Genomic DNA, 144179 nt, shown 5'->3' with positions numbered 1-144179 from the left:
ATGTAGTAATTCTAATGCAGTAATTCTAATGCAGTAATTCTAATGTAGTAATTCTAATGTAGTAATTCTAATGTAGTAATTCTAATGTAGTAATTCTAACTTTGTGGGATAAGAGATCTAAAGCTTTATTTATTCATCATATTTTTTTTATTTTATTACATCACAAGAGTGCTTTACGACAAATTTAGTGCAATTTGATACAGTAGTTTTGGAGCATATATTTAATATTAGCAGTAGCCCCCTCCCCCAAATCCAACCCTTTTTTACCGTGGTTGTAACTTAATAGTGTCAGAGCAACCCGGCTAAGTGGTGTCTGGCAAAAATTCAGACAGAGTCAGCATCAGGCTCTGTTGTCCTCTGGTGATCTCTACTTTTGCATGCAATCAGGAATGACGTGTCAGGCACTGAACTACAAATCAATAGAGTGAAAATGGCAACGTTGCTTCTGTGCCATTTCTTTCTGCGTTCTGCACTAAACATTCCTCAACTTCACATGCAACTGCTGATCCTTGCTGTTCTTGGTGTTGAGAATAAACAATTGCAATCCTGCAATGACCAACGAGGCAAACTTCATGCAAACCAAACAATCCTGAAACACAATGCAAAAACAGCAACAGCAGAAACAATAACGGTAGTAGTAGTAGTAAAACATTTTGACCTGTTATGACACAACACCCAGTGTTTATATTATTAGATCTTTTTCTGCATCACAAAACCTGTGCATAAACAAAATCAGAAATGATAATAAAAAAGATAACAGTTTTTGGCATATGGCTCTGAGGACACCCGTTTACTTCAAAACCAAATAAATAAAACTCTTCAAAATTATTGATTAATAAATCAATCATGAACGTTATTGATAAAAGAAATATTGAGTCATGATCTCCTTTGGACAAATAATCACTAACAGTTGCTTCCTTACTATGACCTGAACAATCATCATTAACAGCAAATGATGCTGACATGCACCTCCACCGCTACAAGTGAACACTAAGTTCTGTTGTTTGCAGGTTGTCTGTTTTTACTCACAAGAGACATTTTGTAATGTAAATATTAGTAATATAAGTTGTTTTTCTGAAACAAATCTTGTCTCTTTTTCCTATCGATAACCTTATATCTATTTTGCCTTTCATTCAAGCAATTATATAGTAATGTCAAATGTAGTGGGACGAATTTCACCTTAATTCCAATTAAGTCTATATTATGAGACTAATATTACTGTTAGCAGTAGTAAAAGTAGTTTACTTTAACCTAATATAAGGTAACATAATATAACATAATATAACATAATATAACTAATATAACATACCATAATATAATGGAATATAATGTCATATAACATAATATCACGTAACGTAACATACTTTAACATAATATAATGTAATATAACGTAATATAATGTAATATCATATAACGTAACATACTTTAACATAATATAATGTAATATAATGCACCCAGTTTCTGAAAGAGGTTTCATGCCAAATTTTATATAATTCTATTGAGTAGTTTGAGAGTCTATAAGTGACAGACAGATGGACAAAAAAAAAGCATACAAAAATGTTCCAATAGAGATTATTCGTTGTTTTTTTATCTTATCATTCTGAAGATTGTCTTTATAAACAGTTTTTAAAGAAAATATTGAGGTCAATCATTTGGTTAAATAATCAAATTAACTGGATGTCGATGAGAAGACATATTTGAAAAGACATTCCATTTCAAACATAAAAGTTGGCATTTTTTATTTGTTGATACTTACTAATTACTTGCAATTGTTTGGTTATTTATTTTTTTCTGTCTATTTTTTATCTTCTTTTGGAGATTTAGTATCTGTCTGAAGCTGAAAATATACAAAGACTTATATTAACTATTGTACTTCTATTAGTAATGCAGATTTGGTATCCGTTTGTCTTCTAATAATATACTGCTGAAATTATTTTTGTTTCCTTTGTGTATCTTGTATTTTAATTAATAATCCTATTTAACTTTGTAGGGGAAAAAATTTGGAAAAACAGTCTCTATACTATGTGCGATCTGCCGAAAAAGCAAGAAGAAATTCTACATACTACATGCATACATATAACTATAATATCTGTACAACTTTAATTGTTGTAATTTTGTATCATCAATCAATTGAAAAACGTGTCTTCATAATAAAAGACGTTGCTTTTTTAATGACTTTTTTCAAAACGACGAGTGGTTGGTTTGGAATCGAGGGTCAATTTTCTTTTCTTAGAATTAGAAAGTTTATTTTGTTACCTTTTTTTTCTTTGATTTATATATATTCTTTATGCTTTGTAAAGTTTTGACTTTGGACTTAAAAAAAATTGTGGCTTTGGTTTGCAATACGGACTTTTTGAATGAACCTACTGCAGGCAGGTCTATTGTTAACAGACAAGTGTAGGCAGGTCTATTGTTAACAGACAAGTGTCAAATATCTTTTTAAATACATAATTTTTTTTCTCGCTGATGAGCTGTGAAACAGCGAAACAGTACAGCATGTGGATGACTATAATGCTTCCTATCTTGGATTGAGCATATTGGGAAGTGATATACAAATTTCTACTGTAAACTCTTTAACCCTTACCCTCGAGTGGCCTCTTGGCCTTGATAAGTGGTGATGCCTATGTAAAAAAAAAAAAAAAAATGGCCATTAGTGTATGAAGCGATGCTCTTTGTGTAAACAAATTGAGCTTAGGTATTTGGAGAATGTCAAAACATTGCAAATTCACTGTCCGCATAACAGCAGCCGAATAGCGCAATGGTTAGAAGCTCCGACTGTCTTTGGGCAGTCGGGTTTTGATCTTGGCTTGAGGTAGTTGCTTGTCTAGTCGCACTGATGAGCTGTGAAACAGCGAAACAGTACTGTATTTAGATGACTATATATATATATATATATATATATATATATATATATATATATATTTCTGTAGAAATATATTTTCTTATTATATATCAATCCTTATATGAGAAGCTCAATGTGATTACAGACCAACATATAGAATAAATGACAAAAATTTATATTCCAAAATTCATGATGTTGAGCATCTTATAATTTATTCCTTTAAATCAGTCGATGTATACATGCTCAACATCATGAATTTTGGAATATAAATTTTTGTCATTTATTCTATATATATATTTCAGCTGTTTTGAAAACTTCCCAATCGGATTATGTGCATTTTTACGCTGGACTTATTTTGGAATACATTCTTTCTAAAGAACTATTTTGCATTTTGGATCGACTGGAGAGGAGTTTCATGCAAGCTGAAATATTATGCGTGGTTTGTTTTTATATATATTTTTTTACATATCCAACATTTTTTCACTTTTTTATTTGGCAATTTATAACTACAATAAATTGTGGTTTCACTTAATGCCTTTACTAGAAAATTCTAGCATTGCTACAAATATAATTTGCTGATTTCTTTATATCCTCTGATGAGAAGAATAACAAGAATAGCATTCTTTGAAACTCTGCAAAATAAGGACTTTGTAAATTGTTTTTTGGCGTATTCAGTCAAACAATAAATTTTGATTGTAAAGTTCAACTTACAGTTTTAATTTTCTTTCTCTTATATATATGAATTATGAAACAGTAATCAAGCTACACAGAATTTTCTGAATTTCATCCCCATGAGGACTCTTCGAACCTTCAATGAACCTGAAATTTCATGTTACCGCATGTTTTTGGTTCGGTTGTTTTATAATTCAACTCTCTCTTTGTTTATTTATGGAGCAAAGTGATCCATCCTTCTTTGTGTATTAAGAGGTGACTTTAGTTTAACATGGGTGTGTTTAGTTATATTTGTTTATATTCTTGTTTATATTTTAGGAGTTATATTAGTTTAGTTTTTATTTATTTATTATTATTATTGTTATATAATGTTTTTAATTTATTTAACTTATTTTATTTTATTTATTTTATGTATTGTTATGCTAAAGTAACGTTTAATCTGTGCATACAGTAGTTTACTATTTCATTTTTGCAGTTTAATAGATTTGGTGATTCTTTAAAGTTTAGGATTTTGAATTTCATATTCAGGCATAATTTTCATGGGCTGCCTAAATTCCTACATGAACTGTGAAGATTGCAGAGAAAGAAAGACTTCAACAACGAAAACTGTGCAGTAAAAATAAAAATGTTACCCAGTTCATTGAACACCACTGACCTGCAAAGAGTGCTAGAAATTACCAAATATATGGGACCTTTCATCCCACAGATGTCAGATCTCACAGCACTATTTAGAAATCTCCTAAAATAGGATATGTAGCACCAATGGACAAAAAATCACCAGAGATCCCTCCAGCGCATCAAGGATTTGATTTGTAAGGAAATGTCGTTGTCATACTTTGATCCTGCAAAACACACCATCATCCAAATTGATGCATCAAGTAAAAGACTTGGCACCACTTTCTTCCAAGGAAGAAAACTCATTATGTTTGCATCAAAATTTTTAACAGAAACTGAACAGCATTATACCAACATAAAGCAAGAGCGCCTTGCAGTTGTTTTTGGGTGTAAATACTTCTGAACTTACATATATGGAAGTGCATTCTAGGTGGAAAGTGATCATAAGTCTCTGGAAATTATCAAGTTAAAAAATTTACCTCACCTCCAACGCATGCTTTTACATTTGCAAGGATCTGATATGATGATTGTTTATCGTACTGGAAAAGATATGGCATTAATGGATGGATTCTCAAGGCTAAACAATAAGAAAGCTAAAGAAGTCATTGACTTGGATCTGAGAGTAGATTTTGTTCAATTTTAACCCCCAAAAACTAGCTCAGTTATACCAAGTAACAAATGAAGACCCCAAACTATGCAAACTGAGAGACGTTATTCTAAGAGGTTGGTCCAACATGTTCAGGGTGATGAACAAAAATATGTGACCATATTGGCATTATCGGAACAAACTATCCATTGAAAATGGAATCTTATTGAAATAAAACTGCATGATAACACCCGAATCAATGCAACACAAGGTATTAAAAAAATACATTATGCACATCAAGAAATGGAGAAATGTAAGCGCCAAACAAAAAGTTGTGTCTTTTGGCACAACATTAAGATATAGAGAACAGTATAACAATGCACCCTATTGCAGAACCCCTAATGTTTCATGAGATTCCAGTGAGACCTATTTCACATTGAAGGTCTCAACTTTATGCTCATTTGGATTATTATTCAAAGTTTCCATTTGTGAGTTCTCTAGTCAGAAAGTGGTCAAGTTGATAAAGCATATATTTGTAGAACAAGGAATACTAGAGAAAGTGATATGTGACACTGGTCGACACTTCAGCTCAGTCTATTTCAAGCAATTTGCAAAAGAATGGAGCTTTGCCCATCACACATCATCACCCAAGTTTCTGCAGTCAAATGGCTTAGCAGAATGTTATGTCCAGGAAGTGAAATCAACATTCAAGAAAGCTGCTTCAAGTGGTTATGACTTGGACATGGTATAGTTATGACTGCAGACAACTCCCCTAGATCATACCATTTCATCACTAGGTGAACTTCTATACCAAAGGAAGTTAGCTAAGAACATCCCAGTCAAATGCACCAACAAGAATATAACAGCACAATTGTATCAGAAGCAGACAAATCAGAAGATGTTCCATGATTGACATTCAAAAGATCTGTCCAAACTGCACATAGGATAGCATACACATTTTAAATAAAGGGGCAGGTGAGTGGTCTCCTGCACTTGTCCCACAATTGAACAGAGAACCAAGTACAAACCCATTCCGAAAAAACTCTCCATCAAAATCGACAGCACCTAAAGATAGACCTATCCAGGAAAATAGCAAGTTCTGAAGTACATGCAACTGAAATTCCTCAGGAGCCCACCAAAAACTGTACATCTGGTGTAGAAACAAACAGCACAGAAAAGCAACAGTCACCTCTTAAAGAAGCACCCCGCAAAGTACCAGACATAATCACCTACAACAAGCATACAACATATCAAACAACCATATTATCAGACCACCCAAAAGGTTTAGAGATGGAACAATCCTTAATTGATTTTATTGCGTTATTTTATTGCAAAATTCTCTTTTTCTTCTGTTTTCATTTGAAAGAAGGGGAATGTGATAATATGTCACCATTACCTTTCCTGAGATAACTTTCCAAAAAAAGGTGTGCCAAAAAGAGTACCTGACTTGGGTCGCGTGAGATTAAATAATACAAAAAGAAAGATCATGATTATAACCTATATCCCTGTATCATGTGTTCGGTGTACTTCCTTCCTAAACGACAAAATAATATTTCACAAACCAGCATGTAAAAAACGACGACAAAGACAACTGTAACAACCACATTTAAAAAAATTTAAAGTAAAACAAAAAAATCTAATTTTTATTCGATTTTTTTCATAAATATGCTGGATTTTCATAATTTAATCATAAAAATAAAAACAAACTGAACATGTAATGTGATCCCTGATCTTGGTTGAGGTCATTTTGGATGACAATAGCATCTTTGGGTAGTGCCATGAGACAACATTTAATTATATATTGTTTATAAATGTTATGTTTTAGCAAAGAAGATAAATGAAAGAAATTTGCAGGTGTGCATATATACTAAGAATTGAAATGAAGAAAACATTGGGAGAATAGAAGTGTCACCAGTTAGCAAGTGATAATTAAGACATAAACAGTTTTGTGCATGCAAAAATTGCGAAAAATCAAATTTTATAACAAAGCATTTTTATACAAGTAATAAGAATATAAAATGTTTGTTTATACAAACTTGTGTTTGAAGAAAGTTGAGTTAGTAAGCACAAGTCAAAATGTTCATAGTATAAATTCTTGGAGTTAACATGATCATGTGAAATACTTTGAGGAATGAGAAGAGGGAAGCTATTTTCAATGAAGTGGATAGAAAGAGTGTAACAATTCGAGTCATTTGCTTTTTAGCGTTCATAGGGATCATGTCATGATTCAATCGCTACAAATATATTAAAAAAAAATACAAGAGAAATATCATGTCCCACAAAATCTTGTTAGTTTTGTTAAATAATTTAATGTATATTTGATAAATTGTCACTGCGAATTCAGGAAAATCATTCTTAATGAAAGTAAAGAACTCTTTAGAGAACGTATGAGCGCAGTGGAAAATATCAGCAGCAGCAAAGGATAGCTGGCATGTGAAGAGATCATCAGCAGCAATAGTCAAAAAACTGCATATACAAATTAGGAAGTGTGCACAAGAAGAGGAAGAAAAAAAAAGAAAAAATGCATTTACAAATTAGGAAGTGTGCACAAGAAGAGGAAGAAAAAAAAGAAAAAATGCATATACAAATTAGGAAGTGTGCACAAGAAGAGGAAGAAAAAAAAAGAAAAAATGCATATACAAATTAGGAAGTGTGCACAAGAAGAGGAAGAAAAAAAAAGAAAAAATGCATATACAAATTAGAAAGTGTGCACAAGAAGAGGAAGAAAAAAAAAGAAAACACTGCATATACAAATTAGAAAGTGTGCACAAGAAGAGGAAGAAAAAAAAAGAAAAAATGCATATACAAATTAGAAAGTGTGCACAAGAAGAGGAAGAAAAAAAAGAAAAAATGCATATACAAATTAGGAAGTGTGCACAAGAAGAGGAAGAAAAAAAAAGAAAAAATGCATATACAAATTAGGAAGTGTGCACAAGAAGAGGAAGAAAAAAAAGAAAAAATGCATATGCAAATTAGGAAGTGTGCACAAGAAGAGGAAGAAAAAAAAAGAAAAAATGCATATACAAATTAGGAAGAGTGCACAAGAAGAGGAAGAAAAAAAGAAAAAATGCATATGCAAATTAGGAAGAGTGCACAAGAAGAGGAAGAAAAAAAAAGAAAAAATGCATATACAAATTAGGAAGAGTGCACAAGAAGAGGAAGAAAAAAATCAAAAAATGCATATACAAATTAGGAAGAGTGCACAAGAACGGGAAGAAAAAAAAAGAAAAAATGCATATGCAAATTAGGAAGTGTGCACAAGAAGAGGAAGAAAAAAAAAAAAAAATGCATATACAAATTAGGAAGAGTGCACAAGAAGAGGAAGAAAAAAAAGAAAAAATGCATATGCAAATTAGAAAGTGTGCACAAGAAGAGGAAGAAAAAAAGAAAAAATGCATATGCAAATTAGAAAGTGTGCACAAGAAGAGGAAGAAAAAAAAAGAAAAAATGCATATGCAAATTAGAAAGTGTGCACAAGAAGAGGAAGAAAAAAAAGAAAAAATGCATATACAAATTAGGAAGTGTGCACAAGAAGAGGAAGAAAAAAAAAGAAAAAATGCATATACAAATTAGGAAGTGTGCACAAGAAGAGGAAGAAAAAAAAAGAAAAAATGCATATACAAATTAGGAAGTGTGCACAAGAAGAGAAAGAAAAAAAAAGAAAAAATGCATATACAAATTAGGAAGTGTGCACAAGAAGAGGAAGAAAAAAAAAGAAAAAATGCATATACAAATTAGGAAGTGTGCAAAAGAAGAGGAAGAAAAAAGAGAAAAAATGCATATACAAATTAGGAAGAGTGCACAAGAAGAGGAAGAAAAAAAAGAAAAAATGCATATGCAAATTAGAAAGTGTGCACAAGAAGAGGAAGAAAAAAAAGAAAAAATGCATATGCAAATTAGAAAGTGTGCACAAGAAGAGGAAGAAAAAAAAGAAAAAATGCATATGCAAATTAGAAAGTGTGCACAAGAAGAGGAAGAAAAAAAAAGAAAAAATGCATATACAAATTAGGAAGTGTGCACAAGAAGAGGAAGAAAAAAAAAGAAAAAATGCATATGCAAATTAGGAAGTGTGCACAAGAAGAGGAAGAAAAAAAAAGAAAAAATGCATATACAAATTAGGAAGAGTGCACAAGAAGAGGAAGAAAAAAAAAGAAAAAATGCATATACAAATTAGGAAGTGTGCGCAAGAAGAGGAAGAAAAAAAAAGAAAAAATGCATATACAAATTAGGAAGTGTGCACAAGAAGAGGAAGAAAAAAAAAGAAAAAATGCATATACAAATTAGGAAGTGTGCGCAAGAAGAGGAAGAAAAAAAAAGAAAAAATGCATATACAAATTAGGAAGAGTGCACAAGAAGAGGAAGAAAAAAAAAGAAAAAATGCATATGCAAATTAGGAAGTGTGCAAAGAAGAGGAAGAAAAAAAAGAAAAAATGCATATACAAATTAGGAAGAGTGCACAAGAAGAGGAAGAAAAAAAAGAAAAAATGCATATACAAATTAGGAAGTGTGCACAAGAAGAGGAAGAAAAAAAAAGAAAAAATGCATATACAAATTAGGAAGAGTGCGCAAGAAGAGGAAGAAGAAAAAAGAAAAAAATGCATATACAAATTAGGAAGTGTGCACAAGAAGAGGAAGAAAAAAAAAGAAAAAATGCATATACAAATTAGGAAGTGTGCGCAAGAAGAGGAAGAAAAAAGAAGAAAAAATGCATATACAAATTAGGAAGTGTGCACAAGAAGAGGGAGAAAAAAAAAGAAAAAATGCATATACAAATTAGGAAGTGTGCACAAGAAGAGGAAGAAAAAAAAAGAAAAAATGCATATACAAATTAGGAAGTGTGCGCAAGAAGAGGAAGAAAAAAAAAGAAAAAATGCATATACAAATTAGGAAGTGTGCGCAAGAAGAGGAAGAAAAAAAAAGAAAAAATGCATATACAAATTAGGAAGAGTGCGCAAGAAGAGGAAGAAAAAAAAAGAAAAAATGCATATACAAATTAGGAAGTGTGCACAAGAAGAGGAAGAAAAAAAAAGAAAAAATGCATATACAAATTAGGAAGTGTGCACAAGAAGAGAAAGAAAAAAAAAGAAAAAATGCATATGCAAATTAGGAAGTGTGCACAAGAAGAGGAAGAAAAAAAAAGAAAAAATGCATATGCAAATTAGGAAGTGTGCACAAGAAGAGGAAGAAAAAAAAAGAAAAAATGCATATACAAATTAGGAAGAGTGCACAAGAAGAGGAAGAAAAAATAAGAAAAAATGCATATACAAATTAGGAAGTGTGCGCAAGAAGAGGAAGAAAAAAAAAGAAAAAATGCATATACAAATTAGGAAGTGTGCACAAGAAGAGGAAGAAAAAAAAAGAAAAAATGCATATACAAATTAGGAAGTGTGCGCAAGAAGAGGAAGAAAAAAAAAGAAAAAATGCATATACAAATTAGGAAGTGTGCACAAGAAGAGGAAGAAAAAAAAAGAAAAAATGCATATACAAATTAGGAAGTGTGCACAAGAAGAGAAAGAAAAAAAAAGAAAAAATGCATATACAAATTAGGAAGTGTGCACAAGAAGAGGAAGAAAAAAAAAGAAAAAATGCATATACAAATTAGGAAGTGTGCAAAAGAAGAGGAAGAAAAAAAAAGAAAAAATGCATATGCAAATTAGGAAGTGTGCACAAGAAGAGGAAGAAAAAAAAAGAAAAAATGCATATACAAATTAGGAAGAGTGCACAAGAAGAGGAAGAAAAAAAAGAAAAAATGCATATGCAAATTAGGAAGAGTGCACAAGAAGAGGAAGAAAAAAAAAGAAAAAATGCATATACAAATTAGGAAGAGTGCACAAGAAGAGGAAGAAAAAAAAGAAAAAATGCATATACAAATTAGGAAGAGTGCACAAGAAGAGGAAGAAAAAAAAGAAAAAATGCATATGCAAATTAGGAAGTGTGCACAAGAAGAGGAAGAAAAAAAAAAGAAAAAATGCATATACAAATTAGGAAGAGTGCACAAGAAGAGGAAGAAAAAAAAGAAAAAATGCATATGCAAATTAGAAAGTGTGCACAAGAAGAGGAAGAAAAAAAAGAAAAAATGCATATGCAAATTAGAAAGTGTGCACAAGAAGAGGAAGAAAAAAAAGAAAAAATGCATATGCAAATTAGAAAGTGTGCACAAGAAGAGGAAGAAAAAAAAAGAAAAAATGCATATACAAATTAGGAAGAGTGCACAAGAAGAGGAAGAAAAAAAAAGAAAAAATGCATATGCAAATTAGGAAGTGTGCACAAGAAGAGGAAGAAAAAAAAAAGAAAAAATGCATATACAAATTAGGAAGAGTACACAAGAAGAGGAAGAAAAAAAAGAAAAAATGCATATGCAAATTAGAAAGTGTGCACAAGAAGAGGAAGAAAAAAAAGAAAAAATGCATATGCAAATTAGAAAGTGTGCACAAGAAGAGGAAGAAAAAAAAGAAAAAATGCATATGCAAATTAGGAAGTGTGCACAAGAAGAGGAAGAAAAAAAAAGAAAAAATGCATATACAAATTAGGAAGTGTGCACAAGAAGAGGAAGAAAAAAAAAGAAAAAATGCATATGCAAATTAGGAAGTGTGCACAAGAAGAGGAAGAAAAAAAAAGAAAAAATGCATATACAAATTAGGAAGAGTGCACAAGAAGAGGAAGAAAAAAAAAGAAAAAATGCATATACAAATTAGGAAGTGTGCGCAAGAAGAGGAAGAAAAAAAAAGAAAAAATGCATATACAAATTAGGAAGTGTGCACAAGAAGAGGAAGAAAAAAAAAGAAAAAATGCATATACAAATTAGGAAGTGTGCGCAAGAAGAGGAAGAAAAAAAAAGAAAAAATGCATATACAAATTAGGAAGTGTGCACAAGAAGAGGAAGAAAAAAAAAGAAAAAATGCATATACAAATTAGGAAGTGTGCACAAGAAGAGAAAGAAAAAAAAAGAAAAAATGCATATACAAATTAGGAAGTGTGCACAAGAAGAGGAAGAAAAAAAAAGAAAAAATGCATATACAAATTAGGAAGTGTGCAAAAGAAGAGGAAGAAAAAAAAAGAAAAAATGCATATGCAAATTAGGAAGTGTGCACAAGAAGAGGAAGAAAAAAAAAGAAAAAATGCATATACAAATTAGGAAGAGTGCACAAGAAGAGGAAGAAAAAAAAGAAAAAATGCATATGCAAATTAGGAAGAGTGCACAAGAAGAGGAAGAAAAAAAAGAAAAAATGCATATAGAAATTAGGAAGAGTGCACAAGAAGAGGAAGAAAAAAAAGAAAAAATGCATATACAAATTAGGAAGAGTGCACAAGAAGAGGAAGAAAAAAAAAGAAAAAATGCATATGCAAATTAGGAAGTGTGCACAAGAAGAGGAAGAAAAAAAAAAGAAAAAATGCATATACAAATTAGGAAGAGTGCACAAGAAGAGGAAGAAAAAAAAGAAAAAATGCATATGCAAATTAGAAAGTGTGCACAAGAAGAGGAAGAAAAAAAAGAAAAAATGCATATGCAAATTAGAAAGTGTGCACAAGAAGAGGAAGAAAAAAAAGAAAAAATGCATATGCAAATTAGAAAGTGTGCACAAGAAGAGGAAGAAAAAAAAAGAAAAAATGCATATACAAATTAGGAAGTGTGCACAAGAAGAGGAAGAAAAAAAAAGAAAAAATGCATATGCAAATTAGGAAGTGTGCACAAGAAGAGGAAGAAAAAAAAAGAAAAAATGCATATACAAATTAGGAAGAGTGCACAAGAAGAGGAAGAAAAAAAAAGAAAAAATGCATATACAAATTAGGAAGTGTGCGCAAGAAGAGGAAGAAAAAAAAAGAAAAAATGCATATACAAATTAGGAAGTGTGCACAAGAAGAGGAAGAAAAAAAAAGAAAAAATGCATATACAAATTAGGAAGTGTGCGCAAGAAGAGGAAGAAAAAAAAAGAAAAAATGCATATACAAATTAGGAAGAGTGCACAAGAAGAGGAAGAAAAAAAAAGAAAAAATGCATATGCAAATTAGGAAGTGTGCAAAGAAGAGGAAGAAAAAAAAGAAAAAATGCATATACAAATTAGGAAGAGTGCACAAGAAGAGGAAGAAAAAAAAGAAAAAATGCATATACAAATTAGGAAGTGTGCACAAGAAGAGGAAGAAAAAAAAAGAAAAAATGCATATACAAATTAGGAAGAGTGCGCAAGAAGAGGAAGAAGAAAAAAGAAAAAAATGCATATACAAATTAGGAAGTGTGCACAAGAAGAGGAAGAAAAAAAAAGAAAAAATGCATATACAAATTAGGAAGTGTGCGCAAGAAGAGGAAGAAAAAAGAAGAAAAAATGCATATACAAATTAAAAAGTGTGCACAAGAAGAGGGAGAAAAAAAAAGAAAAAATGCATATACAAATTAGGAAGTGTGCACAAGAAGAGGAAGAAAAAAAAAGAAAAAATGCATATACAAATTAGGAAGTGTGCGCAAGAAGAGGAAGAAAAAAAAAGAAAAAATGCATATACAAATTAGGAAGTGTGCGCAAGAAGAGGAAGAAAAAAAAAGAAAAAATGCATATACAAATTAGGAAGAGTGCGCAAGAAGAGGAAGAAAAAAAAAGAAAAAATGCATATACAAATTAGGAAGTGTGCACAAGAAGAGGAAGAAAAAAAAAGAAAAAATGCATATACAAATTAGGAAGTGTGCACAAGAAGAGAAAGAAAAAAAAAGAAAAAATGCATATGCAAATTAGGAAGTGTGCACAAGAAGAGGAAGAAAAAAAAAGAAAAAATGCATATGCAAATTAGGAAGTGTGCACAAGAAGAGGAAGAAAAAAAAAGAAAAAATGCATATACAAATTAGGAAGAGTGCACAAGAAGAGGAAGAAAAAATAAGAAAAAATGCATATACAAATTAGGAAGTGTGCGCAAGAAGAGGAAGAAAAAAAAAGAAAAAATGCATATACAAATTAGGAAGTGTGCACAAGAAGAGGAAGAAAAAAAAAGAAAAAATGCATATACAAATTAGGAAGTGTGCGCAAGAAGAGGAAGAAAAAAAAAGAAAAAATGCATATACAAATTAGGAAGTGTGCACAAGAAGAGGAAGAAAAAAAAAGAAAAAATGCATATACAAATTAGGAAGTGTGCACAAGAAGAGGAAGAAAAAAAAAGAAAAAATGCATATACAAATTAGGAAGTGTGCAAAAGAAGAGGAAGAAAAAAAAAGAAAAAATGCATATGCAAATTAGGAAGTGTGCACAAGAAGAGGAAGAAAAAAAAAGAAAAAATGCATATACAAATTAGGAAGAGTGCACAAGAAGAGGAAGAAAAAAAAGAAAAAATGCATATGCAAATTAGGAAGAGTGCACAAGAAGAGGAAGAAAAAAAAAGAAAAAATGCATATACAAATTAGGAAGAGTGCACAAGAAGAGGAAGAAAAAAAAGAAAAAATGCATATACAAATTAGGAAGAGTGCACAAGAAGAGGAAGAAAAAAAAAGAAAAAATGCATATGCAAATTAGGAAGTGTGCACAAGAAGAGGAAGAAAAAAAAAAGAAAAAATGCATATACAAATTAGGAAGAGTGCACAAGAAGAGGAAGAAAAAAAAAGAAAAAATGCATATGCAAATTAGGAAGTGTGCAAAGAAGAGGAAGAAAAAAAAGAAAAAATGCATATACAAATTAGGAAGAGTGCACAAGAAGAGGAAGAAAAAAAAGAAAAAATGCATATACAAATTAGGAAGTGTGCACAAGAAGAGGAAGAAAAAAAAAGAAAAAATGCATATACAAATTAGGAAGAGTGCGCAAGAAGAGGAAGAAGAAAAAAGAAAAAAATGCATATACAAATTAGGAAGTGTGCACAAGAAGAGGAAGAAAAAAAAAGAAAAAATGCATATACAAATTAGGAAGTGTGCGCAAGAAGAGGAAGAAAAAAGAAGAAAAAATGCATATACAAATTAGGAAGTGTGCACAAGAAGAGGGAGAAAAAAAAAGAAAAAATGCATATACAAATTAGGAAGTGTGCACAAGAAGAGGAAGAAAAAAAAAGAAAAAATGCATATACAAATTAGGAAGTGTGCGCAAGAAGAGGAAGAAAAAAAAAGAAAAAATGCATATACAAATTAGGAAGTGTGCGCAAGAAGAGGAAGAAAAAAAAAAGAAAAAATGCATATACAAATTAGGAAGAGTGCGCAAGAAGAGGAAGAAAAAAAAAGAAAAAAGGCATATACAAATTAGGAAGTGTGCACAAGAAGAGGAAGAAAAAAAAAGAAAAAATGCATATACAAATTAGGAAGTGTGCACAAGAAGAGAAAGAAAAAAAAAGAAAAAATGCATATGCAAATTAGGAAGTGTGCACAAGAAGAGGAAGAAAAAAAAAGAAAAAATGCATATGCAAATTAGGAAGTGTGCACAAGAAGAGGAAGAAAAAAAAAGAAAAAATGCATATACAAATTAGGAAGAGTGCACAAGAAGAGGAAGAAAAAATAAGAAAAAATGCATATACAAATTAGGAAGTGTGCGCAAGAAGAGGAAGAAAAAAAAAGAAAAAATGCATATACAAATTAGGAAGTGTGCACAAGAAGAGGAAGAAAAAAAAAGAAAAAATGCATATACAAATTAGGAAGTGTGCGCAAGAAGAGGAAGAAAAAAAAAGAAAAAATGCATATACAAATTAGGAAGTGTGCATAAGAAGAGGAAGAAAAAAAAAGAAAAAATGCATATACAAATTAGGAAGTGTGCACAAGAAGAGAAAGAAAAAAAAAGAAAAAATGCATATACAAATTAGGAAGTGTGCACAAGAAGAGGAAGAAAAAAAAAGAAAAAATGCATATACAAATTAGGAAGTGTGCAAAAGAAGAGGAAGAAAAAAAAAGAAAAAATGCATATGCAAATTAGGAAGTGTGCACAAGAAGAGGAAGAAAAAAAAAGAAAAAATGCATATACAAATTAGGAAGAGTGCACAAGAAGAGGAAGAAAAAAAAGAAAAAATGCATATGCAAATTAGGAAGAGTGCACAAGAAGAGGAAGAAAAAAAAAGAAAAAATGCATATACAAATTAGGAAGAGTGCACAAGAAGAGGAAGAAAAAAAAGAAAAAATGCATATACAAATTAGGAAGAGTGCACAAGAAGAGGAAGAAAAAAAAGAAAAAATGCATATGCAAATTAGGAAGTGTGCACAAGAAGAGGAAGAAAAAAAAAAGAAAAAATGCATATACAAATTAGGAAGAGTGCACAAGAAGAGGAAGAAAAAAAAGAAAAAATGCATATGCAAATTAGAAAGTGTGCACAAGAAGAGGAAGAAAAAAAAGAAAAAATGCATATGCAAATTAGAAAGTGTGCACAAGAAGAGGAAGAAAAAAAAGAAAAAATGCATATGCAAATTAGAAAGTGTGCACAAGAAGAGGAAGAAAAAAAAAGAAAAAATGCATATACAAATTAGGAAGTGTGCACAAGAAGAGGAAGAAAAAAAAAGAAAAAATGCATATGCAAATTAGGAAGTGTGCACAAGAAGAGGAAGAAAAAAAAAGAAAAAATGCATATACAAATTAGGAAGAGTGCACAAGAAGAGGAAGAAAAAAAAAGAAAAAATGCATATACAAATTAGGAAGAGTGCGCAAGAAGAGGAAGAAAAAAAAAGAAAAAATGCATATACAAATTAGGAAGTGTGCACAAGAAGAGGAAGAAAAAAAAAGAAAAAATGCATATACAAATTAGGAAGTGTGCGCAAGAAGAGGAAGAAAAAAAAAGAAAAAATGCATATACAAATTAGGAAGAGTGCACAAGAAGAGGAAGAAAAAAAAAGAAAAAATGCATATGCAAATTAGGAAGTGTGCAAAGAAGAGGAAGAAAAAAAAGAAAAAATGCATATACAAATTAAGAAGAGTGCACAAGAAGAGGAAGAAAAAAAAGAAAAAATGCATATACAAATTAGGAAGTGTGCACAAGAAGAGGAAGAAAAAAAAAGAAAAAATGCATATACAAATTAGGAAGAGTGCGCAAGAAGAGGAAGAAGAAAAAAGAAAAAAATGCATATACAAATTAGGAAGTGTGCACAAGAAGAGGAAGAAAAAAAAGAAAAAATGCATATACAAATTAGGAAGTGTGCGCAAGAAGAGGAAGAAAAAAGAAGAAAAAATGCATATACAAATTAGGAAGTGTGCACAAGAAGAGGGAGAAAAAAAAAGAAAAAATGCATATACAAATTAGGAAGTGTGCACAAGAAGAGGAAGAAAAAAAAAGAAAAAATGCATATACAAATTAGGAAGGGTGCGCAAGAAGAGGAAGAAAAAAAAAGAAAAAATGCATATACAAATTAGGAAGTGTGCGCAAGAAGAGGAAGAAAAAAAAAGAAAAAATGCATATACAAATTAGGAAGAGTGCGCAAGAAGAGGAAGAAAAAAAAGAAAAAATGCATATACAAATTAGGAAGTGTGCACAAGAAGAGGAAGAAAAAAAAAGAAAAAATGCATATACAAATTAGGAAGTGTGCACAAGAAGAGAAAGAAAAAAAAAGAAAAAATGCATATACAAATTAGGAAGTGTGCACAAGAAGAGGAAGAAAAAAAAGAAAAAATGCATATACAAATTAGGAAGTGTGCGCAAGAAGAGGAAGAAAAAAAAAGAAAAAATGCATATACAAATTAGGAAGTGTGCACAAGAAGAGGAAGAAAAAAAAAGAAAAAATGCATATACAAATTAGGAAGTGTGCACAAGAAGAGAAAGAAAAAAAAGAAAAAATGCATATACAAATTAGGAAGTGTGCACAAGAAGAGGAAGAAAAAAAAAGAAAAAATGCATATACAAATTAGGAAGTGTGCGCAAGAAGAGGAAGAAAAAAAAAGAAAAAATGCATATACAAATTAGGAAGTGTGCACAAGAAGAGGAAGAAAAAAAAAGAAAAAATGCATATACAAATTAGGAAGTGTGCACAAGAAGAGGAAGAAAAAAAAAGAAAAAATGCATATACAAATTAGGAAGTGTGCGCAAGAAGAGGAAGAAAAAAAAAGAAAAAATGCATATACAAATTAGGAAGTGTGCACAAGAAGAGGAAGAAAAAAAAAGAAAAAATGCATATACAAATTAGGAAGTGTGCACAAGAAGAGGAAGAAAAAAAAAGAAAAAATGCATATACAAATTAGGAAGTGTGCGCAAGAAGAGGAAGAAAAAAAAGAAAAAATGCATATATAAATTAGGAAGTGTGCGCAAGAAGAGGAAGAAAAAAAAAGAAAAAATGCATATACAAATTAGGAAGTGTGCACAAGAAGAGGAAGAAAAAAAAAGAAAAAATGCATATACAAATTAGGAAGAGTGCACAAGAAGAGGAAGAAAAAAAAAGAAAAAATGCATATACAAATTAGGAAGTGTGCGCAAGAAGAGGAAGAAAAAAAAAGAAAAAATGCATATACAAATTAGGAAGTGTGCACAAGAAGAGGAAGAAAAAAAAAGAAAAAATGCATATACAAATTAGGAAGTGTGCGCAAGAAGAGGAAGAAAAAAAAAGAAAAAATGCATATACAAATTAGGAAGTGTGCACAAGAAGAGAAAGAAAAAAAAAGAAAAAATGCATATACAAATTAGGAAGTGTGCACAAGAAGAGAAAGAAAAAAAAAGAAAAAATGCATATACAAATTAGGAAGTGTGCACAAGAAGAGGAAGAAAAAAAAAGAAAAAATGCATATACAAATTAGGAAGTGTGCAAAAGAAGAGGAAGAAAAAAAAAGAAAAAATGCATATGCAAATTAGGAAGTGTGCACAAGAAGAGGAAGAAAAAAAAAGAAAAAATGCATATACAAATTAGGAAGAGTGCACAAGAAGAGGAAGAAAAAAAAGAAAAAATGCATATGCAAATTAGGAAGAGTGCACAAGAAGAGGAAGAAAAAAAAAGAAAAAATGCATATACAAATTAGGAAGAGTGCACAAGAAGAGGAAGAAAAAAAAGAAAAAATGCATATACAAATTAGGAAGAGTGCACAAGAAGAGGAAGAAAAAAAAAGAAAAAATGCATATGCAAATTAGGAAGTGTGCACAAGAAGAGGAAGAAAAAAAAAAGAAAAAATGCATATACAAATTAGGAAGAGTGCACAAGAAGAGGAAGAAAAAAAAGAAAAAATGCATATGCAAATTAGAAAGTGTGCACAAGAAGAGGAAGAAAAAAAAGAAAAAATGCATATGCAAATTAGAAAGTGTGCACAAGAAGAGGAAGAAAAAAAAGAAAAAATGCATATGCAAATTAGAAAGTGTGCACAAGAAGAGGAAGAAAAAAAAAGAAAAAATGCATATACAAATTAGGAAGTGTGCACAAGAAGAGGAAGAAAAAAAAAGAAAAAATGCATATGCAAATTAGGAAGTGTGCACAAGAAGAGGAAGAAAAAAAAAGAAAAAATGCATATACAAATTAGGAAGAGTGCACAAGAAGAGGAAGAAAAAAAAAGAAAAAATGCATATACAAATTAGGAAGTGTGCGCAAGAAGAGGAAGAAAAAAAAAGAAAAAATGCATATACAAATTAGGAAGTGTGCACAAGAAGAGGAAGAAAAAAAAAGAAAAAATGCATATACAAATTAGGAAGTGTGCGCAAGAAGAGGAAGAAAAAAAAAGAAAAAATGCATATACAAATTAGGAAGAGTGCACAAGAAGAGGAAGAAAAAAAAAGAAAAAATGCATATGCAAATTAGGAAGTGTGCAAAGAAGAGGAAGAAAAAAAAGAAAAAATGCATATACAAATTAGGAAGAGTGCACAAGAAGAGGAAGAAAAAAAAGAAAAAATGCATATACAAATTAGGAAGTGTGCACAAGAAGAGGAAGAAAAAAAAAAGAAAAAATGCATATACAAATTAGGAAGAGTGCGCAAGAAGAGGAAGAAGAAAAAAGAAAAAAATGCATATACAAATTAGGAAGTGTGCACAAGAAGAGGAAGAAAAAAAAGAAAAAATGCATATACAAATTAGGAAGTGTGCGCAAGAAGAGGAAGAAAAAAGAAGAAAAAATGCATATACAAATTAGGAAGTGTGCACAAGAAGAGGGAGAAAAAAAAAGAAAAAATGCATATACAAATTAGGAAGTGTGCACAAGAAGAGGAAGAAAAAAAAAGAAAAAATGCATATACAAATTAGGAAGTGTGCGCAAGAAGAGGAAGAAAAAAAAAGAAAAAATGCATATACAAATTAGGAAGTGTGCGCAAGAAGAGGAAGAAAAAAAAAGAAAAAATGCATATACAAATTAGGAAGAGTGCGCAAGAAGAGGAAGAAAAAAAAAGAAAAAATGCATATACAAATTAGGAAGTGTGCACAAGAAGAGGAAGAAAAAAAAAGAAAAAATGCATATACAAATTAGGAAGTGTGCACAAGAAGAGAAAGAAAAAAAAAGAAAAAATGCATATACAAATTAGGAAGTGTGCACAAGAAGAGGAAGAAAAAAAAGAAAAAATGCATATACAAATTAGGAAGTGTGCGCAAGAAGAGGAAGAAAAAAAAAGAAAAAATGCATATACAAATTAGGAAGTGTGCACAAGAAGAGGAAGAAAAAAAAAGAAAAAATGCATATACAAATTAGGAAGTGTGCACAAGAAGAGAAAGAAAAAAAAGAAAAAATGCATATACAAATTAGGAAGTGTGCACAAGAAGAGGAAGAAAAAAAAAGAAAAAATGCATATACAAATTAGGAAGTGTGCGCAAGAAGAGGAAGAAAAAAAAAGAAAAAATGCATATACAAATTAGGAAGTGTGCACAAGAAGAGGAAGAAAAAAAAAGAAAAAATGCATATACAAATTAGGAAGTGTGCACAAGAAGAGGAAGAAAAAAAAAGAAAAAATGCATATACAAATTAGGAAGTGTGCGCAAGAAGAGGAAGAAAAAAAAAGAAAAAATGCATATACAAATTAGGAAGTGTGCACAAGAAGAGGAAGAAAAAAAAAGAAAAAATGCATATACAAATTAGGAAGTGTGCACAAGAAGAGGAAGAAAAAAAAAGAAAAAATGCATATACAAATTAGGAAGTGTGCGCAAGAAGAGGAAGAAAAAAAAGAAAAAATGCATATATAAATAAGGAAGTGTGCGCAAGAAGAGGAAGAAAAAAAAAGAAAAAATGCATATACAAATTAGGAAGTTTGCACAAGAAGAGAAAGAAAAAAAAGAAAAAATGCATATATAAATTAGGAAGTGTGCGCAAGAAGAGGAAGAAAAAAAAAGAAAAAATGCATATACAAATTAGGAAGTGTGCACAAGAAGAGAAAGAAAAAAAAGAAAAAATGCATATATAAATTAGGAAGTGTGCGCAAGAAGAGGAAGAAAAAAAAGAAAAAATGCATATACAAATTAGGAAGTGTGCGCAAGAAGAGAAAGAAAAAAAAGAAAAAATGCATATATAAATTAGGAAGTGTGCGCAAGAAGAGGAAGAAAAAAAAAGAAAAAATGCATATACAAATTAGGAAGTGTGCACAAGAAGAGAAAGAAAAAAAAGAAAAAATGCATATACAAATTAGGAAGTGTGCACAAGAAGAGGAAGAAAAAAAAAGAAAAAATGCATATACAAATTAGGAAGTGTGCACAAGAAGAGAAAGAAAAAAAGAAAAAATGCATATACAAATTAGGAAGTGTGCACAAGAAGAGGAAGAAAAAAAAAGAAAAAATGCATATACAAATTAGGAAGTGTGCACAAGAAGAGAAAGAAAAAAAAAGAAAAAATGCATATACAAATTAGGAAGTGTGCACAAGAAGAGAAAGAAAAAAAGAAAAAATGCATATACAAATTAGGAAGTGTGCACAAGAAGAGGAAGAAAAAAAAAGAAAAAATGCATATACAAATTAGGAAGTGTGCACAAGAAGAGAAAGAAAAAAAAGAAAAAATGCATATATAAATTAGGAAGTGTGCGCAAGAAGAGGAAGAAAAAAAAAGAAAAAATGCATATACAAATTAGGAAGTGTGCGCAAGAAGAGAAAGAAAAAAAAGAAAAAATGCATATATAAATTAGGAAGTGTGCGCAAGAAGAGGAAGAAAAAAAAAGAAAAAATGCATATACAAATTAGGAAGTGTGCGCAAGAAGAGAAAGAAAAAAAAGAAAAAATGCATATACAAATTAGGAAGTGTGCGCAAGAAGAGGAAGAAAAAAAAAGAAAAAATGCATATACAAATTAGGAAGTGTGCACAAGAAGAGAAAGAAAAAAAAGAAAAAATGCATATACAAATTAGGAAGTGTGCACAAGAAGAGGAAGAAAAAAAAAGAAAAAATGCATATACAAATTAGGAAGTGTGCACAAGAAGAGAAAGAAAAAAAGAAAAAATGCATATATAAATTAGGAAGTGTGCGCAAGAAGAGGAAGAAAAAAAAAGAAAAAATGCATATACAAATTAGGAAGTGTGCGCAAGAAGAGAAAGAAAAAAAAGAAAAAATGCATATATAAATTAGGAAGTGTGCGCAAGAAGAGGAAGAAAAAAAAGAAAAAATGCATATACAAATTAGGAAGTGTGCACAAGAAGAGAAAGAAAAAAAGAAAAAATGCATATACAAATTAGGAAGTGTGCACAAGAAGAGAAAGAAAAAAAAAGAAAAAATGCATATACAAATTAGGAAGTGTGCACAAGAAGAGAAAGAAAAAAAGAAAAAATGCATATACAAATTAGGAAGTGTGCACAAGAAGAGGAAGAAAAAAAAAGAAAAAATGCATATACAAATTAGGAAGTGTGCACAAGAAGAGAAAGAAAAAAAAGAAAAAATGCATATATAAATTAGGAAGTGTGCGCAAGAAGAGGAAGAAAAAAAAAGAAAAAATGCATATACAAATTAGGAAGTGTGCGCAAGAAGAGAAAGAAAAAAAAGAAAAAATGCATATATAAATTAGGAAGTGTGCGCAAGAAGAGGAAGAAAAAAAAAGAAAAAATGCATATACAAATTAGGAAGTGTGCACAAGAAGAGAAAGAAAAAAAGAAAAAATGCATATACAAATTAGGAAGTGTGCACAAGAAGAGGAAGAAAAAAAAAGAAAAAATGCATATACAAATTAGGAAGTGTGCACAAGAAGAGAAAGAAAAAAAAGAAAAAATGCATATATAAATTAGGAAGTGTGCGCAAGAAGAGGAAGAAAAAAAAAGAAAAAATGCATATACAAATTAGGAAGTGTGCGCAAGAAGAGAAAGAAAAAAAAGAAAAAATGCATATATAAATTAGGAAGTGTGCGCAAGAAGAGGAAGAAAAAAAAAGAAAAAATGCATATACAAATTAGGAAGTGTGCGCAAGAAGAGGAAGAAAAAAAAGAAAAAATGCATATACAAATTAGGAAGTGTGCACAAGAAGAGGAAGAAAAAAAAAAGAAAAAATGCATATACAAATTAGGAAGTGTGCACAAGAAGAGGAAGAAAAAAAAGAAAAAATGCATATACAAATTAGGAAGTGTGCGCAAGAAGAGGAAGAAAAAAAAGAAAAAATGCAAAACGTGCTTGCGAGAGAAAGAAAGTCGACATCAAAGAAAATGGACGTGTGAATAGCGAGGATGAGAATGGACCAGTTGTGACTAGCATGCGGTCAAAGGAAGGAGAAACGAGCCTGGTAAAATGAACATGTGACAGCAATAAACGTTTTTTAAGTTATGTCGAAACAATTATAATGATAATAAAAAAATCATAATGATAATAAAAGAATTATAATAATAATAAAAAAATTATAATAATAATAAAAAAATATAGTGATAATAAAAATTTTGTAGAAAAAGAAACAAAATAATAATTAAAATAAAAATAAAAAATAAAGGTAAATGTTTCGTTTAGGTCCACCTCCACAATTTTCTTAAAAATGACGACATTTAAAGGTTTTCGACTATGCTGAATACGAAAATCGCATTGAAATGTTGCAGAGATAAGTAGTTATCAAGATAGAAAAAAATGCATTATGCACGGTAATTTTGGCGGCCATTTTTTACGCGCATGCGCGCGCGCCCTAAGCAATCAGAATTTTACACGAAGGAAAAAAACCAAGATGGCCGCCAAAATTACCGTGCATAATGCATTTTTTTCTATCTTGATAACTACTTATCTCTGCAATATTTCAATGCGATTTTCGTATTCAGCATAGTCGAAAACCTATAAATGTCGTCATTTTAAAGAAAATCGTGGAGGTGGACCTAAACGAAACATTTACCGTTTTATATTATTTTTATACATTTTTATTGTTCATTTTTTTTTTATTGCATATTTTATTTATTCAGAAATTTCTGATAAATTTATCGTTTAATGTATAAATTTTGAATTCTTTGCGAGCTTCAAATCATTAACACGGACTAGTTGTTTTTCGTAATATATGAGAAATTACTTTTTTGTGAACTTATGCACTTATTTTACCGTTATAAAAATAAAAAAAAGATAGTAAAATAACGTTATTTGCCAATAAATAGAAATTACCATAAACACACGAACTGATGACGTCGTGTTTTTGTTTAGTTTGATGACGTAGTACACAACATTTTGGAGGTACCTAGCGTACACAATTTAAAATAGTATTTTTTTAAAAATCTTTTTGCGTATTATTCCTGTTTCGACGGCTTATAACGGCAAAGTTAAAAATATTTGTATTAAAAAAAAAAAATTTAATGGCAAGCTTATTTTGTTATACGCCTATTTTTAATTAACAAAAAGCTTTTTATAAATAAAACCGTTTTGAAATAGTAAAACTTTTTTCGTTGATAAAAATCTGTGATCTAAAAGTTATAAAAGTACGACTCAACTCAGAACTCCCGGTTCAGTGGAATCGCAAAAAGAGGATCACGTAAACATTGTATTCCTTCTACCCTAATTGATATTCTACTAATAAACTACCTAATACTTACCTTTTCCAACACAATTGATATAAAAAGAATTTAACCATGTCCTCCTTACATCCCTAAGAAATAACTTCTGTGACGGTAAGTAAACTTCAACAGATTGATTTTTCACAGCTATCTCTCCATGATAAAGTTGAAATTAAGAAAAGAGGCCGTTCAACGCCTGATATTCAAATATCTCAGGCAGGCATTAGCAACAACAAAGTGTATATTCGTAGCTTTAATTTTGAATTGTACCGACGGAAAAGTTGGGTTTGCGGCTGTGAACTAAAAAAGGCATTGTTCTGCTTTCCTTGTTTGTTGTTTGGGGGTGATGTGACGTGGACAAAAGATGGTTTCAGAACTATTAGCGAAATGAAAGATAGAACTGAAAAGCATGAAAAGTCAAAGAAGCACGTTGACAATGTAGTTTCCCTATCAATTTTGCGGACCATAAATATTAAAGAAAAACTTAGTGAGGCCTACAGCCTTTCAATCAATCATCATAAAATGAATGTTAAGAAGAACCGTGAAATTTTATCTAAAATAATAGATTGTATTTTCTTTTGTGAGAACTTTGAAATTCTCTTAGGAGGACATGATGAAAAAGATGATTCAGTAATCCAGGTGTATTTAGAGGATTATCAAATTTTGCATCTAAATTAGATCCACATTTAAAAAATCACTCAGAAACCAGTAGTGTCTTCAAAGGTGTTTCCAAGACCATTCAGAATGACATACTTGACTGTCTAGCTTCCTTTGTAACTGTCATGGCTGACGATACAACAGATGTGTCTGAACATACACAAATGATCATTGTTTTACGGTACGTCTTGGATGAAAAAATACTTGAACGCTTTTGGGAATTCTTTATCCCAGAAAACCAAACCGGTGATGATGGGATATCAAAATGTATTCTACAGCAAGTAGATATAATCTTTCAAGGGAATCGCCAAAAACTGATAGCTCAGATATTTGATGGTGCAAATGTCATGAAAGGCAAAAAAGCTGGTGTTCAGACGAAAATAAAAGCAGTTTATAGTAATGCACATTTCACTCACTGTTATGCGCATCAACTTAATTTAATAATGAGGAATGCAGCAAGCATTACACAAAATGCTAGAATATCTATCTCTAACATTTTGGCTATTCCGACTTTCTTTTCTAGATCACCATTCTCAAGAAGCATCCGGGTGTAAGCATTCCATGTCCATCTGCCACAAGGTGGAACTTTAACATACGGACCATATGTTCATGAAAATGTTCAAACATTAAAAAACTGTCTCACTTAAATTCAGTCAACATCATATGTAGATGAGACCGTTGCAGAAGCGACAGGAATTCTGAAATATTTGAACGATGACAATTTCATATTTTGGTTAGAGCTATTTCATCAAATTATGTCTCATGTTGAAATTATTTATAATCAAATGCAATCTCGGGAAATTAGCATATATATATATATATATATATATATATATATATATATATATATATATATATATATATATAACAAATTTCAAAACTGCTATTTTAGAGATAAAAAACTCCCAAATACTGTAAAAATCCTTCACAAACACTCAAGGCTGAAGCTAAAGAACTGTGTGACTATATATCTGTTGATATAACGGACAGATATTCTTCAACTAAACATTTAATACTTGCTAAATTGTTTAACAAGAAAAGCTTTGCTAGTTTTAAGAGAGAACTACCTACAGAAGAGATATCCTTGACAACTGAAGCATATCCCATGATTGACAAAAAAAAGCTTGAAACTGAGTTAGAAATATTTTATAGTAGCTCCGGTATCCATGAGTATTGCAAAGTAATTGATCTTCTGAAATTTATTTTGGAAAACAATTTAAACAATGTTCTTATAATGAAATCACAAAACTCATAAAAATTATCTTGACAATTTCCATGACTACATCAGAGGCAGAACGTTGTTCAACTCTGAAAAGAATAAAAACTTTTCTAAGGAGCACCATGGGTTGCAAAAGACTAAATGCACTTGCAATGCTTTCAACTGAAAAAAGTTCTTCAGCAGTCATTCAGAAGTTAAGAAGAAAATTATCAATCTTTTCTCACAAACAAGAAAATGAAGTTTACTTTCAAATGAATGTAATAAGTAAAATATTTAAAATATTTACATCTATTTAGGATTCATTTAAGTTATTGTATTTTTATACGTGTGCATACGTATAAATTATGTATATCTTTTTATGTTTGTTTTATTTTTACATAATATTAAGCCAATAGGTATTATTTTTTTAAACAGCACCCCCACTAATCTTAGGCACAAGCCGCCACTGGGCACCACTTAAAAAAATCTCTTGTTTTTCCTTCCTCCAACCACATGCCGGTCACACTGACCCATTCTCGTCCTCGCTATTCATACATCCATTTTCTTTGGCATCGACTTTCTTTCTCTCGCAACATTTTTTTCTTCCTCTTCTCGAGCACACTTCCTAATCTGCAAATGCAGTTTTTCGACGACTGCTGTTGCTGCTAATCTCTTCACATGCTGGCCATTGTTGATATTTTCCACCGTGCTCATACATGCTGTTACATTTACTCCTCCCATTGATACTTAAGCAGTCGCAAACAATTGATATCAACTCGGTACTCCTTTAATTTAGTGTAAATATTGAATGGCCTCGTGCTACATTAAGTGATGTTTCCAAGAGAATCAGAAATATAACATTAAATGAATAATCAAATGATTTGCAGGAAACAACTTTCCAAATTTTTTATTCATAAAAATGAAGTGAAGCAATGCAGAAGACATATAAAAGTTAATTTCCCTTTATGTGACCTTAACGTGAAGATATCTGATAATGAGGTCATTGATAATAATAAAAAAAAAGCAGGAGGGGGACTTTAGTTTGTATAAATACGACTACAGGCAAAAAAAATCTTTATAAAGTTGTGTTGAAGGATAAATTGCTTTAAAATATTTTTAAAGATGTTTTATTTTGCTTTTGTGATTTTTTTTTTTTACTTGTTGACTTTAATTCTTTTTTGTAGGTTTTTATGACGTTAGAGTTGATTGTGTAACATTTTATGACGTTAGGGTTGATTGTGTAACAATTTGATAATTTTAATGATTGTTTTAGCATTTTTAGATTCTTTTTTTATTTTTTTTTATGGTTCTGTTTAATCCTAGGAGGTTCGCCCTATCATGCTTTATTTTTTATTTGAGAAGAGGTTGTTTTATTGCTAATGGCCTGAGGCATTGCTATCGGGAAATGTTGATGGCACTGCTCAGGTATGTTTTGTAGGCCACAGTGTACTTTTATCTGACCTTGTGTCTAAGCCCCTGGAGAGGAGTTGAAAAAACGCGTGTAAGGTGTCCATATTTTTTTTAATGTTTTTTCCTCAGTGTTTCTTGCTGAAAAGAAACAGCATTTACAGTACCCTTTTTTTTCTTTTTTTACCTTTTACTCACAGGCTCCATGAAATTTCACAATTAATTAAAAAAACAGGTTTAAATTTTTAGGAGACTAAATGATGTGATTTAATCAGGAAATGAAGGAAATACTTTTCAAACATGAAAATATTTTATGTTATCCCCCTTCCCTCTCTCAACTTTTCTCACCGTCTTTCATCAGCGCAAGTGAATTACTTTCCCTTTCATCCCTATCATCTGTTTCAACTCTTCTCTCTCTCTCTCTCTCTCTCTCTCTCTCTCTCTCTCTCTCTCTCTCTCTCTGTATTTTTGCTGCCAGCTGCTACAATTACACTGTTATAACAAGGTTGTTACCATGGAAACTTGCAAACTGATGAATGAAGAAAACACAAATTAATCTATTTCTGTTTCTATTATGTGAATATCTGGATTTGCCATTTTAACTATTTAATCATCTCACTATAATGGTAATAGTTATAATAATGAAATCATAGTGTACAATGCTGCTCTGCTACACTATAATCAATTAAAAATGCATAGTAATACATAGGATAATATTGAATTCTTATGGGAATGAACAGCATTTGGGGGCATGCTGCTTAGAGCAGTCTTTCTTGCTTTGACAAAGTTTAAAATCAATTTTGAAATCTAATTTTGAATGATCTTTTCAACTCTTTTGTTCTTACAGCCTATTTGTCATTAGTCTTTCTGTACTCATTTGCTATTTCCATGGAATACTTTTGACTGAGCTTCAATCACTGATTTCTCTTTGCAAGATATTCACAGCTGGAACTTGTCTTTTGACCACTTTGTGTGTCTAGTGTGTGAATGACCATGAACAGAGTTTTATTCAAGATCTTTCCGTCTGTAGAATGCATTACAGCAGGATTGCGCCCCTTCTGACTACAATATGGTTGTCTTCAAATCCAATATCAACAAATACTTGTCATAAACTGTCCTCATAAATAATTAAATTTTGTTCATTTCATGCATCGGTTTTCTCATAATATTCTTCATCATTCAACAGGTGTAGTTTTGCTAACTTTCAAGAATTATAATGACTTTAAAGGATGCAGTTGCTCAGCAGGAAACAACTGGTGCAGGCAATTTGTTACATGCTTCAGCAATTCTGAGCATGGAACAAATGTTTTGAAAAATTATGAGAACTGTGCCGTTTTCTATATGTCCATATGTGTTAGACATTTAGATTTTTTGATGGAGAAGTTGTGTAGTTGGATGGTTAGAAAGAAAATTAGGATGAAGAATGTAACTTAGTAGAGTGAGTTGTGTATGACCGCATCTGATGAAATAAGTATTAGACAAGAAAAAGAGTTAGTATATTCATAAATAAAACCGCATCCCCACTACTAAATAGGTATCAACTTTTATTTAAGGGAACACAGCAACACAACAAGGATAGGCTTTTGTCAATAAATGAATGCTGAATCCTGGAGTTCCATTCTAGCCAGCCACTCATAGTGAAATGGCAAGCACAGGATAGCATCCTATCAACAGGTGATCCAAATAGGGATGGATTTGATTTTTTTTTTTGTGTGTGGGTGTCAAGACATATCTCTGCATATTAATCTTGCTTCTGTGCAGATGTATTGTAACACCTACTCAGTGAACAGCCCCTGTTTAGGTGTGTAAGTAAAGCCAAACCACAACTAATGGATGATACTACATGTACATTTAAATAAAATAAGTCCCACATAAAACTGCTATAAACAATGCAGATAAAAAAGATGTTCAGGATTGTTGTTGGGAATATGGCTAATAATTTTGTGCCTTGCAACTAATACTGTTGTATTACTTTGAATGCTTTTTTATGAAACATGACAAACTTGGAGAAGTAAAAAGGTTAAACTTTTAACGTTGGTTATTCAAAGTAAATAGTTTCACTGCTAAACTTATAGAAAATGAAAATGAAGTTTAAATTGCAACTACATCATTTTATCATTTTTAGATGGTCTGTGCATCTCTGTCCTTTCCTGTTGCTCAGTAGGTCAAGCTTAAGCATTTTTAATCAATCTTAATATTGTAAAATATACAATTGATATTGGATTGACTGAAGAGTTTTAATGTTATTTAAAAAATGTGATTTTCTTTGATCTGTCAATGATGATGATGATGCTGTACTGTGAAAAAATGGGGCAAAGCTGCTGCTGACTGTCACTATAGTAATAAAAATGCTGTTCGATCAAACATGGGTTTGAGGGATTGCCTGATTGTGACACCTGGAATAAGTTCTGTTTCTGCAACTGAAATGGAGAAACGTACCATTTTTATACTGTTCTGCCATCTGCTGCTGATATGACATTTGATGAGATCTGATTGGTTCAGTTCAAGTGATGATATGCACAGAAAGAAAGACTAAGGTGATTAAACATTCAGTTTTGTTAGGAATGCTGGGTCATAAATAGGGTTGGTACTGCAACAGCAAAAAAAAAAAAAAAATGCAACATTGGAAATAATATGATCCTTACAGCGGCATTGATAAAGTTTCAATCTAAACACTGAACCCTTAATTTCATACCAATTATTAGTAGGGGAAATAATTATCTCTTTTAAACTGTGCACAAGTATGTAGAATAGAAAGACAAATGTCTCATTTTAACATTTTATTACAACTTTATTGATTATTTTTGTTAGTAAGAATGTCGAAAAGGAGAAAAGGTTTAGTAGTGGAATAAGTCCATGTATATGGACAGAGATGAAAAGTTAGGCGGTTCTGTTGGAAGAGAAAGAGTTCATGTACATGTGTTGGAATTAGCATTTGGTGGTAGCTATGATGGATTCTTTGTCTGCTTGTCGGACCCAAAGGTCCAGTGGATCCTGCTGTGCCCTACCAAGAGAGCTGGAAAAAAAGAGAGAGAGAGAGAGAGTTGCCGTGCGCTTAACTTTTTTATAAACTGTCATGTTCTTAGCTCACCTGAAAGATGGTCTCTGATTTGGTGAGCGTTAAGGGAAGCTGACTGTCAGCACCAATCAACATTGAATTTATAAACTAAAGGTATTAAAAATCTCAAAGTGTCACTTCTACTATAAATTTCCGTTCTTTTATTAAATACTTGATTTTTTTACTAAAATTTCTCAATGTGTTTAACAATTTGAAAAGTTTATTTTTGGCCAGTTATGAACTTGTTTCATCTAAAACTATCTGCTGCAGAAATGATCTTAACACGTATCACTGCATCACTTGGGATGAATGGATAAGCACAGAATATTTATAATTGTTATCTTTTATTCAAGTCTATAAAATTCCTTCAACAATTCATTTCTCTTCTATATGGGAATGAGTGTTTTAGGATGGAAACATCTTTCCACTTAATGTCTGATGCACACATGATCAGAGTTTTCACTTAATGCACACAGAATTGGTATGCTGTCACGGTGACAAGAAGAAAATAATGCATTCATAAAACTAGAAATGATTTACAACTGTTAAAAGTAAATAAAATCCTTCAAATTGCTAAAATATCAACAATTTTCAATATAAGGGAGATAATTGTTGTAATTCATATTTACCAAGTTTCACTGTGTAAGCAGATTATGATATTTTAATGTGACGGTTAAATAACATTAACAATTAGTTCACCAAACTAATTTGTTAATATTAATCTTACCTGTAAGCAAGTCTTTCAATGTTTTAATAATTATTTTTCTATTTATTTGGTTATTTAATGCAAAGATATGAAAATAAACCATACTATATATTTTTTCAAATACTAAATATTTGTATGAAAGAAATCATTTATTTATACATAATACCTGTAATACACGTCTTTTGGTTTGGGAGCAAAGTGTAGTATCTGTATTGTCCTTAGTCAGTGAAAGGGGAACCTTTTCTAGACTGAAGCAAATTTTATTTTTGTCCTAATCAAGAGGGCTCTTTTTGGGGCAGATGCATTTTCAATTCAAAACTGACCATGTGTCTAACTCTACTCTCGTCGGTAAATAGAGAGATAAGAATGAATAATTTTGAATAAATGAATACATATGTATGCGTATGTGTGTGTATGCATGTGTGTATGTGTGTGCGTCAGTGTGTATATATGTATATATGTGTATATATCTGTGTGTATGTGTGTGTGGCTATGTGTGTATATGTATGTATGTGTGTGTATATGTGTGTGTCTGTATATATGTGCGTGGCTGTGTGTTTATATATGTATGTATGTGTATGTATATATGTGTGTACATGTGTGTATATATGTGTGTATATATATATGTGTGTGTATGTGTATGGTGTTTGTGTATGTGTGTCTGTGTTGTATATATATATATATATTCTGTAGAAATATATTTTCTTATAATATATATCAATCTTTATTTAAGAAGCTCAATGTAATTACAGAGTAATATAGAAAATAAATGACAAAACGTTATATTCTAAAATTCATGATGTTGACCATCTTATAATTTATTCCTTTAATTCAGTTGACATGTACAATTCTTGACAGTATCTGTTTCGTAGCACAAAATTAGAGTGATTGATTTTGCAAAATTAAGTTATTGATTTTGTGCTACGAAACAGATATTGTCAAGAATTGTATAAGTCAACTGAATTAAAGGAATAAATTATAAGATGGTTAACATCATGAATTTTGGAATATAACTTTTTGTTATTTATTTTATTCTCTATATCTCTCTCTCTCTCTCTCTCTCTCTATATATATATATATATATATATATATATATATATATATATCAGTGACCTTGTCTGTTGATCTTTCTGTGTGAGAAAACAGTCTCTACCAAAGTACTCTGTCAATTTTTGATTTACAGACTTGAAACTTGATATATAGGGGATTTGAACAAATTCGATTTGATTTTTAACCAGTAAAAATAGCTGCTACAGGGTCAAAATTGGAAAAATTACGACTTGACAGACATTAGTGAACCAAGTGTGTAGCGAGGAAGGGCCAAAGGGTGTCTAAACTTATGTAGCAAAAATTTTACAGAATGTAATGTTTCCTTTATTTCGTTTTGTTTAAGTAAAATCTCACTTTGTTTTTTTTTATTATAATTAGGGCAACCTAAAAGTTGGAATTAATACTCATTGAATGTTCTTATAATGTGAAATTTAAATATTTACATTGATTTATGAATTTTTTTATACAATTACTTTGTCAAATTACTCAACTTGATTAATAAATGCAATTTTTTGGTTGCCCTAATTATAACTTTTCATGTTTATAGTACCTTTTGCCACATTCTGGTTGTAATTAAATATTTATAGATGTACGAAGCAAAATGAAAAATGAACATAATGAAATGATCCAAAAAGTTTTGTTTCATTTTCATACAAAAAACGAAAATAAATTAGTAAATATTTGGAACGGAATGAAACAAATCCAACTCTGCCAAATTCAACTATAGGTAGATAAACTTTGAGGTGTAATCATTAAATGGCAGGCAAAATCGATTCGCAAGCAATAAATAATTTCCCCATTAGTGGACAAATTATTTACACTAAGGCAAATACCTGATTGCCTATTTCTGCCTGCCCAACTGGTGCTTTAAATTAGAAATAAAAATTTTAGTTGACTTCTCTGAGAAGAAGAGGAGTGCAAAAAGCACAGAAAGTACGGCTGGCTATACCTTTGATGTTGACTAAACGTGTTACTTTGTTAACTATTTTCCTCTAAGGATTGAACTTTATGGTTTGTGTTTCTTAAATTAGAACTTCTGTCTGTATGGTTTTGATGCTTCAGACTGCCAGTAGATTTTGCATTACTGTGGGTTTTTTTTTGGGTGTATTATAATATAAGTTTGATTTTTAAAAATAATAAACGTGGTTTTTCATATGTAATTTTTATGCTTATTGGCTAAATAAATGGATAAAGATTCTTGTAAAAATAAACTTTATTCACTTTTATACTTTAGAAAAAATATTTTCCTTGTATGCCACTCAGAAATTTATCATAAAAGTTAATGTTGTTTTAGAATCAAAACATCGACTTCAGCTCCATTGTTTGATTTAAAAAATAATAAATGCGATTTTTCGTATATAATTTTTTTGTAGAAATTTGTTTTTATGATGGAATAAAATTTAGCTCACTGGCATACTTTTTGGCGTATTGTCTGGCAAACTAAAATAGCAGATCGAAACCTGCCGTCCTGGTGCCCTGGCGTCCCAAAAAAGAATTACCGATTATTTTACATTAAATGTATATTTGAAACTCATTCCGTCAAGTTGTTTAAGGGTTTCACACATAATCACCTATAAAAGTAATATGTTTCTTTAGAATGGGGATTTAGCTGAGTGTTAATCTAAAAAATTGTTGTTGTTGTCGTCATCATTATTATTATTTGCATTTCGGTTTTATTTTTGTTTACAGCAAAGCAAATTTTTATAATTAAAATAAAATTTTAAGTTCATTCATAGACAGAAGGCACAGAATAGTTAAAAAAAAAACCCCATGATCTCCTCATGTTAAAAATGGTTTTCTAAATAGAAACATTATTTAGAAATTCGTTCGTAACAATGGGAGGGGCGTTGTTAAATATTTTGTTCTTAAATCGTTTTCTCATTTTTGCCTACCAATCTTTGACTATTTCTGACTGTTTATGAAAACTTTCAAGTAGCATGTTGTACACTAATGACGAACTGATACAATTTGGCTTTGGTTTAAAATCAAAATAAATCTTTTGTTGTCGTATAATTTTAAATCAATTACAAGGAAAACATTTGAGAAAAAAATATATGTGGAAATTTGAAAATTTACAAAAAAAACAACAAATCTCTAATTAAATATTTAATTATTTTATAAGAATCAGAATCAGAATCGGAAATTGTATCAGAATTGAAAATTTAGAACGAAATTGGTAATTGTATCGAAATCGGGAAAGATTTTGGAATCGTCCCATCACTAATATATTTCTTGTTGATTTTTTTTTAATGATAAATACGACTAAATGGTAGCTTCGCTTCGAAGCTCATGTTTCTTTACGTAGAAAGTCGCCCATAATTTATTTGGACCCATATAATATATATTTTTTTTTCTATTATTGTATTTAAAACAGTAATCTATGTACATGCATGTTTCAAGGTAACTACCTCTCGTCAGCGTAGCTTGACTGTTTCTAGGAATCGAACTCTGGACCATGTGTTTAACCGTTATGCCATGAACTCCTAGATGATTTTACTGTTTATTTGTATCGTTTATAAATTTTGATTACTTGTTGATTTTTTTAAACATATATTTTTTTTAATATATATATACTTTTATGGTTTTCTTGTAAATATTCCAAGAGTAACAAAAGCAGTGGCAGCTCGTGCATGGAGCTGTGGGGCTGCAGCACCCCCAAGTTATTTCACCACACATTGATTATAAAATTAAAAATAATACGTTTGTTTTATTATTATTATTATTTTTTTTTTTCTATGTGTACATTATGAAATCATTAAGTTTAATGTCGGTATCTCCAAATTCATATAAAAATAAAAATAAAACTTGCTTGGAGCTGTGAAATTCATAGTTATACTTTCTTAATGAAATTCTCTTGTGTGCATGCGCGCTTTAGGACAGCCGTTAAAGGCCGCTGAGGAACTGTCGCTTTTCGCAGCTCCGCATCTCAGACACTGGTGAAATTTGCTGTTTGCTTAGAGTGTGCGCCTGTGCATATAGATATGATAACATTTTGTTATTGAAAAAAAAAAAAGGAGGCTTATTTACAAATTTTTTAAAAAATTATTATTGAAATGTCCGTATAACGTGTTTTTGTACATGAAATATTGTGCTTTAAAAGAAAAATATGCACACTTTTAGCGTTGCGATTTAATTCGGTAGCAGAATATAATATATATATACATATATACATATATATATATATATATATATATATATATATATATATATATATATATATAATATGCAGAACCTGTTTTTTTATTAAAAGTATTTGGGGATTTAGCAGTGAAGCTAACACGCGACTAAGGCTAAAAATCAAATATACAATAAATAAATCTTACCATAAAAATAAAAGTTACTTTTCCATCTACCTGCCTTTTTGTTTGTTTTAAGTAGTTTTAAATGCTATTTATTTTGCGACAACTAAACTTTACAAAATAAAAAAAAAACTGTTTACATTTTTTTCCTAGAAGCAAACAAGCGAAGAAACATTTTATGTTGAAAGTACATTTTAGTTAGAAATCTTCTTTTTTGTCTCTCAGTCCTCATTACAATGAGTGATTTTTCTGACAAAGGGTGAAGAAAAAGCTGCTTCCCAGGTCGGTAGTACTTCGTGAACAGTAGTCTGAGATGTTGGAAATCTTTTTGTCTCTATGTCTATCCTTGTGGCCATGTCACTAGTAAGGGTGCTAGAGGTAAACGTTTCGTCTGGGCTGACGTTATCCGCATGATAGTCAGGGACACAAACCTTAGATTAACCACTAAGGAGGCTGTCCTATCAGCAGGTGCAAAGTATTGGGGCTGCTGTATTGCCATTTGGTGAATGGATTCTGGACCATGCAGTAGTCTCTGGTGGGGCCTTTCAATGCCATACTAATGGGTAATTGTTACGGCTTTACCTTATCATGTGCTACATAAAAAAAAAAATTTTAATTTCCTGTCCTTTTCTCTCTTATTTTCCCTCTCTATCCTGCTCTAACCAAGTATGCCGACTTGTTCCACGAATCCCAAAACCTCAACATGAAATATCTCCAGAAAAAAAACTCGAATAAACCCAGAACCCCATCTTCCAATGTAGACCTACTACCATGTCTCCTTCTCCAGCATCAGGGGTCTACGTTGCAACCTTCCAGAGGTTGAAACACAATTACAGGAGACGACACCGGACATATTCTTTCTAAGCGAAACTGGAATAGGGCTGACCACTTCCCTAGATAAGTTCATAATTAAAGGATACTCTAACTTAACATCTAAATCTGACCCCCAAGACTGCCATGGGCATGGAATATGTGCCTACATTAAAGATGGCTTCCCATGTGGCAGGGATATCTCTAGAGAAGATCCTAACTTATCTTATTTGTGCTTCCGGGTTGCACTTGCTTCCACCACTGCATTTATATTTGCCCTCTATCGGCCCCATAACAGCGGAGTTACTATATTTAAGAGTATATCTGAGAAAATAGACCACATCCTGTCTGCACATCCCTCGGCTAACATTCACATCTGTGGTGACTTCAACGTCCATAACGTGGAATGGCTGATCCACTCAATTAAGACTGACGATGAGGGGAGGTTCTGTCATGATTTTACCATTGCTTATAACCTCACTCAGATTGTTCGCAAGCCCACCCATGTGCCCGATACTACAGGTCAGTATGCAAGCCTTCTAGACCTTTTTCTCTTCACTTCCCCTAAGCTATGTTCATGTTCCATTCTTTCTCCTCCGACCTCTCCATCGTATCAGTTAAGATAAAAATGAAATGTAATGTCCCCAGACGTACCCCTCCACCATACTGTATACCGATACTCCATGGCTGACTGGGATAGCTTCCATACATTCATATCTGATCTACCTCTGCATTCCATGTTCCATGGTTGTGTCCTCTATAGTATCAGACCTGACCGAATGGCTAATTGTAGGCATAGACCGATTCATACCATCTAAAAAATTCCAACAAAAAGCCAACAGCCAGCCACGGTTCTCCCCAGAATGTGCTGCTGCCATTGTGCACAGAAATCACTTTTTCCATAGCTACCAACGTAATAGATGCACTGAGACTAAAGCTGCTTCTAGGAACGCAGCAACCACTGTAAAAGAGTAATAAAAAATGCAAGAGAGCTATATGTTCAGTCCGTTAAATCCAAAGTAGCTGATCAGTGGCTTGGTTCCCACCAGTTTTGGCAAATAACAAATAGGATCCTGAACAGAAGTGTGCGTTCTATCCCAACCATCATCAATGGACCAGAGGTCATCTCGTCAGCATCAGACAAAGACAAACTATTTGCAAAGAACTTTGCAGCTAATTCTACCTTATGCAACGAAGGCCATCAACTCCCCATATTTCCTCCTATAACACAGAACAAGCTAGGTAACATACAAATACTTGTGTATGAGGTCGCCAAGCTAATCAAAAACCTTGATTCCAGTAAAGCAACTGGCCCTGACGGCATCCCAATTATAGTGTTAAAAAAGCTCCAACCTGAACTTGCTCCCATACTTACGAAACTGTTTAAGCGTTGCCTTAAGGAGAAGTGCTTTCTAACACCTTGGAAAACCTCATCAGTATGCCCTGTATTTAAGAATTCATGTGATAAGTCATCTCCCTCTCAGTACAGACCAATAATTCTCCTGTGTGTCATGAGTAAGTTGCTGGAATCCATATTAAATAGAGAAATAGTCAACCACCTCAGCAAAAACAACCTTCTTAGTGACATGCAATATGGTTTCCGCTCTGCAAGATCTACCGCAGATGTGCTAATGGTTATATCTCATAGGATTAGTGAATCGCTTGACAAAGGCTTCCTTTCTAGGTCAATTGCTCTTGACATATCTAAGGTCTTTGATAGGGTATGGCATAAAGGTTTACTTCACAAGATTTTCAGCTACAGTATAACTGGAAATGTTTTCTCTATCATTAAATCATTTCTCTCTGATAGGCTCATAAGAGTAGTGGTCGATGGACAAAAATCAGAAGCCTGCAGTATTAATGCTGGAGTCCCTCAGAGGTCCATCCTGGGCCCAACTCTCTTCCTGATCTACATCAATGATTTCCCTAAACACATACTTAAATTATTCGTTGACATCTCTGCTGATGACACGACCATCTACGGCAACACATCAACGGCTGTAAATGACAAAGTTCTCTCTGATTCTCTCTCCTCTGATCTCGAGCATGTGGTTCAGTGGGGGAAGAGGTGGCTTTAATGCATCTAAAACCAAGCTCCTATCTTTACATCATCAACGCTCTGATCTCCATCTGGCATCAATTGAAATGAATGGCTCTCGTCTAGGAGAAGCCCTATGTTTTGACAAGCTTCTGGGTTTGTCCTTTACTCCTGATCTGAAACGAAACATGTACATCAAGTCTGTTGTCAAGGTCGCTGGAAAGATGGTGGATCCTTCTACCGCTCCAGAAGATATCTCACTACTTATGCAATTCTCTATCTATATAAAAGCCAAGTACGCCCAAGGATGGAATACTGCTGCCATATCTGGGCAGGAGTTGCTAAAAACAGCCTATCCTGCCTTGATAGAGTACAAAATAGACTTCGTGGCTTAGTGGGGGATGCCCTTTTCTCTACCCTGCAACCTCTCTCCCACAGAAGAGACGTTGCGAGCCTGTCCTTGTTTTATCGTTATTTCCATGGCAGGTGCTCGTCTGAGCTCCAATCTCTAGTCCCCCCCCTCGCCAATCTTTTACAAAAAACACCAATCTAGCTGAAACCACTGTCAAAAATTTTCCCCACTCTTTATCTGTGCCTAAATCAAAACGTAGATTCCATGAACAAAGCTTCTTTCTTAGAACTGCACGCCTGTGGAACTCTGTTCCGTCTGCCTGCTTCCAACCTGACTACAGCCTGGATGTCTTCAAGTTCAACATAAACAAATTCCTGATGAACCACCCCCTTAAGTAGACATTTTTATTAAATCCCCACACTAACGTACTGTACATGCAATAACCCTTATCCCTGAGTGGCTTCCAGGCCTTGATAAGTGGTGGTCACCTTGTAAAAAAAAAAAATGTACTGTTTTAGATATAAAAAAAATGAGCATTTATTTGCCTCCAGCGAGGACAATGTTAGAGTTTTATACTTTGAAAAATGTTTTTTTTTACACAAGGTTTTTAATTAAAATGTGTTTGTAAGTAATAATAATTATGGATTTTTAAACTTTACATTGAATTTCTTAGTAGATGGGGCAGATAATACGCATAAAAAAGGTAATAGAAATCCTTCTGGACTGAGACAATTTTAATTTTTTGTTTTCTTTGGGAAGAAAGCTACATTAAAAATCGATGCTTATATATGACACCCTATTTTCTTATAATAAATCTCCACTTTATGTCGATCTTTACCGGCATGGGAAGGTCAGAAAATAGCCAAGTTTGTTTGTTAAAAAGCAAGTTGTTAAAAGATTTGTAAATAAAATTTTGTATCTTTAAGTATTTTTGTTTGTTTGCTCACTATATAAAAATGTAAACTTTTTTATTTTGTATTTTATTCACAAATACGTTTTGTTATAAATACATTTTTAAAAATAAATTTTGTAAATAAAACTGTTATTAAATAAAACGTTATTTTTAAATAGTAAACTCCTAAATTAACCCTCGTGGGGAGGCAAGTTAATTTCAAAGTTTTTCTTTTTTGCTTTTATAAAAAAATAAGTTATTAAAAAATTGTAAATAAAATGTATTTTTAAAAATGTTTTTCGTTTGTTTGCAAAAAAAAACAAAACAAAAAAAAATGCAAACTTTTATTTAATCTGAAAAGTTTAAAAGGAATAAATGTATATATTATTTTTATTATTCTGTAACGTATACACAATTTAAAAAAATATTTTAATAAAAACGTTTTTGCGTATTATCCATTTCTGATTGATTATTTGTCTTTGTTATATATTTGAATATTTATTTGAATGTTTGTTTATTATTTGATTAAATATTTATTTATATATTCAAATTTCTTTTACATGATATTAAAACAATACGTAAAATTTTTGGAGCAACACCCCCACTAATCTCAGGCACGAGCAACCACTGAACAAGAGTAATCTTTTTTCCAGTTATAGCAGGAGAGACAATAATATAATTAGTACAATACCAACTATACTACAATTTGGCAGATGTTCAATGATATTCAGAGCATATATATATATATATATATATAATATATATATATATATATATATATATATATGAGCAAACGGTTAATAAAACATGTTAAAAAACACTTTGAAATGAGTTAAAAACATATTTAATCTGAAAAGGAAACACTGGATAAGTTTTATTTTATATATATATATGCGCGTCTGGTCACAAATAGACTCCTATATGGTTGACTATTTTAAAAAACTGATTAGATATAGAAGATGTATCGAGGATCAGAAATGGGTATGTTTGATCTGGCAGAACGGTGGTTCATAAAAATTGTGGGGTCTAAAAAAAAAAAAGTAAGTATGAGAATCGAACCCGAACCCTTGAGGCAAAGTTGTAATTTAAAGTGTGAAAAAAAAAAACATGCTAGCGAGGAGTACCCGGCGTTGCCCAGGTGTTTGGAGATGTGTGTGGAAACTCCGGGGGAGGGGGGGTTAAAAAAAAAAAAAAGTAAGCATGAGGATCAAACCCGAACCCTTGAGGCAAAGTTGTAAATTAAAGTGTGAAAAAAAAATGCGCAACGTTAATGATTTCCCCACCGCGAGATGCTAACGGAAACACGTTTGAATTTATTTAATTACTTGGATTTGGCAGGTGCCTGTTTTAATGAGTTAATGAGGTCAAGTTTTACTGCGGAATTTTTATTTTCCCAAGATGTTATAGGAAAAAGACTAACCCATATGCGGCGAGCAACAAATGTTGAATATTTATCTTCCTGAAATCGAGCAAATTAAATAGACAGTCGAGCTTCGTTGTTAACTGTGAGATATTACGATTTATATGTGATATAAAAAATTTTAAAAAGTTGTGAAGTGACTGACCGCTTCTCTGAAAAAAGCCTTTTGTAAACATATAGAAAAAGCGAACGCACATACATACATACATACATTTTCGCTTTTATATTTATAGACTAGCGGGGGTACCCGGCCTTGCCCAGGTGTTTGTAGGTGTGTGTTAAATAAAAAAGAACCCGGGGAGGGGGGGTAGGATCGAACCCGAAGCCCTGAGGCGAAGTTTGAAAATAAAATCGGCCAGCCAGAATGAGTTAGTGAAAGATGTTTTAATTTATCTAAGTAAGAACCAAATTGACAGGTGCGCACCTGGAAGTCGTCGAGCGTTATGACGACGACGTAGGTTTGTTTGTTATAAGCGAAGTAAAAAAAGAAAACAACGTTAAAAGTTAAGCGGGAAAATGCACAAAAAACTAACGTAAGGCAAAAGAACGATGAAAACAGAAAAACGAACACGTGAAACATGGCTTAAATAAGCCTGTTTCGATATTAAAATTTAAAAAATCGGTGGGTACCCGGGTGTTTTTGGGTGTGTGGTCAGGGGTGGATAATCGAAGTAAAAAAGAAACAGAAAAACGGACGTTACGTGAAAAATAGCTTAAATAACACTGGTTCAATATTTAAATTCAAAAAATTAAAAAAGAAAAAAGACTTCTCACACCACGATTCGAACCCAAAACGTTTAGATAATGAACCAACGCGCTAATCAACTGAGCTAATGCGACGTACATGAAATTTGTTCAGTTTTTTAACTATTTAAAGTAAATCAGGTCACAACGTCATCTGGCACATGCGTAGAATTGCTCATCGTCACGAGAAGACCGTTTTTGTTGACCTCCCCTGTCGAAAACTGTCAATTTCAGGGTGAAAAAAATGAGCGTTTTTGGACAATTTTTCGATATTTTTCGAGCGAAGGATGAGGCTTCGATATGATACCAAGTTTGTGAATTTTTGTCCTGTCCGTCGAAAGTTTTTAGCAGATACACAAACATACACACATACATACATACATTTTCGCTTTTATATATATAGACTAGCGGGGCTACCCGGCGTTGCTCGTGACCGTATGAACAATTCATATTTATATTGGTTCTTTGCTTTAAAAAACTAAAGTAATTACGTGTTTACTTTTTTAATATCCCATTTTACTGTTTCGGATTATTTTACTAAAGTAAGTAAAGCTTCATTATTTTTCAAAACTGATTTTGTTCCTTTGTTTTTCGATATTTTGTCGATATTATTTAGTAAGAGTGTTTAGCAGAAAAGCCAACAAATGACTACCCGAAAAAATAAATATACAAGAAATAAATATTACCATAGTCAATAAAAGTTCAGTTCATGTTTTTTTTTGTTTTGATATAGTTTTTAATGCTCTTTACTTAAAATAATTTCAGCGAACTGAAATTAAAACGAAATTTGAGGCGATAACTACTTAAATGAATCTTTATATAAACTACCCATGCTATAATCGAATATTCCTCAATCACAAAATAACGGAAAACATTAAAATATGTTTATAAATATTCCTTACGTTGACGGAACTCTCTTAAATTGTTAACACAGAATGCTCGGGTGTCCCGCCTTCAAATTGAAAACGGGGCTCTCCATTTCAAAGTTGCTGTCATTTTGATATTTTTATAAACCGGTTCATGAATTTAAAAAAAACAATTTTTTTTACAAACTACTTAAAAATACAAACCAATGAACTTTTCTACCTTAAAATTATTTTATTGAGTATGTAACATTTATTTCTTGTATATTTATATTATTATATATATAACATTTTCTCTTTGTAAGGAAACATCATTTTGTTGGTCACTCTTGGCTCCGAATGGAAACACGGTTAAAAAATATATTTTCGCAAAAATTGTTATTTAAATGTAACTTTAGGATATTGATGCAACACAAACAGGAACACAATGAACTAGTTAATATTTTGTAACATAGCCCTTTTGCAATTTGACAGCCTACAATCTTTTGGGAATTTCTTGAACTAGACTGCAGCAATACTCTGGGGAAAGGGCATCCCACTTTTCTTTAATTTTTGTCCAAAATTCTTCCAAATTTGAAATTTTATCATTGCTTAGCTGTTGCTATATGTTTTCAATAGAATTGAGGTCTGGAGATTGTGCAGGCCAATCCAAACACGGAATATCATGCATTATCCTGCATGAAGATAAGATTGTCATCCAAATTCCGATCAAAGTAGGGTAGAAAATGCTCAGTCAACATATTAATGTACTTGGTCGAATTAATTTGCCCTGGACCACTGGTACTAATAATGTCCCACACCAAAACTGAACCTCCACCACCTTGCAGCGTTGAAACTGAGCACCTAGGATTAAATTTTTCCTCTGACGAACGTACTGCCTACCATCACCTACTGAACTTACTTTTGTTGCCAAAAGCACTTTTGACCAATATAAGGAGTCATGATCTTTATTGCATCTGACGAAGTCCAGACAGCACTTTCTATTCTTTACAGAAATCATTGGCTTGCATCTTGCAACATATCCTCGCAAATTAAATTCCTTTAATCTGTTCTTGACAGTAGAAAGAGATCACTTTTTAACAAGATTGCACTTTTGTTGGATTTGAAGAGCCGTTTCAAATCTTTTTCTTAGCCTGCAGATCTTGATAGCATTGCCTTCCCTGTTAGAAGTAACCTTAGTACGAAAAGAGTTAGGGGCATCACGAACACTGCCGGTGTTTTCGTGCTTTTGCACAGTCTTTTGTACCATTTTCTCATCATATTTCAATCTGCGGCTGATTTCTCGATTGGATAAACCAGAAAGGTGGAGATTAATGAGCTCCTGATGATCCCTCAGAGAAAGTCATTGCATATGGACTAAATGTTATGTTGTATAACCTGGAACAACAACAATTATGATTAGAGATGTTTTGTTGCCTGTTGGTGGATATTTTAAACTGATTTAGGGGCAACAATTTAAGTTGGTTTTAAGCAAATTTGTTGCTGCGGACTTTCTTTTAGCCTCCTTAATTTTCAGTTATTTTTTTAAATTGATGTGAACACTAGAATATTTCAATTAAAAGTCAAATATGAACAGGTAAAATTATAGAAGAATAAAAGGCGAATCAAATGAGGTATAGTTTGTTTAAACAGTTCCATAAAATTTAGCTTTAATTTGCAGATTTTTTTTAAATAACAACTGCGAACTTTCTTTTTGCCGCCTGTTTATATATATATATATGTATATATATATATATATATATATATATATATATATATATACATCCACATACAGTACTATTTCGCTGTTTCACAGCTCATCAGTGCGGCTAGACAGACAACTACCTCAAGCCAGGATTGAAACCCGACCGTTTGTACGGCAGTCAAGGCTCCTAACCATTACGCTATTGGCGGCTGCTTGAACGAGTAGTGAGTTTAACGATCTTTTTAATATCGTCTGAATATATATTTTAAAGTTCAATATATATATTAAAGTTCAATTGTGAATTGAATTTTAAAATATATATATATATATATATATACACACACACAAACGCATACTACCCTACCTGATACCCGTTGAGTGTATTTCTTGTATGTTTATTTACCTCCTCTGCAGTATGTTAGATACAATGTCGTGTGCTGTTTTGATAAGTTTGCATGACATGCACTAGTGCATTAAAGAATGCATTTGCAGACTGCAGCTCTGTTGTTGTTCTCCTGATAGGTGAACAAATTAAAAAACAAAATGAAGAAAAAAAAACATAATTACGGTTATCTAAGAATATCTTGTTCAAAGATTAAGAAAATTAAAAGTTACAAAAAATTTGATCAAAAGTACAATCTTGAAACTACAATAAATATACAATTAAATGTCCAAGATTGAATGATTGAAAATTATTAATAAAATATGAACGATACAAGGGAGGTAATTGTATCATATATTTACAAAGCTCCATTGCCTGTTTTCTATACAGGGTGAGGCAGAGCAACTTGCGCATTGAGTTTTAATTGATATTCCAAATAAGCAAATTACTCTGCCCCACCCTAAAGAACCAATACTTGTGGCATTGAATGAAATTGTCTGCCAAACCAAAATCTTGTGACCAACTATTTTTTATTTTTTTATTTTTTTACTGTGTTTAGTTATTTTACTCAGGAATATCAAAGTATATTGCCGCTTTATTAATCACTGAAGTTTTAATAGATAAAGACACCTTTATATTATATATATATATATATATATATATATATATATATATATATATATATATATATATATATATATATATAATACTTAGATACTCATGATATAAAAAAAATTATCTATATACCTATCAAGTTGAGCTTTTTCTTATCTGACTTTGATTTATATATTTTATTTTAACAAATGAAAACTTTACAAAACAAAATTGGGCACAATGCCAATCAAAATAGGGGGAGAGGGGGGGGTCTATGGTCATTCTTGCCACTGTACATTTGATTTGTCTAAGATATTCCTAGCTAGAGTTCTCAGTCACCCTAATACCTCAAGTACACTGTGGGGTCATTCTATTTAAGCTGGTGCTACCAGATCAGGCTGTCTATTGGCTTCCTGAGACGAAATGCACCTACATCGATTTTCTGTTTTTTGTTTTTCTATTCTCTTTTGGAAAACTTAATTATGTTCTGCAAAAACAAAAACAAAAACAACAGCCCCCTTCCCCTCTCCTTTCCTTTTCCTTCCCTACTTATCAACCCCGTGGCCTCCCCCCTTTTTTTGCCCTGTTGGTAGGGCACTAGAATAAGCTGACTGCCCCCCTGCAGAGGGTAAAAATCCCTCAATGGCGCAACCAGTTAGCCGTGGGTGGCTACCTGTAATGCCTTAGGACGTGATCCTGGTGATTGAGCTAACCTAGAGCTGGGTGCATAAAAGTCTAGGCACTGCAACACATTACTTTGGCCCTTACTTCGGCTAGACGGGCGGTCGGAGAGGCCCGATCCGACCAATCGGCCAGTCACGCCAAGCCTTAACACTTACACCCAAAGTACCAACTACAACAACAAAGAACGAAACTTAAAGGCATTCCCATCTTTTTTTTTTATTATTATTTTTCTTCCCCCACTACAAAAAATAGGCAAACCAAGTAAGTGCTTGAAGGCGGTGGCAACGGTCAATGAATTGGAAAGACCAAAACTCAACACTCCATCTGAGCAAATGTATTTTTGAGGACATATTGAACAGAAAATAAAGTGCTTGAGAACTCCTTACCAAAAGAGTATATCCTCCACGTAGCCCCGACATAGTCAAGGCTAATGGGTTCCCCCCTTACTATGCCCCAATTTTGGACTCCGAGGTGGGTAGGGAGCATGGTTGATGAAAAATAAATCCCAAAATCCATGGCTAATAAAAACAAATGCATCCCCCTCAAAACCCTTAAAAGAAACCATTCCTCTGACTCTGACCTCTCAAGCTCAGATGAAGAACAAAAATTCAAAACTAGAAAAACTGTTCCAACCATAGACGAAGGAAACTTCCCACGATTCTTGGTTATTGAATTAATCGAAAATAAAAAAATTGGAAATTTATCACCTTTCCTAATAGAAAAGATATTATCCACAAAAAGTAAACCAAAAATGATCAAAAAAACAAAAGATGGAAATCTACTAGTTGAAATAACCAATCTTAGAGATGCTCAATCTCTACTCAAAATGAAGAACTTCCATGAGTACAAGTGCAAAGTCTTTCCCCATAAAACACTAAAAACAAAAGGAGTAATTTGAAGTTATGAACTATCGCTAGCAACTGAAGAAGAAATAAAAACCGAATTAGAAAAACAAGGAGTAATCAACCACATCCGCATAAACATAAAAAGAAACAATAAAATAATAACCACCATACATATTAACGTTTAACAAATCAACAATACCTAAGTAATAAAAATCGGCTACTTAAATGTAAAAGTAGATATATATATATCCCAGCCCCATTAAGATGTTTCCATTGCCAAAAATATGGACATCATAAAGAAGCCTGTAAAGGAATAAAAATATGTGGAAAATGCGGCAACAAAGAGCCTGACCACACCGAAGAAAAATGCATAAATGAGGTGAAATGTGCTAACTGCAAAGAAGATCACCCAGTCTTCTCTAAAATATGCAAAACATATAAAAAATAAAGGGAAATTATAGAAGTAATGTACAAAAAAAACACAACCTTTCAAGAAGCCAGAAAAATAGTTGAGATGTACATGAAAGACAACACATATGCTGAGACAACAAAAAAGACAACTAAACCATACCAACATAATGAAATACATGATCAATATAGGGAACTGATAAACAAACTGATTACATTAAATATTAAAGAATGGCCAGAATTTCAAAATAGCCTAAAAGAAAAATACTCAAATCTGGGAAACAAAATAGAAATAACAAATCCAAACAAAGAAAATAATATTCCATCCACAACAGAACCATTAAAAAAATTATCACAGAAACCAACCATTAATAAAAACATAAGCAATGATAAAACAGCAAATAAAGAACGTTCCAGAAAAGAAGAAAACCAAACAATAGACACTCAAAATAGATACTAAATTCTAGAAAAAATGGAAACCGAAAACACCCTAGATAAAAAAAAGAAACCAAACACAAGTAATCAAGAGGGAAAAAAAATGAACAAGAAGCCAAAACAGCAGCATCTCCAGCAAGATCCAGATCGACGATCCAAAAAAAAAAAAGAAAAAAACCCAACAAAACACTTCACCAAAGACAAAAACTCAGACAAAAGATAAACCCTCTACTTCTAAAGAGATGGAAATAGAAGAAAACTAAACAGCCTCATGGATAGAAATAAAACACAACAAATTATCCAATGGAATTGTCGTGGAATAAGATCTAATTATAATGAACTTCTTATACTTATCTCACTCTTCAACCCAGCCATTGTTTGCTTACAAGAAACCTTCCTACAAAACAATAACCATTTCAAAACACCAAACTATGAACAATACAACTATTTCCATAACTCAGGCCTTTGTGCTAATGGAGGCACCTCAATTCTTGTAAGGAATAACATACCTCAAAGCAATTTCTCTGTCAAAACAAATCTCCAAGTAATTACAACTCAAATCACATTGCACAAAACAATTACAATCTGCTCAATATACCTCCCTCCTCATGAACCAATAAATGAAAATGAACTAGAAAATTTAATAAAACAACTACCTTCACCATTCATTCTTCTAGGAGACTTTAACTGCCACAGTACGTTATGGGGATGCGAAGTCACAAACTAAAAAGGAAACAAAATTGGACAATTGATTAACAAAAATAACTTGTGCTGTAGGGGACTAAAAATTAGAGGACACCGGGGAGGAGTAATCTGCCCCTGCTCTAACGCTGGTTGGTTTTTCCCTTTGGTCACGGGCAGACGTGTTGCCTTTTCCCTCTCAAGAAGAGGAGAACCTTCGTTCCACCACGAGGTGAGCTCTGAGAACTTTTTCCACCAGTCGGTGAGTCTTATCAAACTGTCACTATTGGATTGAGTTTTATTGTTGCTTAAATGTTAGTCAGTGTATAATAAATGTGTAAACGTAATTGGGCAATTGTGTTTATTCATATATGTTTTGTTTAGTTAAGACTAACAAATTGATAACTCCGAGAAAATATATATGTACACGCACATACATAATAATAAGTTCTGTTAAAAAAAAAAAAAGTAAAATAATATTTTTATGAACAATAAGAAAAAGTTAGGATGTAAATTTTATTTCTAGAATTCTAATTATTATTCCCTAAATAAAAATTCGTAGGGTAGCGTGATTAAGATAGCAACACGATTTTTCTTCTATTCTTTACATATTTTTGTCGATAGAATAAGGATAGAACTAGGGTTTTGTTTTAATCAAGCACAACAAATGCAACAAGTTCTTTTTCGAAACTAAATTATCCCTTATAGGAAAATTTCGTTCCTGAAACGGCTGTTGGTATTCCTGTCAAATTCGGCGCCTGATACAGGATTGGCTGATATGAGCGAGTACGTTGCGTTCTGTCTCTGTGCCCCCTTACCCTCCGTGTTGTATTATTACTATTCCTTTCTTTCCATGCCCTGCTGCTAGACTGTTGTAGTTTCCAGTGCGGTAAAATAAATAAATAAATATATTTTTTTAAAATGGCGACAACTTGTAACATTAATGCCTCGTTAGTTCGCGACGACCCTGCTTTGTTTTTTGCTCAACTCGATTTATTTTTCAAACAAAAATCGATTGACAACCAGGCAGAGAAATTCTGTTACATCGCATCCATTTTACCTCAGGAAACAATTACTGAGGTAAGAGAGTTAATAATCTCTCCACCTACAGAAAAGCCGTATGAGGAGAGAGTCACGACTGCTGTGACTGTTTCCACACATAAGTGTATTTCGCAGTTGTTGGAACAAGAGACCCTAGGAGATAGCAAGACGTCCCAATTTCTAAAACGGTTACAAAAATTAGCTGAAGGTGCGAAGGATAAAAGCATCGTTAAGCATATTTTCCTCCAACGGATCTCGACGGAGTATAAGGTGGCTATTGCTGCTCAGGACGAGTCCACGCTGGTGGAACAACTCGCCGTCATAGCAGATCACATTGCAGACATATTATCCACCACACAATCGTCTGCAGTATCCAGCATGAAGACCTCTGGAAGAGACAAGCTTCTGGAAAAATTAATGGAGAGCCAAAAACGGTTGGAAGCCCATATGGACAGAATGGCGGAAGACATCGCCAGACTATCATTAAAACAGAAGCAGGGACATGGCAGCAGAGAAGGTCGCAGCCAGTCCCGGGAACACAAGCAAGAAGCTATTTGTTGGAAGCACAAGAGATTTGGCGAAAATGCCAACTCTTGTATTCCACCTTGCAACTATAAGGGGCAGGGAAAAGCCTAAACCGACAGATGAGAGCAGCATCAACTGTCGGTGCATCCTGCTCTGGCCGCCTACTTTATGTTGTAGATAAAAATACAGGCATCTCGTTTTTAGTGGACAGTGGAGCACAAGTTTCCCTTATCCTGGCAACATCAGTGGACAAAAGGTCTCCTCCCTGTAAATTTACACTGCGAGCTGTAAACGGTTTGATAATACGGACTTATGGGGAGAGGTGCATGGACCTTAACTTGGGTTTATGCAGATCGTTTATCCACGTTTTCATAGTGGCTGACGTAAGCAGTGCTATACTGGGTACTGACTTTCTGCAAGCATTTTTCCTGGTAGTAGATATGTCAGGCCAGTGTCTCCGAGATCTAAGCACACAACTTGCAGCATGTGGGGTGGTGGGGACTGGTTCACCATTAGGTCCACAGGTAGCACATGCAGACCAGGACAAAGCCTTCCTGAGTCTGTTGAAGGAATATCTTTCAATATCGGTCCCCTCCTTTCACAAGGAAGTGTTACCACATACTGTAACTCATTACATTGAGACAAAAGGCCCACCCGTCCATTGTAAAGCCAGACGTTTAACACCTGAAAAAATAAAGGCTGCGAAGCAGAATTTCAACAGATGATGCAGCTTGGCATAGTTTGTCCTTCAAATAGCGAATGGGCCTTGCCTCTTCATCTTGTTAGTAAGGGTCCAAATGCATGGCGGGCATGTGGGGACTACCGAGCTTTAAATGCTGCTACGAAACCGGATAGGTACCCAGTACCACATATCCAAGATATAACAGTAGTGGCCCAGAATAATAGGGTCTTTACTAAATTAGACTTTATTCGGCCATACCACCAGATCCCTGTGGAGCCCGAACATATTCCCAAAACGGCAATTACCACACCGTTTGGAATGTTTGAATTTTTGCGTGTTCCATTTGATTTACGCAACGCAGCTCAAACGTTCCAACGTTTTATAGACCAGGTTCTGCGAGACTTGCCATTTGTGTGTGCATACATAGATGACGCCCTCATTGCTAGCAGGAATAGGCAGGAACACATAGATCATGTGCACCAAGTATTCGATCGCCTGAACCAATATCGTGTTGTTTTAAATCCATCGAAATGTACTTTTGGTCAATCCGAGGTTATATTTTTGGGGCACCATATTTCAGAGAAGGGAATTTCCCCATCCCCAGAGACAGTCAAGTTCATCCGAGATTTCCCTATCCCTGCTACAATGAGACAGTTGTGGCAATTTTTAGGATTAGTTAACTTCTATCGTAGGTTTCTCTCTCATGTTGCCCAAGTACTTTTGCCATTGACAGGTATGCTGACAAATGTGAAGAACTGCAACATTACACTATTGGAGGAAGCAATAGCAGCATTCAACAAAGTAAAGGCCATGTTAGAAGACACCACAAAGCTGTCCCACATTCAACCCGATAGTGAACTTTGCCTGGCAGTAGATGCATCTGCAACTGGAATTGGAGCGGTCCTGCAGCAAAAATATAATGGGAACTGGCGACCTATTTCTTTCTTCTCCAGGAAATTGACTGACGCAGAAACACGCTATAGCACATTTTCCAGAGAGTTGTTGGCCTCGTTTTCCGCAATAAGACATTATTGGCAGCTCCTAGAGGGACAGCCATTCTACTTGGTGACTGACCACAAGCCTCTATTAGGCGCTCTGCAGTCCTCCTCAGACAAATACTCTCCCCGAGAGGTTCGTCAGTTGGACTATATCCTACAGTTTACGTCGGATGTCAGACACGTGAAGGGAGCTGACAATATACCAGCAGATACACTGTCACAAGGAATAAACTCCTTCACATTGGGACCTTCTGTCGAAGCCAACACCTTAGCTATGGAGCAAGAAAAAGACGAGCACCTGCAGAAGCTTCTGCAAAATAATGGAACATCATTGCAGCTGGTGAAAATAGCACACCCCAATAGCCCTAGAAAAATAGTGTGTGATATCAGCACTAATAAACTGCGCCCATATGTTCCAGCTTCCTTAAGGAAAGACATATTCAACGCAGTACACGAGTTATCACACCCAGGGGTCAATGCGTCGGTACGTTTGATGACAGACAGGTATGTCTGGCCGAGGATGAAAGACGTGCGAGAATGGACAAAGAAGTGCGTGTAGTGTCAAAAGGCCAAGGTCGGTCAACATACACGTGTGCCACTAGGCACATTTCCAGTACCTGATGAGAGGTTCAAGCACATACACCTCGACATCACCGGTCCATTTCCGATATGTGAAGGCCAATGCTATCTTTTGATATATGTCGACAGATTTTCAAGGTGGTTTGAAGCCTTACCAATGTCGAATATGACAGCAGCCAGAACTTTCCTTGCTGGATGGGTAGCAAGATTCGGTGTCCCGGAAAACGTGACAACTGACAGAGGTAGACAGTTCGAGTCCAAACTGTTTCATAAACTCTCAGGACTTTTGGGCACCAGAAGTATACACACAACAGCATACCATCCAGAAACAAATGGAGCAGTCGAACGTCTACATCGCAGCCTAAAGGCCTCTTTACGTGCAGTGCTTACCAGCAATACAAAGTGGTTAGAACACCTTCCTCTAGTTTTGCTGGGTTTGCACACAGCAGTGAAGAAGGATATGAATTGCTCAGCAGCAGAAGCGCTGTATGGTACCACACTATGCCTGCCAGCACAATACTTTTGTGATACACCAAATAAAGTTTCGGACCCTGCATCATTTGTTGATAGACTGACAAGAACCATGGCCAAAATGGCATATTCTCCATCAGGAATAAACAAGTGCGCTAACACATATGTGCCAAAGGCACTAGAGACATGCACACATGTGTTTGTTCGCGATACAGCTAGGTTGCATACCCTGCAACCACCATACCGCGGACCTTTTAAAGTCAACAAGAAAATCAAGAAGTATTTCACCGTCCTCATTAAGGACGAAGAACAAAATATCTCAGTTGACAGGTTGAAACTCGCAACACTCGAGGATGCATATTTAGAAGTAGATCCCTCACAAAGGATGCCAGTCGAAGTGACATTGGAAAAACGCCCTTATAAAAAAACACGTTCGGGCAGACAGGTAAAATGGCCTGCCCATTTAAGAGACTTTGTCTCTACATAAAAAAAAGAAAAAACAATCCTCTCACAACATTAAATTAAAAGTGCTCCGTATTTTGGGGGGGGAGTGTTGTAGGGGACTAAAAATTAGAGGACACCGGGGAAGAGTAATCTGCCCCTGCTCTAACGCTGGTTGGTTTTTCCCTTTGGTCACGGGCAGATGTGTTGCCTTTTCCCTCTCAAGAAGAGGAGAACCTTCGTTCCACCACGAGGTGAGCTCTGAGAACTTTTTCCACCCGTTGGTGAGTCTTATCGAACTGTCGCTATTGTATTGTGTTTTATTGTTGTTTAAATGTTTGCCAATGTATAATAAATGTGTAAACGTAATTGGGCAATTGTGTTTATTCATATATTTTTTGTTTAGTTAAGACTAACAGTGCCTTCTCAATCAAAAAAATCCCACATACTTAAATCCAACAAACGGATCAACTAGTGCCATTAATCTTATCATGTGTGATCCATCAAGCTTCTTGGATAATACATGGAGCACTTACGAAGAACCCTGTGGAAGTGATCACTTCCCTATTATAATCAAATACAGTAACTCCATCCAAAACCACATACCCATATGGAACACAAACAAAACCAACTGGGCCGAATTTAAAGAACTTTGTTCACTAAAACTAACAGAACATCAAATCCAAATAATAGAAGAATTCACGGAAGTACTCATAACAATAGCCAAAAAATGCATACCCAAAAATTCTCCTGGAAAAAAAAACAAACCATGGTTCAATCCAGAATGTAAAACGGCCATTAGACAGAGAAAGGCAGCCTTAAAAAAATTTAAAAAACAACCCACAATGAACAACTTAATAGAATACAAAGAGCTAAAACTCGAAAAACAATTAAAGATTGCAAAAAATCCTGCTGGCAACAATTTGTCAACAAAATCAACATCACCACTAACCCAAAACCGTCTGGGAAATGATTAGGAAAATAACTGGAAAATATAATCCGAATCCAATCAAACACCTTCTCACAAATAAACAGAAAATAACTGATAAAAAAGATATTGCTAACACACTAGCTAAAACCTTTGCTGGAAACTCATCATGAAAACACTACAATAGACAATTCCAAATACTTAAGAAACATGAAGAAAAGTACAAAATAAACTTTAACTCCAAAAACCAAGAGCCTTACAATGAAATTTTCTCACTCAATGAACTAGAAACTGCCATAGAAAAATCCTATAACTCAGCTGTAGGACCAGATGAAGTGCACTACAGCTTCCTTAAAGAAATTCCACCAGAATCATTAAAACTCCTTCTCAAAATTTATAATAAAATATGGGAAATAAAAGATTTCTGAACTTCATGGAAAAATGCAACAATAATACCAATACCCAAACTGGGAAAAGATACATCAAACCCAGAAAACTACAGACCAATAGCTCTCACAAGCTGCCTATGCAAAACATTTGAAAGAATGATTAACTATCGTCTTATATGGTATCTAGATGACAACAAAATAATTTCTGAAATCCAGTGTGGATACCAAAAAAATTGAGGATGTATAGACCACATCACTAACCTCGAAAATTATATCAGAGGAGCTTTTATCAATAAGGAACACGTAACATCTGTTTTTTTCGATCTTGAGAAAGTATATGAAACTACCTGGAAACACGGTATCATAAAAGATCTCCACAACATCGGACTAAGAGGCAGATTACCTGAATTCATAAAAAACTTTCTAACAGACAGATCTTTCCAAGTTCGCATAGACTCAACTTTATCAGACCCACAAAATCAAGAAGAAGGAGTGCCCCAAGGCAGCATATTATCAACAACTATCTTTAACATAAAAATCAATAACATTATAAAAGAACTCTCTCCTGATATACATAGCTCCTTATATGTAGATGACTGCTCAATCAGCTACAGATCTAAATACACTCACACTATTGAAAGAAAACTACAACATAACATAAATAAAATTAATAAATGGGCAATTAAAAATGGTTTCAAATTCTCCAAAACTAAAACAAAATGCATCCATTTCTGTTAACCAACGCAAACTCCACCCTGACCCAACCTTACAGATTGAAGGCGAAAAAATTCCAGTCGTAAATGAACACAAGCACCTGGGAATCATTTTTGACAAAAAACTAAATTTCATTCCACACATCAATCACATCAAAACCAAATGTAATAAAGCATTACAACTCCTATGAGTCATCGCCCATACAGATTGGGGAGCTGACAAGAACATACTATTCAAACTATATAGAGCATTAGTTAGATCAAAAATAGATTATGTTAGCTTCATATATCAATCCACCAAAAAGTCATATCTAAAAACCCTCAACACAATATGCCACTCCAGACTAAGACTAGCACTAGGAGCATTTCCAACCTCCCCTGTAGAAAGCCTGTATGCAGAAGCACATGAAACTCCTCCAATGCTCAGAAATCAAAACCGTGGTCTAAAATACTACACAAAACTTACAGCCAACCCCACAAACCCAGAACAGAATAGCACTTTAAATCCAAACCGTAACCACCTTTTCGACCAAAAAGAAAATGCAATCAAAACCTTTGGACTTAGAATAAAATCGATTTCCAAAGAAGCAAGTCTACCCATAACTAAAATTCACGAAACTGTCCTACTTAAAACCCCTCACTGGAAAATCGTATCCCCTAACATCGACCTAAGTTTAAGTAAATATGAAAAGAAACATACACATCCAATAACTTATCATGATAATCTCGATAAAATCAAAGAAAAGTATCCAGACCACACACACACATCTATACAGATGGGTCTAAAAAAATAGCGCAACAGCCAGTGCAGCAATACTCAATAAATCAATCAAAAAACAATCAAACCTCCCAAAAAAAACCTCAATCTTCAGTGCTGAAATACATGCTCTAATCCGAGCTCTCAAACTCCCCTCCAATAACAAAAAAACAAATTTATAATCCTTTCAGACTCCCAATCTACTCTAAAAGCGATTAAAAATAAAAAGATGGTCAACCCCCTAATCGCAAAATTACTCCAAAAATTAACTGAACTAAACAGTAAAAAGAAATCATTTTCGAGCCATTCCGGTATTAAAGGTAATGAATTAGCAGATTCAGCAGCAAATAACGCCTTAAATCTCCTAATCGATGCAAATTTTAAAATTCCATACATAGATCTAAAAAGACGTATCAACGCATATACAACAGAGAAATGGCAAACCTACTGGAATGAACACCCTAACAATAAACTTCACGAAATTATGCCAAAAATCAAAAAACAAGAACAAAATACGAAACTAAACAGAAAAGAAGTCAAACTAACAAAAATAAAAATAGGCCATACTCGCTTAACCCACTCATTTCTCCTAAAAAAAGAAAGCCAACCCATCTGTATACCTTGTCAAACACCACTCACAATCAAACACATATTAATTGAATGTACTGATTTTGTAACAGTAAGAAATCGATTCTACAAAGAAAACAATATTAAAGAGTTATTTGGTAAAAACAATCCCCACACCATACTCTCATATCTTAAAAAAATTGGCCTTTATAAAATTTTTTAAAAGAACCCTTTATACAACGGTCCTAGATATGACCTAAACTATATCCGATGGTGAGGGCTCCAGCTTGCAGGCCTTGGGGAGTGTGAAGCCACCCTTTAATTGCCATTGCTCCCAGGTCCACTCTGACCAGGGTGGTAGTACCTGTTAGGGTCCCAACTATGGGTTAAATAGAATCCGACTTAAAAAAAACAAATATACTCCATTAAAAATCGTTCCTCAAAATAACTAGATTCAGCATTAAATAACCTGAAAAAGGTTGATATGCCGCAAAACAAAAACAACCAACCAAATCCTCTTTCTTCCAAAAAAAAAACAACCAACCAAATCCTCTTTCTTCCAAAGCAAAAACAACCAACCTATTCAAGATTTCATAACCAATTCGTTATTTTTGTTGTTTTTTTTTTAATCTTTGTAAAATAGTTTATTAAATTGACATGAGGTGAGGGGAAAAAGTTCAAAAGAAAAAAGTGTTAGAAGGACTCTCCCGACACTTCATAGATGGTAGACCCTCCCGACACTATAAAGATGGTAGACCCTCCCAACACTTTATAGATGGTAGACCCTCCCAACACTTTATAGATGGTAGACCATCCCGACACTTTATAGATGGTAGACCCTCCCAACACTTTATAGATGCTAGACCCTCCCAACACTTTATATATGGTAGACCCTCCCAACACTTTATATATGGTAGACCCTCCCAACACTTTATAGATGGTAGACCCTCCCAACACTTTATAGATGGTAGACACTCCCGACGTTTTATAGATGGTAGACCCTCCCGACATTTTATAGATGGTAGACCCTCCCAATACTTTATAGATGCTAGACCCTCCCAACACTTTTTAGATGGTAGATCTACCAGCACTTTATAAATTGTAGACCCTCCCAACACTTTATATATGGTAGACCTTCCGGACACTTTATAGATGCTAGACCCTCCCAACACTTTATAGATGGTAGACCCCCCCCAACATTTTATATATGGTGGACCCTCCCGACATTTTATAGATGGTAGACCCTCCCAACACTTTATAGATGGTAGACCCACCCAACACTTTATAGATGGTAGACCCTCCCAACACTTTATAGATGGTAGACCCACCCAACACTTTATAGATGGTAGACCCTCCCAACACTTTATAGATGGTAGACCCTCCCGTCACTTTATAGATGGTAGACCCTCCCAACACTTTATAGATGGTAGACCATCCCAACACTTTATAGATGGTAGACCCTCCCAACACTTTTTAGATGCTAGACCCTCCCAACACTTTATAGATGGTAGACCCTCCCAGCACTTTATAAATGGTAGACCCTCCCAACACTTTAAAGATGGTAGACCATCCCAACACTTTATAGATAGTAGACCCTCCCAACACTTTATAGATGGTAGACCCTTCTGACACTTTATAGATGGTAGAGCCTCCCAACATTTATAGATGGTAGACCCTCCCGACACTTTATAGATGGTAGACCCTCCCAACACTTTATAGATGGTAGACCCTCCCAACACTTTATTGATGGTAGACCCTTCTGACACTTTATAGATGGTAGAGCCTCCCAACATTTATAGATGGTAGACCATCCCAACACTTTATAGATGGTAGACCCTCCCAACACTTTATAGATGGTAGACCCTCCCAACACTTTATAGATGGTAGACCCTTCTGACACTTTATAGATGGTAGAGCCTCCCGACATTTATAGATGGTAGACCCTCCCGACACTTTATAGATGGTAGACCCTCCTGACACTTTATAGATGGTAGACCCTCCCAACACTTTATAGATGGTAGACCCTCCCAACACTTTATAGATGGTAGACACTCCCGAGATTTATAGATGGTAGACCATCCCGACACTTTATAGATGCTAGATCCTCCCAACACTTTATAAATGGTAGACCCACCCGACATTTATACATGGTAGACCCTCCCGACACTTTATAGATGGTAGACCCTCCCAACACTTAATATATGGTAAACCCTCCCGACATTTTATAGATGGTAGACCCTCCCAACATTTTATAGATGGTAGACCCTCCCAACATTTTATAGATGGTAGACCTCCCGACATTTTATAGATGGTAGACCCTCCCAACACTTTATAGATGCTAGATCCTCCTAACACTTTATAAATGGTAGACCCTCCCGACACTTTATAGATGGTAGACCCTTCTGACACTTTATAATTGGGAGATCCTTCTGACACTTTATAATTGGTAGACCCCCCAACATTTTATATATGGTGGACCCTCCCGACATTTTATAGATGGTAGACCCTCCCAACACTTTATAGATGGTAGACACTCCCGACACTTTATAGATGGTAGACCCTCCCAACACTTTATAGATGCTAGACCCTCCCGACACTTTATAGATGCTAGACTCTACCAACACTTTATATATGGTAGACCCCCCCAACACTTTATAGATGGTAGACCCTCCCGACACTTTATAGATGCGAGACCCTCCCAATACTTTATAGATGGTAGACCCTCCCAACACTTTATAGATGGTAGATCTACCAGCACTTTATAAATTGTAGACCCTCCCAACACTTTATATATGGTAGACCTTCCGGACACTTTATAGATGCTAGACCCTCCCAACACTTTATAGATGATAGACCCTCCCAACACTTTATAGATGGTAGACACTCCCGACACTTTATAGATGGTAGACCCTCCCGACACTTTATAGATGCTAGATCCTCCAAACACTTTATAAATGGTAGACCCTCCCGACACTTTATACATGGTAGACCCTCCCGACACTTTATAGATGCTAGACCCTTCCAACACTTTATAGATGCTAGTCCCTCCCGACACTTTATAGATGGTAGACCCTCCCAACACTTTATAGATGGTAGATCCTCCCAACACTTTATAGATGCTAGACCCTTCCAACACTTTATAGATGCTAGTCCCTCCCGACACTTTATAGATGCTAGTCCCTCCTGACACTTTATAGATGCTAGATCCTCCCGACATTTTATAGATGGTAGACCCTCCCAACACTTTATAGATGCTAGACCCTCCCAACACTTTTTAGATGCTAGACCCTTCCAACACTTTATAGATGGTAGACCCTCCCGACACTTTATAGATGCTAGACCCTCCCAATACTTTATAGATGGTAGACCCTCCCAACACTTTATAGATGGTAGATCTACCAGCACTTTATAAATTGTAGACCCTCCCAACACTTTATATATGGTAGACCTTCCGGACACTTTATAGATGCTAGATCCTCCCAACACTTTATAGATGGTAGACCCTCCCAACACTTTATATATGGTAGCCTCTACTGACACTTTATAGATGGTAGACCCTCCCAACACTTTATATATAGTAGACTCTACCGACACTTTATAGATGGTAGACCCTCCCGACACTTTATAGATGGTAGACCCTCCCGAAACTTTATAGATGCTAGATCCTCCCAACACTTTATAAATGGTAGACCCTCCCGACACTTTATACATGGTAGACCCTCCCGACACTTTATACATGGTAGACCCTTCCAACACTTTATAGATGCTAGTCCCTCCCGACACTTTATAGATGATAGACCCTCCCGACACTTTATAGATGCTAGATCCTCCCAACACTTTATACATGGAAGACCCTCCCGACACTTTATAGATGGTAGACCCTCCCAACACTTTACAGATAGTAGATCCTCCCAACACTTTATAGATGGTAGACCCTCCCAACACTTTATAGATGGTAGACCCTCCCGACAATTTTTAGATTGTAGACCCTCCCAACACTTTATAGATGGTAGACCCTTCCAACACTTTATAGATGGTAGACTCTACTGTAAATTTATAGATGGTAGACTTACCGACACTTTATAGATGGTAGACCCTCCCAACACTTTATATATGGTAGCCTCTACTGACACTTTATAGATGGTAGACCCTCCCAACACTTTATATATGGTAGACTCTACCGACACTTTATAGATGGTAGACCCTCCCAACACTTTAAAGATGGTAGACCTTTCTGACACTTTATAGATGCTAGACCCTCCCAATACTTTATAGATGCTAGACCCTCCCAACACTTTTTAGATGGTAGATCTACCAGCACTTTATAAATTGTAGACCCTCCCAACACTTTATATATGGTAGACCTTCCGGACACTTTATAGATGCTAGACCCTCCCAACACTTTATAGATGGTAGACCATCCCGACACTTTATAGATGGTAGACCCTCCCGACACTTTATAAATGGTAGACCCTCCCGACACTTTATAGATTGTAGACCCTCCCAACACTTTATAGATGGTAGACCCTCCCGACACTTTATAGATGCAAGACCCTTCCAACACTTTATAGATGCTAGACCCTCCCGACACTTTATAGATGGTAGTCCCTCCCAACACTTTATAGATGGTAGACCCTCCCGACACTTTATAGATGGTAGACTCTCCCAACACTTTATAGACAGTAGACCCTCCCAACACTTTTTAGATTGTAGACACTCCCGACACTTTATAGATGGTAGACCCTCCCAACACTTTATAGATAGTAGACCCTCCCAACACTTTATAGATGGTAGACCCTCCCAACACTTTATAGATGCTAGACCCTCCCGACACTTTATAGATGGTAGACCCTCCCAACACTTTATAGATGGTAGACCCTCCTAACACTTTATAGATGGTAGACCCTCCCAACACTTTATATATGGTAGACTCTACCGACACTTTATAGATGCTAGATTCTCCCAACACTTTATAAATGGTAGACCCTCTTGACACTTTATAGATGCTAGACCCTCCCCACACTTTATAGATGCTAGACCCTTCCAACACTTTATAGATGCTAGACCCTCCCGACACTTTATAGATGGTAGACCCTCCCAACACTTTATAGATGCTAGTCCCTCCCGACACTTTATAGATGGTAGACCCTCCCAACACTTTATAGATGCTAGTCCCTCCCGACACTTTATAGATGGTAGACTCTACCGACACTTTATAGATGCTAGATTCTCCCAACACTTTATAAATAGTAGACCCTCCCGACACTTTATAGATGCTAGACCCTCCCCACACTTTATAGATGCTAGACCCTTCCAACACTTTATAGATGCTAGATCCTACCGACACTTTATAGATGGTAGACCCTCCCAACACTTTATAGATGGTAGACCCTCCCAACACTTTATAGATGGTAGACCCTCCCAACACTTTATAGATGGTAGACCCTCCCAACAATTTTTAGATTGTAGACACTCCCAACACTTTATAGATGGTAGACCCTCCCAACACTTTATAGATGGTAGACCCTACCGACACTTTATAGATGATAGACCCTCCCAACACTTTATAGATGCTAGACCTTCCCAACACTTTATACATGGTAGACTCTCCCGACACTTTATAGATGGTAGACCCTCCCAACACTTTATAGAAGCTAGACCTTCCCAACACTTTATAGATGGTAGACACTCCCAACACTTTATAGATTGTAGACACTCCCAACACTTTATAGATGGTAGACCCTCCCAACACTTTATAGATGGTAGACCCTCCCGACACTTTATAGATGATAGACCCTCCCAACACTTTATAGATGCTAGACCTTCCCAACACTTTATAGATGGTAGACCCTCCCAACACTTTATAGAAGCTAGACCTTCCCAACACTTTATAGATGGTAGACCGCCCACTGTTTTCCAGCTTGATGGGAGACGAAGACAAACAGGTTAATCTGTAAATGGGGCTGAATTCTAGCCAGGGTAGGGTTGAAATAAGGTGGTGGAGTTGATACCACTCCAAGATGGAAGCAATTAGTGGGGGGGGGGGCAGAGGCGAAAAGAAAAGCCCAGAAGAACGCAATGAGATCCTAATCAGCAAAAGATTCAAACCCACACTTCTCATTCAGTTGCGATGTGTACACCACCATTCTATGGCCAGGATTGCAACAAATACCATCCATCTCTCCATCTCACAGTAGCTCAGCTGGCATATGGATTACATAGGATGCGTCAAGTGGGTGAGGATGCTTGAGATTAATGTGATTCGTCACTTCCAGTACCGCTTGAATTTGCTGCATTCGAAGAAAGTATGTTCCAGCATTTCCTCAGCTGGAGTCCTGCAATGGGGACACCCGGGCGACTCTACTAGTCCGGCACCGTGTCGCATGGCGTTAAGGGATAATGCATTAAAGGTCAAGTTGTGTAAGTAACTCAAACCACGTACCCAGTTGCACTGGGAGAAGACCTCCTCTTTCAACAATCCCAAACACTTGAAGAGCGGGTCGTCAGTGACCCCCCCCCCTCACTAATTCCCTAAAGAGTTATTTTCTCAAAGCCCGTGAAAGGTTGCTGGACCTTGGGAGCTTCCTGACTGTGGCTCAGCACTCTCTGATGAACTGCGTGTCGTCTGATGACCTATGATGAACCTAGACTGAGTGGTCGAGGATGAAGTCAGGAAAAGTGTTATTGACCGCAGCGTTCCATGCTGACTCTTCTGTCAAGGTTCAACTCAGGAAAGCCAGCCTCTCAGCATCTCAATAACACCTCAAGGTAGGCATGCCCAAGCCTCCGTCACATGGACATTGAACACAGACGTGTCTGTGAACCCAATGCCTCCCTTCATCCCAAAGAAGCAAGGACTGGAGGCTCTGGAGGGCCTTCAGGTAATTTGTAGGCAGAGGAAGTACAGCTTGTGGGTAGAGGATGATGGGAAATATGGAAGTAGCATATGTCTCCGCTCTACTCCTCAAAGAAAGTTTCCTTCAAATCTATGAGTTGACAGCAGCTTCAACATTTGACTTTACCCATTTCGAGCCACAGACCTGGTCTGAAACACACACAAAGAATCCGAAAGACCATCCTGTGGGGAAAATGCAATGGACAAATTTGATCTGAGATTGATACCGGAGTGTGACGGCTCCTCCGCCGGACCCTCGGTAGTTGAGTCGTGGGAAAAAGCTAAGCTTGTCTGCCGGCTTTGCAAAGTAAAGGATCCCACGCTTGTCATCCCATTGAGGCTGACCAAGGGGGATATTCCGTTTATCAACAGCTTGAGGATGAAGCAACTCTGGAGGAGGTTAAGTAGGCACTATACACGACCTTTGCTACGGACCCTTTTATTGCCTGGAGGCAGTTCACCGAACGGCGGCTTGGGTTGGATGAGACAGTGAACATCTACCTGGTGGATATAAAGAGATTAGCTGTGCTGTTTGGTGTTTTGTGACTGAACACATATTAAGTTGTGTCTGTCTCACAGGACTCCTGGTTGACACCAGCCAACTGCTTCAAGCATCGTCAAGGCTTAGCTAGATTGAACTTCAGGAATTGTTGGCTAGAGCCCGCAATATTTTAAAAGAAAAAGATGCGAAGCCAGTGCTAGCAGCTGCAGAAGCATCTACTCCATCAGAAGATGGCGTAAGCTGGGCCAAACCACTTTTCTAGGGACTGCCGAAGCCAAAGCAGTGTAAAGGACACGTCTGCTCAGGAAACGCCAAGACGCATGCGTTGCTACCAGTGCAGCAAGCTAGGTCACGTAGCAAGGAGTTGTCCAGGAAATGGACAAGGGGAGTAAACTATAGCGCCAGTATTCTCCCCAGACCACTGACAAATAAGGCGCTACCCGCAGTGAGAGTATGCGTGAACGGGTGTGAATGCTTTGCGCTCGTAGACACAAGGTGCACGCAGACTCTCGTGTGCAAGGCATGCTGTGAATATAAAATTCTCCCTGGAGCTCGTGGAGAATACGATAAGGAACTACAGACTTGAATAAAAAAAATGGATGGCTAGTTCCCTATCCAGAGAAGGAATTGGACCCCCCAAAGTGTCTGATCCCGTTAATGGTGGTTATCCAGTATAATAAACAGAAGGTGAGGCCGGTACTCGACTATCGGGAACTAAACGAGCACGTAAATCCTTTTACAGCCCGCACAGATGTATGTACCTAGAAGTTAAGGGAATGGCGGCAAGCAGGATCTAATGTATCTGTGCTGGATCTTCGTAAAGCATACTTTCAAGTGCATGTACATCAGTCACTATGGCCATATCAAACGGTGCTCATCAAGGGAGAAAGGTATTGCTTAACCTGCATGGGATTGATTTGGACTTAATGTGGCACCATCAATTATGCAAAGGATTGTTGATGCTAAGGATGAGCGCATTCAGCGTTGATTGTTGATGCTAAGGATGAGCGCATTCAGCGTTGATTGCTGATGACTAAGGATGAGCGCATTCAGCGGGCAACATCTGCATATATTGATGATGTGTATGTGGATGAAGAAATTGTGCCTGCATCGCATGTAAAAGAACATCTTCAGAACTTTGGCCTTCTCAGCTAGGAATCAGAAAGGCTACGGGATGGTGCAAGAGTGCTCAGTTGGCAGGTCTGGGAAGAAGATAATGTTCTGTGTTGGAAACGAGGCAATGAAATCCCAGGTATGCCCTGTGTTTTCATGCAACGGAATGTATTTTCATTGGGTGGAAAGTTGATTGGACACCTTCCTATGGTTGCGCCCAGAAAAGGATTCCCAACACATAAACCTGGCAGAAAACTCGATGCAGTGATCAAGGGAATAAACTTGGCAATCCTTTGGAAGACAACCACCCTGCGGCTATTCACAGATTCTGCTTGCGTCCATAAGTGGATTTTAGACACTCTTACCAGACGGGCTAGAGTGCGAACAAAGCAACGAGCGAGATGCTCATTCGTCGGTGGGTCAACACGATCATGAGCCTGGTGAACGAATATGCACTATCAATGGAGGTGTCCCTGGTCAGATCCAGCATAAACAAGTTGTTTGAACCAGGAGTGCAAAGGGCAGACATCATGGAAGTGGTCAAAAACTGTGTGGAATGCCAATCCATTGACCCGGCACCCGTTCGCTGGGAAAAGGGGAAGTTAGAAGTTAGGAGCCACTGGAGTCGGCTAGCGATAGACATTACTCACCACAATGGCGAGGATTTCCTGACTCTCATTGATTGCGGTCTGTCAAGGTTTGCCATATGGCGTATGCTGCGTCGACAAAATACAGTCACTATTGTCCGTCAACTAAACAATATTTTCCTTGAACATGGACCGCCAACAGAAATATTGCTTGACAATGGTGCTGCATTTACCAGTGAGCAGTTTAAGAAGTCTACTAACAGCTGGGGAATACATTTGAGGTTTCGATGCGCCCATGTACCTAGTGAAAATGGGATCATTGAACGGAATCATTGAACCGTCAAAACAATCATGGCTAGATCAGGCTGCACAGTGTTTGAGGCAATTTATTTATACAATGTAACCCCGAAAGATGATGTTTCGCCAGCTGATACATTGCATAGGTATCACGTCAGGGTGAAGGGCATAGAAACGAACCTGCTGCCTGAACTGGAAGTAACCGGAGAGAGAGTGAAGAAAGGGGATGTTGTGTGGATCAAAAACCCACAAGGCAAGTGCACGACAAGGTATGGAGTTGGGTGAGTCACTGAAATAATCAGCCCACAAGTGGTGTGGGTCGACAGCGTGCCCCATCATGCTTAAGACATACGGTTAGTAATGCAACCATCACTAAACGACATGAGCGAATCAGAGTCAGAATCTAGCGAAGCATTGCTCTGGATTGCAGCACCACCATCAGACAGTGACTCTGAGATTAGTAGCCTCCCAGAAGAGACAGAGATGCTCGACCCTCAGACTGCAGACGAAAGCACAAGTGAAGATGAGGTGTGTGTCATCCCCCCTCGAAGAAGCACCCGGCAAAGACAATCACCACCCCCTTGCCATCTCTGTGATTATAAGATCAGGGGGGAGTGTGGGGAAAATGGCTTACCGTACAAACGTCCTTGTGTCTGTCTGTCCTGTGAATTGCACACGTCGAGAAAGAAAGAAAGAAAGAGTTCATCATGGCGGTCGTGATGTTTTGTAATGAACAAAGTCTCGCGAGATCACATGCGCGTGCCTTATAAAAACAGGTCACTTGTCAGTGGGAAAGGATGGGAGAAATCATTTGACGTTTGAGAAGCGGCAAAATTTGTGTGAGCAGTGATGCTAGGAAGCGATGGTAGACCCTATCTAAAGCTTTGGATCCAAATTGATCAGTGCAGCTTCCATGTCATCTTCTATCCTTCCCTCTAAGTGCCAGGTGTTCTGAATTGATTGCCCCTTCACAGCATAGTTCTGCTCGAATTTGATCAAGTGAACAACCTGCAGCTGATTCGATAGAATCTTGCCCAAAATCTTTATCTCTGTGTTTAGCAGAGTTATGGGCTTATAGTCATCTAGTTCTTCTCCACCATTCTGTCCCTCTTCCTCAGCAATGTGATCACACCCTTACATTCAAAGCAACGGTTTCAAAACATAAACTAGCTGACAACATGGATAGCTATAAAGGATGAGACTCTCGTCAAACCAATGGTTGAACTCATCCATCAGAATTGGTATAAACATGGGTGACACCCACAAATACAATTCATAAGGCAGACCATCAAGTCAGAACCTCCTGCTCTGTTACACTCAGGTGGAGAAAGTCGGCCAAATAGTTGCTAAAGTCTTGTACAAGGAGGCCAAGCTGTTGTATAAATTGCTCCTTGAAATGCCCTTGAATTCCCTCGTATATCTCCCAAGTCAATCCCAAAATACGTCCATCCAGGTGTTTGATAATTGCAATATAATTATCCGAGCGATGCCTGGAAACTTCACTATGCTTATCTACATTGGAGTTCATGGCTTTGTTGGATACTTTTCCGAGCCTAACCCTAACTACCTGGTTTTCATAATGCTCGCTAGCCTCATATCTAAGGCCCTGCTTAGCTAGTTCATAGCTAACAGTATCCCTTACACTCACAGCCTGGCTATTTTCTCTTCTAGCTGGTCTTCGTCCTGGCCTTATCTAGTGCAAGGTGTTGGAGAAGTTCCTAATCTTTGCTTTTAGGCTGACCCACCACTTGCTCCCAGTAACCACCTGATTAAAGCTGGTAAGTCGAGTTAGTTTCTCCTGGAAGTTTTGTATAGGATTGAGAAAGGTATCCAAACATTTGAAATGAACTGTGACAGAACTGGGAACAGGTAAAATAGGAATATCATACTTTCTATTTCAGAAACACTGTAGATGTGAGGGTGAATTGAACATGAGTTGTGGAGATGGTCACTGGAAGCTCATTTTGGCTTGATCCTGTTTTACAAATGATGCAGAATTGCAATATACACAAGTGAAAAGTGAGTCTAAACCGTCTTTAATTCAATGTGTGAAAGTGATTCTAAATTGAATGATGAGAGAAGACCATAGCTGTGGCAGCCAAAGATGAAGAATGCCAAACTTTAAAAATTGCTGACTCCAGTCATGCAATGACCTCCAACCCATAGCTCAAGTTTTCTGACCTATGCGTAAAGAATTATATGCGTAAAGAATTATATGTGTAAAGAATTATATGTGTAAAGAATTATATGTGTAAAGAATTATATGTGTAAAGAATTATATGCGTGAAGAATTATATTGTAAAGAATTATATGTGTAAAGAATTATATTGTAAAGAATTATATGTGTAAAGAATTATACGTGTAAAGAATTATATGTGTAAAGAATTATATTGTAAAGAATTATATGCGTAAAGAATTATATGTGTAAAGAATTATGTGTAAAGAATTATGTGTAAAGAATTATATGTGTAAAGAATTATATGCGTGAAGAATTATATTGTAAAGAATTATATGCGTAAAGAATTATATGTGTAAAGAATTATATGCGTAAAGAATTATATGCGTAAAGAATTATATGCGTAAAGAATTATATGTGTAAAGAATTATATTGTAAAGAATTATATGTGTAAAGAATTATATGTGTAAAGAATTATATTGTAAAGAATTATATGCGTAAAGAATTATATGTGTAAAGAATTATATTGTAAAGAATTATATGCATAAAGAATTATATGTGTAAAGAATTATATGCATAAAGAATTATATGTGTAAAGAATTATATGTGTAAAGAATTATATGTGTAAAGAATTATATGCATAAATAATTATATGTGTAAAGAATTATATGTGTAAAGAATTATATGCATAAAGAATTATATGCATAAAGAATTATATGTGTAAAGAATTATATGTGTAAAGAATTATATGTGTAAAGAATTATATTGTAAAGAATTATATGCGTAAAGAATTATATGCGTAAAGAATTATATGTGTAAAGAATAATATTGTAAAGAATTATATGCATAAAGAATTATATGTGTAAAGAATTATATGCGTAAAGAATTATATGCGTAAAGAATTATATGTGTAAAGAATTATATGTGTAAAGAATTATATGTGTAAAGAATTATATGCATAAAGAATTATATGTGTAAAGAATTATATGTGTAAAGAATTATATTGTAAAGAATTACATGCGTAAAGAATTATATGTGTAAAGAATTATAGTGTAAAGAATTATATGCGTAAAGAATTATATGCGTAAAGAATTATATGCGTAAAGAATTATATGTGTAAAGAATTATATGCGTAAAGAATTATATGTGTAAAGAATTATATGTGTAAAGAATTATGTGTAAAGAATTATATGTGTAAAGAATTATATTGTAAAGAATTATATGCGTAAAGAATTATATGTGTAAAGAATTATATGCGTAAAGAATTATATGCGTAAAGAATTATATGTGTAAAGAATTATATTGTAAAGAATTATATTGTAAAGAATTATATGTGTAAAGAATTATATGTGTAAAGAATTATATGCGTAAAGAATTATATGTGTAAAGAATTATATTGTAAGGAATTATATGCGTAAAGAATTATATGCGTAAAGAATTATATGCGTAAAGACTTATATGTGTAAAGAATTATATGCATAAAGAATTATATGTGTAAAGAATTATATGTGTAAAGAATTATATGTGTAAAGAATTATATGCGTAAAGAATTATATGTGTAAAGAATTATATGTGTAAAGAATTATATTCGTAAAGAATTATATGTGTAAAGAATTATATGCGTAAAGAATTATATGTGTAAAGAATTATATGTGTAAAGAATTATATGTGTAAAGAATTATATGTGTAAAGAATTATATGTGTAAAGAATTATATGCGTAAAGAATTATATGCGTAAAGAATTATATGCGTAAAGAATTATGTGTAAAGAATTATATGTGTAAAGAATTATATTGTAAAGAATTATATGTGTAAAGAATTATATGCGTAAAGAATTATATGCGTAAAGAATTATATGCGTAAAGAATTATATTGTAAAGAATTATATTGTAAAGAATTATATGTGTAAAGAATTATATGTGTAAAGAATTATATGCGTAAAGAATTATATGTGTAAAGAATTATATTGTAAGGAATTATATGCGTAAAGAATTATATGCGTAAAGAATTATATGCGTAAAGACTTATATGTGTAAAGAATTATATGCATAAAGAATTATATGTGTAAAGAATTATATTGTAAAGAATTATATGCGTAAAGAATTATATGTGTAAAGAATTATATTGTAAAGAATTATATGTGTAAAGAATTATATGCGTGAAGAATTATATTGTAAAGAATTATATGCGTAAAGAATTATATGCGTAAAGAATTATATGTGTAAAGAATTATATGTGTAAAGAATTATATGTGTAAAGAATTATATTGTAAAGAATTATATGCGTAAAGAATTATATGTGTAAAGAATTATATTGTAAAGAATTATATGTGTAAAGAATTATATGCGTAAAGAATTATATGCATAAAGAATTATATGTATAAAGAATTATATGTGTAAAGAGTTATATTGTAAAGAATTATATTCGTAAAGAATTATATCGTAAAGAATTATATGCGTAAAGAATTATATGTGTAAAGAATTATATGTGTAAAGAATTATATGTGTAAAGAATTATATGCGTAAAGAATTATATGTGTAAAGAATTATATGTGTAAAGAATTATATTCGTAAAGAATTATATGTGTAAAGAATTATATGTGTAAATAATTATATGTGTAAAGAATTATATGTGTAAAGAATTATATGTGTAAAGAATTATATGCGTAAAGAATTATATGCGTAAAGAATTATGTGTAAAGAATTATATGCGTAAAGAATTATATGTGTAAAGAATTATATGTATAAAGAATTATATGTGTAAAGAATTATATGTGTAAAGAATTATATTGCCTGGAACTGAAGTTCTTATTAAAGATAACAAAATCCTGATACCTCGACAACTTTTTTGCAGACTGGAATTCTCCTCACTCTGCACATCAACCTGTGAATGGTATTCTGGCAAATGCAAGACAATGATTGTTTTGGCTGGTTTGGATGCTAACATCAGGCAAACCAGAGTCCAATGCCGTACTTGCAACGCAATTATACCATCTCAGCTCAGGGAAGTCTTGATGTCACCAGCATACCTGGAATTTCCATTCTAACAAGTAGCGGTTGACTTTGTCGATATACAGGGTAGGAACTTAATGGTGTATGCTGATCGATATACTGGATGGGTGAAAGTGGCTCTAATAACGTTGAGCCAAAAGTGTATTTGATATGTTGAGAACTTGGTTCTATACTTATGGTGCACCTGAAAAAAATCTCTTTGGACAGGGGATCATCAGTTGAGTCCCAGGAATACAACTTTTTTTTAAGAAATGGGATATACAGAAACATACCTCATCAGCCGATTACATTCAAAGCAACGGTTGCAAAACATAAACTAGCTGACAACATCGACAGATATAAACACCTATGCCATGATAGGACTGCGCAGGCATCACTTACTCATAGCAACACCCTCATCCAAGCCCTTGACATGTTCTCAGCCATAATGCTATATAGTTGAGGCATTAACGACCACCTTCTTGTGCTACGAGGTAAATACCAAACGCAGAAACAATGGAAAGAAGGTGAACTAAAGGATTTAGCCAAGAAGCATATGTGAAACCAAGAGTTTCAGCATTGTCATCCACTCCAGACTTTGTCCAGATCCAGAACCAGAATGGTAGCTAGCACCGTCAATGTACAAAGATGAGAAGCATTGTAGAGACACCTGGGAACTGAGTGCAAGTAGATGGGAGCAGTTGAGTAACACTGTGCAACCGTCAGTTTCTCCATAAAATATACCCAGTTGCGGATAGCCCATATTACACCACAACGAGAACCTCATCCATTCATAAACCCTGAACCCCCACAGAAACAATTCCCTGAAGAAGCTATGGAGGATGAACCGCACATCAATGTTAGATTGCCTAGCAAGTATGATGAAGAAAAAATGAAAGTTGATGATACGACAGGAAGATGTACACACCTGGTCAGTCCTTAACAATCTTCATGTCGCAAAATTAGCATCAAAAAACTTATCGCCACAAATGCATGGAAAAACACAGTTTTCTGGTTCATCCAAAGATGACCACAACAATCTATGGTCAGGGGGGGGGGCATGTATAGGTAAAATAATCATCTGTTCCTGACAACAGGAAATAATTAGGGGTGATCTACCATAATAGCTATATATAGAAGAGACATTAGGACAGCCATTTGCTTTTTGTGTAGGTCTTAGTAACAAGCAGGAAAAACACATTTTCCCACTTTACACTCTCCAAAAAGAACTTGTCACCAATCAATGTCTGGTTTAAAACAGCAAATGAGAATCTACAACCAACAACTAGTATAGGACAGTATGCTTGCAAGTGCTGTGCTAGTCTAAAAATCGGTCAGGTTTTAAAAGCCATTTTTGATATGTTGTTCATGTGTGAGTTAAAGGAATAACTGATGACAATACTGGATAATAAGTTTGATATTATCATTCATATATATATATATATATATATATATATATATATATATGGAATATATTGGACAGGGTTATCTCCCTTACACGCCAATGAAACTGTTGATGCCCTTTATCACTAAAGGGCGTAACAGTCTTTTATGGTGCATTTGTAAATAAAGCGAGCGAAAAACAGCCATTTTTGTTTTGCACGTGCTAACAGCTCATTCATGTATAATGTTAATTATGTCTTGTGCGTTTTTATTCATGTGCAGTGTTAATGTTGATACACTTTAATTGGCGACGAGGACGAGATAATGCGGAGGAGTAACAAGACAATTTAAAAATAAAAGCAGTGAACACCCACAACCCAATGGGCCAGTAAAAGTTGCTGAGGAACGGATAAAAATGGTGTTGCTAGGCACAATTCAAGAATAGAATAGTGCAGAAGAAGAATGGTCGTACTATATTCAGAGAGTAAAGTTCATTTTTACTGCCAATGATGTGTTGAATGAAGGTAAGAAGCGTGCTATATTTTTGTTGGTTATTGGGGCAAAACATTATTTGCAGGGGTTTAGCCGAAAACAGGCCTGAGCAGAAAACATTTGAAGAACTGTGTATTCTGATGGAGAGACACATCAGGCTGGCCCCCAACAAGATACATGAACGTTTCTTATTCAACACGAAGGACAAACGAGAAGGCGAGTCCATCAGTGAATATGTGGCCACATGTGCCAAAAATGTCGGAGCATTGCAACTTTGAAGAAAAAGTAAATGAACACATACGTGATTGTTTGGTTGTGGGAGTGAAAGATGAGAAGATACAGGACCACTTGCTTGGCGAAAGGATGCTAACTTTGGACAAGGCCATTGAAATAGCAGTGTCCATGGAATCGGCAAGGAAATATTCCAACTTGATGTTGGGAGCACAGACGAGTGAAAGTGAAATGTCCATACACAGGTTGCCATTAAAACGCTAGCCACCAGGCGGACAAGGACCAGTTTAAAGACAGGAATGTTTTAAATGTAGGTGAATCGGGCATACTTGTCGGAAGGGTAGCAGCACAAGGGAAGGAAAGCAGGGCGGTGAACAATATGGAGGAAAATTGTTGTGCAGAAGAAATGGAAATAAATATGGAAAAGCTAGACTTGCACACAGTTGCTATACTTCGGACGCCACCAGTATTAATGGAACTACTAATTAATCAAGAGAAAGTGGTCATGGAAGTGGACACAGGAGCTTCATGCACAGTAATGAGCCTAGAAAAGTTCAAGAAAATTGGCCAAATTTGTGATCTAAAAGAAAGCCATGTTAAGTTAAGAACATACACTGGCGAGTTAGTTAAACCACATGGGACCACAGACGTGGAAGTAATCCAGGAAGTGTTAAAGCATCGACTACCTTTGCTGGTGGTGAAAGGAAATGTACCGACACTTCTTGGCCGCAACTGGTTGAATAAGGTAAAGCTAGATTGGAAAGCCATGTTTCCTTTTGACCAGAAAAATTCCCCTTCGAGGTTGGAAAAGCTTCTTAAAAAATTTGAGTCACTGTTCAGTGAAGAAATGGGGTATTTAAAAGATTTTAAGGTGAAAATACCCATTGATAAGATGGTGAGTTCCAAATTTTGTCTGGCAATACCAGTGCCTTATGCCATAAAAGTGGATGTGGAGAAAGAGCTGGATCGCCTGGAAACCCAGGGAATTTACAAAAGAGTGGAGTACTCTAAGTGGGCTACCCCCATTGTACCAATTGCCAAAAATGATAATGGGGGCATCCGGATCTGCAGAGATTACAAGCAAACAGTAAACCGGGCATCACCATGTGACAACTACCCCATTCCTTGGACAGAAGATATATTTGGTACTTTGAAAAGTGGTCAGAAATTTAGCAAGCTTGACTTGAGCTATGCCTATCAGCAACTGGAATTGGATGAAGAAACAGGAACTGCTAACAGTAAACACCCACCAAGGATTATACCAGCCCACCAGACTACAATTTGGGGTACACAGTGCTACAGGGATTTTTCAAAGGGAGATGGATAAAAGGTTGAAAAACATCCCTTTTTGTAAGGTGCGTGTGGATCACATCTTGGTTTCAGGTAGTCATGACAGTCATCAGAAGAATTTACAGAGTGTATTTGCTGGATAATTAAAGAAAAGTAAGTGCAAGTTTCTCCTTCCTAAAGTAACATATTTGGGTTTCAGAATCAGTAAGGAATGCACAACGCCTCTTCCAGACAAAGTAGCCGCCATGACAGAGGCACCTCTGCCACAAAACATCACAGAATTAAGAGCCTACCTCAGGGCACTTAACTATTATCATAGTCATTTGCCGAATTTATTTATTTATCAACAATACTGAAACCGCTTCATAGCTTAATGAGGAAGGGTGCTCCCTAGGTATGAGGTGGTGGACAAACAAGGGCCTTTGAAGAAACAAAGAAGATGCTGTGTTCTGCACCTCTTTTAACTCATTTTGACCCATCTAGACCTATTCTAGTGCAAGTAGATGCTTCTCCCTATGGACAGAGCTGTAATGGCTCACAAAATGGAAGATAGAAGGGAAAAACCAGTATGCTGCATATCACAAATGCTGTCTGAGGCAGAACGGAATTATACGCACATTGAGGAGGGGTTGACCCTAGTCTTTGCAGTAAAAAAGTTACACCAATATCTGTATGGGAATAATTTTATGTTGTTCACCGACCACAAACCGTTGTTGGGGTTGTTTGCTGAACACAAGCTGATCCCTTCTCTTGCTGCTGCCAGAGTTCAATGCTGGGCCATATTTTTGGCTGCCTACAATTATAGGTTGGAGTATCGTGCCGGGTCCCTTAATGGAAATGCAGATTGCCTCAGTCGTCTTCCAATCAGGAACAAGATACCACACCAAATACTAACAGGATACACATGATGAACTTGATTGACGCTCCAGTGACTGTGGCGGCAGTGAGAATGGAGACGAGAAGAGATCTTACTTTGTGTCAGGTGTACGAATACATCCTGAGTGGCTGGAGCAGGTGTATTTCAGACATAGCAATGAAGCCCTATTTCAACAAGCGGACAGAGTTGACATGTGAAGATGGTGCAGTATAATGGGGAAGTAGAGTTGTAATTCTGGCTAGAACGAAAGTGTTGCAGCAATTGCATCTGACACACATAGGGATCGTGCAGATAAAGGCCTTTGCTATGTGTGGTGGCCAAATCCGGATGCAGATATTGAGAGAGCTGGTAAAGCTTTTGGAACCTGCATGCTTTATCAAAGCAACCCGACGGCAAGGCTCCCATTCATTGCTGGGAATATCCAAGTTCACCATGGGAGAGAGTCCACTTAGATTATGCAGGTCCATTTTTGGGGCACGTGTTTTTGATAGTAGTGGATGCTCATTCAAAGTGGACTGAAATATGCATAACGAAATCATCTGCTATGACCACAATTGAGAAATTGAGAGGGATCTTCATAACACATGGACTGCCGGTATTAATCGTGAGTGACAATGGTTCCTGTTTTACAAGTGAAGAATTCAAAACATTCATGAATGCCAATGGAATTCAGCACATTTTCACAGCTCCTTACTATCCTTCCTCAAATGGTCTTCAAGCCGAACGCAGTGTATGCACCTTTACGAAAGCACTTAAAAGGATGGAAACAGACCACAAGGCAACACATGAACAGATTTTTATTCACTTATAGAGTAACTCCCAACTCATCAACTGGAGTTTCTCCTGCCGAGCTGATGTTCAAATGACAGTTAAGAACGGTGTTTCATTTGGCAAAGTCAGACATGTACAGGGCTCTGGATGTGAAAAATAAAATGGAAAGGGGGAGCAAAGTAATGGTACCGCTCTGTGAATTTAAAGTAGCCGATCCTGTACTTGTGCATAACTATGGATCTACTCAACAATAAATTGAAGGTACCATTACCAGACAGTTGGGAGCAGTGAATTATGAAGTGGAAACCGGTAGAGGGCTAGTAAGGAGACATGCGGAACGGCATCACTGGCAGCAGTGGAACTTACACCTGAGATACAAGCAGATAACACTGCAGAGAATCTTGAGAATTCCAGCACACCTGAAGTTTCCAGCACACCTGAAGTTCCTGGGGAAAGCTTAGTATCTGCGAGTACCTGATGCATATGGAAGAAGTTGCAGGGACTCCAGCAGTGGTAGGAAAATTGGCATCACCACCCTCTCGCAAGTCAGGATGTATTCGGAGACCACCAAAAAAATTTGAAGACTGTTTGTGATCCAGAGTAAGATTGAAAGGATGTAATATATTGGACAGGGTTATCGCCCTTACACTCCAATGAAACTATTAATGCCTTTTATCACTAAAGGGCGTAACAGTCTTTTATGGTGCATTTGTAAATGAAGTGAGCGAAAAACGGCCATTTTTTTTTTTTGGCATGTGCTAACAGCTCATTCATGTATAATGTTAATTTTGTCTTGTGCATTTTTATTCATCATGTGCAGTGTTGATACACTTATATATATTATTCCAAATGTTATTATGTTGATATAATTGAGATCAGTAATTGTTCATGTACAATTGTTCCCTTACAACGTCAAAATTAACAAATAACCGTAAATTAAAATGGATTGGAACGAAGGCAAAATAAAAGGAAAAAAAATTTAAATTTCAAAATTTAAAATGCATTGAATAAAAAGTAACATTTTTTCCTTCCACAATAAATTTAAATCACAACCCTTTTTGAAATTACACAAGTATATCGATATAATTGTAATCGCCAATATAGACATTGTATACGAAACGAACATAGAATCAAAACAATACAGTAGGAACATAGAACATCAGGCCCGGAGTTGGGAAGATTAGTAAAGTATTTAAAAATAAAAATAAAAATTTAAAAAGAAAATTATTTTAAATAAATAACTTAGAGAAAAATAAGAATAACCTTAGTTAAGAGAACACAGAAAATTGGTTGCAAGGATAAATAATAATCGATTGAAATATTTAAAAATAGAGGTACGAAAGGTAGATATAAAAAAAAATCCATAACAAACGGAAAACAGAAAGAAAAAAAACTCTGAAGGAAGAAATGTAGGTAAATTTTTTATCAAATGGTTTTCCTTAAAAGGGAAATGGATTCCATATTGCTCATTTAAAAAAATGTTTTTCTCAACGTCTGAAGAGAAGCTATTCTTGTGAATATTTTCAAGCGATATAAGGTTATCTTTGTTATCTTGATTTTGTGAAAACAAAACAATATATATATATATATATATATCTGTAGAAATATATATATCTGTAGAAATATATATATATCTGTAGAAATATATCTTATTATATATTAATCCTTATATAAGAAGCTCAATGTGATTACAGAGCAATATATAGAATAAATGACAAAAATTTATATTCCAAAACTCCTGATGTTGACAATCTTATAGTTTATTCCTTTAAATCAGCTGATTTATACAATTCTTGACAGTATCTGTTCCATAGCGCAAAATCAATCACTTAATTATTATATCAATTAGTGAATCTATCATGCCCTTAACTCATCAGAAATAGCAACAATCAATCCATCAAAAGGAATGGAAATGTGATTTGACATGGTGAAAATCCGAAAATTGGAAGAGAAGCTGCAGTTACCTTTATATTTTTTCATTACGCCATACTGAATATATATATATATATATATATATATATGCAGCCATGTGTCTTTTGCTCAGCAGCGTTGCTGACCTCACTGTTGTGTGCTGTGGATTTCTTTTCCATCCTCTGGTCTTATGGCCATATCATTATAGTTTTTCACACATGGGCTCACATATAATAACATTTGAGAAAAGAAAACACAGACTTTGATGCACTCTGGTTGCGTTTGTAGAGACTTTAATATCACTCTGGTAACACTATCTAGAAAACTACCTGTTAAAATCTAATGATCACATCTGCATCTACTCGAGTCTGTGTTTGTCAATTGCTATCAGTCCATCTTAAATACCCAAAAGTTCTATCAACCTGGCCCAATTACAATTTTCTATTGTATTTTTACCAACCCTATTTATTATTTCTTTTGTTACTCAATAAACTGACTTTTCTTTTGTTATATTTCCTTTTTCTTTTCTCTCCTACTTCCTAACACTTTAGTGTCTCACACACACACACACACACACACGCATACATACAAATTTAACCTCATATACTTTTTCAGTCACACACATCAAAATTTTATTGATACTCCATACACCCATATGCACATATACATTTCACACAGTGCAAAACATCTAATAAGAGCACTCCCAGAAAACACATCTCTTTCCCTTGATATTATTCAAAATGATCAAAGAGTGTAATATGATACTCATAAGTGTGCTGAGTTTTAATTTAAAACTTTTCTTAAAACTGACCAAAAATAAATTTATATCAACAAGAATAAAAACCAAAACAAATGAAGATTAGAAAATCCAGTGACATTTACAACCAAAGTCTATTGAAAATAGTCTAGGCAGGATTCATATGTGTCTGACATATTGTCAAACTTATAAAGAACCTTGATGTCAGTTCATTCCAGTTCGTTGTGTTTAAGAATATGCTGCTAGAACGTGCTCCTCTCCTCACAAAGCTATTCAACCATTGCTTAAAGGAGGAATACTTCCATCACCATGGAAAATTTTGTTGGTCTGCCAAGTATTTTAAAATACTTGTGATCAGATTCCTGTATAAGTAACGTGTTTGAATCTGTGTTAAGGCAGCAAAAGTAATCTACTTTGTGACCAGCAATATGGATTTCATCCTGTAAGATCAACTGTGAAAATACTGCTTGTAATACCACATAAGATCATTAAATCGCTTGATTAGACTTTATTTCTAAAATAATAGCTCTCACCATAAGAAAAACCTCTCAATGGTAGTGATAATAGCAGCAGTTGTGGTTTTGGTGCTGGAATCATCAATCAGGTTAAGTTTACAGCATAAATTAATATTAAGTATTTAAAGAATATGACTATTTCTTATAATAAGTATATTATTATGTAAGGATTATAAAGATTCGACTAACACTTTGTTGTCAATAGGATCATTTATTTTTTTCTCACAAAAATTTACTTTTATAAGAACAAGTGTTAAAAATAGTCATCTTTTTTATCCTTATCAGTTAGAAATGTTTGCATTTTCTGAGATTTGATGAAATAATTCAAATGATTTTTTTTCATCTTATTTCTAAAGTGAAATATATGACTCCAAATTGCAAAACAAAAGAAGATTATTGAATGATGCGTTTCTTTAAAATATGTGAATATGAGTTTATGATTTAATTATTCAACTACAACATTCTTTAGAAAATGTGTTTCCTCAATGGATCGGTGAGTCATGTTTCTGATTCAGCATCAGGAGAAAGAAACACTCAAAAAAAAATCATTGCAAACAGACAAAAAAGAATGTGATGCTTCTTTTAGTCTTTAAAAGTGGAATGATCAAATTTTAATTAGTCAAATTATGTTCCAAATATGTTTTTCAGGAAATTTTAGGAATTTACAATTTTTTTTTTTTTAATCTATTTTGAAGATGTCTGCATCTGAAAAGCATTTGTAATATTTTTGATTGGCATCATCCGGGTTAGGGTTAGGAAGTGGACATAGTTATATGAAATTCAATAATTGACAATAGCAATATTGTGTAATGGTCAGAAAATTATATAACCAAGCAGAACAATATTATTCTCATTTATACTCACTAGGAGTTCTCGCACAGATCATCATTAGGGATTACTCATTGACAATAACCGGTAATATTCGCTGGAGTCTGGGTGACAACAAGTCTCCCTAGATTTCCACTACTTGCCACCTCTTTCAATAACCTTTGCAAATGAATTTGTGTTATCACAAAACTGGAATCTTGGTGTCAAGGTCCCAGTCCTCTTTGTACTTTTTCAGTGAAAGACTGGATAGTGCTTGATCTCCTCGATCTTTTTGTCTATTTGGTGTTGATACTGCTACAACAATTTTTTTTAGGGAGGAGGGTAGTTCATTTAAAATTTTGTGATTTCAATTTTTTTGTTCTATGTGGTGTTCCTATATCGTTTTGTTTTACTTCTCAATTATTATCTTTATTGAAGTGTTTAGGACAACAAATTAAAGAAGTAAAAATAAAAGAACTCGTCTTTGCAAGCCAACAGTCGCCGGGTTCGAGATCACCACTGTCTCTCTACCTCGCCCCGACCTAACCTGTCAACTCCTTTTATACATGTCTTCCGCGTGATTTTGTTTGATTTCCTGTGACTTCCACCAAAACACACCTTTTAAAACTATAGGTGCCATCTTGATTTCTCTCTCTCTCTCTCTCTCTTTTGCCCAACTTCGCCTGACACACACGCGATAAAACTTCTGTTTGTTTTATTTTTTTCCCTTTTTCTTTTTTTTTTTTCTTTTCCTTCTGCTAACTTTAAACAACATGCCTCCCTGATCTCTGGATCACATTTCATAATCCCTCATCCACTGTGGCAGTCGTCTTTCCCTACTTGGTATCTGAAGTGTCTCGCCATCCTCCCGTTGCACATCGCTTTCTACCGTTTTATTTTCCACTGGCCTGATATCAAGAATATGTCTCGATACTCCGTCTACTGCAATGTTGTTGTTAGTATTATTCCCAGTTACGCATCTTCTGCTCCACGGTGTGGTACATCATGCCCCGGTGGGCTTCACTCATACTTCATCACCGAGTTTGATGGTCCCTATTGTCTCCGTCTCCCTGCTTGCTGGCTCAACTTTAGGATGCCTCCAGGAGTACTTGAATATTGACAAGTGTGGAACTGTCCCTTGCTCTTGCCTGACATGTTGTACCAGAAGACAGCTTGCTCAGGTGAGGTGTTCCCTCTCTCTGCCACTGCCTTTATTGTCCGGTGGTTTCTTTCCACAATCCCGTTGCCACTGGGTCTATAGGCAGCTCTAAAGAATTGATGGACATTTCATTTCTTTAGTACATCCACAACTGCTGCCAATCTAAATGCAGTACCGTTGTCGGTTAGAAGCTCTTCCACCACATCAAGGGCTGCTGCTATTTCACTGCCCATTTCACCTCGCAGCCTTTTCCATAGGGCAAATCACCCAGGCCCACAGTCGATCATCGTCATGTAAAGCCCACACCTAGTTCTCCAGCTTCGTGAGCCCTTGGAGCAGGGTCAATTGACTGACACTTATCACAAGTCCTGACCACTTGCTTCACTTGTTCCTTTGGGACACTCGGATCAATTTTTCTCACCAGGTACAGTGTCCTCTCTACCCCTATATGATGCAGATTGTGCAACTCTTGCACCTCAGAGTTATCCAGATGAGTCATTGCAGCAATATGTTCTTTTGTTGGCACAAACCAGCTTTTTCTCACTCTTGTGAGAGCATCCGCTCTGTTCTTCTCAGAGGCCACCATGATTACATGCAGTTTCAAAGAAAACTCCTGTATCAGCTCAGCCAGCAACCCGAGCCCGTGCTTCACTAGCATCTCTGCTGCCCCTTTTGTCCTTATCCTTTTCAGTCAAGCAAACACAGTGGCGGAGTCTGTTTTCACACAGATGTTGTGCAGCCCCCATTTTAAGGCCAGATTCACTCCTTTGGTAACTGTATTCAATTCTGCTACATTGATGTGGCTAGCATCATCCTTCTTCCTATGCCAGGCCGTATCCTCCACAACCATTCTACCCACTTCCAAGACGAACCCTGTACAATACTGCTTGCATCACACCACATGACTCCATCCAGTCTTCGCGGCATGTTCCATATACCCCGAACTGGGTCTTGCCTTTCCACTTCTTTCAGGACCTCTTCAATCAAGGCAGTCGTGCTTCCTCCCACTCTATCATCCTATCTTCTACCTTCGGCATGCCTCTTGATGTAGCTGCATGCTGGTCTAAGCCAGCCAGCAATGGGGTAATGCCCGATCAGTCTGCCGCATATCGAAAAAAGCTCCCGCTTGTTGAGCTCTTCTTTCATTTGTGGAATCTTGTTTCCCCTTCGAAATTTCAGGCCACGCAATGCATTTCATTTCAGCTTTAGTCCCAAAGCCGCTCCCCCCATCCAATTCTTCCGGTGCCTTGACCCATAACCCCCCCTACAGTCACCAGAGTTTCATTTACGAGGATGTCGTCGATATATGAGCTCACGGCACCATCTCTTTTCCCCATTCTTTCCAGAATCTTCCTTAAAATGGTTGACATGATCTTGGGTGCCGAGTTCAGCCTGAACCTCACCCTCGTAAGGCAGTAGGTTCTGCCTTTATATCTGACCAACTGGTACTTCCAGAGTTTCTTGGCAACGTAGAGTTGCAAAAAGGCAGATTTTAGATTGACCAAATTAGAGGCACCGTTCATTTGCCTCCATTCTCCGATGATCTCACTGCATATATCTATAGCATCACTTCCAGGATGGCACTCGACGTGTCGGTTCAATTCTTAGAAATCTATTACTGGTCTGACCTTTCCTTTTGTTGGTTGTAGAACGGCCATTAATGGCAAGATCCCCGATTCAACATCATTCGTCCATGGCAACAGTATTCCCTCCTCAATCCATCTGTCCATTTCTCATTCAAAATTCTTTCTTGCTCCTCCTTTAAGCAATTTATTGTAACATGCCTATTTGTTAGATCGGTGATTCATTCTTCCATGCCCATTCCACTGTCCACTGATTCCCGTCGAATTCCGCTTTAAAATCCAGATCACTGATTGATATCCATTTCTTTTCTCCAACCTGTTTGATTACTTCGTTAACCTGCTCTGTATCTGCACATCCTGCTGGTCCAAAGCTCACGCCATTGCTGCCGACTGTGACACCTCCAAGTCAGCATATTATGTCCATTCCGATAATCGCTTGGATGCCAGGCATCAGGTGATCAGTGAAAACTGCATGGACTCTCATCCGGTGATCCTCAATTTCAATTGTGACAGTCCTCCTCCCTCGACATTTCACTCGTGACCTATCAAATGCCACTACTTCACCCTTCCCTCTTCATCCTCTGACAAGGCTAATGTGCACCATGGAAGTGGTACAGCCAGTGTCGAACAGGGCCACAGCTTCTTGTCCTTCCACAATGATTTCACACTTGGGCATCTGCTGCAAGTGCACCATTATTCCCAAGTCGAAGCAGCTGCTGGCACTATGACTCCCCCTTGACAGTTTCCCAGACTCTTGCGGTTAACTACCATGTGACAACTCTGGTTACACCTGTAGCACACTGTCCTTTCTAAGAACTTTCTGCAGTTTCGAAACATGCGCCTCACGGTCTCGGGCAGATTTTGCTCTCATCATTCTGCACTGTTACCAACGTTCCTATGGCCCCAGAGGGTTAGGTGCTCGCTAATATTCTTGCAGTTGGGAGCAAATCACTCACCTCCAAAGTCTCGATACCTGGTACCTGCTGCAGCTTCTTGGAAATCTCCTCTGGGAACCCGGTAACAAATGCCATCTTTGCTGTGTGATTCGCTACTTGTCTCCGAATTCCTGCCAGTTCTACTAATCTTTTGACTTTATTTGCATACACATCGACGGATTCTCCCATCCACCTCTTCTCTTTCAATTTGTTGTACGCCTCAAACGGCCCTTCCACAAATTCCTGGATCAATCTGGCTATGATCGTCTCAGCATCCTCCAGTTCACAGGAGCTTAGCTCCAAATATAGGGCTAACGCATCACCCTTCAAGAACAACGGTATCACTGCGGCAACGTCGCCTATCTTTTGGAGCTTTGCCAGGAGGTCCACTTTCTTTAATTAAGCCACCACATCGCCTTCGCCACTGAACGGCTTTATCATGTTGTTCAGGCCGGTAGCCATCACCGAAATAGCTTGAAGTGTTCTTGGTTTAAATAAAAAAAAAGAATTTGTGTTTGCAAGCCAACAGTCGCCAGGTTCGAGATCACCACTGTCATCAACCTTTGTCTCTCTACCTCGCCCCGACCTAACCTGTCAACTCCTTTTATACATGTCTCCCACGTGATTTTGTGTGATTTCGCATTACTTCCACCAGAACACACCTTTTAAAACTATGGGCACCATCTTGATTTCTCTCTTTCTTTTTCCCAGCCTCACCCGACACACATGCGATAAGACTTCTGTTCGTTTGATTTTTTTCCCCGTTTTATAGTTTTTTCTTTTCCTTCTGCTAACTTTAAACAACATTTATTATTATTATTAGCAGTAGTAGTTGTAGTACTACTACTAGGAAAAATACTCGTCCTTGAATAAGTCATACTATGATTGCTTTTTTGCTGTAGTTTTGCTTACTTTTCTTATAGATGACAGCTGAAGGATATTGTTATAAATATATTCTTGAAATTCAAAATCAGTCCAGAATGATGGAATTCATAAATATTAGCTACATTACACACTAAAAATAGTATGCAGTATTTAAGGATTAAAAATAACTTAAACTTAAAAAAAGGAAAAATATAACAGACATCAAAAGAAAGTAAAAGGAGAAATCGATTTCACCCCCCCCCCACCGAGATAGATCCATTTTCTTTCATATAGGAAAGATATTTTATGAAGGAAAAGTGTCAAGTGGATACATGGAGAAAATGGTATATGTTGGGAGACGGAGAAACGCCATGTTTAAGGATAAATGGAGAAATGTAATGTACGTGCATAAAGACAAATAATGAGCAGAATATTCCATTAATCTCATTAATTATATCAACAGAGTATCAAAGTAATGGTAATCCGAGTTAAGTAATTTATTGTTGCATTGTATCAAGGCCAAAGAGCACTCGAGGATACGAGTTAATAAGATCGAATGATTGTTAGTAGAGAGATGAGAAATCTTGCAAAATGATTGAAAATGATGGAATAGAGTTTGATTACTTGTGGGAACAGCTCATGAAAGGGATCTGTTGGCATAAGATTTGAAGATGATCCAGCTAATCCAGTCGTTGTGAATAAGCTCTGTTTATGGAAATCTATAATCAATGAAGGTCAGTAAAAATATTTTGTGATCTGCAATTATGATTAGTTCAAAATAAGATATGCATATGATTTTACAATCATATTGATGCAATTTAAATTCAAGACAAGATATTTAAGATATTCTAAGACATTCAATTCATAAAATTTGACACAAAAATGAAACAAGCATGCTTGAGTTACCATGTAGGAAAATGACTGTAGAAATGTACACAGAAGTGAATAAAGTAGGCCAGCATCTGTTTAAATCTGTCTTGAATTATTCCGTCATTGGCACATTTATTACATCTTCTGGATGTCTGTTCCAAGGAACAGGGATGCTAAGATAGTAGTCTTCGTCTGGTTTAATCGAAATCAGCAGTGAAACCATTTTTTTTTTTTTTTTTTTTTTAGGATTAATACATGTTGTACCTAAATAGTTGACATAAAATATTCTGTGCTAAAATTATAGTCAAAGTTTTCAAATTTGCATTCTCTTTTTATCCTTCGAAATGTCTTTTCACATAGGCATACAACATCATTAACGTGTTTGGACATCTACAGTACATAATGTTATACATTCTTAGTTTGAATTGTCTTTCTTTCGTAGGCTAATTAATTTCTCGAGAGGTCGGTATATTGATTAAGAATGAGATATGAGTGCTTTTAATTTGAAATGTATTTATAATGGAACCACATTCTGGTAAATGTGCCCAATAGCTGACTCTAAAACATTTGAAGCCAAATCTTTCAGAAAAAAGGCCGAAAAACGCCAAATTAATAAAAATGTAGTCTAAGTTTCACAAACAAAAACAGTTGCTATTACTGTTGTTATTATTATTATTATTATTATTATTATTATTATTGGCTCACAAGGAGCTTTCGCATAGGTCATAAAGGATCTCTTCTTGAGAACAACCTGTGGTTGTTCTCTCAAAGCTGAGTGACAACAAGTCTTCCCAGATTTCCAGTATTTTCCACCTCTTTCGATAACATTTGCAAATGAATTTGCATTATCGCAACAGCTGATTACCATTGATTTCTTGCTAGCGGCGGCCATTGGTCTCCACTGGAATTTGAGTGGCAATAAGCCTCCCCAAGGTACCAGTTCTCTTAGCATTTGTCCAGTGGAGGCCTGCTCAGCGCTCTTTTCTCTGTCTTTCCATCCTCGTTGAGCCTTCTCGACTATTTGGCATCATTCTTTTGGGAGGAGGATGTAATTGAGTAATGGAAGAGAATTTATAGATATGCAGCTCCAATATTCTTGGTTCCATGTAACGCTTCATGTTTTGTCTCTGCAGCAGTTTGTCTAGCCCGCACATGTGGCTCATGTGCATTAGTCTCCACATTCAAGGGTTTTCCTTAATATTTCAACTGTTTTCATTATTGTTATTCATTGTAGGTTTCCAGCCATTCCTCTGATTCCAATTTCTCCCATTCTTTTTTCAAAGTTTTTCAGAATTGTTCCTAGTGCTCTTAATATTATAGGTATTGTTTTGATTTTCTTCATTATCCATATCCCTTTCAGTTCGCTGGCTAGCTCTGAGTATTTGCTCCCTTTCTCCTTTTCTTTGATATTTATCCTGATGGAACAGCAAAGTCTATGATTTGGTAGGACTTGCTTAGATGGATTTATCCATTTGTATGTCCATGTCCTATAGGATTTTGTGATTCTCATTTTCAATTACTGTTGCTGGCTTATGTTTGTAACCATTTGTTCTGTGTGTTCGAGATGCAGTTGTTTGCATAATTCCCAGTGTACTGCCCTTCTCACTTGGTCCTGCCTGTTCTTGTATTCCTTTTAGGCTAGTTTGCTACATTCACTTACTGTATAGTTTATCATCTTATCTCTTTGTCCACAGAGTCTGCATTTGCTGTTTTCTTGTGTTTTGTTGATCTTTGCTTTGATGTGATTGGGTCTTATTGAGTTATCTTGTGCTACAGTTATTAGGGATTCAGTTTCTATGTTTATGTGTCCTTTTTCCATCCATGTCCAAGTGTTTTCATTATTTTCATCTTATGTCATCCTTATGAATCTTTCGTGTAATTGTTTCTCTTCCCATTTTTCTTTTCTCGTCTTATCCTTGTCTCTGTTTTCTGTTTTATTGATTTTTTTAGTGTTTATCGCTGCTATGATTATTCTTTCAGTGTTTTGCATTATGTATTTTTCTAGTTCTTTTTTTGGTGTCATTCACACAGTCTTTTATACAAACTAGTCCCCTCGCACCATCTTTCCTTTTCACGTAGAGTCTGTCAACATCGCCCTTCTGGTGTGTTGCATTGCGCATGGTCATGAGTTTTCTAGTCTTCTGATCGAGCTGTCTCAGTTCTTTTTTAGTCCACTCTATGAACGGTACAGAGTATCTTACTAGTGATCATCACCATCATCATGATGGGCTCCTTGCCCAGACTAATGTGACTCTTCCTCTCCAGAGTTTCCTGTCTTCCATCAGTTGCCTCAGATCTTCAGGTTCACAGTTAGCGTCGAGTGCTATTTGTTGGATGTAAGTGGATCTAGGTCGTCCTCTGCTTGCGCGTCTGTGTCATGGAGTCCATAGCAATACATCATTCACCAATTCATGCTTGCTCCTCAGACAATGACTGGCAAATCGTAGGCGTCTTTCTCTGATGTTATTAGATATGGCAGGTAGATTGCCATAAATTTGCTGCTTCGTGGGATGATTTTGCCAAGATATATTTAATATTGTTCTTAGCATACGGGTGTATGTGCCATCTAGTTTTCTTTCCAATCTTTTGGTGAGTGTCCAGGTTGTAGCACCGTAAACAAGAACATACTCTACCACTGCCCTGAAGAACTGCCTTTTCAGTTTGTCAGCCAGTCTCGAAGTCCATACTGAATGTAGCCCATCCAATGTGGTCCATGCTTTTGAGATGCGAATTCCAATATCTCTCTCTGTGGAAACTATGTTGCTGCCCAGATACGTAAACTCAACGACTTCTTTCAATGTTGATCCAACCAAAGCCCTGATCTCTCCCTTCACATTGAAAGTCATAAACTTTGTCTTATCCGCATTTATGTAGAGACCAATGTCATTTGCAGACTTTTCTGGCTTACATAACAGTGTTTGCGCATCAGCAGTGTTGTTTGCGAACAAAGCAATATCGTCTGCATAATCTGCATCAGTTATGTGTACTGATTGATGACGTCTGTTTCTGGATTCATTTAAGGTGAAGCCTAGCATGTTGTGTATATCAACAGAGGTGCAAAATACAAAGTCAAGACAGACAATGAAAAGAAAAGGGGCAAGAGTATCTCCTTGTAGAACCCCAGTGTGGATGTCGAAAAATTCAGTGTCCCCATCTGGGGACCTGACCATTGCTCGAATGTGCTCATATAGCATCATGATAGCATTAATGACTTCATTTGGAATGCCATATGTTGGCCATTTTTCCTCTATTTACAGAGTCGAATGCTTTGGAGAAATCTACAAAGATCATGACTGCCTCAATGTTTTGCAGCGGAGGGCTGCACCCTTGCCTTCTTTGGAGGTGGTGAGTCCAAGTGCTTCCACTGCATTGACTGGGCTTTGGTCTCTGGATCATAGTGATGGACCCAGGTTTCATCCTATGTAATCAGTCTTTTAAAAAACTTTGACTCATCTTCTTGGCACATCTCCAAATTCATCCTCGAGCACTCAATGCGTTCTCACTTCTGGAATGGTGTGAGCAACTTGGGAATCCATCTGGCAGACACCCTATGCATATGCAAATGATCATGAATGATAGTTTCCACAGACCCTATACTAATCTTGACATCTTGGGCTATTTGGTGAATAGTAGGCATAGACTAATTCATACCATCTAAAAAATTCCAACAAAAACCTAACAGTCAGCCATGGTTCTCCCCAGAATGTGCTGCTGCTATTGCGCACAGAAATCACTTTTTCCATAGCTACCAACGTAATAGATGCACTGAGACTAAAGCTGCTTTCAGGACTGCCAGCAACCACTGTAAAAGAGTAATAAAAAATGCAAGAGAGCTATATGCCCAGTCTGTTAAATCCAAGGTAGCTGATCAGCAGCTTGGTTCCCACCAGTTTTGGCAAATAACAAATAGGATCCTGAACAGATGTGTGCGTTCTATCCCAACCATTATCAATGGACCAGAGGTCATCTCGTCAGCGTCAGATACGCCCAAACTATTTGCAAAGAACTTTGCAGCTAATTCTACCCTATGCGACGAAGGCCATCAACTCCCCATATTTCTTCCTATAACACAGAACACGCTAGGTAACATACAAATATCCGTACATGAGGTCGCCAAGCTAATCAAGAACCTTGATTCCAGTAAAGCAACTGGCTCTGATGACATCCCAATTATAGTGTTAAAAAAGCTTCAACCAGAACTTGCTCCCATACTTACGAAACTGTTTAAGCGCTGCCTTAAGGAGAAGTGCTTTCTGACTCCCTGGAAGACCTCATCAGTTTGCCCTGTATTTAAGAATTCAGGTGATAAGTCCTCTCCCTCTCAGTACAGACCAATAAGTCTCCTGTGTGTTATGAGTAAGTTGCTGGAATCCATATTAAATAGAGAAATAGTCAACCACCTCAGCAGAAACAACCTTCTTAGTGACACACAATATGGTTTCCGCTCTGCAAGATCTACCGCAGATGTGCTAACGGTTATATCTCACAGGATTAGTGAATCTCTTGACAAAGGCTTCCTTTCTAGGGCAATTGCTCGACATATCAAAAGCCTTCGACAAGGTATGGCATAAGGGTCTACTTCACAAGATTTCCAGCTACGGTATAACTGGAAATTTTTTCTCAATCATTAAATCATTTCTCTCCGATAGGCTCATAAGAGTAGTGGTCGATGGACAAAAATCAGAGGCCTGCAGTATTAATGCTAGAGTCCCTCAGGAGTCAATCCTGGGCCCAACTCTCTTCCTGATCTACATCAATGACCTCCCTAAACACATACTTAAATCATTCGTTGACATCTATGCTGATGACACGACCATCTACGGCAACACATCAAAGGCTGTAAATGGCAAAGTTCTTTCTGATTCTCTCTCCTCTGATCTCGAGCGCGTGGTTCAGTGGGGGAAAACGTGGCTGGTTACCTTTAATGCATCTAAAACCAAACTCCTATCCTTACATCATCAACGCTCTGATCCTCATCTGTAATCAATTGGGATGGATGGCTGTCGTCTGAGAGAGGCCTTGTGTTTTGACAAGCTTCTGGGTTTGACCTTTACTCCTGATCTGAAATGGAACACGTACATCAAGTCTGTTGCCAAGGTCGCTGGAAAGATGGTGGGATCCTTCTACCGCTCCAGAAGATATCTCACTACTGATGCAATTCTCTATCTATATAAAAGCCAAGTACGTCCAAGGATGGAATACTTCTGCCATATCTGGGCAGGAGCTGCTAAAAACAGCCTATCCTGCCTTGACAGAGTACAAAATAGACTTCGTGGCTTAGTGGGGGATGCCCTTTTCTCTACCCTGCAACCTCTCTCCCACAGAAGAGACGTTGCAAGCCTATCCTTGTTTTATCGTTATTTCCATGTCAGGTGCTCATCTGAACTCCAATCTCTGGTCTCCCCTCGCCAATCTTTCACGAAAAACACTCGTCTGGCCGAATCCACTGTGAAAAATTTCCCCCACTCTTTATCTGTGCCTAAATCAAAACGTGGATTCCATGAACAAAGCTTCTTTCTTAGAACTGCACGCATGTGGAACTCTGTTCCATCTGCCTGCTTCCCACCTGACTACAACTTCGATGTGTTCAAGTCCAACGTTCACAAATTCCTAATGAACCGCCCCCTTAAGTAAACACTTCATCAAATCTCCACACTAACGTAATGTACTTGCAATAACCCTTATTCCTGAGTGGCTTCCGGGCCTTGATAAGTGGTGACCACTGTGTAAAAAAATTAAAAAAAGTAATGCGCCAATCTTCCAAAATGGTAGCCTCAACTTGACGGACAGATGCCTCATCAATGGCAGAAGGAGAGGAGGCGACCAGGTCTGGGAGCTGTTTCCACAGACTTCCGGCCATGTTTGAATTCACGATGCCAGCGTTTTACAAGGTCATATGATGGAGCATTATCACCATAAGTTTCTTTCATTTCATCAAAAATCTCCTGTGGTGTGCGTCCTTTCGAATACAAAAACCGGATCACTGCTTGACATTCAACAGGCGCCATTTCACACCTGACTCAGTTCAAACACCTGTAAAACAGAAACCACAATTAGTTCAGAGCTGTAATTTGCAACATAACCCGTAGAGATATAAATCATTGCACATGTAACATTTCAGCCAGATCAGACAACTGGAAGTGGGTCAGGGGCATTACTTATTGCACGCCCCTTGTATAGTACTGGACGAAAGTTACATCATCTTCTGGATTATAATTGAAATTTTCAATAGTGGCCTACACAGCTGTTTGAGAAAATGCGTTATGATTATCGTCCACTTTAGTTAACTGTGTCGCCGCCAGAATTTTTCTTTGTTTCTCCTGTGTTTTCATCAATATTTCCTCGAAGCCTTTCTGTTGTTGAAGCATTTTTTCTTCAAATGCTTGTTCAAATCTCTCTTCTCTTTCTACTTGTTGTTGAATTTGCTGCGTTTGCAACGCGAGATTTTGCTCTGCCTGGAATTGAAACAATTTCAACAGTGAATCTTTGAATTTCGCATCCATCATACACATTCAGTTTACAATTTACGCTTGTATTAAATAAATATTCCTTAGTAAAAAAAAAAATCAACCAAATTTTCTTTCCCAATTCTTTTGTTTGAAGAACAACAATTTAGCAGTCCTTTTGTAACTTAATTTGTTGAACGCTATATTTCTGGTCTTACTAGACACAATCAAGCGAAATAACATTTGTTTAACATTTTTTTTTATTTGCACGCATTTTTATATAGCAAAAATAAAATCCGTCGCTTTAAATATCCAACAAATTCGCATGGGAAACTTTTATATTTTTTTGTTTTTTTCCACCCTCTTTGCCTTTTGCAAAAATGACTTGATTCTTTACATGTTTGCATGGCACAAATGACGTACACAAATAATTATTTTAGACGGTCCGTCTCTTTTTCTCTTGACAAAGTCAAGCATGTTTTTTTTGTTTTTTGTTTTTTCAAATCCCAGATGTTATCGAAATAACAATAATAATTGACAGCATTCGCGTTTTTCGCTGTAGATTTTGGTAGCAAGTTTTTTTCCCGTCACCAAATTACTATTGTACTAATTAATTCGCTGTTAATCCTTGTGTATGCAAATATCTGTTGAAATGACGAAGGTGTTCTGCCGTAAAGATTTTACAAATCTTTATTTCAATCACTTTTAGTGATTCTCTGCAGTGATGGTCGTTTCGATTCCTTGTCGCCAATCTGTTGTGTCGTGGAACAACAGTGAAAATAAGAACAATCAAGTTGAGGTTCGGTTAAGGAACAAGTGTATTAACAATAATGTACAAAGATAGGAAAGCATGTATATCTGCTGGGCACTTGGCTAGCAGTTGAAGTGCAGTCACATCTCTCTCACCAGTGTTGGACTTACTAACGCTATTTATAGTGCTAATCGGTGTAAATTCCTCTGTTCAAGAAAGACTGGTATAACATTATGCAAGAGTACCATAATAAATAATAATAATAAATGAACTAGAGACATTAATAAACACCACCAGGATCTTCAGCCAGGATTTCCAAATGGAGTTTGGTATGGAAACGTGCGCACAACTAGTTATAAGAAAGGGAAAACTAGAGACGACAGAATGCGAGGAACTGCCCAACCAAAGAGAGATGAGTGCACTAGGGGAACAAGATGCCTATAAATACCTAGGAGTACTGGAAGCAGACACCATCAAAGCAACAGAAATGAAAGAGAGAATTGGAAAGGAATACCTCAAGAGAACAAGAAAACTTCTCGAAACTAAATTATATAGCAAAACCTAATAAAAAGTATAAATACATGGGCAGTATCACTAGTAAGATACTCTGGACCGTTCATAGGGTGAACTAAAGAAGAACTGAGACAGCCTGATCAGATGACCAGGAAACTCATGACCATGCATAACGCACTATACCTGAAGGGCGATGTTGACCGACTCTACGTGAAAAGAAAAGATGGTGTTAGTTTCTGTAATAATAAATGAACCTTTTTCTGGTCTGACCACTGTTTGCAGTTGATACTAATAAAATCTTTACACTGATGAAAATAAGCTTCAAATGATTTACCTTCTTCAGGTGCATAGCAGAAATTGTCAATCGCATTCCATATTGAATCTTGTGAAAATGCAGTATTATTAATTTTTATGACGAGTAAGCAGCTCTTTCATGTGCATGTTGTTTCTGGTGTTCACATTTTTAATAATTGTTCCAATGAACTTTGTAAGGTGCATGTTGTTTCTGGTGTTCACATTTTTAATAATTGTTCCAATGAACTTTGTAATGTGCATGTTGTTTCTGGTGTTCACATTTTTAATAATTGTTCCAATGAACTTTGTAAGGTGCATGTTGTTTCTGGTGTTCACATTTTTAATAATTGTTCCAATGAACTTTGTAAGGTGCATGTTGTTTCTGGTGTTCACATTTTTAATAATTGCTCCAATGAACTTTGTAAGGTGTCCATTTTGTATCTGGTGTTCACATTTTTAATAATTGTTCCAATGAACTTTGTAAGGTGCATGTTGTTTCTGGTGTTCACATTTTTAATAATTATTCCAATGAACTTTGTAAGGTGTCCATTTTGTATCTGGTGTTCACATTTTTAATAATTGTTCCAATGAACTTTGTAAGGTGTCCATTTTGTATCTGGTGTTCACATTTTTAATAATTGTTCCAATGAACTTTGTAAGGTGTCCATTTTGTATCTGGTGTTCACATTTTTAATAATTGTTCCAATGAACTTTGTAAGGTGTCCATTTTGTATCTGGTGTTCACATTTTTAATAATTGTTCCAATGAACTTTGTAAGGTGTCCATTTTGTATCTGGTGTTCACATTTTTAATAATTGTTCCAATGAACTTTGTAAGGTGTCCATTTTGTATGGTGCGTAAAATACTGAATTTACATAAATTAGCAAAACCATGTTCAGATTAACGAGTTTTTAGTATTTTTAGAACAATTGAATATTGAAATGCTCATATCTTTGGTTTTATGGGACAAAACTACATGAAAATTTGCAGGCTTTGTGAAGATTATAAAACTATTCTATGGTTAAAATTTTATGACAATTGGTAAAAAATAACCTATTTTTTTCAAACCAATAAAAACATGCCCAAATTTGCCTACATTTGTATATATAGTGTCTTTGCAAGCCAGCTTTAGTTTTGCTGCTTTGAGATGAATTTTCCTTAGGGTTTTTTTTTTGCTTGGTTATCTCCCCTTTGGTCCTGACAGACCGCTAATATATATATATATATATATATATATTGACAGAGAGAGAGAGAGAGCGATAGATACCACCTTTTTTGGCAATTTTATAAGTTCCAAATCTCAGCGACTATTGATCAGAATTTAACAAATGAAGGCACAAAAATGTGTGCGCTGCATTTGCCTTTTATATATACATAGAAGATTATTGTAAACAAAGTAAACATTCAGAAAGTTAACTTGCCTATTCTCTAAGCAAACTTTTTCACATCTGTTCACTTATAGGAACTCATGCGCGGTTACCAATTATAGATTATAAGAACCCACACGGTCCTATTTTGTACGGGTGTGAGTTGGTGTTTACCAATTTTGCAGGTGCTGAAATTTCTTGAAGTCAAAAGTAGGAAGGCATTCGTGGAACTGTTAAAGATAAATTTAATGAGATCGACGATTAATAGAAGGTTTTTGCCAAGGCACATCCCTACATAAATAAAAATAAAAATATAGAAATAACTCCGGAAAATAATGACACTTGACAAAGAACTTGAACTTGTATTAATATGAAATAAACAATATTTATTTATGTGTCAAGAATATTAGTTTAAATTGTTCTAACATAAAGTGTTTTGTGTGTGGAGTGTTTATAATGCAAGATTAGCAAAATGTAGATTTCGTGAGAGTAGCACAAGGTTTAAACTTACTGATTTTATGATTATAGTGTCATGCATGGTTCGAAGTTAATGTGGTTATTGGTCCCCCAATTTATCGGAGAGGCACCTATGTTTTCAGTGGCATCCATGCGTCCGTGCTTCCATTAGTCCGGACTATTGCCAGATAACCGTCCATTAGTTTTTCCTGAAATTTTGCCACAAATTGTATTTCATTAAATAGATGTGCACAGTAAAAAAAATTGTTTTACAAAAATTCCCGTCGTGCCCCCAGGGGCTCAAAAGATGTCAAAAATGCCCCAAAATAGCTAAAAATGATACATTTTGCCCTATAACTTTTGATCCATCTATTAGATTTTTTTTTAATTTGGCCAAAATGTGGAGCCCATTGTTCTTAATATAAATCCAGTATGGGTGACCCTGGCAAAATTCTGGTTCGCATCGCCGGGGACTTTAAGTGGTAAAAACGCCTCTTTTTGTAGCTTTTTTTTCATATTTCTCAATAAAAACTTGATGTGTCTGACTATATAGTTTTTTTTCACAGTGGTCAACTCAAATATACATGTGTTAAGGCCTGAAACTGCATCGTTTGTCCATTTTCACTGGGATTCGGCATTCTCAGGAGCTCAAAAGTGGTCACAAATGCCCCCAAATTGCAAAAAAATGACACTATTTACCCCATAACTTTTGCCCCATCCATTAGATTTTTCTGAAACTTGGTGAAAATATGAAGGCAAGGTTGGCCCTTCACACTTCTTACATTCATTATTTCTTCACTATTTTTTGTGACGTCATTTCACATGCAGCACAAGAGGGGGACCACACATGCACTGCTTGTTTTCTTAGGAAAACTGTCAATAATTATGAAAGCGAATGCATGTGTTTGTGTTTATCTTGTAAGAACAGTAGTTCGAAATAAAATTGGTTAAAAGAAGAATTAAATTCTCATTCGATGTAATAACTTTCCATGATGAGAATTAAAGTTCATGTGCTTGACCTTAAATTCAAGACGAGGGATTTTAACATCTCCCTTGTGATGTGAGAAAACAAGAGAAAAACTTATTTGATTTTTCACTGTAAACCTTTATATGGAGATGTTCTCGAACGTTCCAGCCAGTTTACTGTATCTGTACATGAGAAACGTAACATAGTTCCTTTTGTTTTATGTGTGCGGGGGTCGTATCACAATATTGTGTGTTTGCGCGTTCTTCATACACGTGAGCGTTGAAAACGGTGATTGCTATGAAATTTTCCTGCCGGGGATTTGTTTCTGCCATATGTAATGGTTGCTACACACTTTTAAACGTCTCAGGGAATTCACATTTGGTTATAAAATGATTTTAAAATGCTTTGAACAAGTTTTTCGATTTCAATAGCACAGCTTGGATACTGTCGGTATCTGTCATTGGCTTCTTTTGAAATAATTAATGTTTTATTGTATGTTTTAGCTTTGGACACAAGTGACAAATATAGATGCAAATCTCAAAGTGAGTTTATCAAAATCTTGGATAAAATACATGCACGAAAACATACATTTAGAAGTTTTCTGAGTTAAAAAGGAAATTATATCTACATTAAAATGTATACACACATCCCAAAAAGAAGAATGAGATTTGGGCATTTGTTACTGTAACAACAAAGACATGAAAATAAATATGCAACAAATACATGTTTGTGTTTAAATTTATTTTTAAGTTTTAAAGTGTGTTGTTCGTTCTAAACATAATGTCCACATTGTAAAGTTAGAATAAAAATGGCTGTTCCATAAGCCCTGTACAAGGACTCTTGATAACCACTTAAAATCGAAAATGAAACAAAAAAATGTAAGCAATTGGCGAAAATGTTAAGTTCAACCAATATTTTGTTTCAATTTTCGATTTTTGAGTGATTATAGAAGATTAAAAAGGTAGAATGAGCCGGAAATGATTTTCATTTGAAGTTAAATTTATGTGCGAAGTTGATTTCATACTGGAAATTCTAAAAGAATTGTTTTTTTTTTCTCTTCACCACATAATTATCTAAAAATAAAAGTAGAATTTTGGAAGAGTGATTTAGATGTTAATCTATCTTATGCAACATAAAATCAGGATGGTGTTCATTATATCTATAGATCGCTTCCACGATCGTGCATTGCTTCCTTATTGAGATCCTTTTCATGCTTCTCTGATACCGCTATGCCATTGCCACTCGATGCATATGCACATCGGTGTCTGAGCTGGATTCCCCACTCCTCTACAAAACGCTTGAACTCCTCGCTCCAATAGGATCACTTCAGGTGGCCCCCTTTCATAAAATATGGGCTCCAATTCACAGATGACACTGGAGGAGTTCTGTCTTACTAATGAGTGCTAGATCGCGAACCTCGTCGGTCCGCAGTCAATCAGTGTGAGGTAGTGCTCAACAAAAGCAGCACATAATAATGGTACTGGCTCAGCTTCCTTCTTCATGGCATTATACCATCTCTGTGGAATCCAAGTGAGCCTATCAGCAAGTTTGCAGTTTGAAGTGACAAGTACCGCATCCACAGATAGATTGTACTGTTACCAGCTTTCTTATAATCTCCAATCTCCATCTGATCAGCTTCTTGGTAGCTGTCTTGATGTGCCTGTCAGTATGTCCGATATCCAGTGGTACACGCATAGCAAATCAGTGTGTATGTGCAGTTTCCTGACTTTCTACTGGAGTGCCAGGTTGATGCATTTTATCACTGCATTGAGCTCTGCCAGGTTGAAATGAGCAGCAACATTCGCCGGTTGCAACCAGCAGGCATCCCTAACTGCAGCCCCATTTTTCTTCAACAGCACACCAATCGCCAGAGAGCTCACATCCACTCATACATTCAGTTTGTCTCCCTGCATGCACCAATCTCCTTTGGCGGGGTCATCCTGCTTTACCCTTGCGATGGTCTCTTTCACCATGCGAACCAACAGATCGTCTGTTGTTTCATCGTCCCAGCCTTTGGTGACTGCACTTACCCTCCTTTTTATGGCACCTATTGTCGCACGAGTCCATCCACACACTGGTAGGTGCCCTACGAGTTTTTCACACAGGGAGAATACAGCTCGCTTCGTGAAAACATCGGGTACTTCAGAAACTGCAGTTCTACACCTCCACTTCAAGGTCCCTCACTCATGTCAAACGTTCAAGCCCAAAACACGGGCACCATCCTCTAAATGTTCTGAGTCCTTGCAAATCAGGCCAAACTCATGATGATGATATGTCTTTATTCACATATATGTCATCAAGGTACACTGATGTATCCTCTCTTATTGTTTCTTCCTGTGACAACACAGCATTGATGATAGTCTTGATTATTTGGGGTGCCACGTTCAGCCCAAAGCCCAGTCTAGTAAGGCAAACACCAACATCTGAAATGATTACGTCTCACTGACCTGGACCTGCAGATATGCTTTTCTTAGATCCAGCAGGTACATTAGAACCCGCATGCAGGCCTCACTTGGTTGGGTACATGGTACTCGGCTTCTCCGTTTCACAGCTTGGCTGGTTCCTGGTTTTCTGTCCACCTCCATGAGGTGGTCCAAGTCTTCTGCTGCTCGTCAAATTTGACACTAAAGTCTGCCTGGTCGATCCTCAGTGCTGTGCACACTGGAGCCCTTTCCTGAAACTGTACTGCCCCCATCTGTGTTATGTGAACACCACCTAGGACTCTGATAGAATCATAGCCTATAAGCAAGTCAAAGCTCTGCGATTTTTCAAGTGCTATCAGCACCTTGACGTTGGGCGAGTTTCCAGTTCTTGTATGAATGTTCACCGTGCCTAACCCACATGTCCGCATTTCACCACTGATGGTGGTCACCCTGACACTCTTCTTCTTCCAGGTGCGGCAGAGGTTTGTGCCCACTATGATCTGGGAAGCACCCGGAATTAAGAAATGTTGAGCATGATGTCTCATCAATATAGACCTGAATGATCAGAAGCACCTCATCTAATTTCTGCTTGGGGAAGAGGTTGACACTGGCACCTTGTCCCTGGCCCCGTTTCTTGCACAATCCCGGGCCATATGATCAGTCTCATTACACCGGTAACAGCGAACAGCTGTCAGTTGCCGCTTGCAGTTCCTCACAATGTAGCCATGGCCATCGCACCTATAAAGACGACCCCATCATGCAGCCTGGACCTCTGAGATGGTCTATCATCACAGTGTGGACTGTGCAGCGGTGACCCCTGGTTCTCTCACCTCAGAGTTATTCTTCATCACGGTCCTGGCCCAGTCTACCAGATCATTAAAGGACAATGAGGCTATGCTTGAGCTCACTCACAGGAGTTACTTTGATCCAGTTGAGAGCCCTGCTAGAAATTTACATGCCAAGGCCCACTCAGCAGCCCACCAAACAACACCGTTAACTTCGTCGGCTCAGCCTGATACACATCGACAGTTTTGCCTGGACATAAGGTTCTTGCCTCAAATTGCTCCCAGGCAGTGATGGGGTCGATAGTTAATGCCTTGTATATTGATACCGTCATCCTCTCTTAATCCTGTTTTTCCTCAGCACTGAGCTGTTGATACACTGCAAAAGCCCCACTGGACAGATGTAGAGGAATCACGTGTTCAATGCTCTTCACGCTAGACAACAGGCAATGCAGTTCCACCTTTTCCACCCAGTCAAGTACCGGGGTCGAGCCATTGGATTCTGGTATTAATTTTAGGTTGAATCTGTCCTCCATTATGCCGAAATAGCTTGTATGTAAAATCAGAAACAAACAATAGGAAAAGAATGGATTGACCCGTCACCACCTACTTCTGGAAGAGAGAGACGGTTCAGCTTCAAAACAGGTTGCTCAAAGCAACACATTGAGTGATGAACAGTTTGATGGAATCACTTTATGTTAGATACCAAAAAGTCTTAGTTCTCAGTAAGAAGGACACAGTTTCCGGTGAAGACAACAACACCTCAAAGTCCAGGTTTCCGTAAAGAAAGATGAAAAAGGAAAAACCACTCCTCACAAATTTGTTAGTTTGTTACAGAAACAATTGCCTCAAAACTCCACTGATCTTCACACTCAATAGAACACCGCCTCATAGTTTGCTACACACCATCTGCCAAGTGGTCTCCCACCGTTACCTTTATGCCAGTGAATCCCAACGAATTTGCATATGGCCAAGTTCATCTCTTGCCAATCCTCGCAGCTATGAGCTTGCGTTTCCCATAAGACTGACTCACTGTAATGGCAGTGTTTCTTCCTTCGGATTAATTGCACACCAGACACAAATGAACCTTCTTATTTTGAGAGCTAAGGTTAGTCTCACTTTCATGTCCACATTATCTATCTATCTATCTATTATTATTATTATTATTATTATTATTATTATTATTATTATCTGTATCTTGTTTTTCGTTTTACAATAGCAAAAATCAATCTAATAACTGACGAAATCTTTATAATTGCAACAAAAATATGAACATTTCTTCATAGACAGGAAGGTAGAGAATAGTTAACAGCGACCCCTCCTAATATTAAGAATGCTTTTCTAAATAGTAACATTATTATGTAGAAACTAATTCTTGACATCGGACAGGCTTTGTTTACTATTCTGTTCCTGCACTGTTTTCATATTTTGCATACCATTCGTTGATTCTTTTTAATCATTTATGAAAATTTCAAATGTAAATTGGCTTTGTTTTAAAAGAAAAGTACAAATCTTCTCTCAAAACATAATATATTTATTTGTCCAAACATTATTAACTACATATGTGCATCAATTACAAAGAAAACATTTGATAAAAATATTTAGAAAAATCTACTTTTTTAATATACACCCCCACCTTTTAAGTGTATTTTTTACATTTTGCAAAATATATGTGGACATTACACAGGGTTTACATGTTGGATAATCCAGATTCCCGGGGAGTGACATCAAACAAAAGTCGGTCACAAGTCTGGATGTAAGGCACCGGGAGATGATGTCAGAGGGGTGGGGGGTATCTTCGAGGGCATAAAATCCCTGGTCAGCGAATTTGACCCACATTTTTGAAACAATACAGGTTGACGTCATCTAGACCAATAAAATGATATACAGAGAGAGATAAGCAGTTTAGAGTCAAGAGAGCCACACGAGAGGAAAATATACCACACCAGGAAAATAAAGTAAAAAGGCCGTCAAGACGTAAGATGTAAAATGTTAAATATAGTCCCAAGTGAAAAATATAGAGAATAATATACCATATTAGATGAGGATATTTTATAAACTGACCAGTAGATATTTTAGGCAAGGGTTTTCTGTTTTGATCCTAAAAACATAGATGTATGAGAGTTTGTAGTGATTGACAGGATCACCCGGGGAAGATAAGTTTAGGAAGGCCATATGACGAGAAGTCATTGAGTTTGGAGGAGGGGCAGAGACAAAAGGTAATGTATGGCAAAGAAGAATACCTGGAAAAAGGCAGCTAACCTCGGTTGGAAAGAAATGCCATGAGATCAATCAATTAGAAGGGACTGTAAAGGAAAACAAATAAAATAAATATCGTCTGAGTTTTCTTATCCTGGCGGAGTGTGAAAAAAAGTTTAATATGTTCTAAAAAGAAAATAAGATAAGGGTTAGTGTGAAAAAATGTATAGACATTTTGAAAAATATGTACATTTTTTTAAAATGGCAGAAGAAGGAGTGTTGCATAAAGCAATCCCGCAGAATGCCTGATAACTATGCAAGTTAAGATAAATTAGTTTGTTGAGATTTAAAATTGTTGTTGAGATCAGTACTTACATTGGAATAAATTAGAAGAATAAATGTTTACATAAATAATATAAACAAATAGGTTTTGGAATAACAATTTCAAAAATAGCTTGACCTCGAACAAATCTGACATCCTTGATGTAACTTTAAGCTGACATGTACCTTGGGAGAATATGTGATCAGTGAGAGTTTTAGCTCAGTCTTGTTTTTGGAGCCAACGAGAGGAAATGGTTTTCCAAAACAACCAAGGTCGAGGCAATAGACTTAGAGATGTGATTTAGAACAGTGGTCGTAACTTCTGGGAGATAGGATGATTCCAGAAAAAAGACCTATAAGTATATATTATCAACGTTTCAGATTAGTCTCTCTCTCAAAGAAGTTGAAAATCTTTATTTCAGTTCAATGATCCAAACAGCTGAACCGGGCAACGTGGAAACCATTGGAAAAAGGTATAATCCCATTTGATATTTTTATAGCACAACATTTATAATGTATATTGATTTCAAAGATACTCATGAATAGACAATCACACATATACACATTTCATATTTAAACACTAATCTCTTCCCCAGGACGATATAATATACGCCATCTTGGTGCCATTTATATACACATATGACTATATAACATACAGTCATTTGAAAATTTTTTAAATATATCAAATCTCTAATTGAATATTTAGAAATTTTTAAATAATTGGATTCAGCATTTATATTGGAATCAGGAACAATTTTGGAATCGTCCCATCACTTATTTATACATGCATACATAGCATACATATATACGTGTGTGTGTGTGTGTGTGTGTACATAATGAACTTAGATAAAAGAACCAAGCAAATGAAGCTGTCAGCCATGGAAGAGAATTATCTAAGAGAGGGAAAACCTTGAAACTAAACTTCTGCTGCCTTGTGGCTACACCCAATATGGAGAAAAGTTAAGGGAACCACTCCTACAGAAAATCTGGAGTGCAGTAAAGACTAGAGCTGGACTTTGCACTCAGTTCTGTTCTGGCAACTGCTGCAGTCAACTACTGATACTGAGAAGCAGATTCTGATGATTGGACAACTCACTTTCTCCTTAAATATATCCAGAATTGCGCCCTGGAAGAGACACTTTAATTACAACATGGGAACGGCAATTACAGGTTATAAGTCACAGTGCAATTGGCATATTGCTGGTTGTCATGGATCGTATTCGATAGCTACTAGTCGCCTCAAGCTGAGCAGCCCTTAGCCAGTAGGGTGTAACTAGACACCTGCTCTATATGGTGTGTAGGGCTTAGGTTCGCACCAAGTCAACAGTAACATGTGTACCCAAGACTATGAAGAAATCTGCACTCAAATGTCAAATGTCAGAACTACGAGGGGTATGCCCCTGACCCACTTCCCATACAGTAGAGCAATGAAACTTGGCACAGTTATTAGTCTTTCTCTACATAGGAACCACCCAGAGTTATGCATTTATCCCATTGTTTGATGCAGCTCTGGAGACCGTTTTTGTAGAACATGCCAGGTTGGTCCTCCAACCACAATGTGACTTCAGAAATCAAGGCTGCATCATCTGGGAAACGCTTTCCTTTTAAAAACAACTTCATGGCTGGGAAGAGGTGAAAGTCAGAGGGTGCAAGGTCAGGAGAATAGGGAGGATGGGGTAGGATTTCATAACCGCACACCCGTGCTTCTGATCTGGCAACATGCGAGTTGTGGATCAGAGCATTGTCCTGCAGGAGGAGGGTACCTTTGCTGATCTTTCCCCACCTCTTGATTTTGATAGCTTCCCTTAATTTCCTCAAAAGTGAAGCATAATAGGCTCCTGTAATTGTGGTACCATTTGCCAGGAAATCTGTCATCACTACTCCGTCTTGGTCCCAGAAGACTATGAGCATGACCTTGCCAGCGGAGGGCTGCACCCTTGCCTTCTTTGGAGGTGGTGAGTCCAAGTGCTTCCACTGCATTGACTGGGCTTTGGTCTCTGGATCATAGTGATGGACCCAGGTTTCATCCTGTGTAATAAGTCTTGTAAAAAACTTTGACTCATCTTCTTAGCACATCTCCAAATTCATCCTTGAGCACTCAACGTGTTCTTGCTTCTGGAATGGTGTGAGCAACCTGGGAATCCATCTGGCAGACACCTTATGTATATGCAAATGGTCATGAATGATAGTTTCCACAGACCCTGTACTAATCTTGACATCTTGGGCTATTTGGCGAATAGTAATGCGCCGATCTTCCAAAATGGCAGCCTCAACTTGATGGACAGATGCCTCATCAATGACAGAAGAGGGGTGACCAGGTCTGGGAGCTGTTTCCACAGACTTCCGGCCATGTTTGAATTCACGATGCCAGCGTTTTACACGGTCATATGATGGGATATTATCACCATAAATTTCTTTAATTTCATCAAAAGTCTCCTTTGGTGTGCGTCCTTTCAAATACAAAAACCGGATCACTGCTTGACATTCAAAAGACTCCATTTCACACCCGACTCAGTTCAAACACAATTAGTTCAGAGCTGTAATTTGCCACATAACCCGTAGAGATATAAATCATTGCACATGCAAAATTTTAGTTAGATCACACAACTGGAAGTGGGTCAAGGGCATTACTTATTGCACACCCCTCGTATGTTATCTGGCTTGTTAAACCACATCTAAAACATTTCAGACATACACAAAACTTCAGCCTTAAATAATGAGCTTTCAAGCTTTCAGGTAGGCATAACCACATTGCAGGAGATGCATCTTGCAACACATTTTTCAAGAAAGGGAAAGAGGGAGAAGAATCCAGGCACAACGATGTTGGTTTTTATAGTATGTCTGACACTCTTGGACAAAATACAGCTAACCACACAGCAACTGATCACCTCATTATTAAATTGTTGTGTGTGTGTGGGTGTGTGTTGATGCTTGAATTATAGCAGAGACATTTAGATTAACAAATGATTTATTAATATATATATACATAAGGAAAAGATATACACATGTTAACTAGCCCATGTCCAAACGGGAAGTGAGGTCCTTGCATATATTCATATGCCAAGGGGCCACAGCTGTTGCACGTATGAAAGTAGTTCTATGATATCACTACACTCATGTCTTTAAAGCTAAATACTACAGATAGCCCAATCATCATCCTCTACATATATGCAAACACTTACAGCTTCTGATGAAACCAAAGATGCATTTTACAACAAGCTAGACTTGTTCATTAAAAGCTTTGGTAGACATGAGAACATCATCATTCTGGGTGATTGGTAACAAAAATGAAGTTTTGGTAGATTCAGGATAAGGAAATGCAATGAAATGGGTCAAAGATTGCTAGAATTGTGCACCTTTCATGAACTCTGTGTCACCAACATATTCTTTTCCACTGTGGAACTTTTTATTAGGTGCCACTCAGCGCAGTAACACAAATATTCTTGTTGAGTGTCGCATAAGGGTTATGAAATAGATTTCCCATAATCCCATTCTTACAACTCTCTCTCTCTCTCTCTTTCAACTGATCTGCATGCAGTGAACGCACATATTTTAATGTCTCTGAAGAATTAACTAATGTAGCGTAGCTAGGGTAAAAGAAGTCAGTTATAATTTAATACCCTTTATTATTATTATTATTATTAATGCATAATGTATAATATTGTAAAATAAATAATTATGTTTTCTTTCTACAAATCTGTGTTGCATGTCATTTGTCACCACAAAAGCAGACATCACAGTCAGAACAACCCAAGAAGCAATAAGCTAAACTGGATATCAACTAAACAAAAGAGTTTCACATCATTGAGGTATGTCTTATCTTCTTTTTGAATACTGTTTGACTAAAGGACTTCAGGTTGTTTGCATGATGAATTAAGTAACTCTCCCTGGCAAATGATCATTTGTGCACACCGGTGGAGCTAGAAATGACAATCAAGTAACACTCCACTGGCAAACAGATGGGTTATACCACCAAGAAACATCATTGTGTATTATGGAGACACACAACATGAAAGCATTGGTACTTACCAGGCACAAATTTCTCTCAAGATTCACAATCACTAGAACTTACCACAGACTGATCGCAACACCAACCATTTCGTCATGTGCTGCAAATTAAACTCCAACCAAAGAAATATTACTACATTAAAAACGTACATGTAAACTAAAGATTGATGTCAGTAAGACTAACCATCCAACAAGATGACTGAATTTGCGTCTGGATTCACCTCCCAGTTTGTTGGCACAGAAATATGTCATAAACTAAAAACAACCACATATACCGCAGCAATTGTTGCTTATGGAAAGAATGATTAGCTCCCATCATCAATGCAAAATGTAATGCTTTACAGGTTTACAAAAATCATGCAAATCAGACAACATTGTCAGCGTTGATGTCTGCAACAAATCAGGTGAAAGCTACAGAAAGCGACAAAAAAATACGGTCAATCTTGATGCCATTGAACATCCACCTGTGATAACCGATCCTTAGAGGATGTCTCAAAAGCGATAGACAGGCTTTCTTTCGGGAAGGCTCAAGGAAAAGATTGCATACCAGGGGAAGTAATCAAAAGTGGCAAGATATGTCTTTTAGCACCACTTCATAACTTGCTGCTCAAATGTTGGGAAAAAGAGGTACCTCAAGGCATGAGGGATGCAGTCATTATCACCCTCCAGAAAATAAAGGCGATCATAGTGAATGCAATTATTATAGAGGCATCTCCCTACTGAGCATCGCTGGCAAATTGTTCGCACATATCATCCTGAAGAGACTTCACATTTTGGCAGAGAGAATCTACCAGGAATCACAGTGCAGCTTCTGATCCAAGATGTCCACTGTAGATATGATCTTCTCTCTGCATCTGCATGAAGAAAAATGCAGAGAGCAGAACATACCATTGTATCTGGCTTTCATTGATCTGCCCAAGGCTTAGCAGAGATGGTTTTGGAGGATGCTACCACCAAAACTGTTGAGTCTAACTAAAGTTTTTCATGATGGCATGATAAGCACTGTGCAGTTCGATGGTAAGATCTCAAATGAGTTTGGAGTAAAAAGTAAGGTAAAGCAAGGTTGTGTTTTAGCTTCAGAATCTTCTTTGCCCTTCTATTGAAACATGCCTTCAGGCCATAAAACGATGGCATCTACTTGCATACAAAATCCGATGGTTGCATTTTTAACATTGCTTATTTGCGCTTTTGACCAAGATAAGAGAAACCATGATCAGAGAGCTGTTTTTTGCAGATGATGTAACTATTACTTGTCATTCCGAGGAGGGACTGCAGAGTTGATTTTCAAATGCGTGTAACCTGTTTAGTCTGTCTATAAGCTAAAAGAAGACACAGGTTTTAGCCAAGCCATACGAGTTTCACCTGTTATATTCATCAACAAACGTATCTGGGAAAACAAACATCTGGCTATCAAAACCAGGAGTATCAAACATGTGTCATGCAGTGAATCTTGGGCTACATTTGCTCATCAACAAAAAATAAGCTCTATGTTCTCCACCTGAGATACCTGCACAGAGTTCTTGGTGTCATCTAGCAAGACATAAATAACAATATGCTATGCAGTGCAGACATACTCTCTATGTACCCCTTCCTCCATTAACGTTTGCAATGGGTAGGTTATATCTACAGTATTGACGACACAGGGATTCCCTAAATCTTTATGTACAGTATCTTTAAACTGGGCAAACACAAGAAAGGTCGTCCACGCCTATACCTCATGAACGTCTGCAGATAGAACATATGTGCATGTGGTATAAAACCAGCTCATCCTAGAATTTTTGAGTATCCCAAGGACTTACTCTGGGTGAAGAAAGATACAGACACCAGGAAACGGAAAAGACATAAAAGGAAAACCGCTCAGGATACCCCCTAACTCGATATTGCTGCTTCACCCAGCACACCTAATTATACCTGTGATGTACAAATCCAATATCAGCCTAATAAGCCATCATCAGTGGTGTTTTTCATTATGTACACCTCCATAATCTCTGAGACTGAAAGATATATATATATATATATATATATAGTTGAAATGGTAATTAATAAAAACTGAAGAAAGTGCTCAATACTGTTCTAGAGCAAATATGCGTTTTATTTTTTATTACCGTATCTTTCTGTTAAGTTACATTATTGTTTCAGCTACCCGGCCGTTTTTTGTAGCTTCCTCAGACTTTTACAGAAATGTTTGTTGTTATAGGATGAAAGAGTGAAAGAGTGAACCGGGGAGGGGTGCGAGAAGGTAATAAAAATAAAACGTATATATATGTATATATATATATATATATATATATATATATATATATATATATATATATATATATATATGAGTGGGGTCACTAACAATCGTTATTTTCTATACTTTTTGGATTATTTGATATTTTTGTTTTTTAAATCATTGAATTAATTTTTCAAATAGTTTAATGCATTTCAGACAATCTTGTGTTTTTTAAAGCGTCCTCTGCAGAAAGTTTGTAAAATATTTAAAAATGTAAAATATTTAAAATGTAAAATATTGTTTTTGCTATCCATTCCGATGATAGAAGACTTTCCTAAGAAGTGGGAAGATCTGTGTTTCTAAATGTTCTCATACTTGAGTGTGTTTCTTCCCTCTCCTCATTTATTGGGGTCAGTTCGGGGGGGGGGGGGTCACTGAATATTGTTGGTCTTTGCTTTTTATTTTTATTTAGTTTTTTTCTTACTTGTGTGGAGGTGTGGGGTTCATTAGTACTTCATCATATAAGTATGTCTGTGTGTGTGTGTTCGTATGTGGGGGAGGATGTGTGAGTGTGCATGTGTGTGTGTGTGTGTGTGTGTGTGTGTGTGTGTGTGTGTGTGTGTGTGCTTTCTTGTATTGGTTTGTAAAATGTGAGTTCTATCTTATAGTTTGAATAAACTCTGTTGAGATTTTAATTTTTTTCTATTGTGGTTTTCGTTTTAGTCTGTTGGTATATTCATAATATTTATAATTTGATAATTATAAGTAAATAGCTAATTATATAATTAGTTTTAACATTCCGGATACTGTCATTTCCTTGTGAGGTTTCAGCTAGAATTCTTTGACCGTTCTTGGTCAATGCTCCTATATCTATGTAGGAGCATAAACCAATAAGAATCCAGGACACTCTAATGTTTTTGTTCGTATTATATGGTATTGATTAAAGGCATTTGTTGATGAAAAGAAGGGATATTTATAAATAAACATAAAGTATTTCTTAGTATTTATTTGTCTCCCCACGACACGAGGGCAGAATTAGATATAGGATCAGGTTTTAGTGTAGGGAAAATTCAGTTTTCCAAAGGAGGGGGGGTGTATTCTGGATAGGCACAAGAATAAAAATTGCCTCAGTCATGAAGCTTTTATCTCCACTGACTGAGAATAGAGAGGTGAAGTGTAGCATCAGAACAGGTAATACACTGTGATCCTAGGTATTTCTTAGTGTTGTTGGTCTCATAGTAAAGTAAGGTTGATATTGTTCAATTACACTGAAGATGAGGGGAATTTTGTGCCTGTGTGTGTGTATGTGTATGATTTTTGATATGCCCATTCTGATTTATGTGTGGAGGTGTATGCATGCATATTTATGTGTGTGTGAGTGTGTTTCGCATTTCATTTGTTTGCATGTTAATATTAAGCTCTGCTCAATTCGGGAGTGAATTTTGTTATGAAATTTTTTCCTGTGTAAGTAAGTAAAAGTAATTGTCGGTTTAGAAGATTGGTATTATTTTGAAGTTATTTCCACTGTATGCATGTACGTGTTTAGAAACATAAAGCTGTCTTTTTTTTCTGCGATTTTTATGTTATTCTTATGCAAGGCCAATATACTGTTGAGATTTCTGGTGGTGCCTACCTAAGATTTGTTGCAAGCTGTGCATCTTAGTGCATATACTACATTTATAGAGGAGCAGTTTAGGTCTTTTTTTATTTTAAATGTTTGTGCTGGGTTTTTGAATGTGTATGTGTTTCCTTCTATTATTATGTCACAAACTCCACATTGCTGTTTGGTGCATTTTTAACCTCTTTTGTAGTGTGTTGATTGAGTTTGAAGGAAGTTAGGATGTGTGTTTAAGTTTTTGAGTTGGCATTTGCTTTTTATTATTCTTAAGTATGTTGTTTAGTTTATCATTCTGACTAAGTAAAATAAGTTTTTTTTTTATCTCCATAAATAGTTGTGGGTTGTTTGCATTGTGTGTAAAGACGTATGCTAGACTATATTTTTGGCTGTGTTTTTTGAGATTCCAGTATATTTCAGTATATATTGGTCTACTGGAATTTTTCTGCCAGTTCGATACCTTATTGTACTAGTTGTAGTGGGTGTCCTCTTTTCCTTAGGGTTATTTGCAGTTCATTTAGTTCATTGTGGGTGTTTGTCTGTGACTATGGTGCAGAGAGTCTGCATGCTAGAGAATAAGGTATGGATTTCAGATTTTTTTTGGTGGCTTTTGAAATGGAAATATTATTGGGTGTGGTAAATATCTGTGATTATGTTGGTTTTAATTTTTACTAGAATGTCTAGAAAAGGTAATTCTGTGGTGCTTTGTTCTAGAGTGAAGTTGATTTTGGCATGTAGATTTTGAAGTATAGTGTGGCAGTCCTTGATGTTCCCCCATGTGGTCTTCCAGAGGATAAAGCAATCTTCCAGGTATCTCTTTGAAGACTCTATGAAGAGTATCAAGAGTATCAGATTTCTGCTCTATTCTATCATAAAGAGTCTCTTCCAGGTAGGCTAGTATAAGGGTGGCATATGTTGGCGCCATTTTTGTTTCCATTGCTTTGCCTAGTATTTGGATGTGGTTATCATAATTAAATTCAAAGGAGTTGTTCTTGGGAATTATATCTATGCTATGGATCACGAATTGTTTGGTGAATCCGTGGTGTAATGTTTGTGTATGTTTGTCGATCCAGTATGAAATAGCTTCTTTCCCCAGATTGTGGGGTATATTGCTGTATAGGCTGTCAAATGTAGCTAGTATTATTCCTTGGTCTACTGTTTGTGGTAGGGAACTTAGAAAGTAGATGTCGTCTCTTATGTAACTCCTGGCTAGATCGGTGAAGGGTTGTAATAATATGTCTATTAAGTTGCTAAGTCTGCTTGTTGGGCATGCTGGTTCTACTACTATGAGTCTGAATGTGAGGTCATTGGGATATGGGGTGCTGATGTATTCTGAGTTTTGTATGTTAATGGCATGTCTTATCTCATTAGATTTGTTATGTTTAAATATACATTTTTCTCTTGTTGGAATCTCTTAACCCATTTTACATAAACACACACACACACACATATATATATATATATACATATACATAATTATTTCCACATATTTTTCATACATATATGCATAATTATTTCCCCAGTCAAGTTATGTTACAGCTCACAAGAGCTATGAAAGCCAACAAACTGGAAGTCCAAGACTCAAGTTTCACCTTCATTTAGGTTCATCAGTTGAACACATCAAAACCTGAATCTCTTGCATGCGAGGTGAGTAATCTGCCACTCGAGCAACTTCACCGTACACAAAAAAGTTTATTAACTAACAGAGATCAAGCAAACTGCAGCAAAATCCAACTATGGAATGTACCTTCATCTCAAATAAGGCTAATGTCTCAGAAGTAGGATTTTTTACACTCACTAGAATGATGTATCCTATCCAATGTGACCACTCTGTTTATTCACTTACAACTACTACTAATTTTAGTTATCCTCTCAGCTACTTTGTTCATAAACCAAACCCTCAGAACCCGCCATCACTAACTTTTGTGCCTCCTTTATCTCTCATGGCTACATGATGTTCCATCACTGGAAAATCTGATTTATTCTCCAAATTCTCTCAGTAACGTTTAAACTGTCTACGAACAAATTTGTCATTATCCACATTCTTCATTTCTGTATCTGAGGATTGTCAGTACATAAATGCTATGTGGGAACTTATCTTTCTATCACTGCATTTTTTTCTCATAAAGCACTCCAGTTTTAGGATTAAAGCATAATGTTCAGATAATATTAAGTATCTTATTTGACCACCAAGCAATTTTGCTTGCCATGAGTTTTAAAATTAAAGATGACGTAATTAATATTTCTGTGTTCAATATAAGATTTATAAGAATTCCAGAAACAAAATACTGAAAATAAAAGCACCAGACACAGGTAAAAAACTTACAAATAAATGAAATATAAATAAAAAATAAGAAAAAGTCATTCAGCATATCTGGTGCTAAGAATTGGAAGAGTCATTTTTTCTTCCTTTGAAGTTTAAACTTTAATAATCCATAAAAATAAAACTGGAGATATTTAGTATTTCAGCTGGGAGTTGGATATTTTTTCTTTATTTTTTTATTTTGAATCCTTACAGCCTTTCTAACGATTCCAAATAATCTTTATGTAACATTGTATGTATGGATTTCACAAAGGAATAAAAAGAAACTCAATTTGACTTTTTTCAGTTTTAACAAAAGACATTTATTAACCGTACTTTCCAAACTATGCCTGTATCTTGTTATTTTTTTAAAAAAGTTTTTCTCATCTACCATATAGTAAAAAAAAACTTTGCCATCTTGACACATCTTTTTTTGGTCTCTCATGCCACCACGGGGTTACACACCTATCTTCTGCTGGTATGTTCTTCTCAGTTGCTCTTGCCACCATGTAGTTCAAAATTTCTGCCTGCTTTTTTATTCCCTTCTCTGTGACGTGGCCTTGCACCACTGCTTGGTCATTTGCATACATGAGATGCCACTGCTGCTGCATACATGGCCATGCCTTTGCTATATATATATATATATATATATATATATATATATATATATATATATATGTGTGTGTGTGTGTACATATATTACTGTTGGAGATGCCCCTCAATGGGAAATGAGAATGGACTATCTCATGATGTCACTTTCAGTATTGAGTACCGGTACCAGCAGTCAGAGATTGGCTCTCGATCAAGCAGATCGTGTGCAAACGCCCTACCGTTGAGAAATCTTATTACTCAACTCACTTTGCCAGTGATTATGTGAATACATGTTTCGGTCCTAAAAATCCTGCGTTCTTTCGTTCTTATTACCATTCAACCCCATCATAATTACACATATATAATATTCATGATATATATTCCAGGGTACATGGTGAGTAATGTGAGCACTTTATTTTTTGTAAATTTTACCATTTAGGTTCCTCTTCAAAATAAAAATAGAGAAAAAGTTTGTCTCTGAATAGATATTTTTCGGGTTATAAGTTATTTTGCTCTGAAGAGTCTGTTAGATCAAAATGCTGGCATTGTCAATATTAGACATATACAATATCATTATAACTGTCTTACTTGCACTTTTTGATAAATTATCTAATTTACTGCAAACCACAAAATTTATTCATGTTCTGTGTGTGTGTGTGTGTGTGTGTGTGTGTATGTGCATGTATGTACACACACACACACATATGCATGTGTGTGTGCATGAGTGTGTGTGAAAGTGCTTTAAAATGTAGTTCATCATTTCTGAAGAGAACAGCTGGTTAATAGAAATCAGGTCAGTCAAGCTGAGTCTTTTTATCTAGACTATGCTTATTGTAATGATCAACCAAGGAAAAAGAGGAAAAAAAGATTGATTATAACAATTTAAGCAAGTCTTCAATATTAATTAAATTTCATATATAAAAAACCTTCAATGATGCCTAAGAAACAAGTCTAAATGAAGAAAGCTTCTTTCAAATATCTTTTATATGCACAGACCATAATAATTTATATATATAACGCTAACTATACCTATCTGGCGTTGCTCGGGATTCATTATTTTCAATTTAGTTTATCTTTTCATTGTATCTTTAACATCTTTAAAATATACACAAAAACGAAATAAAAGTTTATTTTATAATTATAGGCTTAGTCTGAATAGGATTTAAACACGGCATAGTCCGCAATGATATCCATTAGGCTAATCAAGCACTTTCTATTAAAATAAGCAATATTTCATGATTTAGAACACCTATGTAAGCTAAAGATTAAAAGTGATATCTTTTTAAATACATCATATAATAATTATACATATTATAATAGATACATCTATTATTAAACATTTGTTTCCTGTGTTTTTGTTTTTTTTCTTGTATATTGTAACTGTCCCAGGATGGATAAAATATTGCAAACCTGTCTCTGCTCTATCGCTATTTTCATGGCAAGTTTTCAACTGAGCTCCAATCTATACTTGCCGGCGGAACTCAGGCTGGCTTTGGTGTTGTGGAAGATCATGTTGGTGATGTTTTCAATGAATGATCAAACGAAGTAGTCCAGCTGATTCAGGTCAGAGTTGCAGGAGGGCCAGTGAGAGAAGAATACAAAGTCATAGCACTCCTTCTGAAGCCAAGCCTAGGTCTCTTTGGACTTGTGGGTCAGCGCCAAGCCCTGCTGCCACACCCGGTTCTGCCAGATGCCACTTGATTGCACCAGGAGTTCACTATACTCTTTAGCACATCCAGGTACATTTTGGAGTTGACTTTCAAGTCAACTTCGAAGATGTGAGGTTACATAATGTGGCCCTAACTTGGAGCCATACCAAAGACCATAACTGCAGCCAGAAACTTTGTTGAGCTGTGCCCTCAAGCATTGAACCATCCAGAGTTGCATTTTAAGAATGCTGGCAATAGTCTTGCTGTCATAACAAGAAGAACAGCAGTGCATCTCTGATCTCGCTCGTTTAACACTGTGTCACTTCCAGACTTCCAGACTTGATAGAAGGCTCCTATCGCTCTTGAGATTTGTACACAACTGGCCAACTCACAGATGGTTTGCTACAAAAAAGAAAACCGGTTTTCAGGAAATTAAATTATATCATCTTTTCTATGGCCGACAATTGTTCCACCTTGTAAATAAATATAGATCAAATTTAATGCATGTCCAAGTAAATAAAAATAGATAAAATTTAATGCATATCTAAATAAATAAATATAGATCAAATTTAATGCATATCTAAATAAATAAATATAGATATAAATTAATGCATTTCTAAATAAATAAATATAGATCAAATTTAATGCATATCTAAATAAATAAATATAGATCAAACTTAATGCATATCTAAATAAATAAATATAGATCAAATTTAATGCATGTCTAAATAAATAAATATAGATCAAACTTAATGCATTTCTAAATAAATAAATATAGATCAAATTTAATGCATATCTAAATAAATAAATATAGATCAAACTTAATGCATATCTAAATAAATAAATATAGATCAAATTTAATGCATGTCTAAATAAATAAATGTAATCAAAATTAATGCATTTCTAAATAAATAAATATAGATCAAATTTAATGCATGTCTAAATAAATAAATGTAATCAAACTTAATGCATTTCTAAATAAATAAATATAGATCAAATCTAATGCATGTCTAAATAAATAAATATAGATAAAATTTAATGCATGTCTAAATAAATAAATATAGATAAAATTTAATGCCTATCTAAATAAATAAATATAGATAAAATTTAATGCATATCTAAATAAATAAATATAGATCAAACTTAATGCATATCTAAATAAATAAATATAGATCAAATTTAATGCATGTCTAAATAAATAAATGTAATCAAAATTAATGCATTTCTAAATAAATAAATATAAATCAAATTTAATGCATGTCTAAATAAATAAATGTAATCAAAATTAATGCATTTCTAAATAAATAAATATAGATCAAATCTAATGCATGTCTAAATAAATAAATATAGATCAAACTTAATGCATGTCTAAATAAATAAATATAGATCAAATTTAATGCATGTCTAAATAAATAAATGTAATCAAACTTAATGCATTTCTAAATAAATAAATATAGATCAAATCTAATGCATGTCTAAATAAATATAGATAAAATTAAATGCATATCTAAATAAATAAATATACATAAAATTTAATGCATGTCTAAGTAAATAAATATAATCAACATTGATGCATGTCTAAATAAATAAATATAGATAAAATTTAATGCATGTCTAAATAAATAAATGTAATCAAAATTAATGCATTTCTAAATAAATAAATATAGATCAAACTTAATGCATTTCTAAATAAACATAGATCAAACTTAATGCATGTCTAAATAAATAAATATAGATCAAATTTAATGCATGTCTAAATAAATAAATGTATTCAAACTTAATGCATTTCTAAATAAATAAATATAGATCAAATCTAATGCATGTCTAAATAAATATAGATAAAATTAAATGCATATCTAAATAAATAAATATACATAAAATTTAATGCATGTCTAAGTAAATAAATATAATCAACATTGATGCATGTCTAAATAAATAAATATAGATCAAATTTAATGCATGTCTAAATAAATAAATGTAATCAAAATTAATGCATTTCTAAATAAATAAATATAGATCAAATTTAATGCATGTCTAAATAAATAAATATAATCAAAATTAATGCATGTCTAAATAAATAAATATACATCAAATTTAATGCATGTCTAAATAAATGTAATCAAAATTAATGCATTTCTAAATTTATTTATTTATTTATAAATATAGATCAAACTTAATGCATGTCTAAATAAATAAATATAGATCAAATTCAATGCATGTCTATATGAATAAATATAGATCAAATTTAATACATGTCTATATAAATAAATATAGATCAAATTTAATGCATGTCTACATAAATAAATATAAATCAAATTTAATGCATATCTATATAAATAAATATGGATAAAATTTAACGCATATGTAAATAAATATAGATTTAGTTTAATGCATTCCTAAATAGATACATATTAATCAAATTTAATGCATATCAAAATTAAGGAATATAGATTAAATTTTATGCATATCTATATAAATAAGTATGGATAAAATTTAATGCACCTTTAAATAAATATGTATGAAATTGGAGGCATATCTATATAACTAAATATGAATCAAATTTAATGCATATCTATATAAATAAATAAATAAAAAATAGTGAAATCAAAGGAGATGAAGTGTTTACCTGATATAAGCAATGGTAAACTTTTAACGACTCTTCATGCAAGCTGCAACTTTATGCCTGGTTTGTTTTTATCATTTTTTACATCTTCTACACTTGTTGTTTTTAAAGGATGTATACATGTTTGCAATTTATGCCTATAATAAATTGCGGTTTCATTTAATGCCATAACCAGCAAATTCTAGCATTGCTACAAATATAATTTGATTTTTTCCGACGAGAAGAATAGCAAGAATAGCGTTCTTTAAAACTCTGCAGAATAAGGACTTTGTAAATTGTTTTTCAGAGTATTCGGTTGAACAATGAATTTGATTGTAAATTTCAACTTATATATCTTTTATATCTTATATATATTTTAATATCTTTTCTCTTAAATATAAATCAAATTGAATACATATCTAAATAAATAAATATAAACCAAATTTAATGCATATGTAAATAAATTAGCATGGCATATCCAAATACATATCTAAAATATTTGAATTTTGTCATATAATGCTGATTAAAAGCAATTTTAAATAGCCCAAACACAAATTTGTGGGAATGAAGTAAACATTTTCTCAAGTTATATTATAATGTAATTTTTCATTCCTATTATATATATATATATATAGCATTTCAGCCCAGCATTGCCCGGGTGTTTGGAGGTGTATGTTGAGCAAAAAAAAAAAAGTAGTAGTAGGAAGGCAGGTTCGAACCCGTATCACGAAGGAGGAAAAGAATGGGGGAAAAAACGTGATGTCTTTGCTGTTATGACCACCGCCAAACTAAAAGTGACGTAGGTTCAAATTAAGGCTAGACAATCGAAAAGAGGGGATGACTTTCGACAATATCAGCGAAAAAAGCAACCCCTCCCTGTAGAAAAGTGGCCAGTTGAAGGTGAAGAAATTAATGTTTTTAGCCAATTTTTCGATACTTGTCATCTGAAAGGTCGAGTTTAAAAACGATACTGATCTTGTGAAAATCGGTCACCTCTGTCGAAAGTTTTAGGCAGACATGTAAACATACATACGTTTATATATTGGTAGCTTAAATTTTCGACCCAAACCAATTAAAAAGCTTGCCCTATCTCTGAATACACTTTATGTAAAATTTCAAATGTTTAGACCAGAAATTGTCTGTATAATTTGGTAGAGACCGAAGCAGTCAATTTTTTTTAACTTTGACCCCTATTATGACCCTTTAACATTTATTGTTTTGGGCTCAAATCAAGTTATTAAGTTCGATCCATGTCCAAGAAACCTATATCTAAAATTTCAAGTGTTTAGACCCAAATTGGCGAGGAGTTTGGTATAGTTCTCAAAGTTCAAATTGTTGAACTTTGACCTCTTAACAGGCAAATTTCTGGCCGAAAACCGATTACAAAGATTTTCCCAAATCTCAGTACCTTAGAAAGAAAAGAAAAATTGTGCACAATATTCATCAAGCCAAAAAATTATATCGAAAAAATAACATTGTGTTTCTTAATTTCTGCCATTTTGTAATTTAAGAAAAAAATCATTTTTAATCTTATTTTACATATTTATTAAATAATTTTCCTTGTAGTTTTAATTTACACTAAACATCTATTATGTTATAGTTTATATTAAAAAACAACATATATTTATTTTCTAAACCAGAGATAACTAGGATTATATGTACAATAGTGTGTCAGGATTATTTAGTACAAAACTAACTCATTACTTTTTCAAAATAAAATTATGATATGTTGTATCATTTATTTACCTATAATCTTACGATTCTTATTTTTTTTAATTTATTTTTAGTGCAAACTATATAATTCGAGGATATAAAAAGTATGTATATATTAAAAATAAAACTTCATTCAAATAATATATTGTCTAATATTTTATAGTTAGATAATTAATCTTTTACTTTATATTAAAGATTTATTTATACCAAATTATTTATTTTGCAAAATACAATCTAAGAAACATAACACCAATATAGAAATATACTTAATTATTTCCCATTATATTTAAAAGTACCTTAACTGACAGATTTTGACTAAGTAAACATTATACATCAAATATAAACATATATACACATGTACACACATATATACAAACACACATACACATATTTATTCATTAAATATTAATAGCTGTTATCATTATGAGAATTTTATTATGTATTTATTATTCTTAGGATTATAATTGGTAATCAATAAGCTATTATTTTAATTTTATTATATAAATTTTAACTGTTAAAATTAAAGCTGTAGTGCTAATCATGCTAATTATTATATTCCGATATAATTATCGTCCTTCCAACTTTATATTTCGACTCCTCCTTCAAAATGCTTTTCATTGCAAAATTTGCTTTCGTATTAGCTGTATCACCTGAAGAGGTTTCTAGTTGTAAGTAACTAGCTGACTGAAATATTCTCATGAATGTGTAGCAACATATTACTGCTTATGTAAAAAGAAATAGAATATATATATATATATATGGTACTTTGTCTGTATGTGAGTTTGTTTCATATCAATTTTGAAACAGCTAGACCAATTTTTTTTTAACTTTCACATAAATGTACTTTATGTGTTTGTAAGTGTTCTTAGATAGGTTTTGTATTGGAATGCCTCCGATAAGTATTGAAAATCGATAATTGAAAAACTCTGATTAAAGAAAAAACAGTTCAATTTTAACTCTTATACAGCCTAACATCACAAGTACATTTGAAAAGTTTTCTCACCGCACAAACAGAAAGGCTTGGCGTATAAAATCAACAATAGGTTCTTTGGTAACAGGCATGTTCAAAACGTTTAATTGTTGCACTGTGGTGGGTCCCCAACTAGAGCAGGCAGTTGATTGATTTGATTGAAACATGGGTGATTACAATGATTTTTATAACAATAAAAGTGGAAGTGCGAAACATTCGTTGATCCTCATTCAATCCCGGGCAACATTGGGGTCTCCCTGCTAGTGTGTGTGTGTGTGTGTGTGTATATATATATATATATATATATATATATATATATATATACTAGCAGGGAGTGATTATATAATCACTCTATGTGGTGACTCAGAATTTGATAAAGTGACTTCATAAGTAGCACCATTTTGTTCCATATTTAGAATCATTGTTTTTTGTCTATTACATAATATATCAATGTCAATATTCTGTTTTGTATTTTATAAGATTTTCTTTTGACTGTTTCTGAAGGCCAGCAAAAACAAAGAACAGCAGATGTTCCAACATCATATAGATTTCTAACATTTATTTTGCCATTATCATCAGCATTATTTAAAGTCAATATTTTATCTATATATATATTCTAGCTGTTGATGTACTTTTATCATTACCTAAGTACAACTGTATGCTTGTATTGACTAATAAACATAACTAGCCACCTTACCCCACCAACACCAGATTGCATCTCTGCATCCAGTGTGGTGAAAGTAATACAAAACGTTACTTGCATCTGTCTATCCTGTCGGTTGACAAAATCAAGGAAGGAAAAAGAACAGAAAAAATTTCGTCTATAGACGGTTTATTAATATACATATGGCAGTAATTTGCATATGAGGACAATAATTGTTGTGAAAAAGAATGAAGGTAATAATGTTATAATGTTTAAGATAAGAAATATTTTCAATGCCTTATTTTTCTTATATCACTCGCAAACCCTATTTAGTGACATTACCAAAAATCGTTTAGTGAGATCCAAGAGACTTTTAAACAAACTGAAACATCCTGCTGAACAAGACATGCTTTGATTTTACTTTCAGACAAAAAGAACTTTGACCAGGACCAAAAGGTAAACAGAAGGAATGACAGATGGCTATGTGCTGACCCCTCTGAAGTTCCAAGAGTGATGCACACAAAATTTCCTGCAACTGTCATGGTTTTGGGGGTTGTTAGCGATGAAGGATATGTGATGCAACCATATTTCTTTCCGCAAGTACAATCCTCCTGCTTATATTGATGTCCTGGGTACTGTTGTTAAGCCATGGATCAACAGAATAAGAAATTGAAGGCCCTACAATTTTTAACAAGTCTCTGTCCCATCACATAATGCTAAAACCACTCAAGAATGGTTAACAGAACATTTTCATGATCACATTACCCCCAACTTGTGGCCTCCTAGCTCTTCAGACCTTAATCCATTGGATTATTACATGTGAGGCGTCGTTGGGAGAGATGTTAATATACATCCTCATGATATTAAAGATTCTCTGAAAGCATCCATAGTCAGAGTAATGGCCAACATCAAACAAGAACTATTTTATACGCACCTGCCAAAGGTTTAGGTCTCTAAAAGAAGCTATCATTGAAGCAGAGGAAGATTTCATTGAATGAAATTATTAAATAAGAGTATCGCTTATGTATCAATGTCGTTTTATTTAATTACAGATGTGTTGTTGTTTGTATTTTTATTATCCTTAAAAATGTAATAAATGTTTTCAAACACTGGATGCACCATGTATATATAAAATATTAAATGAAAGATGAGGAATAAAAGTTATATATAACTTTATTATATCATCATAACAATAAAGAAAAGTTAAAGAAAAATTTAAGAACAAAACCTCTTTAGGCCATAGTATTTCGAAGCTAAACGCTTCCCATCAGAAGATGAGAAGGGCCAGAATTATACAAAATGTAAATATAGAAAAAACTGGCTTGAATAAAGAGAAGAAAAAAGGGAAAAAACAATAAAAGTGGAGCAAATGAAAACTAAACCCGGAAAGTAAATTAATTTACTCCAAATTTTATTGAAGGGATAAAAATTGCTTTTGTTTCCCAAAGCAAGGGTTAAATTAACCTTAGATAACAATTTTAAAAAATAATAAAAATAAAAACATCTATAAAAAGTGTGGTCTCTAATTGAGAGACAATTCAAGAATTAGTTATCACCCTGAGCAATAATAATAACAATTGGAAAATAACAAGGACAAAAAACGCAGTTTCTGCTTATCTCTACAATTATATAAATGCAATTTTGTCTTTGTGTGTGTGTGTGTGTGTGTGTGTGTGTGTGTGTGTGTGTGTGTGTGTGTGTGTATGCATCTCTGTGAGTTTGTTCCTTATAGACTCTGAAATGACTGAACAGATTTTCTTTAAAATTTACAGAACTTTGGTGTATAAGTCTGGGAGTGATCTTAGTTAAGTGTTGTCTCAGAATACTCCCAATAATTACCGATAATCAATAATCTAAACTGTTATTTTAATTTATCCATCGGTAAAGCCACTTTTTTCTATGTCGTCACTTAGCAACAATGATAGAACAATGGGCTGTGAAAATTCTACTGTGGGTAAGTTGATAGCGTGTTTTTTTTTTTGCATGAGGTGGTCTGTAGATTTAAACTCCACATGTAAATTTCTTAATTTTTTTTCATTAACTGCAAAGAATTTTATAACACTTGAAAATTCATGTTTTTTTTGTTTGTTTTTTTATTTTTGCATGGTGTGGTCTGTAGGTTCAAACCCCACACGTAAATTTGTTAATATTTTTTTTTTTTCATTAACTGGAAAGTTTATATAAAATAATTTTATAAAAGAAAAAGTAGGTTCTCTAGAGTGCAATGTAGAATAACATCTATTTTGGACCAAGTTACTGCATGGAGACATGTGAAGCTTCCTCCTGAGCGATTTCATGGATTTTGATGACAATAAAAATATAGGAATGCGAAATATTCATTGATCATCATTCAATCCTGGGCAACGTCGGGTCTCCCTGCTAGTTTGAAATAAGACTGAAATGAAAAAAAAAAAAAAAATTAAAAACGAAGAGTCCTTTAAGTATCTTTAAAGATTTTTGTTCTAAGTCTTTTCTTTTGGTTCCTTCTTTTCTGATATTTTTTCCTGTCAGTCCTTCTCTTTCTTTTAAAAATAGTCCTTGAAAGGGTATGAATTATTGACTTTCTTGCCCAGTAGGTAATATAAAACTGTTTTTCAGTCCATTCCAACCACTTCGGGTTTAAATTATCTTCTCAGACTCTTTTTCGTCTTGTTTATAAATTTAATGAATGAAGAGAAAACCTCTTTTTCCTCAAATCTTTTCAAATACCAGAGACAGACGAAAACTTGTTCATGCCAGGCCAGTCAATGACTTTAACTTCTGTAGCTCTTACAGAAGAAGTCCCAAGAAACGTGTCTTTTGGAACAAATAGGTAACTTGCTCAAGTTAACAAATTGTACTCGACTTTCTTGCTCTAATACTCTTTACGGAGATCTGAAAACACCTCTCTTCGGTGAAAATCCAGAATCTGATTAAAATGGGCACTGTGAGAGGGGAAATTCTTCCCCAAACACTGTCTGACAAACTACATGAAACTGAAATGAAATAAATGCATGTGGATTACTGACACATAGACATCCAATGTTGACAAATCAAAATAAAAATCTACAGAAAAGTCTTTATGACGTACGCTTCCGTAACAAAATAAAAATGTTGTAGCGGACGCCATTGAATGTTGTCTATCACATCAAAACAGTAACATTTATAAATGAACAACAATTAAAGAAACATTGCTCACTAACTGCATAACTTAGAAACCATATGAATTTATTACGGCCGATTGAGACAAGACATGTTTACAAGAAAATCAGGAGGAGAGTATTTTTAACACATCCATTCCGCTTGGTGTAAGAGGGAGAGATAGAGAGGAAGGGGTGATAACACCACCTATGGGCTGAAACATGCAACTGCTAGAAATAAGGGGCAATAACCATATGTTTCAACCATGAGGATATTATGCATTGTGTCCGTGTGTGTGCTGAGTGCAAGCTAGGCTGGATAGCAGTTTGACAACACATCTCTATAAATACTCCCCCTCCAGTTAGCTAGAGGCTATAAAATGTTTATGAAAAGAAGAAATATACAAAGTTCAGGACATGTTAAAGTGAAGTAGGTTGCAGGTAGAGATATAGGGGTGGATGCCAAGTCTGGAGCAGACACGATCACGGGTTCTGGGTCAGAAAAACTGATTGTGGCAGGTGCTGAATCCGATAGGTTTTTGAGAAAAGTTGGTTTGACGCGTCTATCGTGACAGTGTCTCGTTTACCATTGTAGTTGATAATGAAGTATTCATTGGAGCATTCCTATACTAGGTATGGTCCACCATAAAGGGATTGAAAGTGATGAAGTGTTCTTACTCTGCAAATGCATCTGCAGAGTCCAAGAGACAAGTGCACTTCTTGATTGTATCATCTGCATTGTGGACAAGATTGGTGGTACACTATAGTCGAAGTCAGTTGCACAAGGTTTGCAAGTGAGTCTGCAGTGTCAAGTACAAGTGGGTCTGTACTGGTGTTGGAGTGTATTGTTTCAGCTGATTGGGTTCCCTGTGTGTTGATTGAGCCATCAAACATCCAGTTGTTGAGTTTTTAGTGTGCATGTTGCAGCTTAATTCATTTTAAAGTAGTGCAACTTCTTCCATCGTAGTTGTTGATGTCTGTGGATTTTATGTGTCTGATGAATGTCGGTCAGGGTTTGGTTGTTGAAGTTTGCAGAGCTTGACTTTTTACATCCATTATGAAGTCAAATGCTTGGGGTTGGTTTTGGGCTGAGAAAGAGATTTTTTACATAGCCAAAATAGCTTCTGCTTGAAAAAAACATATATGCGGCTTTTGCGCATTGTATGGAGGCATCTTGAAATGAATGAAATTTCCCTCGTGTCACAGAGGTGCTGTGGTCTCTTCCATGATGAAGTAAGAAAAAAGGAGTTTTGTATCTAATGAGTTTTGGGGTTGAGCTCTTCTTCTATGTATTTAAAAAAAAATATTGAGGTATAATTCGATAGCGTACATACGGTAAGAACTCATGCAATGGACGGACATACATTTGGGAGAGAGAGAAAAAACTGCTCAAACACGTGGGAGATGCCATTTGTTGCTGCGCATGAATCGCTATCTTGGATTGTAGCGCGTGTGCACAACAGTTGCAAGGTATTATTACGTCACCAGGTCACCATTTGTAGTGGACATCGTTGAATGTTGTCTATCACATTGAAAAAATAACTTTTATAAATGAACAACAAATAAAGAAACAACACTAACTGCGTAACTTACAAACCATATGAATTTATTATGGTCAACTGTTACAAGACATGTTTACAAGAAAGTCAGGAGGAGAGTATTTTTAACACATCCATTCTGCTTGGCATTTCAGATGTAAGATAGAGAGAGAGAAAGTAAGTCAATATTGCCACCTATGAGCTGAAACATGCGTATGGCATAATCACATTGACACACTGGTTCTCACCAGATCACCGAAGTTAAGCAATATTGAGCTTAGCCAGTACCAGAGGAGTGACCATTTGGGAAGGCTGTACTTTCTGGGAAGGTTGGGTGTGGGGCCAGCACACTCACCCCGAAAAAAGAACGCTACAAAAGCATCTACAAAAGTCGTGGATGGCCTATGTCCCTCCAGGGGCTCAAGGGTATAGATGGGCTGAAACTGCTGGAAATAAGGGGTGATAACCGTATATGTCTCAACCTTCAGGGTTTTGTGTATTGTGTCCATGTGTGCGCTGGGTGCAAGTTAGGATGGATAGCAGTTTGACAACACGTCTATAATATCATATTTCAAAATTTATGTAAATTGATTAAGTAGTTTTATTGTTATAAAGAAAATCATTTTTAAATCATTTAAAAAGATTAATGTAAAATCGGTATCATTATGATCTCGCAAGTTTGAATAATTGGGAACTTATCTGCCTTTGTTTTTTCAAGATGGCGACGCAAAACAGTTCCTTTTTGATTACTCATAAAATTTGATTTTCTTTGTTAAAATGATCAATTGATCATTTTAACAAAGAAAATCAAAATGATCTTTGTTACTTGATAAATTTGTTTCTGACGGACGTCCATCATAAAGATTTTTCTGTGTTTTCTGTATTTGTAAATCATTGTTTAGATAGAGACGAGGGATCAATTTTGTAGATATGTGGTTTTAAGCACATTGGTTTTTGGTTGAAAATAGTAATATATCCAAAAATTACAAAAATTAATCAATATAGAGGAACTGCAATTCTCTTTTAAGTTTAAAAAAAAGTCTATCACTATCAGCTAAAACAAACGTCAGCCATTACAGTAGCAAAGAGGGAGATAAGTATGCTCCATGTATTCGCAATCTTCAAGGTTTTCACATCTAGGGAAAATGCCATTTCCCTCAATTTTTCATAAAACCATAAATAATTTTTTACTCAATTAATTTTCGTATTTTTTTTAATATATTACTATTTTCGACGTGACAAGTAAGCATTGTTGGGTAAATTTTTAGATTAGGTCCACCTCCACAATTTTCTTTTAAATGGCGACTTTAAAGGTTTTTGACTGTGCTGCATTGTATTCTTGGCGGCTATCTTTTTTACGTGCATGCGCGTGCCATAAACAAATCTAATCATCTATAACTGATTTGTTTATGGCGCGCGCATGCACGCGCGTAAAAAAAAAAGCCACCAAAGCGGCAAAATCAGTTGGAAGAATTTGTGTGAGCAGTGATTTTTGCCTGTTGATTGACTGCAAGCTATTTCGGCCCATTTTTTTGCAATAGACAAGTTTGATCTAAGATTGATACCGGAGTTCGACGGCTCCTCCGCCGGACCCTCGGTAGTTGAGTAGTGGGAAAAGGCTGAGCTGGTCTACCAGCTTTGCAAAATAAAGGATCCCACATTTATCATCTCATTGAGGCTGACCAAGGGGGCATACTCCGTTTATCAACAGCTCAGGGATGAACCAACTCTGGAGGCACTATATGCAGCCTTTGCTACGGACCCTTTTATTGCCTGGAGGCAGTTCACTGAACAGCGGCTTGGGTTGGATGAGACGGTGAACGTCTACTTGGCGGATTTAAAGAGATTAGCTGCGCCATTTGGTGGAGTGACTGAACGCATATTAAGTTGTGCCTTTCTCACAGAACTCCCGGACGACATCAGCCGATTGGTGCGAGCATCGTCAAGGCTTAGCGAGATTGGGCTTCAGGAATTGTTGGCTAGAACCCGTAATATTTTAAAAGAAAAAGATACAAAGCCAGTGCTAGCAGCCGCAGAAGCATCTACTCCATTAGAAGATTATATGTTATAAATGTGGTGGGTCAAGCCACTTTTCTAGGGACTGCGGAAGCTGAAGCAGTGTAAAGGACACGTCTGCTCAGGAAACGCCAAGACGCATGCGTTGCTATCAGTGCAGCAAGCTAGGTCACGTAGCAAGGAGTTGTCCAGGAAACGGACAAGGGGAGTAAACTATAGTGCCAGTATTCTCCCCAGATCATTGACAAATAGAGCACTACCCGCAGTGAGAGTGCGCGTGAATGGACGTGAAGGTTTTGCGCTCGTAGACACAAGGTGCACGCAGACTCTCGTGTGCAAGGCATGCTGTGACACATGGGACAAGAAGAGGATTCCAGTACTGACAGTCGGCAGGGGCATGCTAGCCTCTTGTGGAGTTAGTATCCTTCGTACATGTGTCGGTGATGGGCATACAATAACCGTACGAGCCCTGGTTGTGAGCGGGGACCTTCTTGGTTATGACCTGCTGTTATGAATGGACGTTATCAAAGAATTGGGTGGTGTCCGTATTGATGGTGAGAGTAAGGCACATTTCTCTAACGCTTGCCTTGCTTTGGATGCATCCATAAAACTGGAACAGTTTGACTTTCATGCGGAATTCGACCAGCGTACGAGATCCTGGACAGTTTCTTGGAAATGGTCGGATGAGCAGCCACCCGGGAAGTTGTACAATAGGGTTCCGGAATATAAAATTCCCCCGGGAGTTCGTGGAGAATACGATAAGGAACTACAGACTTGGATAAAAAATGGATGGCTAGTTCCCTATCCAGAGAAGGAATTGGGCCCCCCAAAGTGTCTGATCGCGTTAATGGCAGTTATCCAGCATAATAAACAGAAGGTGAGGCCGGTACTCGACTATCAGGAACTAAACGAGCACGTAAATCCTTTTACAGCCCGCACAGATGTATGTACCGAGAAGTTGAGGGAATGGCGGCAAGCAGGATCTAATGTATCTGTGCTGGATCTTCGTAAAGCATACCTTCAAGTGCATGTACATCAGTCTCTACGGCCCTATCAAACGGTGCTTATCAAGAGAGAAAGGTATTGCTTAATCCATATAGGATTTGGACTTAACGTGGCACCATCAATTATGCAAAGGATTGTTGCCGCTATATTGACTAAGGATGAGCGCATTCAGCAGGCAACATCTGCATATATTGACGATGTGTATGTGGATGAAGAAATTGTGCCTGCAACGCGCGTAAAAGAACATCTTTACAACTTTGGCCTTCTCAGCAAGGAACCAGAAAGGCTATGGGACGGTGCAAGAGTGCTCGGTTTGCAGGTCTGGGAAGAAGATAATGTCCTGTGTTGGAAACGAGGCAATGAAATCACAGGTATGCCCTGTGTTTTCACACGACGGAATGTATTTTCATTGGGCGGAAAGTTGGTTGGACACCTTTCTGTGAGTGGCTGGCTTCATATTGCAGTGGCATTCATCAAACAGAGAGCCTCTGACATCACCACCGGATGGAATGACAAAATTGATGACACCCCTCTCAATACCATGGTCAGAGAGGTCCTCACCAGAGTGCACAAAGAAGATTTAGCATGGGGCAGATGGTGTGTTGACAGCCAGGACTGTAGTGTATGGGTTGACGTAAGCTCTCTTGCCATTGGCGTGTCGTTAGTCCATGATGGGGCTGTAGTGGAAAATGCTTGCTGGTTGCGCCCAGAAAAGGACTCCCAACACATAAACCCGGCAGAATTCGATGCAGTGATCAAGGGAATAAACTTGGCAATCCTTTGGAAGACAACCACCTTGCAACTACTCACAGATTCTGCTTGCGTTCATAAGTGGATTTCAGACACTCTTACAGGACGGGCTAGAGTGCGAACCAAAGCAACGAGCGAGATGCTTATGAAACCGCACCGTGGCCGTCGCGTCACCCAGTAAGCCCTTCTTCAGTGCATTGGTGGAATCATCTCTGCTGCAATGTCCACAAGACCGGATCCTCTGTGATCGTCTAGAAATTTCGTCTTCGGAGATACCGGGTGCTCGTTGACAGAAGCAGTTTCACAAGTATAAAATAATAATAATACATCAGCACATCAAAGAATTTTGAATAACAAAGACTCCGGAGATTGGGTTATATAGAATGTATTAAAAGAAAACCATAAAAGAAATATATACAAACACATGTACAGTTTGGAGTATGAGTTTGTAAGCAAGCATTTAAACTTCTAAGTGGGGCTTCCACTGGCTGGAATTTACAAGTCTATGAACTTAACCCTTTTTTAGTTATCGGGCAATAGGCGAGGGGTGGAGAGAGAGAGGTGAGGTGGCTGGACTCTCTCTGCTTGCTCCGACTTCTGTCTTTTGGAATCTCAATCTTAATCTGTTTTAATTCTGACTTTCTTGGTCTTATATAGTACCGCACTGGGCGGGGCGACAATTACCAATTCCTTCCCGACCAATCAGAATGCTCAATAACCAAATCGTCTGATTCTCTCTCATTGGATAATTTGACTGATGACAAAAAATTGGCCACCTCCCACAATCCAAGAATAATTCTAACTCCTCCCCGATCAACCAAAAACGCCCTATGGAAAATAACCAGTTTTCTCTCATTGGATAATTCGGAAACTGCGTAATACGTGATAACCGTGTAAGTAAGAAAACTGCGTCCAGAAAAAAAAATGCTTTGTGAATTCTGCCCTTAGATGTGACACTTGTTCCTTATCAAAGGAAATTAACAATTTATTGTTCTGTCAACATCTCGACAACATATGTTATTGAAAAATCTCTTGATCTAAATTTCAAATGGTTTTATCAAAGTCACACTGAATCATTTAATATTTGATTCGAAAAAACATTCTTTGAAGCCGACAAATGCGTGTGTGAAATTTTAACTCTAAAGAATTTATTTATCGTTTGTTTTGATCTTGTCACAAATATATTTTGTGACGCCAACAATTATGAGTGTGTGTATGTGTGGTTTTTAGTTCAAAGCAATCAAAGGAAAAAAATATTTCCCTTTTTTGCACTGGATATGACTGTATCGGAATTTGTCACCATCGCTCGACTTGAAAACAAAACGTATGTTTTTTTTGAAGTTATCATTCTGTCCACTTTGACTAAACCATTTATTATTGTTTTGCTTTAAGGAAAGAAAAAAAAATACTTTGGCAGAATTTAAGCCAACAAGATTCTCTGGTAGTGCCCGGCATAAGATATTAACATTTATCTTTTAGTTAACCGGTGTGTTGCCCATGATAAAATGTTAACATCTATCTTTCGAATACCCGATATTGCCCGGGATAAAATGTTAACGTTAAATAAAAGTGTCACATCGACCCTAATGGTCTGATGCTGCCTCTCTTTGGTGTTACATGCTCATTCGTCGGTGGCTCAACACGATCATAAGCCTGGTGAATGAATATGCACTATCAATGGAGGTGTCCCTGGTCAGATCCAGCATAAACAAGGCAGATTGTTTAACAAGGGTACCTCAAAGATGGCTTGATGCCATAAAAAGAACTGTTGAACCTACGCAACCTCTCTGTGCCGCATCTATGATCCCTGGTCAATCTAATTAGATTAAAGAAATCCACCAACAAAGCGGGCATCCTGGAGTCAAGCGGACCCTATATTTTGCTAAGTTGGTTGAATCAGGAGTGCGAAGGGCAGACGTCATGGAAGTGGTCAAAAACTGCATGGAATGCCAATCCATTGAACCGGCACTTGTTCGCTGGGAAAAGGGGAAGTAAGGAGCCACTGTACCTAGTGGAAATGGGATCATTGAATGGAATCATCGAACCGTCAAAACAATCATGGCTAGATCAGGCTGCACAGTGTTTGAGGCAGTTTATTTGTACAATGTAACTCCGAAAGATGATGTTTCGCTCTCTACAGCACCGGCTGATACATTGCATAGGTATCACGCCAGGGTGAAGGGCATAGAAATGAACCCACTACCTGAACTCGAAGTAGCCAGAGAGAGAGTGTGAAGAAAGGGGATGTTGTGTGGATTAAAAATCCGCAAGGCAAGTGCACGACAAGGTATGGAGTTGGGCGAGTCACTGAAATAATCAGCCCACAAGCGGTGCGGGTTGACAGTAACGCAACGATCATTAGACAACATGAGCGAATCAGAGTCAGAATCTAGCGAGGCATCTCTCTGAATTGCAGCACCACCATCAGATAGTGACTCTGAGATTAGTAGCCTCCCAGAAGAGACAGAGATGCTCGACTCTCAGACCGTAGATGAAAGCACAAGTGAACATGAGGCGTGTGTCATCCCCCCTCGAAGAAGCACCCGGCGAAGACAATCAGCACCCCCTTGCCATCTCTGTGATCATGAGATCAGGGGGGAGTGTGGGGAAAATGGCTTACCATACAAACGTCCTCGTGTCTGTCTGTCCTGTGAGTTGCCCGCATCGAATAAGAAAGAAAGAGTCCATCATGGCGGCCGTGACGTTTTGTAATGAACAAAGTCTCGCAAGATCACGTGTGCGTGCCTCATAAAAACAGGTCACTTGTAGGTGGGAGAGGAAGGAGAAATCATTTGACGTTTGAGAAGCGACAAAGAATTTGTGTGAGCAATGATTTTTGCCTGTTGATTGACTGCACAATGCATAATACAACTTTTTATATCTCGATAACTACTTATTTCTGCAAAATTTCAATGCGCTTTTTGTATTCAGCACAGTTGAAAACTTATGCAAGTCGTCATTTAAAAGAAAATTGTGGAGGTGGACCTAATCTAAAAAAATACCCATTGTTGTTTTTGCTTGAAAGGCCATATTAAAAAAAAATCGATTTGTCGACTTTATCTTTACAAACACTTTTTTTTTATTACATTGAATTTGAAATAAGTACGTGATATGTAGGTAAGAGCAAAATTACATTGAATTTGAAATAAGTACGTGATATGTAGGTAAGAGCAAAATTACATTGAATTTGAAATAAGTACGTGATATGTAGGTACGAGCAAAATTACATTGAATTTGAAATAAGTACGTGATATGTAGGTACGAGCAAAATTACATTGAATTTGAAATAAGTACGTGATATGTAGGTAAGAGCAAAATTACATTGAATTTGAAATAAGTACGTGATATGTAGGTACGAGCAAAATTACATTGAATTTGAAATAAGTACGTGATATGTAGGTAAGAGCAAAATTACATTGAATTTGAAATAAGTACGTGATATGTAGGTAAGAGCAAAATTACATTGAATTTGAAATAAGTACGTGATATGTAGGTACGAGCAAAATTACATTGAATTTGAAATAAGTACGTGATATGTAGGTAAGAGCAAAATTACATTGAATTTGAAATAAGTACGTGATATGTAGGTACGAGCAAAATTACATTGAATTTGAAATAAGTACGTGATATGTAGGTACGAGCAAAATTACATTGAATTTGAAATAAGTACGTGATATGTAGGTAAGAGCAAAATTACATTGAATTTGAAATAAGTACGTGATATGTAGGTAAGAGCAAAATTACATTGAATTTGAAATAAGTACGTGATATGTAGGTAAGAGCAAAATTACATTGAATTTGAAATAAGTACGTGATATGTAGGTACGAGCAAAATTACATTGAATTTGAAATAAGTACGTGATATGTAGGTACGAGCAAAATGAATGCCAATGCTCAAAATGTATCAACATTTTGACCCCCTCCCCTTGCTTAAAAATTCACCAAAAATCAGGACATTAACCAATTTTAATGAAATTTTCAGTATTTATCAAATAATGATCACAAAATATAATGAAATAATTATTTTTATTTAAATCTGAGTGGAAATGTATTATTTGTTTAAACAAAAAATACCTTTACTAAAGTTATGGTTTTCAGTAGTAAATAAAAACGCAAGAATTTATTTTTTTTTTACATAAATAAAGCATCGTAATTTGTAACAATAAAAATAAAATAATTTTTATAGGGGCATTATGAAAAAAAACCCTAAAGTCCGTATTAATGAATTTGATATAACTCGAAGAAAAATGAATTTCTCGAACTACCGATATTACCATTTAATTAAACATTGTTTATTTAATATTTTCACACACCAAAAAATTATAATAGCAAAAATATTTCTACTTTTTTTTGTTTTTAAATTAGAGATTTCGCATAATTTTTATATGCAAGATTTTAATAATTTCCTTGCTCGCAAGAATGTGAAACTTTCGGCGTAACATAATTTTTATATAATCGCGAACAATAATTAAAAAAAAAAAATAATTTAAAAACAGGAACATAAAAAATGATTAAATTAAAAAATGATAAAAATTGATACAGACGTTCAGAATAGGAATGTATGGATACACGTCTGGGGGAAAAAAAAGAAACCTGACACCTCTCCCTCCTTTTACTATCATGACTTCATTTTGAAACAGCGTTTTGATTGGCTGAAATTTTGGGCCTCCTTATAATTGTGTTTACATTTTTTTTTTTTTAGTTTGCTGCGTTTTTGGCGAACGGTAAAACTTGCTTTTTGAGGGTTAATTAAGTTTTTTTTTTTTTTTTGCACAAACAAGGTGATTTTTTTTGGTTTCTTTAAATTAAATTCAATATCTTAGGACTTTACTTTACTAATTATCTTTGTATTAGACCCAGAAAACTAATATTTATCTTTTAAAGGATTTTTACAATGAATTTATTTAACTTCAAAATTTAGCTAAATTGGTTAGCTCTTCGTGAAAAATTTTTTCACAACTTTTTTTTTTTTCACGTGTACAAATATTTTTTCCTTTAGTCCATAAGCTTTCAAATACAATCAAAAAGGAGTCGGACACCTACAAAAAAATTATGATAAATCGGCTGTCAAAACTAGGTCCCTCTATTTTTGCCCGTAACTAGTGATATGGACGTCGAATCACAACGCACTGTGCGTTTAGTGTATGTGTGTGTGTGTGTGTTTTTAATGTAACTTGAAAAAAAAGCACTAAAAGAATTTAATTTGTGAAAAGTAAAAAAAAGATTTTCATGCGGGATGTGAATAAATACTTTTTTTTTCTTTTTAAAAAAAAAAAAAAAAAAAAAAAAAAAAAGAAATCGCAACAAGGGTTGGGGGGCAGGAAAGTTTTGATTTTCCGAATTTGGTAATGAGAACCGGCGAACCGAAATGACTAAAATAACAAGAGTCACACCCTTTGATATTTTGTGGCTAAGAATTTGAAAAAAAATAATTCCATTATATCTAGCTTCTGTCGGATATACTTACGAATCAGTCACTGAAAAATATTTGCAAGTAATTTTAACTGTGAAATTCTATAATGTAAATAAATATATATAACTTTAAAAAGGGGACATCACAAACAGACGAAACTTCTTTTTCTCTGTAGGTATCATCATCATCATATCCTCGCCCTTTCTAAAGTCCAACACTTCCTCAAATAAAGGAAATGACGTCATACTAATATTGGTGTACGGAGTAACTGGATATATTTTTAAGATAAAATATTTTTTTATTTTATATATTTTATTTTTACGAAAGAGACCAGTCTAAATACTACATTAAAACGTATAGCTTAATAATCTTACGTCTGCCGGATACAGTTTTAGATGCTGCGGTATGAGTTTCTTTTTTATTTGTTTTTTAAAGGAGGCATCTGACGTCATATGAAGCCTTCCAAAGAAGCGATTTTCTCCGATGACCAGATTGGAAAAGTGAATGTATTGGCGTGAATTCTTCAGAGTTGTGTGATCGTGTGTCTGGTTTGTACTCAACAGCTCTACCGTTGAGTTTTTTTTTTTTTTTTTTTTTTTCTTCGCTTTTTCAAGGCCCCAAACCTTTTACGGTATGAACGGGCTTTCATTTAGCGAGCTTTGTTGTCTCTTTTGCTGCCCGCCATGTCCCTCGCGCATCGCTGCCAAACTGGCATTCCTACCCCCAGAACCGACATACACTTTGGTATCGGACCAGACGGGATCAAGATACAGTTTACACCTCACAGAACGAGCCGAATGGCAGTACACACAAAAAGAATTAGACTGTATTGAAGTTTTCATGACGAGAACGACGCGAGGTAACCGTATTTCTTGTATGTTTGTCCGATGTGCACCAAACGCTCGCTTCACACTCTTGTTTAGCCATGGAAATGCAGTTGATTTAGGACAGATGAGTAGTTTTTACATTGGACTTGGATCGCGAATTAACTGCAATATTTTTAGTTATGATTATTCTGGTTACGGAACGAGTTCTGGAAAGCCTTCGGAGAAAAATCTTTATTCTGATATTGATGCGGCATTGCAAGCCCTTCGGACACGTTATGGGATCAGCCCACAGAATGTGATCTTGTATGGACAGAGCATTGGAACGGTGCCGACTGTGGATTTGGCTTCCAGATTTGAAGTCGGAGCAGTTATCCTACATTCGCCCCTCACGTCTGGAGTCCGATTGGCGTTCCCGGACACTAAACGGACTTGGTTTTTCGACGCTTTTCCTAGGTAAGTGTTAATGAGAAAAAAAAAGAAAAAGAAAAAGAATTTAAAACCAATTTTATTACATAAAGTCTTATGGTGTTTACATCAACCAACATCCCAGATTGAATTATTTTTGTATTGAAAATGTGGATAAAAAGGCATTTGTTTCAATGTTAAAAATAAATCTCATCACAATTGACAAGACTAGTTCCAAAAAATACTCAAAGAAAACATAAGCTCATAAATTTTACGTGCCGTTATTTGAAGAATGATCCTTTATTCCTTGCCATTTTTGATTTTAAAAAAATAGATAAATATGAAAAACTGGGCATTTTCGACTTCATAATACGCCCATTTGTCTTTTAACGTTCAAATTGATTTCCATTAAATCGTTCTACCGAATAACAAGTGAGAATTTTTTTTTTTTTTAAATGTCCACGTACGTGGGCATTTTTGTTATGACCATTAAGAACAAATAATTGGTGCTAATGCACTTACTGATCCGCGCTATTTTTTAAATCGTATTTCCAAGTTTAATTAAAGTTGTTTTTTATTCAATTGTAAGATTAAAGTACAGAATAGGTACAAAACACCCTCCCCCTCCTCATGTTAAGAATGGCTTTTTAAATAATAACGTTATTTCAGCACGGATCAATAAGTGCATGAGTACCAAATAATTCTTTCAACCACTCAAAACGAGATCTTTCTTAGTGAACAAAAAAAAAAAATCTGCACTTGTGTCTGTATTTTAACCCCCCCCCCCGACAAATTTAGAAAGGCATTCTTAATTCTTTGACTCTTCTCTTGATGTGGACGGAACCTTCGTAAAACGAAAACAATTTACCGGGATGTTAAAATGCACAAGTACGAAAATGTCTACATGTATAAGTACCTAAATCAAAGTTCAGATTTGATTTTCAATCCATTTTGTTTGCGTATGTCAATAGAAATTTGTTGTCTATTAAATTGCATTTGGCTGAAATTGGTGTTATGTATACCGAGTATTGAATTAGCAGTTAGTTATAATATAGTTAACAACGAAAAAAAAAAAAAAGAAAAGAGGGGGCAAATCGGGAAGAAACCAATATACAGTAGTTTCATGGGATTTTTTTTTTTGTGCTTTTTATCCACTTTATAATTGTATTAGTTATAATAATTAAACTAATAAAAAAATTTTAAGTGAAAATATACACATATGGGTAATGAAATTATTTTTTCTATTTTCATTACTATTATTTTTTATTTTATTTTTTTTTTAGTTTTTCTGGTTTAACCTAACAAAAATGTACGTTGAAGAGCGAATTATTAATTTCAATGGCCAAATCCGCTCTTAATGATGTCACGTGTGTCGTGTCCTATATATTTGTGTGTGTGTGTGTATGTATGTATATATATGTATATATATATATATATATTAGTGTGTGTGCACGCGCGTTTAAAACTGAAGAATGTCTTAAATGTTTTTAAAGCTTCTATCATATTCAATTGCTGTCAAGTTTCCTATATTTTTACTCAACTAGTTTTTCTTTCTATTAATTATTAACTTGATTTTTTTTTAATGTTGTCCTTTTAAAATTTTCATTTCTTTTGTGTATAAGTCGGGGAAAATGTCCAGCTGTTTCGACTGAGCGCAAACATGGTGGGGAAATTGTCAATTTGAATTGTTCAAATTGAAAGTGTATGTATGCCCATGATAAACTCTGAACACTATTTATTATTTAAAGCCAATGAAGTGATGAAACGAGTATTTATGAAATAATCACTATGGAAAACGAAATATATCAAATGTCATTCTATAAATTCAACTTGTCATTGTATTGCCATCCCCTCGTTTTGAAAGCAATGGGGGGGGGCAACCAGCTGTTTTTAACTTTGATAATGGCACAAAATAAAGAAAAATCATATTTCCGACTACTGTGTTTTCTTTTTCTATCTTATCTCTGTTCATCTATTTACCTTTTTAAATCTTTCAGAAGATATCAATCACATAATTATACAGATCAAATTCTGGACCCCTTTTTGTCTTTATATTTTTGTCATGAGATTTTTTTATTTTTAGAATTTATTTTTTATTGTTTTAAAACTTAATTTCTTTTTTTTTTCATTGGTATGGCTATTTTCATGTTCTTTTACTCATCCTTTATAATTCTTCAACTCTTTGTAACATGAAGGAAAGAATCTTTATCTTCATCTCCAGCCTCTTTCGTTTTACTCTTTTTTTTTCTTTTTTTTATTATTACTTTTAAGAAAGTCAAATCTAAGATTTTATCAAAAAAAATCTCACTTTTCGTTTCTGCTACTAAACTTTTTTTTTTTTTATGATTCATCCATAAAATATTGGCAATTTTCATTTGCTTTCATTACAACACCCACACTATTGTTTTTTTTTGTTTTGTTTTGTTACCACTCCCTCTTTTTAGATTCTGTTTAGTTACAATTTGTATTCCCCATCATTGTTGAAACAACAAACTGACTTTTTCAGCAATTTTCCTTCACAAACGTAAATTCTAACTCAACATAGACATATTGTTAAATTCATTAGTTTTCGTCTTTTTTCTCTGTAATTTTTATTAAGCTGTTTTTAGCTTTTCTCCTAAAAACACTAAATATTTATTTTATATATAATATTGGTGTAGTTCTATCATTAAACAACTATTACCGCATGAAATGAGTTTTTTTTTTTCCAACTGAAAACTGAAGCGTAGTAAATAATGTTTGTGTAGCAACTTAAAGGGTTTGTAACGTCCCCAAAAGAGACTTCACTTTTTTAAACGATTGTGTGAACACCCTGAAAAACTTGTCAGAAAGAAGAAAAAGAATAAACATTTATTTTAAAAGTGGGGGATTAATTTCATATGTAAATGTACCGTAAATGTACCCCCCACCCACACACACCCCTTCGGAGCAATTAGCCAGATTTTTACCTAGTTAGGATTTATCTCCCATAGCAAACAAAGAAATAAAACGAATAGAAAAGTTTATTTGCACTAGATTGGCTCGGAAATGGGGGATTGTTTTAGGTTAAATTTATATACACATTTTTTTTCTATCAAAATGTGGGGAAATGTGTTTTGCATTCCTTGTCAATTGTCTGATACTCCTTAATATGACGTTTTTTCCTCAACTTTACTACAAAAGATACTGTTTGGTAAATTTTCAGATTAGGTCCACCACTTTGGCGGCTATCTTTTTACGCGCATGCGCGCGCCATAAACAAATCTACTCATCTCTCGATAACTACTTATTTTTGCAAAATTACAATGCGATTTTCGTATTCAGCATAGTCGAAAAAAGTTGTCATTTAAAAGAAAATTGTGGAGATGATGGACATAATCTAAAAAATTACAAAACTTTTAGGGGTCCTTGTTTACGCACCTGTTTTTAGAAAAACTGACGCTTTCATTACAAAAGAATCCCAGAAAAATCCTCTGTATTCTTTCCCTACATATATAATCTTAAATACACTTTGAATTATTTTGTTTACTATTAATCAAATATTTATTGAAATGAAAAAAAAAAAAGAAAAAATGAAATGAGAAAACTAAAACAACTTAAAAAAAAAAATTGACTACTATATTTTGAATTATTTTCTAAGTTTTCCACCCGGGCAACTAGTTTTGCTCCAATTGATTCATTCTTTGACCTTTTGGCTAGGAGCAAAATGTAGTATCTGTTCTTATACTACATTTCACCTTTTCTGACCTGTATCAGTGGAGAAATTCTTCTAGATTGAGGCAATTTTTATTTTTGTTCCTATCCAGTGCCCCTTTTTGGGAGCTGAATTTTCCCACATTAAAAATCTGCCTTTGTGGGGAGTAAATAGGGACTAGTTTTGTTACAATTTTAATCTTTTTTTTTTTTTTTTTTTTTTTTTTGTATTTTCCTTTCTAAGAGCTAAACAAATTTGACCACAATAATTAGTGTCTATAACTTGACTGGTTTATAGTCATTTGTGTGTCGGTCTTGGTTATAGATTCTTAGACTTGCATGGAATTGGCATTTAGTGATAAGACTTTTTCGTTAATGGCACCTTAATAGATTTCCTCTTTCAATTCTTCCTTGTATAAATTAGTTCCTATTTACTTGCCTCCCCACAAAGGCAGAGTTAGACACAAGGTCGATTTTCAGAGTTGAAACAAGTCTCCTCTTCGCATTCATGTTAAAAATAAAATTTAAAAAATGGAGTTTTAAGATTTTTAATGTTTTTAACTTTCTAGAACCATAGTTTGATTTTTTTTTTTTTTTTTTTTTTTTTTTTTTTTTTTTTAACCAATGTTTCTCTAAAAAATATACCTCCACAATCCCCAAACATTCGTAGTTATTTACCTTTTCTCCCATCTGCTACGTAAAGCAATTAGTTTTTTTAAAATGATCATTGATCAACAATTTGCATAAAAAATTTGATCAGAACGGATTACGTTAATCTTGATCTGCTGGTAATCTTTGAATTTGATGACACAATATTGATTTACAATTGAGTTCGTACCTACTGATTTGATTCTTAACATTTTGAAATATTTTAATATGATAGAAATTTCTACATTCATAAAAGTATTCGGTTGCAAAGACATTTTATTAACTATGACACTAATTTTCGACACCCATAAAAATATAAGTAAAAACTAGTAAAATGAAATTCATTTATAATTTTTACGCTATGTTGAACGATCAGAGTTTAAATCGCATATAAACATTTTACATCCCATAAAAGCCACAAAATTTGACTTTAACATCGCAAAATAACAAAACCTTTAAAAAAAATGACAAAATATAACAATGGCAGGAACTTTTTGAAAATCAGCCAAATTAAATATTACAAATATAGAGAAAGAAAAAAATCGGTCCAAGTATACATTGTACCTTAACGTTTTGGTTCAATCATTAGTCAAGTGAAATATAACAGTAAAAGTCTTACCTTTGACTTGAAATATGAAAAAAAGATACATATAGGTGTGTATACTCAAAAGACTTATTACATTTAAACAGACATCACCTAAAACAATTAACTTCCGGTATCTATGGACGGCTATATGTGACAAATTTTCCTTGTTGATAAGCATTTAATTTTCAATATCGTAATTTGTAGCCCCCCCCCCCAGTAATATTTAAATTTCTATTAAATTCCTCTTTATTTTAGGAAATATTAATTTTTAATTTATAAAACTATTTAATTTATAAAACATTATTTAAATTTTTATAACATCCTTAAATTAACTTTTTCAGAAACTTATTTTCAATTGAAAATTTTTGTATGGAATTATAAATTAAGTCATTTTTTTATGTAATATAACAGATTGTAAAATCACCCGTACGCAAATAAATTTGGTTAATTCTGAACTCATAATTGTTTCAGTTACTTGGTTTAAAAATTATATTTTTGTTCTAACAATGAAGAAACAACTAATATAGGTTATGCGACATTTTTTATTAGCGAGATGCAAGATGAACAAATTGGTCTCCAAATCGTGTTTTCATTGTTTATGTTAAACTATGTAGAAATAACATTGAGCTCCATTTTTCCCGTTTTTCACTTTTTGGGGAATTTTTTTGAAAATTCATCAGTTTTATTGGGAGTAAAAAAAAAAGATTTTTTTTTTTATTTTACAAGTTTTTACTGTTATTTGCTATAGTGGTCGAAAATTCTGCCTGTTATGGTCATGCCTATATTTTTTTAACATTGGACATTTTATAATTATTGAAATTGTTAGAAAAACCGCTTGCACAAATGTTCCATATTGCATTTTTTGTTTTTGTAATCGCAACAAATTATTTTTAAGGAATATAGTTGGGAAATTAGTCTACAGTTTGGTTTACCTAATCATGTGTAATGCATTTCTCTTCAAAACGAGGTAATATTAAAAAAAGAAAAACATTGTATAAACATGTGAAGTTGTTGCTTTTCGTAACATTTGTTTTGTCACTTTTTTCTGTTGTACATATTCACCATAAATTGTTCAGTTGATTTTTAATTTATAATTTGTAGATTGTTTTTAAAAATCTATTTAGTGTAAAAATATATAGACAAACAGAACAGTTTAGAAACTAACTTCTAAAAAAGCGGAGCTTCGGAATAGAGGCTGCATCGTTTTTGTTTGTGCAGATGGTTTTCTATGACAAAATTTAAAAGGTACAATTGTTGAAAAAAAGCATTTTCATTTACTAACGAATAGTTTCTACTCCATCTTTGTTTATAAAATGGACATAGCATGGTTGCAGCTACCAAATTCTGTCAGGATTTATGCCGCACTTTCACTAATACCTTTGTAAAACTAGGTATAAATCCATGTATTTCTCTAATACTGGATTAAATAGTAGAATATATTACTCAACTTTTTATCGTGCAGCTAAACTAGAAGGAAAACTTTGAAATAACACTAGTTTTTCTTCGTTTCTCCTGGCATTGGTTACATTCATCCTGAAAGTTTCCTTGTCGTTGGGTTCAAGCAATGTCAGTTCAGAAAATGTGTGTAAATCTTATTTTGCTATAGACAGACAATATCCATTGTTTCTGAAAACTGAAGTAGACATTTTAACTGTGACTAAAACACTTAATTTCTACATAAAGCCAACATAAATGATGACATTAGATTTAAAGTAGCCATTATACAATGAAAGTATAAAATGGCCTCTAAATTTTGTGATTGACAATCTGCAGGTTAATGATATTGCTTCTTTTCCAAAGCCGATTTTCTTATGTTTATAAATCATTAAAACCTAAATTAATAAATTAAGCTAAAATAAATACTTGTCTCCAATAAGATTAATGATAAATTAAAGGAATCTTATGAAACAATGAATAAAAGTAGATACTTTTATTCATTTTGTTTTGATTCTGATGTCAGGATAATACGCTGGTGGCTGAAAGGCAGAGGAACTAACTTTTCTTTTTTTTTTTTTTTTTTTACCTGGACTGAACGCATGGTCAGATGCCCAATCTGATCAATAGACTGTCGGCTATAATAGCTTATGCTTCCTTCAACCCACAATTGATGTCTCTAACACATTTTCCTAAATATGATGAAAAACTGTAGCTGAAGGCGAATCAATTTGGAAGATAGGAACTCTATACTAAACTCATGCCATCTATTTGGATGGCAAAAACAATGGAGTGCAGGTGCTAGAGGATCTTTTCCAAAACGAAACTACTTAGCCATGTTATGGCAAAGTGAATAGATTTTCCTCTTGCCATGTCCAAAGTTTGAACTCCTGGGTGAGTAGGGAACATGGTTGATGAAGCAAAACAATTATTCATGGTTTAAAAATAGTTGTTTAAGATGAATATGCAAAAGTATGCCATTATAACAACACAAATAGATCAGCAATAGATCCATTGCTGACGCCTCAATAGTTATAAAAATTTACAAAATATCCCATAACAAAAAATCCCCAAATATCCCAAAATATCTCACACTGACCTTCAAACCAAAGTGGTGATTATTTCACTTCATCTCCATCTATAATAATTTGATTGCAGAAATTCCCGTCTGGACCAAAGTACACTAGGTTTGCACCAACAAATGCCACAAATTTATTATGCCTACACTATTAGCCACTATCTTATGTAACTTTTGAATGCCATTTTACACACATTTATTCAATATAGTAAAATCCTTTAATACATCCTAGGAGCAACATCATCACAGTCGCGACCATCTATAGTGGAAGTAGCTGCTACTTTTCTCTCTAAATAAAAAAACAAAAAGTATTCCTACTAGTGGTGGGACGATTAATCGGAATCGGAATTGTTAATCGTAAGAATCGTGTATTTTGGGAGAAATCGGAATCGCATCGTTAAAAAATACCTTAATTTTCCGATTCCTTCATTACGATTCTTTTAGTCTGATGTTGAAAAAAAGAAGAAAAAATCCTGATATTTCTAACTGCAAGAGAGAAATGTAGCATGTTATAAAAAGAAACCAAAGAAATTCATTATTAACAGAGCAATGCTTAGTGCCCCCTCCCTTACAAGGTTCATTCATTCAGATCTATTGTGATCAAAACTACAAAAGAGTTAACTTGAAAAGAAGTATGCAGGGCTCTACATTGCGAGTAAAAATAAAAAAATAAAAACGCTTATCTTTTTGGCGACTGTTTTTTTTACTGACAAATCTTCTAATAGTGAATAAAAATGCTTTTTCAACTTATATTTTCTTAAAACGAGCAAAGTCAAATTATTTAAACAGTAAAAGGTTTAATAGAACAATACACTTTTTTTTCTTTTTTTAAAAGAAGGCTTTTGAAAGAAATATCTCTAAAATGAAATTGATCACGTATTATTTCGCAAAATTTGGACAGTAGTCCTTTTGAAGTTTCAAAAAAACCGACCCCATACCTATCTCTTCCAAACCTAAAGTTATCAAATAACCCCTTCGTTAATTTAAGGGTAATTAATTCAATTTAGTCAAGTTGTTGTTTTTTTAAATTTCATTGAAATAAAATCCATTTTTTAAATTTTTTTCTCCAGAAAGATAAAACCCTGAATTTGATTATAT

The 144179-nt window shown here is 35.0% G+C and overlaps 1 protein-coding gene and 1 long non-coding RNA gene across 4 annotated transcripts; both read left to right on the top strand.

The window, feature by feature from the left end:
• The first annotated feature begins 24095 nt into the window (after positions 1–24095).
• On the top strand, positions 24096–121736 carry LOC145276845 (uncharacterized). 3 transcript variants are annotated; one of them, XR_013868039.1, is made up of 3 exons: positions 24096–24574; positions 68054–68171; positions 121018–121736. It is a non-coding gene; the product is annotated as an uncharacterized LOC145276845 (long non-coding RNA). The 3 variants fall into 3 exon arrangements; XR_013868040.1 differs by lacking the exon at positions 121018–121736 and adding an exon at positions 102705–102755; XR_013868041.1 differs by lacking the exons at positions 24096–24574; positions 68054–68171 and adding exons at positions 105984–106091; positions 111644–111767.
• A 12041-nt stretch (positions 121737–133777) lies between these two features.
• LOC145276844 (alpha/beta hydrolase domain-containing protein 17B-like) lies at positions 133778–137598 on the top strand. The gene has a single exon (XM_080128208.1). The coding sequence runs from the start codon at positions 135065–135067 to the stop codon at positions 135713–135715; it is 651 nt and encodes a 216-aa protein (XP_079984334.1). The 5' UTR covers positions 133778–135064; the 3' UTR covers positions 135716–137598.
• Positions 137599–144179: the final 6581 nt, after the last annotated feature.

Source organism: Euprymna scolopes, chromosome 5 (genome assembly GCF_053919585.1).
Source record: "Euprymna scolopes isolate OS-2025 chromosome 5, ASM5391958v1, whole genome shotgun sequence".
NCBI classification, from domain to species: Eukaryota; Metazoa; Mollusca; class Cephalopoda; order Sepiida; family Sepiolidae; genus Euprymna; species Euprymna scolopes.
Note: the sequence above shows the minus strand (reverse complement) of the source record. Positions and strands in the feature narration are given on the sequence as shown.

Coding starts and splice junctions, on each gene's coding strand:
- LOC145276844 (XM_080128208.1), top strand. CDS start 135,065: ATGAACGGGCTTTCATTTAGCGAGCTTTGTTGTCTCTTTTGCTGCCCG.